Below are 144,179 nucleotides of genomic sequence, written 5' to 3'. Positions count from 1 at the left end.
ACCAAGTGAACATATTCAGTTTACTGTCATAGAAAACTGTAAAACTAGTAAATATTCACATTTGAGAAGCTGCTACCAGAGAATTTTTGGGATTTGTGCTTTCAAAGTTAAACGATTATAATATGAAAATTGTTGCCAGTTAATTTTTTTCAGTTAATTAATTAATCCTCTGATCATCTCAGCTTTGAGTTGTGTTGAAACAGGAAACAAACAAACAGGAAAAACATGAAAAACACATGTTTCTGCAACACAAAATTATGTTTTAATTACTTTCAGACTTTACTCTGATTTTTACTTTTCTCTTGTGAATTATTGAAATAAAAGATTTTTTTATCTTTTATTTTAGCTGAAACTATAATGTTTGGTTGAACTGATCAACCTGCAACAGATGATTTAAAGGGCGAGTTCACAGTTTTAATGTGTGTCTTAAACCAACAGTCAGGAGCTCAAATGAACATTAAAGCTGTTTTTCTTGCTGTAATCATTCCTCCTGTTCATACTGACCATTAGAAGATCCCTTCATAATGACCTTACAATGGAAGTGATGGAGGACAAAATCCACAGTCCTCCTTCTGTGCAAAAAATGTATTTAAAAGTTTATCTGAAGCTAATATGAAGCTTCAGCATCCAAATGAGTCAAATCAAGTAGATATCTTTCAACGTTACAGTCTTTTTAGTGCCAAAGTCCCTCTTTTTGTTACTATACTTCCACCTGCAGCTCAACAGGGAAACACTGTCCGAGGAAACACAAAGAGGGAATTTGATGCTAAAAAGACTGTAAATGTGTCAGATATCCACTTGATATGACTAACTCAGACTGATGAAGCTGAATAGAAGCTTCACAGAGACTTTTAAATGACTGTGTGGACACACTGTGGATTTTATCCTCCATCACTAACATTGAAAGCACATTTGAAGGATCTTTTAATATCCAGTATGAACAGGAGGAATGATTACAGCGAGGAAAACCTCTTTCACTGTTCATATGGACACCTGACTGCTGGTTTAAGACTCACTTGACACATTGCGAACTCGTCCTTTAAGAAATTACACAAACTTGTGTTTATTTTTTGAATTTTCTTGTGAAAAACTAGACACTTTCACCTATGTTAGTCTCAAAAGAAAGACTTTAATCCAACAATCTTAGAAGAAACAAACTGCTTTTTAATGTGAGGAGGCGTCACAAGTAAACGTAACTTCATTCATAAAAAGGTTTGAAAACTTCTGGTTGAAATATCATTAATTTCACTTCACTGGAACTGAGGAACCAGGAGATCAGACCAAAGTACAGTATATGTTTACAGTATTTAAGGTTTGACAAAACGTCCACACACAGGAGACGATTTTAACTTCATCAGTAAAAAAACATTTTCAAACTCTCCCGCGTCCCGACTGAAGGACGTTACCGTGACGTCCAACAAAATCAAACATATAAATCAGACACACGTGCAGTTGTTCCCCTTCTGCTTCCAGTCTAAACACACGCTGGATCCGTCTACGTCTGAAACACGTGACCTCCTTCACACCAACAGTTCACCTGAAAAGAAGAATTCAGTCTCTGTGCGTCAGCTGACACATTTTTATCAAACGTCTGTGTCGATGGGAGCTGAGCAAGTGATCGGGTTCAGGTCTTTGAACGCATCTCCTGAACCGAACCGTCCTCCGGTCGTCCCTTCAGGAGTCGCAGCCGTCGTCTAACGAGTAGAAAAGTCTAGAAAACGTCTCTTCTTCTGCTCTCCGGCTGGTCCGTCAGCCCCTGCAGCTCCCTCAGACCCTGAGAGGCACATGAAGAGGAAGAGAAGAAGAAGAAGATAAGAGCCAATCAGATTTCCCATCTGCTGGTCAGCTGACTGACAGAAAAGATTTGATAAGTTTACATTTTCAGTAAAATGTTTGATTAAAATAAAAACACTGAGAGTGAATCATCTGAGTGGACTGACAGCAGCTGTTTGTCACATCTGTTTAATGTTTTCTAGCAATTTTCCCAAAATCGGATCCTTTTTCCCAAGAAAACACCTGAAAACTTTATTAACACTTCACACAACTGTTGAATGAGCTGCTGCGAATGTAAGGAGTCTTTTAATGATGGAAAGTAACTAAGTACATTTACTCAAGTACTGTACTTTGGTGCAGTTTTGAGGTACTTGTACTTTACTTGAGTATTTCTATGTGATGCTACTTTCTACATGTCAGAGGGAAATATTGTACTTTCTACTCCACTACATTTATTTGACAGCTTTAGTTACTTTTCAGATGAAGATTTGACACAATGGATAATATAACAAGCTTTTAAAATACAACACATTGTTAAAGATGAAACCAGTGGTTTCCAACCTTTTTGTCTTTTGACGTCTTACAAAAAGCAGTGTGTAGTCGGGGTCACATTTCACATGTCTATGAGTTGTTAACAGCTCCACCAAATAGTGATTTTTCCCTCTAAACTTCTCACATGCTTTCATCTTCATCAGTTCTCTGCTGTTAATTTACTGTTGACCCACATTACACTTAGGTTAGGTTCACTCAGTTTACTTTTGTGCATTACTATTAAATTACTGTTAAATTACTGTTCATCTACTTTGCATGTTTCAGTTTTTGCACACTGTGATTCTACCTCACACATTAGTTTTTGCACATTTATTATAATTATTCTACTTTATAGCAGTTTTGACCTTTTTGTTTATTTACTTCCTCTTTCATAACTGCATGTTGAGCAATTGTAACAAAGTCATTTCCCTGCAGAGATCAATGAAGTTATTCTGATTCTCATCTGATTAAATTCAGTCCAGCTGTGACCATTTTTTTTTTTTTTTTTTTTAAATAAAAGTCAAAGAAACGAAGTGCAAAAGCTGTAAAGAGAAAAAATCTGTAGGCTTTTCAGAAAAGTTCACATTTGCTGTAATTTAATTTAAAATATTTGTCATATAAATTAATTGTAGAACTTTTTCAAGCAGGCTGTTAAAAATGATGAAAATAAATCATATTTTTGATTCATTATTCAGATTTCTGTTTAAAATCAAATCCTGGGAGTGATATCTGATTACATTTAAAACACTACTGCTGATCAATGTTTGTTATTATAATCATAAAATGACATTTTAAAAGACAGAATAATTTATTATTAATAATCAATAACGTAGTCGATGATGTAAACATCAGACTGACCTCCAGCACCATCCGGATGTTGGCTTTAATCTTGGCCGAGTCTTTGGTCAGCTGATCTGTGAAGCTGAAACACACAGAGAGACACAGGATGTTAGCATGGTTAGCATCTCCCATTCATAATAATAGACATGGCTAGCATCGAGCTAACAGAGAAGGAAAAGAAGAAACTGTCTTGGGAAATGTTTTTCATCTCAATCTGACTTCATCTGCTTCTTCACTAGAGCTGCAACGATCAGCACATTAATTGATTAGATGCTTATTTTGATAATCAATTGATCTTTTGAACATTTGATTTCTTCAAGTTGTCAAATGTAGTAATTTGCTGCTTTTGTTACATGACAGTTAATTGAATATTTTGGGGGGTTTTTTTGTCATTTGTTGTGTTTTATGATACTTGTTTGCAGCTCTCGTCTATAAAGATAGACTTTGTACAAACTATCAAAACTTTATTTTAAACTCTGGTGAAGATCTGAAATGCTGCGGCTGGATTTAGTGTTGATGTGTGTAAAAATGATGAAGAGGAGCTGCAGTCAGTGTTGTTTGTTGTGCTGCTCTCTGCTGGAGGGAAACAGTTACTGCAGATATAAAAAAACATTTTAACATTAAGCTTCTCTGTCTCATTTTATTTCCTGTTGAATTCTGGGATTTCAGACTGACGCTGTGAGCTGACTCGTCTTCTTGTCGATGAAGCGCAGAGCTTCGTCGTGGTTCATCTCCACGAAGAAACCGTAACCCACCGCCACGAAGATCCTGGACGCGTCCTCGCTGAAAGGAGACAAGGAGACAAATATCATCATCAGGAGGCTGCGACTGTTTATTTAAATGATGCAGCAGGTTATGATCTGAGCTGTAGAGGTAAATAAAATCGACCAATCAGTGTCCATCTTCATCATATCATGTTTCACAGCGTCTACATGGTTCTAATTATAGATCAGTGTTTGGAATATAACAAAATAACAAAACTGACTTGTGGGGAATAAACAGTTTGACTAATAGATGAATCAGCATTTTGTTTCCTAATAACTGAAACCGTTGTGTGTTTACAACGGTTACTGAGGTCAACGACCTTTTCAAAGCTGAAAACATCATGTTAACAGAGTTGTTGTGTTAGTATCTGGATTAAACATCTGTAAGTGCTTTTATAGAAGCTTTAATCCTGTGCTTTATTGGGATGTTTGGCTCACATTTCGAGAACAGATTGTGCTTTTAAAAATATTTACAGAGCAGTAATTCATCTACATACAGCTGACAGTCAGACCTCCTGCTTTCAATGTCTTCATATCTCTACATCAGCTTTGCTGAGGAGATTTTCCAGCTTCTTACTTTGTTGTCTTTTGTCTGACAGATTATTATTTAATGCTGCGCATGTTAATGTCACATATGATTCATTCATCTGTTTCATGAAAGCAGCTCCGGTCAGCCTGCTAGCTTCAGCACGGAGGGTTTGTTTGTTTTAAACACCGGCGTAGCAGGAGAGCGGGTGGTGCTTTGTTGGTCCGTGTTGACGGTAACTGTTGTCTCCGTGTCTCATACAGAGTTCAAACAGAAAACAAAACAAGCGCTCCTAGAAGCTACAATAGAAACTGCGGTATGAGGCTGTTCTGAGCTAGCTTAGTTTGCGTAAACGCTTTTTCAGTTGACGTGCGTTTATCCTCCCGCCCTGGTCGTAGCTCTGTGCTCCTAAACTTGTGTTCAGTTCACGTCTGTTTTCAAATCAGAAATTGTTTAATGAAAAAACAACTTGATTTTCAGAAGATACTTTTATTTATCCATATATGTGCTTGATAAAAGTTTTTTCTTTTTAGCTTTTTTGATACTAAATCAACATTTTGAATAATGAGAATTGAATTTTGTGGTTATTGTGATGATGCTCCTCGTTGGTTCCTCTGTGTTTACATGTTAATTAACCAACGTGGAGCCGTTACATCTATCAGCCTCTCTTCTATCAGTCGTTAATAAGCCATTTAATTAAGAAATGTAAATGTCTGTGAGTTTAACGAACCCTGAAGGATTTTAATGTGACTTTATCTAAAGACGAGTCGAGTCTGTTCCTGTATTGATAAGTTTGTACTTCACTGTGATCAGTGATAATGATTGTGATTGATTAGTTGTGTTCGAGTGTCAGCAGCTCACACTTCAGCCTGGACGAAGAAGTTACAGCCGAGATCCACGTCTGTCTTCAGCTGCTGAGATCCCGCCTCCTGCAACGACACACGCGGTGACATCACAATGACATCACAGTGACATCACTCCCTCACCTTCATACTGAACATGTTCCTCATGTTTAAAAACGCAACAAAGACCCAAACAATTTTTAAAACCTATAACCTCCGGCTCCTCTCTTTGACAGAAAACTCAGACTCTGTAACAAATTATAATTTATTTATGTTATTTTTTAATATTTTTATGAGTGTGTGTGTGTGTGTGTGAGTGTGTGTGTGTGTGTGTGTGTGTGTACCTGCAGACTCTGGATGGTGTTCTTCAGCTGCAGGTACTGAGAGATTTTCTCATAAACAGCATCTCTCTGCTCGAACACTTTCCTGAAAAACACACAAACACACACGTTTCGTGAGCTTTAAAGTGTCACTTCTAGAGCTGCAACTAACCTTTTATTTTCATTGTTGATTAATGTTACGATGAACTGATTAGTTGCTTGGTTGAAAATGTCAGAAAAACATGGATCAGTGTTTCCTAAAACCCAAGATGATGTCCTCAAATGTCTTGTCTTATTTTCTGCATTTCTGCTGAAATCAATGTAATTGGATATGTGATTTCTGGATCGTGTTTATGGTCACGTTGGGCTTTGAGAAACATTTATATACACTTTTCACCATTTTATAGACCAAACAACTTAATCGATTAATCAAGAAAATAATCGACAGGTTAATAGATAATTACTATAATCATTAGTTGAAGCTCTAATCTGAAGGTGTCCGGTGTCACTTTAGACTCTGAGAAATTTTAACGGCAATTTTTTTTTACTATTTTCTGACATTTTATAGACAAAATAATTAATCAAGAAAATAATTAACAGATTAATTGATGACGAAAATAGTCGTTAACTGCTTGCTATTCTGAAAACTGTCTCCAGTATGTTCTGTTGATTATATAAAGATGTAAATACTCGAGTAAAGTACAAGTAACGTTACCTCTAACCTGTACTTGAGTTACTGCTCCACATACAGACTGTATAAACCATAACTACATGTTTTCTATGACACCAAATTAAACTTTTATAACATATTAAAGCCTCTGCAGTGCGTCAGTTTGTGTGTCTTACTGTAAATCTCTCTTCAGGACTTCATTGATGAAGTTTTCATACTGCTGAACCTTCTGATCCGCATTAGCATTATCGTTAGCATTATCGTTAGCATTAGCATTAGCATTAACAGGAGGAGCCATCGCCATTCGCCTATTTTCCCTTTAAAACCAAACTTTTCGTCCGAGAGGAAGATAAAGTACTGCCGCTGTAACGTGCTGAAAGTCTGACTGATCTTATGTTTAACGTCTCTGCGTCATTATCGATCCACAAACTGTTCAGATAGCATGCTGCAGCCTCATGTAAACACCTCTCTGCAGCACACCGTGAGCCCAGTTTTTCTTTCCTAGGATGGCGAAGTCATGACCCGCCCTACTCTGCCTCTGATTGGCTGATACTCGATGCCTTCGTTGTTTTGATTGGTTAGATTCAGAGGTCAGAGACGGTTCAGGAATATATGTGTATATGTTATATTGTATGTTATATGTTATATGTTATAGAGCATCTTTGATCTACTCTCTACAAAACAAAGAATAACAGTTAAAACAATAATCAAAATAGTCATAAATAAATAAAAAGGAACCGGATGAAAACAAAAATAAATAAATAACTAATACTAATATTTCTCAGATTTCCAACACTTGTCACCTGAAGACTTTTTTTTTTTTTAGAATATTACTGATATTTTGCTCTTTTTTTAGTGCATTATTTATAACTTCTCTCTTGAAACATACCTTTGGCAGCGAGATTGTTAGGGTGATAATATCAGGGTAAACCAATCAGAGGCAGAGTAGGGCGGGTCAAGACTTCGCCATCCTAGGAAAGAAAAAATAAAAGCAGCAGGTGCTGAAGCCACAGAACGAGAGTGAATAGAATATATACTAAATGACAGGTTCACATTTTTTTCCAGTGAGTCTTAAACCAGCAGTCAGGTGTCCATAGTAACAGTGAAAGAGGTTTTCCTCGCTGTAATCATTCCTCCTGTTCATACTGGATATTAAAAGATTCTTCAAATGTGTTTTCAATGGAAGTGATGGAGGATAAAATCCACAGTGTGTCCACACAGTCATTTAAAAGTCTCTGTGACGCTTATATGAGGCTTCAGCTGTCTGAGTTAGTCATATCAAGTGGATATCTGACACATTTACAGTCTTTTTAGCATCAAATTCCCTCTTTGTGTTCCCTCGGACAGTGTTTCCCTGTTGAGCTGCAGGTGGAAGTATAGTAACAAAAAGAGGGACTTTGACACTAAAAAGACTGTAACGTTGAAAGATATCTACTTGATTTGACTCATTTGGACGCTGAAGCTTCATATTAGCTTCAACTTTTAAATACATTTTTTGCACAGAAGGAGGACTGTGGATTTTGTCCTCCATCACTTCCATTGTAAGGTCATTATGAAGGGATCTTCTAATGGTCAGTATGAACAGGAGGAATGATTACAGCAAGAAATACAGCTTTAATGTTCGTTTGAGCTCCTGACTGTTGGTTTAAGACACAACTGAAAAATTATGAACCCATCCTTTACTATTTAAACATTTACATCTATGAATATACACAACAATCAATGCTGCTTACTAGAAAATCCGGGGTTTTCTCTTCCATAAGTACTCCAGCTTTAATCAGATCACATTAGAGGTTTCACTAATATATTCTTAGACAGAAGCCAGCTCTGAAATGAAAGCCTGGAGGAAAATATGCTTTACAGTCTTAATATCCCTCTCACATAATCCACAAGTTGTTGTTCTAATTAAATCTTTTATGCAAGAAGTGATTGGATGGATAGATGTCATTTGAATTTTTAAAGGTCACTTCTTTGGCTTTAGGTAGGATTGGATAAGACTCTAGTTTCACAGCTTTAGAGTTTATGCAGTATTTTAGTGTCTCCAGGTGGGATTTTAAGTAGGACATGAAGACAGTAAGGTTGGGTTTATATTTTGCAAATTTGCTGGCGTGTATGTGGAATTTAGCTGATAAAGAAATAAGATTAATAACATATATTATCTCAACAGGCATTCCATCAGCAAAAAAAACAAAACAAAACTACAAATTAAATAAATTTAATTTTGAGTTTGAGTTGAGCATCTAATGTTAGGTTTAAAAAAAGATTAAGGTCATACAAAAAAGTCTGATTAAAGGTACAGTCCCAAAAAATATGAGGTGTTGTTTAATCCGTGTTTTCTACTTGCTGTATTTATTTATTTCTCTATTTATTTTAGGTTTTCTATCTGCTTTGTTTTTTATTATTTTAGGGGGATTTTCTACCTGTCTCATTATTTTATTTTGGGGATTTTCTACCTGCCTTATTATTTTATTTTGGGGATTTTCTATCTGCCTTATTATTTTATTTTGGGGATTTTCTGCCTGCCTTCTTATTTTATTTTGGGGATTTTCTACCTGCCTTATTATTTTATTTTGGGGATTTTCTACCTGCCTTATTTTTTTATTTTGGGGATTTTTTACCTGCCTTATTATTTTATTTTGGGGATATTCTACCTGCCTTATTTTTTTATTTTGGGGATTTTCTACCTGCCTTATTATTTTATTTTGGGGGTTTTCTACCTGCCTTATTTTTTGGGGGGGGGGATTTTCTACCTGCCTTATTATTTTATTTTGGGGATTTTCTAGCTGCTCTGGTTCTGTAGCTGTTAATGTCGTGACGTCACTGTAAACAAACATGGCTGACCGCTGGAAGCTCTGTAGTTAACATCAAACGCTTATTTTAAACTGTTCTTCATGGGAACAAGTATGTATTTCTTTTATAAAATACTTATATTTATGGCTCTCTAGTTTGTGTCAGACACATGTGTCGCGAGCGTCACCTGCCGCTGTTTCGATCAGACGATACTTGTCGTTGAATTTGACGTGCTAGCAGAGTTAGCTTAGCTAGCATGTTACCAAGGCAACGTTAGCCAACAGTTAGCAAGCTCAACTCTGGAGCTGATGGTGTTTCCCCTAAAAGTCGATTATTCTTCATAAGATGTTGGTTATTTGTCGATGTCTGACATGCCGAATTAAAGAACACTTTAATAGTTTTAAAGGGTTCGAAGTAACGATTAATAAATGTCTATATTATTGAGCTGATAAGCGGAACATAAATTAATTGCCAGATTTATGAACAGAGTTCGTGGTTCGCTCCAGTTAATCTGCTTCTCCGAGTCATTGACAAATGACAACAAATGACTATACTGGTGTTTTTATATTTCATGAGATATTATCTACACATTAAAAATACTTTTCAATCGTTGCTGACTATTTTTCTAAACAAACAGACCGCTATCATTTTTAATGTCGGTGTTTTCTTGTCAGGAGTCAAATCACAGAGTTTTAACAGAACTTCTCCTGCAGAACATCTGAAGAATAAGTTAATTTTAGGTCTGATTTGTCAGAAAATAACATAACTGAATAAGGAATAAAGTAGAACATTTCTGCTAGTCAACTTTATATTTATATTTTCTCCTTCTGACTACAAGAGAATTAAATTCAGTTACAGAGGAATTAAACCAGTTTCTGCTCAGTTTGCTCAAAGATCCTCTTGCAGGAAACAGAGTGAGAGTGTGTTTGCTGTCTGAACACAAACAGCCCTTAAAGAACTTTAACTGAATTAAATACCATATCAAATGAGTGTTGAAATGAAATTAAAACATCTCACCAAACCCTCAGCACTGGGACAGTTGACTGGTTAAACAGCCAGCAGTGATCCAGGGTGAAGCAGTGTTGGTGAAGACATGGAGCAGTACAGTATCCTGGGTCGGGTTGGAGAAGGAGCCCACGGCATCGTCTTCAAGGCCAAACACATTGAGGTAAATCTGCTGCCCAAAAAGCCCAAACACAATCAAAGATTACTTTTGTTTTTCAGCTGAAAAGCCATATATCTTCTACCCTTACATGTTTTAAAACCTGTGCAAACGACTCAGCATTGATGTATCAATGACTGATGTATTGATCATGATGTATTGGATGTTGTTGATCAGACTGGAGAGACGGTGGCGCTGAAGAAAGTAGCTCTGAGGAGGCTGGAGGACGGGATCCCCAACCAGGCACTGAGGGAGATCAAGGCCCTGCAGGAGATCGAGGACAACCAGCACGTGAGTACCAGAGGACGCCGTGTCGAGGTCAGAGGTCAGAGGTCAATGTCACACTCATTCCTCCTCTTCCTCCTCCTCCTCAGGTGGTAAAGCTGAAGGACGTCTTCCCTCACGGCACGGGCTTCGTGTTGGTTTTTGACTTCATGCTGTCCGACCTCTCTGAGGTCATCAGGAACTCTCAGCGACCTCTGACCCCGGCTCAGGTCAAAGGTTACATGATGATGCTGCTGAAGGGCGTGGCCTTCCTGCATCACAACAACATCATGCACCGGGTGAGAACGTCATTTCCTCTCTGAGCGGAGTTTCTGTTCCTGTGGTCCTTCGGAATAATAAAAGCCCTGATGTGTGTGTGTGTGTGTGTGTGTGTGTGTGTGTGTGTGTGTGTGTGTGTGTGTGTGTAGGACCTGAAGCCAGCGAACCTCCTCATCAGCTCGTCAGGTCATCTGAAGATCGCTGACTTCGGTCTGGCCAGACTGTTCAGTGAGCGGGGAGACAGACTGTACAGCCACCAGGTGGCCACCAGGTACAGACAGCAGCTGACTCATTCACTTCAATGAGACAGCGGAGCTGCAGCTGCAGAGGGCTGCAGCAGAAAAACATCCAGCAAAAAAGTTTAATCTGAATGAATTTATGCTGCAAAACAATATTCATTCATTCTAAAGTGGCTCGTACGAGTGATTTCAGAGAATTTGTCACGTTCACCAATTTTCTTAGAAATTTCTCTGAAGACTGAACAACGTTGACGAGTTCAGAGCTGTCGAAAGACGAACACACAGTCTGACTTTCTTCACACGAGGAAAAATACTCATCTGACCTGAAATCATGATGTCTTTATCTGAATCTAGAGTGTAAATGTGAAACAGTTTCCTGATGTGCTGATGTTTATATCAGTAGTAAACAGGTGTCTCTCTGTCCAGCAGCATGTTGTGTTACAGCTGACAGTGTAACATCACCTGCTGTAATATTCTCTCCTCTAATATCTCTGTGACGGTCACATGACCTCCTGTCATATGAGTCACGGAGCGCTTTGCTTTAGAGAGATGTTTTTTTAGCTTCTAACTTCATGTCAAAGCGTTCCCTCTTTAATCCCGTCACAGTGCGGCGCTGCTCTGATGGATTCGTATTTTCAATTTTTTTCAGCTCCTCTAACACGATTACTGATGATGATAAACGTGTCTGCTGGTTTCTGACAGCAGCAACCTCAAATTCTTATTTTCAGTCTTTGGGAACATTTTTATGAATGAAATTTGCCCACAAACAGAGCAGAGCAGGTCACCAGGGACAGATCTATGCATCATATTACCCAAGTAGTCCGGGGCGAGTCTATGAACCGGTATTGTCTTTAAACAGAACCATGTGTGGATCTGCCGTCCACATCTGTTTTTGAGCTCTGCAGTGTTTCCTGTGTGTGTGTTCAGGTGGTACAGAGCTCCGGAGCTGCTGTACGGAGCCAGAAAGTACGACGAGGGAGTCGACCTGTGGTGAGAAAACTACTGTTACTACTCATCTTTATAATGATCCTGCTCATACTGCTGCTATTGAAGGGTTTAGGTTTGAAATCTGGGGCTTTACTGTATATTAACAAACAAAACAACAGTCTTAATGTTGTCAATAAGTCTAACTAAGACTCAGAAATCTGACCTAAATTGCTTAATTATTACACTTTTTTGTGATTTGTGGTTACCTGCAGAGATCAATACTGAGTCTATGACTTCAAAACTCTTCACACAGTCGACACAACAGCAACAATTATGGAGCGAACTGTGACACATTTGCATTGTTTTCACAGATAATAAACATAGTTTTAGGGTTTGGTGTCATCATTATAATATCAGGTAAGATGTGAGGTGGAGTTAAAAACATCTTTTCAGTGTTGAGAGATGAGCAGCAGAGGGCAGCAACAGTCTGAAGTCACAGCTTTACAGACTGAAGCACTGATATGACTGTGTGTGTGTGTGTGTGTGTGTGTGTGTGTGTGTGTGTGTGTGTGTTTCAGGGCTGTTGGTTGTATTTTCGGGGAGCTGTTGAACTCGTCTCCTCTGTTCCCTGGAGAGAATGACATTGAACAGCTCTGCTGCGTCCTCAGAGTGCTCGGGACGCCAACACAGGACAGCTGGCCTGTAAGACACACAGACACACACACACACACACACACACACACACACACACACACACACACACAGCCTTAAAATTCATACAGTTGTCTGAAGAGATGCTCATTTTCATCCGAAACATCTTCAATTAACCGAAACAATGATCATTTTGTCCATAAAATGTCAGAAAATAGTGAAAATTGCCTGTTATAATTTTGTAGAGATCATGGAAACGTCCAACACATCAACTGTATCCAAATATATTCAGTTTACTATCATATATGACTCAGAAAAGTATCAAATCGTCACATTTGAGAAGCTGAAACCAGCAAATATTTGGACATTTTTGCTTAGAAAATGACTAAAACAATGAATCGATTATTAAAATAGTTGCTGTTTAATTTTATGTTGATTGATTGATCTCTTAACTAAACTGTAGTCCAAAAACACACATTTCTTTATATTTCATATTTGTCTTAATAAAGAGTCTCCACGGATTTATTATTTCACGTCTGAAACATCATCAGACTCATGATGGACAGTAAATCTCTGCTGCAGAACCAGAAACATCGTCTTCTTTATTATAGTCTTTTTTATTTTATTACACATTCTTCTTCTTTCTGGTGAAAACCTGCTGCCTACGTTACCCACAATGCACCTGGAGATTGTAGTGTGTTATGCTAGTAGCGGCTAATGTAGCCTGGAGCTGCTACCCAAACATAACAGACCCGATCCAAGATATAGTCGACCTGAACGCAGAGAGAACACAAACACCGGCAGCAGCCTGATGTTATATCAATTAATTCGATCAATTAACAAGCAGCCGCAGTGGGAAAGAGCAGCTATATTATAATAATGATGCCCTAAGAACAAATGTAAAGTCATAGAAATGAAAATGATTTGTTTATATGCTTCAAACACACATTTATAACAGATAACCTGTACCAACAATAAAACCTTCTGTAGCCAACTAGATGATAGACAGACAAAGGATGTTCTAACCTATTTACTCTTTATTTTATTTAATATAAATTAATAATAAATGTAATATCTGTGAATCAAATTCCAAAATTCATTTAACAGCAAATCTTGTAGACGACTGATTTTCCTAAAATAATCCTGACTGATGTTTTAAAACACACTTGAAACGTTGTGAACCTTTAATGTTCTCTCTCTCTCTGAAGGAGATCGTTGAGCTGCCAGATTACAATAAAATCACCTTTAAGGAGAATCCAGCGATCCCATTGGAGGAGATCGTCCCTGACACCTGCCCCCAAGCCGTCGACCTGCTCTACAAGTTCCTGGTTTATCCGTCCAAACAGCGCTGCTCAGCCCGGCAGGTAGGAAACAGGAAGTGAAGTTCAGGATTCAGAAAGAGGAGTTCCTCAGGGTTCAATCCTAGGTCCCCAATTCTTTCTGTTTTTCTCACCAGTTGATCATAAATCTCTCAGCTCCCAAAGTCTTAAAGTTCTTCATGACTACTAACAAGTTTCAAACTGTGATTTACAAAATCCACCAACTAAAACCATGTAAACAGGAAGTGACTGTAGCATCACAAACTCCAAAAATAAGAGTTTTAGGAGCCAAAAGATAAAATAAAGTGACTGTAGGTGAAATATACAGTACCAGTCAAAAGTTTGGAATTTGTACTGTATGTGTTTCAGATTTAGTCGTATTGATGCAGTTTACAGTGAGAGAGAAATATCTGATTATGCTAAGCTAACTGACGTTATTTGGTCATTTAGTTGAACGTTATTGGTTCAATAATTTAAGGTATTTCGTATTTTTTCTGTGAAATGTAAAGGTCAAGTTTTAATTTAGTGAATATAAGGCATCACTTCCTGTAACTGAACAGTCTCAACTCAGGTGAGATGATCTGAAAAGCACCTAGCTTACTGTTTGACTGATTAATTGATTACTACATGTATTGATTGACGTATTGGCTGTTCATTGGTTCTCCTGCAGGCTCTTCTCCATCCGTACTTCTTCTCCTCTCCTCTTCCTGCTCACCACTCGGAGCTGCCCATCCCTCAGAGGGGGGGTCGACCGCCCCGCCAGCGTCTTCAGGCTCCGCCCACTGACTTCTCAGTGGACCTGCCCCTGCAAAACAGCGTGGTAGACCCCGCGCTGCTGCAGGGACACGCCTCCTGTCTCTGACTGATCAACCAATCATGTTTACTCTTATATATTACATACATATCTGTTTTAATTTATTCACTTTTGCACTCTAACCTGCTTTAATAAAGAAGCTGTTCTCACACTTCCTGTTGCTCTTCAGTGTCTCAAAATAATAATTAAATCAAAATTATTATATATATTTGTCCCTCCATAAATAAAGACAACTGTAGCAACGAAGAGGACTGAATGAAGTGTTCAAGTCTGTCTTAAAACAACAACAACAACCTGCTTCGATTTCAGAGACCTTTGTTGCACGTCACATCCATCTCTCTCCCCTTGTTTCCTGTCTGCCTCTTCACTGTCCAATAAAGGCAAAACTGCAAAAAAAAAATCTAAAAAAAAGCTAATATGAAGCTTCAGCGTCCAAATGAGTCATGTCAAGTAGATATCTTTCAACGTTACAGTCTTTTTAGTGCCAAAGTCCCTCTTTTTGTTACTACCACCTGCAGCTCAACAGGGAAACACTGTCCGAGGAAACACAAAGAGGGAATTTGATGCTAAAAAGTGTAAATGTGTCAGATATCCACTTGATATGACTAACTCAGACTGATGAAGCTGAATAGAAGCTTCACATCAACTTTTAAATGACTGTGTGGACACACTGTGGATTTTATCCTCCATCACTAACATTGAAAGCACATTTGAAGGATCTTTTAATATCCAGTATGAACAGGAGGAATGATTACAGCGAGGAAAACCTCTTTCACTGTTACTATGGACACCTGACTGTTGGTTTAAGACACTTGAAAAACTGTGAATTTATCCTTTAAGACGGCAGAGATGACAACTATAAAGTTGAGGGAAAAAAAGACTTTAGAAGATGGTGTTGAGGAATTTTAATGATATGCACAAAACCGAGTTATTGTGACCTACAGTCATTCTGAGTCATTTAGTTTTTATATGCTAAAAAAAACCTGTTGTTCAACTGTTAAAGACACAAAGATTTCAGCTTCTTAAACTGCTGCAAGTGAAACCTGTTTTTCCTTAAATATGGAAAACAAACTCCAGGAACACATTTTTATTTCTTCATAAAGACAGATAAAAGTGAGATATTGCTCAGATAAAATGTAAAATCCTCCTCCACTCAGAAATATGTTTTTCTTCCTGTTCTTGCATTTGGATGTTTGAGCTTCACTGTGCAGAATGATGTATGTGCAGAGTCTCACATTATTATTATTATCATTATTATTATTATTATTATTATTATCATCTCAAACATACATGTTTTTGTTACAAGCAGAATCTTTTCATATGTCTTAATACATGTATGGAGGGGATCTTTAAAGTAAAAAATTTCAGTCAACACCAGTTTCACCCTTCAATATTTTAAAAAAAGAGCTGAAAAAGTGTGGGAGGTGCCAAACACTTCCTCTTTCTCCTCTTTCTCCTCCTGTTGTCTGTCAGCTTGGAGCAGCAGTCAGAGACGTAAACTGTTATAAGACAGAGACAGACTGAGCAGCTCGTCAGTGAGTATCATCATCATCACTGCACTTTAATGTGTTTCTATTTATTCTCTGCAGATGTTTTTTTTTCTCGCAGCTTTTGTGACCAAATCGTTGATTTTGGTTCGTAAAACATTTTTTTCTGATTTGATGCTGATGTTTTTCAGCTGAGCGTTTAAAGTTAGTTTTATCTTTAGTATCTAAAGTGTCTTTAATTTGTTAATTAATTCATTGTTTTATTCATTCGGCGAGTAAAGGAGTAGAAATGTTCTGCGTTAAATCTCTTTTTCTCTCCCCCCCCCCCCACCCCTCCTCGCCTGACCCTCAGTGATGATGATGATGATGTCAGATTGTTCGCAGCCAGCTGATTGGTCGTCCGCTGTTGCAACAACCAGATCAGAAACATCAAGACTCTTCACAAAGGTTAGAAGGATCATCACTGCTACACTGCTGCTACTAACTGCACTTTATTACTACTATTACTGCTTCATTTACTGCAGCTACCGTCACAGTAAAACTAAAAAAAATATCAGTTTGATACTGAAATTGTTGGGTTTTTTTCCCAGTTGTGACATCTCACTGGGCGGCTATTCAAACTGACTCATTCAAATTGTGTAATTTAACATTTTTTAGTTAAAAAAATAAAGAAAATTCCACCTTAAAAGAGCTTTTTTTCATAAAAACTTTAACTGAGGCAAAAAAAAGCTCATTAATCTGTAAATAAAACAGATTTCATCTCTTTTGACCCTTTTGGTGCAAAGAAAGGGAAGAAAATCGAGACTGATCGGACTAAACATGAGATTATATTTATGTGTCATCAACTGAGAATCATTTCTGGATGAAACTGTTGAACTTTAAAGGTGCAGCATATATACGACTACACGTCGCACTGGAGCAGCAGCATCTCAGTCCCAAAACAAATGTGTTTGTCATTTACTCAGTAAAGTTGGAAAAAAGAAAAGCTGCATCTGAACACAGCTCAGAAAACTCAGATCAAACTGTCAAACTACAGCAGCGCTGATCAAATGTGAGTCATGATTCTTTTACTGCATTATCTATTTCTGCCTCAAATGTTTGCAGAAACATATTTTTAGTGAACTGTTTATCTTTAATATGAGAAAGTTTGTGACCCGGCCGTCATGTTGATGACGCTCCAACATTTTTCAGCAACAGCCACTCAGTGTTTTTACATTCTTTAATTATCTGTATATGTTATGAGATCGTTCTTATTGTTGGTTGCAGGCTGGATTCACATTCACTCACTGGAGGGATTGACAGGAAGTGATGCATTACTATTTGTAATTTGATCTCATTAATATCAGCCTCAGTCTTTGCTCTACTGCAGTCGTATCAGAGCTGGTTAATTAAGCTAATGCTACTGCTAACACAACATGTCCTACTGCTGCTGCTTCACATTAAAACATGTCAACTGGACAAACACAGGATGGCTTTTATTGTGAAGCAGTCACAGGAAACACAATGTATTTGTCACCGAGGTTAATGGGAATATAACTTTTGACAGATATGATGCAGACCGTGCAGCTCTAAACGCATTAACTTGTTATTTTTGAAGCATTGGAAGCTTTTTTTTTTTCAGCGTGTGCAATTTAATTCTCCACTTCTTCCTCTCAGGTTAACTCCGCCCCCTCACACACCTTCCTCCAATCACCAAGGACGTCACATGAGGCCAGTTATGAGGTCATTAATCCCTCTCTCTGGTTGGACGACTCCGGCTGTCAGTCACTGAGCTCTGCATATATCCCGCCTCCTCTCTCCTTGTATGGTGATCCTGCTTTGACCCCGCCCCCCACTTGTCTCCTCCCCTCCTCCACGCCGGGATGGACCAGTTACTATGGCAACCCTTACACTTCATCCTCCTCCTCTTCTGGTGATTGGGCATCACCTGTCAGTGTGCCGTGGGGGCGGGGCAACATACCAGGTGAGATATCTACCTGTCCGTCTGAGCTGCTGCTGTCTGTTTAAGAGGTTTTATTCACTGTGTGTTTCATCTGTGTGTGTGTGTGTGTGTGTGTGTGTGTGTGTGTTCAGAGCAGCGTGAGTGTGTGAGCTGTGGGACGAGCAGCGCCCCCCTGTGGATGAGAAACACCACTGGATATCACCTGTGTAACACCTGCAGCTTCCAACAGAAAACCAACAGACACAACAGACCACTGCTGAGGCCGAAGAAGAGAACTGTGAGACAACAATAATAATAATAATTAATATTGATAATAATTAATAATAGTAATAGTGTAATAGGATATTAAGAGCATAATGAATGAAAAGTAATATCTTTAAGCATTTTAATGTGTTCTGACTTTAAAGGGTTTTATTGCGGTAAAACAAATGTACTAAACATGAAAGTTGTTTTTTCAATTAAGAGAAAAATTCAGGAAGTCTTTAATGCTATTTTGCAAATCCTGAAGGTTTTTATTAGCCCTTAGATTAATACTGGTTGAAGTTATAATCCTTTAGATGTCAGTTCTAGATGATTTACAGTAAACACTGGTTGATGAGCTACTTCATCAGAAAATTCAGTAGATATTTCCGATCATGAATATAATCAAAAAGAGGTTTGATCTCATGAAAATCTAACAGATTATAACTTTCAGCTGTTTCATGTGTTTATTTTCAGACTGTGACTCAGAGAAAAGGAACTCAGTGTGTGAACTGTCTGACAGCAACAACAACTCTGTGGAGGAGAAACTCTGCAGGAGAACCAGTGTGCAACGCCTGCGGACTCTACTACAAACTACACCAGGTACTGCAAACTCTACTACAAACTACACCAGGTACTGCAAACTGTACTACAAACTGCACCAGGTACTGCAAACTGTACTACAAACTGTACCAGGTACTGCAAACTGTACTAGAAACTGCACCAGGCACTACAAACTGTACTATAAAATTGCACCAGGTCCTGCAAACTGTACTACAAACTGGACCAGTTACTGCAAACTATACGACAAACTGCACCAGGTACTGGAAACTGTACTGCAAACTGCACCAGGTACTGCAAACTGTACTACAAACTGCACCAGGTACTGCTAATTGTACTACAAACTGTACCAGGTACTGCAAACTCTACTACAAACTGCACCAGGTACTGCAAACCGCACCAGGTACTGCAAACTGTATGACAAACTGCACCAGGTACTGCAAACTGCACCAGGTACTGCAAACTGTAGGACAAACTGCACTCAGTACAAAAACTGTACTGCAAACTACACTGGGTACTACAAATTGTACTACAAACTACACCAGGTACTGCACACTGTACGACAAACTTCACTCAGTACTACAAACTGTACTACAAACTGCACTGGGTACTACAAACTGTATCAGGTACTGCAAACTAAAACAGGTACTATACAGTATACTACAAACTACACCAGGTACTATAAACTTGAGTGCAAATTACAGCAGGTACTACAAACTGTACTATGAACTACACCAGGTACTATAAACTATACCATAAAGTACATCAGATACTATAAATTATACTATAAACTACACCAGGTACTATAAACTATACTATAAACTACACCAAGTACTATAAACTGTACTATAAATTACATCAGGTACTATAAACTATACTGCAAACTACACGAGGTACTATAAATTATACTATAAACTACACCAGGTACTGCAGACTCCAGTATATGGCCATAAGTATGTGGACACTCCTCAGTTGCGGTGGAGGGGAGTCTGTCCTGAGCTCCATCCAACACTGTTGAGATGAGCTGCAGCTGTGTGTCAGATCCTCACTGATCTGCTGTCTGACTCAATCTGCAGGTTCCAACATCTGGAGGAAAGACTGACAGCAGGAGTGTGGAGGCTGTCAGAGCTGCACATTAATGAACATGGAGCCACATGTTACACTGTCGCACATGTATGTAGTATGACTCCAGGAACCAGATGCCATTGAATGCTCCTCCTGTTTTTCAGGTCAACAGACCGCTGACGATGAAGAAAGACGGAATCCAAACCAGAAACCGTAAAATGACCAATAAGAACAAGAGGAGCAGAAAAGCTGACCAATCAGAGACTGAGCTGTCCAGCCTGGTCAGGCCCCCGTTTCCTGCTGGAACTATTTCTTGTTGCCCACTGATCATGTCTGACTGTATGTGCTGTGCAGGAGACGCTGCACAGAGGCACTGGGCGGATGGATACACTGATGTTTGACAGGAAATATTTCCAGCATGTAACTTTATCTTTTGAGCTTATTTTTACTGTCTGTGGTTTTATCTCTGCAGATTTGGAATATTTTTTTTTACATTTCTTTGATAATAAAATTGCTGGATCATTCCACCTGCTATGCCACCTTTAATTACTCTCCTGTCATGTTGTATAAGTGTGCAGTTCTTCTTTTCTTCCATGAGATTTTTTCTGTGTTGTGTTTTATTCATCTCCCTGTAACTGAAAACATATCACATTTGGGTTTTTTTTGTTTTGTTAATAATGGTCTTTGTGTGCAAGTATTGATTTGTATATCTGTCAGATAAACAGCTGGTCACAAAAACTTTGGCCTCATATTTTATTCTGGAAAAATATTTGCAACACACGCTGATCTTTTAGAAATTTATAATAAACAGTAAGTTTTTCCAACTGAGTCAGTTGAAAGTTTGTGAAAACTAGTTAGCAAGAGGGCAGAGAAGTTGAAATAGTTTGCTAAAAGTGATGTAATTGGTTGAAACTGCCAAAAAAAAAAAAAAAAAAAAAAGTATAAACAGTTGAACTTATTCGGTAAATATAATGGAATAATATCTGGAATGGGTAGCAAAGTATCATGTAGTTAGCTAAAAGTAATGTAGCTGAAATAGCTAAAACATAATGGATAAATAGCAGAAAACAAGATTTAGCATAGGGCCCCCAAAAAGTTAGAAATGGCCCTGTTCTGCACTATAACACTAAGAAAAAGATGGCAATTAAGAATTACTCAGAACTCCTTATATAACTTATGCACTCAAAAATTACTGTATTTACAGTATACTAATGTACTGTATATCTAAATATGTGTGTACAAATAGATGATATTGTAAACTTGGCAGCTACTGGCAAGTTTATTTGTACAGCACATTTCAACAACAAGGCAATTCAAAGTGCTTTACACAAAACATTTAAGCATTAAGTGTAAATGCAAAAGAAACACATGAACATTTAAGTACAATTAAAAAACAGTTATTAAAGAGTTAAGAGAAATCAATAATAAACTAAAATAGAATAAGACAGATAAAATATGAGAATAAACGCTACAGTGCAGTGATTTATTCAAAGGCAACAGCAAACAGAAAAGTCTTCAGCTGTGATTTAAAAGAACTGAGAGTTGCAGCAGACCTGCAGTTTTCTGGGAGTATTTTCCATAAATATTTCATAAAAACTGAACGCTGCTTCTCCAGGTTTAGTTTTGACTCTGGGGACAGAAAGTAGACCTGTCCCAGACGATCTGAGAGGTCTGGATGCTTTATAACGTAGCAGCAGATCAGAAATGTATTTTGGCCCCAAACCATTCGGTGCTTTATAAATCAACAGCAGTATTTTAAAAACAATTCTTTGACAGACAGGAAGCCAGTGTAAAGATCTTAGAACTGGAGTCTGATCGATTTTTTTAGGGAGACCTTTAAAGATAATGTTACAGTAGTTGAGTCTACTGAAGATAAATGTATGGACAAGTTTTTCCAAATCCTGCTGAGACATAAGTCCTTTAATTCTTGATATATTCTTTAGGTGATAGTAGGCTGACTTTGTAATTGTCTTAATATGGCTGTTGAAATTCAGGTCTGAGTCCATGACTACACCAAGATTTCTGGCTTGGTTTGTGGTTTTTAACATTATCAATTCAATCTTTCTTTCTTGGCTCCAAAAACAATTACTTCAGTGTTATGTTTGTTTAATTGAAGAAAATTCTGACACATCCAATTGTTGATTTATTCGTTGCACTTACCCAGTGCTTGCTTTGGACCACAGTCCCCTGGTGATACACTTATGTAAATTTGTGTGTCATCTGCATAACTGTGGTAAAATATTTTGTTGTTTTCCAAAATCTGAGCTAGTGGGAGCATTTAGATGTTGAACAGAAGAGGCCCCAGAATGGAGCCATGGGGAACTCCCCATGTCATTTTTGTCCACTCAGATGTGTAATTACCATGGATGTATAATAAGAGCTGGATACCGGACTAAAAATGGCGCCCATTCAGTCCTATAGGAGTTGCTCGGCTGGCACCTACGCCAAAAAAAGTTTCTAGCTTCCGGGTTTGCTTTCACATTGTGTGGCCCACTGAATAAGCGCAGTAGTGTTTCCCCCGTTGGCCCCACCCGCGAGCTCCTGCTCAGCCCATAGACTTTACAGTGTGGTGACATCACAGATTTTAAAATCGCTTTTCTCGGCTCGAGGAAAGTTTTACAAATATAAAACCTCCATGGATCAAAAGTTCATAATAGAAGAGTCATAATTGATCTTGTTTGAAGTTCGAGATGTCCTGTCAACAGATTTACAGATGTCTCTTTTACAATGGTGGTCTATAGAGAAAATGCTTTTTGGGCAGGGGGATTTTTCGTTGCAATACCGCGAGTGACCTCTGGGAAAATTGGCTGCAAAGCTGAGCAGCGGCACCCTATCCAGCTTTTATTATACATCCATAATAATTACCTACAGACACAAAGTAGTTCCTGTCCTTTAAGTAGGATTAAAATCAGTTCAGTACTGTGCCGGAAAGTCCCACCCAGTTTTCCAGTCTGTCTAGTAATATGTTGTGGTTGACTGTGTCGACTGCAGCACTGAAATCCAGTAATACTAATACTCAGTCTCGCAGTCTCAGTGCTGTGGTGTGGTCGAAATCCTGACTGGAAGACTTGAAAACAGTTGTTTAGTGCCAAGACGTTGTTCAGCTGTTGTTGTTCAGCTTTTTCAATGATTGTACCTAAAAACAGGAGGTTTGATATGGGCCTATAATTGTTCATTAGTGACATTTCTAGATTGTTCTTTAAGAGTGGCTTGATGACGGCAGTTTTCAGGGTCTGTGGGAAGAAGCCGAAGAGAAGAGGCCGTGCACTTTTAAACATTTTTGAAAAAGCCTGTTGGCAGAATATCAAGGCAGCAGGAGGAGGATTTCAGATGTTGTATAATGTCCTCCAAGTTTTTATGGTTGATCGGATAAAATTGTGTCATAGTATTTGAATTGATTTGAAATGGACACAAGGACAACACATACCAGTACCTGATATGGAGGCACTGACTGCTTGTCTAATTTTCCGAATTTTGTCAGTGAAGAAGGGGGCAAATTCATTGCAGACCCTGATGGATAGACGCTCAGAGGCTAATGACACAGGCGGGTTTGTTAGCCTGTCGACAGCAGCAAACAAGACACGTGCATTGTTATTGTTTTTGGCGATGATGTCAGTATTATGGTTCTTTTCCAGTCTGGCTCTTTGTTCCCTAGCTGCCATTATCCACCAGTCCACCAGAAACCATCTGCTTTTTTCCCTGTGATGTTAAGTTGTTAAGTCTGGACTGAGTGGGAGAAGGACAGGACCTAGATTGAAGGGGAATCTGTAAGTGGATAGAAGGTGGATTCGACAGTATCAGTCTATCATATTTTTGTTGGTTTCACTTGTATGTTTGACAGTTTAAAATGTTAGTGTGACATACTGAAGACAGGATTTTGTTTCTGGGTTCTTGGTTTGCTCTGTGTTTTTCCTCTTGTGTTCCCAGCCTGCTTTTCCCTTCACACTTTCCCTCCACACCTGTCCTGCATTCAGTCTCATTAGCCCTGCTCTACTCCCTGTGTCTTCTCCAGCCAATCAGCTCCCAGCCTGTCCTTGTGTCTTGCCACCTGTTCCTTGTTATTTCATTAGTTCCATTTGTATTTAAGTCCTGGTTTTCATTTCAGTTGTTGGATCCTTTGTTCAGCCTGCTCTGTTTGTGCGGCATTCTGTTTTAGTTTTACTTTGACCTGCCAGCTTTGTTTTTTGCCTGCACAAGCCTTAAATAAAGAAGTTATTCTTTAGCCTCGCTCAGCCTGCAGCCTCTTGCATTTGGGTTCACCTGCTCTGTTCCACCTAACAGAAGGATCCAACCAGTCATGGACCCAGCAGAGACAAACCTTTCCTGGGAACCCACCTGGCACTAGGGGGACCTTGTGTTTCCACTGTGCCCACCAGATCCAGAGCATGTTCAACTGGCTCTCGTCAATCTCCAGTCGCGGCCTGTGGACTGCTGGTGCCGTCTCTACCCAGGCCAGCCCAGGCTCCAGTCCTCACCAGCAGACACCAGCATGTTAGACACCAGTATGATAGCCATCCAACCCCCAAGCCTGTTGGCCACCAGCAGCCAAGCTATCCTGTTTCTTCTAAGCCTGTCACTCCAGCTTCCTCTGTACTTCGGCCTGTACTTGGGACTGCTTGCCTTCAGTATACCTCTGCCTCTGAGTCGGCTAGCCTCCTGCCTCATCATGCCCCTCCAAGTCCAGCCTCAGTCCCCATGGACACTGTCAACTGGATGAAGTGGCCAGACAAGGACCCAGCAGATATGCTTAAGGAGGTAACAGAACTTTAATATGCTTTGTAGCAATTTTCTGCCTTCTGCAATGTGACTTCCAGTATTAAGCAGAAGAATGCAGCTTTTTCTTGAGCACTCTGCGCTTGTTCATCCAAGCTATGGCTGCTGCCTAATATGAAAGAGATTGTGAACACTTATGCTGCTGATCCTGTTTTGGCTCTGGCTGGTATCAAACCTGTAGGTCCTGCACCTGATCTGCCATGCTCCTTGACTGGATCCCCTGTGGTCCCGCCCCCAGAGTCTCTGCTCCTCCGCGCCACAAAGTCTCCACTGCCCAGTGCCACAAAGAGTCAGCCCCTGGTTCCCAGTTTTCAGTGCAAGCAGCCACCCCAGCCATCTGAGCCCGGGCTTAAGCAATCTCCTGTCCCCGCTGGGCCGCAGCAATCTCCTGTCCCCGCTGGGCCGCAGCAATCTCCTGTCCCCGCTGGGCCGCAGCAGCCCCCCTGTTTCTGGGCCGCAGCAGCCCCCCTGTTTCTGAGCCGCAGCAGCCCCCTCTTTCCCTGGCTTCTCTGGCTCACCAGCCGTGCTCCCAGCAGTTGGTTGTCTCTGCCGACCTCCTCCCAGACCGTCAGCGGTCAGCCGCTTCTGCCAATGCACTACCAGACCTCCAGTCAGCAGTCTCCACTGACCCACAGCCAGACTTTCCAGGCCATCAGTCCACAGTCTTCGCTGATGCTCAACCAGAGACCTCTAGTTGGCCATCTCTGCCAACCCACAGCTAGACCTCCAAGATCATCAGTCAGCCATCTTTGCCGATGCCAAGCCAGATCTCCAGCTGCCCGCCACCTGCTCTGCACTCCAGCGATCTGCCTCTCCTGCACCCTGCCCCGACCTGCAGCCGAATCTTCTAGTGTTGGCTGCCCTTCCTGGCCTCCGCCTTCATCGCCAACCTCCATAGCAGCCCAGCCTTCATTGCAGACCTCCAGAGTGGCCCAGCCTTCTTCTCCAAACTCCAGAGGGCCCCCGCATGTCTGGTCATTCACCTGGTCACCCTTCAGAGCCACACTGGTAATCTGTCCCGCCTGACCTCTCCCATCTGTCCTGCCCCCTGGTTGCTCTCCGGAGCAATACTGGCCTTCGGTCCTGCATCCTGGTCACCCTCCTGATCCTTCAGCCTAGCCCCCAGCCTGTCTGCCTGAGGTCTCATGTTCTGTCCTTGTTCTGCCCCCAGGACACTTGCCCTTGAATCCCTCCTCCATGAACCCTGCTTGGTGTTTTTTTTTATTTATTTATTTATTTATTTAAAAATTTTGTTTATTTGATAGGGACTGAGCACATTGAACATCATAAAAGACGTAAACATGCCAGAGTTAGCAAAAAATGCTAATTTATATCTGTAGTCCCTCGGCAGGTAACAAACAGAAACAGTTTAAATTACAACATGCAAACACAAATACACAACATAAAAAGACAAAATACATTGTACACATGCCCAGTTTAAAAATGGAAAATGGAAAATGCTTTTTTCCCTGTGATGTTAAGTCTGGACTGAATGGGAGAAAGACAGCTACTTTGAATATTAAGATGAACTGTTTGATCTTGCGTTGTGATCTTACATTGCCATAGATGCCTTTTGTGTTTTATTGATCTGTTCTCTATCGATATTCATGGATAGATTGAAGGGGCTTATAAGCTTTTTCAGTGATTTTACTTAAAAACGGGAGGTTTGATATTGTCCTATAATTGTTCATTAGCGACGTGTCTAGATTTTTATTATTTTAAGAGTGGCTTTATGACGGCAGTTTTCAGGGTCTGTGGGAAGAAGCCTAAGAGAAGAGGCCGTGCACTTTTAAACATTTTTGAAAAAGCCTGTTGGCAGAATATCAAGGCAGCAGGAGGAGGATTTCAGATGTTGTATAATGTCCTCCAAGTTTTTATGGTTGGATAAAATTGTGTCATAGTATCTGAATTGATTTGAAGTGGACACAAGGACAACACATACCAGTACCTGATATGGAGGCACTGACTGCTTGTCTAATTTTCTGAATTTTGTCAGTGAGGAAGGGGGCAAATTCATTGCAGACCCTGATGGATAGACGCTCAGAGGCTAATGACACAGGCGGGTTTGTTAGCCTGTCGACAGCAGCAAACAAGGCACGTGCCTTGTTATTGTTTTTGGCGATGATGTCAGTATCATGGTTCTTTTCCAGTCTAGCTCTTTGTTTATCCACCAGTCCACCAGAAACCATCTGCTTTTTTACCCTGTGATGTTAAATCTGGACTGAGTGGGAGAAGGACAGATAGTCCGAATATTAAGATGAACTGACTGTTTAATCCTGCATTGTGATCTTACATTGCCATAGATGCCCTTTGTGTTTATTGATCTGTTCTCTATTGATGTTCATAGATAGATTGAAGGGGAATCTGTAGGTGGACAGAAGGTGGATTCGACAGTATCAGTCTGTCAGGTTTTTGTTGGTTTAACTTGTATGTTTGAAATGTTAGTGTGACATTTTGTTTCTGGGTTCTTGGTTTGCTCTGTGTTTTTCCTCTTGTGTTCCCAGCCTGCTTTTCCCTTCACACTTTCCCTCCTCACCTGTCCTGCATTCAGTCTCATTAGCCCTGCTCTGCTCCCAGCCAATCAGCTCCCAGCCTGCACTTGTATCTAGCCACCTGTTCCTTGTTGCTTCATTAGTTCCATTGGTATTTAAGTCTTGGTCCGCATTCAGACAGGTTCAAATGGGTCAAATCAGCAGGGGTCAAAGGCAGGAAAGACACACAGTTGGCATCTTGTTGATCAAGGAGTTGTTCCCAAACATCACTTAATCATCAAGAGTCTCTACCTAAATGTAAATGGTAAATGGACTGTACTTGTATAGCGCCTTTCTAGTCTTCCGACCACTCAAAGCGCTTTTTACATTACGAATCACATTCACACACATTCATACGCTGAATGGGTACAGGGGCTACCATGCAAGGTCCCAACCTGCCCATCAGAGGAAGCTAACCCTTCATACACTGATGGCACAGCCATCAGGAGCAATTTGGGGTTAAGTGTCTTGCCCAAGGACACATCAGCATGTGGACAGGAGGAGCCGGGAATCGAACCGCTGATCTTCCGATTAGTGGACGACCCGCTGTACCTCCTGAGCCATGTGTATTTTCTTCTTCAGTGGAATGGCATCAATAACACTTGTAATTTTAGAGATGAAATCATCTACAAGCTCACTCACTGAGACCCAAGAGAGGGGCGGAAGGGTGTGGAAGAGAAAGCCTGAATTAATATTCCACTGGTGTTGTCAGTGATCTACTGTTTTGTCATTGCCTATGTTTGAACATTTGTGTGCATTGTGATAGTACTCTCAAAAAAAACACAGCAACGATCAGGGAGACCAACGTCATTCACCACAACCTTAGAAATTGTTCAGACCCTTGGAGATGACGTCAAATGCTGAGTCAGTTCATAGTTATCAAGAACACAACACAGTTCTATAGTCTCTTTGTCCTCATGGTTGTCAACAAGATTATTAGGTTCATCCATGGGTCAGTTGTTTTCAACTGTTTGTTCAGGGGGCAATACATATATTTTAATATGTTTTATTTATTTCTTTCAATTCATTCAAGAATAAAATAGCTGATTGCAGGTGTAATAATTGCCATTAGCGAATGAAGGCTAAAAGAGTTACAACAGCTTACGTTGAGATTCATTTGGCAAAAAAAATGACTCATAAACATGAACATACATGAAACTAGAAATGTAATTGATATCTTATCCACACGCAATAAACAGTGGTCTGCTTTATTTATGGTTGAAGCAAAGTGTTGTCATTGACACATATGTGTTCTGGTCAGATAGGCTCAGTTATCTCACGTATATGCATCATTCATCTTTCATCAAGTTTATAAGAGCTTAACAGGTCATTTATTGTTATTTACACGAGTCTTGTGTTTACATTGTTATCTACTGTCGATTTATGAAGAGTGGTGTAAAAGATGTGATGTCATCTATAAAAGGGGAAAACATCAGCTTTCGTTATGGGGCTGAATATTTTTGTTGGAGGGCCAGCTTTGGCCCACGGGCCACTGTTTGTCTACCGCTGGTATACAGTATATACAGGGTGGTTGGGCACAGGCTGTTTTTGTCTGCTGAGTTGTTTTGGTCATTTAAAAAACCCTGGATAGAGATGTTGATACATCCTGTCTGAGTTTTTTGATTCACGTGGAGTCTGTTTTCCTTGTATGGTACTTCCTTTTTATGTGTCCTGTACTCTTACCAAACTACATGGGAAAAAAGAAATAAAACAGTTGGTCGCAAAACAATAAAAGATGAGAAGAGGGGAAACTACAAAACTGATAATTCTCTGTAGCTTCATCACTATTTACAGCAGCTTTAATATAATAAATATAGATTATAGCAGCTTTAATATAATAAATATAGATTATAGCAGCTTTAATATAATAAATGTAGGTTTTAGTATTAGGATGATAGATGATAGCAGCTGTAACAGAGGCTGGAACAGAGTTTGAAGGGCATCAGTGGTTGATGTAAATGCAGACAGTGATGGCATCATCCCCCCCCCCCCAAAGCCTCCCTGCAGGCTGCCTGCTGGAGGCCGCTGTTGTGCAACGCAGGAGGCTTTTGGTTTTCCGGACCCCAGAAAAAAAAGGCCAAGAGAGGAAAAGGGAGATGAACAGAGAACAGTTGGTGGTCGGAGCCTGGCCAGGCGCTCTCTCTGCCTCTCTCTGCCTCTCTCTCTCTGTCTCTCTCTGCCTCTCTCTCTCTCTCTCTCTCTGAGGCGTCCAGGCTTCAATGAATGATACGGAGAGATTAGCAACCACAACACACACACACAAGAGGATCCGTTTGGTCGTTAGGAGTGCGCGCACACACACACACACACATACACACACAGACACACACACACACAGTAAACGGTTGTACAGTTAAACATGTCGACATCTTTCTGTCCTCTGAAGGCACCTGAACATGAAGACACACTCCAGACTCTCTGAATGTGTTTTTTGTTTACTTCATCAGATGATTCAAAAGTCTGAATCCAAAACCACAAAAACAACAAACAACATCCTGATGACGTTTCATTCTTACTATAAAAGGTTTTATGAGCAGAAAATGTCAAGTTGATCCTGCAGGTGGCGACAGAGAAAGGTCACAGGTCAGCAGAATCATTCATCCTCTGAGGCCCTTTAGTATTTCATGGCAATCTGCCGTTTAAATTTTGATATTTCTTGTGTTTTTGGACCAGTGTGTGGGATGTGAAAACCAGATATCACCAGCTGCAGCCATGGATGTTGAAACAGTTTCAGTTCAAACACTCCACGCTGCCTTTTCACTGCAACTGATAGGAAGCAAAAAGCCTCATAGACGTGACAAACTGGACCACGTAAAACAAGAGTTAAATACAGAAAAAGATTATTTACAAAAATATTTGATAAATATAAATAAAAGCCAGTCTTCCATTAGAGATGCATTAAGCTTTAAAATCATCTCACAGTGTTTATCAAACTGCTAAAACTGGAATTTCGTGTCATATGTATTTTTGTTGGAGCCTTTTCAAAATCCTGAAATAAAGTTCTTCAGAAGCTTCATACTGGGTCGGATAAACTATGAGCACAAGATTATCAAGTGAGTCACTGTAGTCTGATGGTTACCAGAGAGTTTGGTTGTCGACAGCTTCTGGTTCTTCCCATTTAGTTTGTCCCTCAGAGCAAAACTGATCCCTTCAAAGTGGAGACGACCAGACGTATCACTGAATAAATTAAATGCATTTTTGCACTAAATGACTGTGTGGACACACTGTGGATTTTATCCTCCATCACTTCCATTGAAAGCACATTTGAAGGATCTTTTAATATCCAGTATGAACAGGAGGAATGATTACAGCGAGGAAAACCTGTTTCACTGTTACTATGGACACCTGACTGCTGGTTTAACACACACTGGAACAATTGTGAATGTGTTAAATGTGTTAAATGTGATCAGTGTCTCTGTTGAACGGTGGATGATCAGGGTCAGGACGCATTCTCAAGCTAATATACTGATATATAAATATATAAACTAATATATAAATTGAATTAAGCATTGTCTGGTGTTTATAGAACATTTATGTATATATTATGTATATATCTTAGACTGTCGTCCCTGATTTCTAGAGTCAAATTTTGTACTTCAGTGAAAGATGAAAGTAAAAATCCTTCACTTTTATGCACAAATTCAAGAATACGTTCCTCACCTGAATGTTCACCTGTACATTTAGTTTGAAATAACAGGAGAAAGTGAACATGAGGTGCAGTGAAACTGTGCAGAGCGTGAGTGAAGAGCGCCCCCTGCTGACTCATCACTGCCACTATTCTCCACAGGTTCATCACATCAAACAGAGATTGTATTTGTTTTACAAAGAAACGTGTAGCGTATATTTATCCAGATATTCAAAAGGAGAATAATCATAATTTTAAACCTGTCACTTTGAATATATAAACATAAATAAATAGATGAGATAACCCCAATAATTACTGGTCAAACACTTATTGGTTCACTACATTTAATCAAAAGAGTCTCAACATGGAAATAAATTGTTGAACCTTTAAGTTTTCACAGTAAAACATCACACTGAGTTTAATTCATTTCAAGTTAATTCAAATTAAAAGGTCTAGTTTTCATTTTCAAACCATTTCAGAACTTATAAACATTAGTTCATGTGACTTAAAGTCTAAACTTGGAAACTTTCTGTGTTTTTAATTCATGTTAATATAAGTCTCAGATATTTTACTTTAGTAAAAGTATTAAAACATCAATGTGACAAAGTTGCAAAGATTGATTGATGTGTTGTGTAAAAGTGTTGTTAACGGACTCAGCAGAACAATGAATGAACGTAATTTATTCACACTAAATTTAATTTCATGAACATTTTGTAATAATGAAACAGAAACTGCTGAACATTTGGTTTTTCCTCCTTCTCTGATGTGATGTTTGGTTCTGAACTCAGCGATGAAGATGTTGAACTTCATCATCTTCCAGAGAAAACTGGTTATTTTCTTTTCTGCTCTGATGGAAAATAAAAATGTGTTTTTTAAAGGATCTAAAACTGTGCTTTTAATTTTGTATGTTGTAAAACATACAAACAAAAAAGAAACATTTCTTATTCTTTATTTTTCTGCCTTTTTTCTTCATTCATTTATATTCTTTAGTTATTTAATCAATTAATAAAATTATTATAATATATATATTTCATTGTAATTTGATGTAATGTTTTAGGAATCTTATGAGCTGTTTTGTTGTTTTCTAGTTTAGTTCAGATCGATAGAAGTGATTGAGGAACTCAGGATCGATTGAGTTTCGCGGCAGGTTACACTCTGCGCATGCTCAGTGGCTGTGACGAGCATCCCGGGAAGATGCTGCGTTCAATGTCTCCTCGAAAACATGCAATATTAAGCTTACAGATCTCATCCACAGTTAGTTAGTCTCTCTGTCTCTTTTATTTCAATCACAATCAACATTTTAAACTTTAAAAGCTGAGCTCCGCAGTATTTTATCACGTTCTACTGTTTTGTGATTTATTTTTGTCTTTTTTTTTCTTTTTACTTGTTTACTTCTGTGCACTTTTTTGTTTGTTTGTTTAGATGGTGTCTTGTTGTCTGTATGTTGCTTGTTGTTTTAGTGAGTCAAAGGTGATTTTCCAGTCTGGTGGACATTAAACTTCTCATTCTGTTCTACATAAGTCTCAGAAGTCTGCTGTGAATTAAGGGTTAGTTTAGTCAAATATTAGAAATATCAAACTTTTATTATCCGTCCTTTGGAGGCACTTTTGTCTCTTTATTATGCAATCAAACAGAAAAGGTTTGAGAGCAAAACTATCGACACTGCAATCACAAAATGTTTCATTGCAAGTAAAATGAATTTGATTAAAATGCAAATCCAAAAGTTTTGTTTGCTGTTGAGCTGAATCTTGTGCTGATGTGTTGATGATAAAATGATACGTATGTTTTAACCCATTACAACATCACAGATCATCAAACAAAAACAATCCACATACATCAGTTCAAACATAACATTCTTGCTCTTATTAAGATGGAAGTTATGTGTAAACATACCTGCGTTTACTAACTGTGGATGTTGGCAAGACGTCGCTCTGATTGGCCAATAGAGACGTGTCTTACATTGCAAAAAGAATGTTTTTGATTTGCATTTTAATCACAAATGTATCTTACTTGCATTAAATATTTGTTCAACAGTTTTGTTCTGAAATCTATTTTTTGATTGCAAACATATTCTGTTTGATTGCATAATAAAGACACTAAAGTACCTCCATACCCTCCCTTACACAAAAAATGTACATGTGAAATAAGAATCACACGCCTGTGCAGTTATTATTCACATGTGATAAAAAATGTGAAATCCAGTGTGGAAGTTAATTCTTGACATTGGAAACAGAAGTTTGACCATAAATATCTTTAACTAGGCAACAAACTTCTGTTGATGAAGACTGTGAGTTGTGGTGGAAAGCTTCAGCAGAAGCTAGTAAGTGGACATTTATAATTGGTGGTTTATGTATCTGCCTTTTTTTTAATTCTTCCCTCTCTGTTGTACAGCTTAAAGTCTGTCAGTTTCCCCACCTGCTATCTCATATTCTCAGGTTACCATGAGTGTGTATCATACATTATTTGACAACAGTGCTGGAAGAAGTATTTAGATCCTTTACTTCAGTAAAAGTACAAATACATTAATGTAAAAATACTCCATTACTAGTCCTACTTAAGTAGCAAAATGTAGTTAAAGTAGCCTATTAAATTAAAAGTAGTGGATTGGTTTTGGTCCTTACAACCAACATTTATTTAATAAACATTTTGCACCACAATTCATCCAGCGTCTAACGTATCTTTTGTATTTCAAAAATCTACATTTCCTAATTTATTTTGCATGTTTCTGTCTGGTTTGTGTGAATTCCGACACTCGGTGCGGACCTTGAATGCAGCAGCGGAGCGGGGGGGGCGGAGCAGCGGAGGAGCTCGCGGAGCGGAGAGAGCGAAAATTAAAAACTGCTTTAATTCGCTTTAATTGGGATTTTAATAGAAGCGCGAGCAGAGCGGCGGTGAGACAGCGGACAGGCGGAGGACAGACAGCCGGGCAGGAGGAGCGGAGGAGCGGAGGAGGAGGACACAGTTCACCGCTGAGAGGTCCGGAGCGGAGCAAAACATGTTTCTCTCCCTCTGAGTGTTTCACTAACTCAAAGCAACGTTAACTTATATTAAAAGCAAACTATGCAGGACTTTCCCTAAAAAAACAGACTCAACAAAAATAATCCCTCTTAATCATCACGTGTGACCCGCTACAAGTGTGTGTGTTGGTGTGTGTGTTGGTGTGTGTGTGTCTGTAGAAACTCTGTCCTGTGATCATGGCCGTAGGCAGGATTTTAAAAATACCAGGTCTAGAAGATGAGCTGCCTGGGGGGGCGGGGAGGTGGGGAGGTGGGGGGGGGTCTTGAAAAATGTTGATTTTCCAGAACAAAATATCTGCTTTTTAAGACGTTTTGAGAGCAAAAAATTGGATAACAAGAGCTTATAATCACATCAGCGGACGATAACATAAATGATCTGACACAGAATAAAACATGAGAATCAGGTTAAAGCTGCAAAATGAAAGTCTGAAGGAAATAAAGTGTGTGAGTGAGTGTGAGAGCATCAGTTTAATTCTGGAGATGGTTCTTATTAGCAGGACTGGACAACTTGCTGGATCTGTGATTCAAAGCTTAAATCTGAATCAAGTAGGACTCCCAGCAGGATTCACGTTAGCAGACTGTCAATGAGACTGACAGGGATTAATGTAATAACTCTGCTGAAATCTTTGTGAAATAATCTTGTTTTAAATGTTAAATTAATGATCCTCACTACGATGTGGAAACAGAAAAGGATAAATGCCCACAAGTTTAACTAAACAAAGTCTTTAAGTAAAGTGAAATCCACACTACACACACTCACACACTACACACACTACACACACTCACACACTACACACACTACACACACTCAGACACTACACACACTATACACACTCACACACTACACACACTCACACACTCAGACACTCAGACAGAGCGAGGAGAGCGGCTTTAAATAAAGATCTCTCTGGAGTCAAACTGACTTGAAGCTGCTTTTGCAGCGAAAGTAAAACGATGCCACGATGATTGAGACTATTAACGCAGGAAAATAGAGACCAGTGGATTATTTTCTTATGTTTATTTCTGTTATTTCAACACAGATTTGTTGTTCACAACAGTAGAATTATCAGGGTAGAAATATGCTTTCAGATTTGAATGTGTCAGATACGCAGGATGTTTCTGTAGCAACATCACCGGTCATGTGACAATCAGACTCTTCTTATCATAATCGATTAGTTGTGATTGTTTCTGACATGAAACTGTTTGTCGTTGTTACTTCAGGTGATCCAGCGTGTTTGTCGTCTGTCAGTTATCGGACTGAACAACATGAACCCCGAGGCCACGCCCCCACACACAGCAGGACTCGCTGTCATTGGCCGTTGTAGCCAAAGGGGGCGGTTCTAACACTGATCCTGAGATGGAAGTGATACCATTGGACGAGCTGTCTCTGGGGGCGGGGCTTGTGGTGCAAGGTGAGATGACTGAACCCGTCCTTTAACTTAACAAAACTTAGAAGGAGATCTGAATCAGGATCTTTTTATTCAGCAGACATGAAGGAACAGGAAACTCCAAGCAGGAGCATCAGAGGAGCGGTTGCCATGGACACGGAGGCTGAGGAGAAGAGGAGGAAAAGGGAGGAGAGGTGGATGAAGCTGTACCCTGAAATAAAGAAGTGTGTGATTGTGATCACTCGTCCGAGCCCCGAAAAACTGGCCATGTTGAAGCTGAAAGAGGAGAGGCGAGAGGAGGAGGAGGAGGAGGAGGTGGAGGAAGAGGAGGAGAAGGGAGGAGGGAGGTCAGGTGACCCAGAGCCAGACTGTGATTGGATGAAACCGTTGGAGCTGAATGACATCGGTGACAGGAGATTTGTGAAGAAGGTGGAGGTCAAAGTTTCCCACGCCCCTGCTAACAGGCGCGGGAAGCCCTGCGGTGATGTGCTGAGGCTGAGACATGATGATGTCACCACTGACCCCGCCCACCGCCGCCAACTCCGGTCCCGCAGTGTCAACAACAGCCAATCAACAACGGAGCACAACTACAGCGTCGTCGCAACACCTGTCAAAGATGACCCAGATGGAGATACGCCCAACAGCCAATCACAAGACGCCAGGTAAGAGGGGGAGGAGCCAAGAGAGCCGAGCTGAGAGCTGGAAGAAAATATATCAAAAAATATTTACATTTATTTATTTATCAAAAGTTCAATACTGTCTTCATATGGAGGACCAATACTGATGTTTTAAATAAATAAATCATTTTAATAATAAAGAAATTGTTTAAGAAACATATAAATAATGAAAAAATAAATAATGAACAATATAAAAATAAACAAAATAAGTTACAAGACATTTGTAATTTTAGAAGAAAAAGTCAAAATATTTTGAGAAAAACTCGTTTCATGAGGATAAAGTTGTAAGTTTGTGGGAAAAATCATTATTATGGCAAAAGGTTTTAATTTTGTGAGAGAAAAAGTCAATAATACTCACATGAAGTCGCAATTTTACTAGTAAAAGTCATAATTTAAGAATACAGTCATAATTTAATGAGATAATATCTTAATAATTTGAGATACAGTTGTAATTTTGTTTTTTAACAGGAAGACTTCAAGTTGTAGCATTATGAGAAAAAGTCACAATGTTTTCAGAAAAACTGATTGTTTTATGAGGATTAAGCTGTAAATGTCATTATGATACAACATTATAATTGTATCAGTGGGAAAGTCACAATATTACAAAATATAGTTGTAATTATATTTATTTTGCATTTATAAACAATTGATAAATGGTTTATGACTCACTATAATTTTTCATTTATCATTTTCAAGTGTTATTAAATTATTAGAGTTGTATGCAAAGGTTTGGCCTCCTTATTATTACAAATAATAATAATAACTTTATTTGTGTAGCAGCTTTCATACAAAAAAATGCAGCTCAAAGTGATTTACAACAAGAGAAATTACATCCACCAAGTACTTCACATCAAAAAAAGACATAAAATGAACATAAAAACACAAGATGATAAATATATAAATATATAAATAAAACCTACTTGATGATATTAATCAACACTAAAAAAATTAAATGAAAATATAATAGAATGCGTATTTCAGTTGTGGTAATTTGAGATTTAATAAGTGAAAAAGTTTTTCGCTATTTTTACACAAATAACATATTTTGGTTATTTTTTAATTGAGAAGATGTAAACAGTCTCTCTGGGATATGGAACAGAAAACATTAAAGCATAATTACTGTTTATTATTATTAGTTTTTTATTGTAAAACCAAAAAAAAATTACTTTTATATCATAAACTGAACAAAAACATTGGCTTCATCTCTCAGTTGAAGAGATATTATTGTAGGTGATGGACGTACATATGATTGGACAGTTAGTAGAACGTCTGTGAATCAGTCAACAGACTGACAACAGTAGAAGAAGAAGTTTGTTCAACTCCTTTTCTTTCTTCTTCTCTGGTCCTCCTGCAGTCTGTCGCCCTCCTGTGGACAGAAAGACTCCGGCTCGTCAGGTAACGTCCCACCTGTCTCTGTCAGATCTCAGTGTTTCATCATTCAACAGCAGCTCTTTCTGCTCATAAAACAGCTGTTTTTTTTAATTTCAGAGAAGAAGAAACCTCCAAATATAGTTTTCAAAAAGGTGAGACATCATCTGTCTGTCTGTTCCTGAACTCATCAGTGTTTCCTGTAACAACGCTCATGTTTACTGTCTTTTACCGCCTGCAGTGAACTCAGCACTTTTTGTTTCTAGTGTGTCTTTGTGATTGTGTTGTGTTCAGGTCGACGGGGACCAGTGGGTGCTGGGGAGGTCAAAGGTCAAAAAAGAAAAAGAAGAAGAAGAAGAGGAGGAAGACGGAGGCAGCAGCATCAGCGACGCTTCACAGCCGGTAATTTCTTCCGTCACTTCTTTCACTCAAACTCAAAACATCTCACAGAGAGAAACAGCTCAAAGAAGTCAGACTGTCCGTGACTCGTTCGACGGCTCTGAACTCGTGAATTTTGTTCGTACCTCAGACGAAATGATGAAGGACGAGTTCACAGCATCTTAAAACAACAGTCGGATGCTCGTGTGAACACTGAAAGGTGGTTTTCACCTGAGATACAGTCACTTCTCCTCTGTAGTGACGACTCTGCTGTTTGTCGGTTTCTGTCGAACCTCTGAACCGACTCTGTTGTGTTGCAGGAGGTGAAGAAGAAGAGGGAGCGGTGGTTGTGGGCACAAAGGAAAGCAAAGAAGAGACAGTCAGAGGAGGATGTGTGGACTCCTGAGCTGCCGAAGGTCGTGTTCGTTTGTCAGCTATTTTTATTTTATTTATTCTTAGTCTTAGTCCTGTGTTAAATGTCCATGTTGGTTTTTATCATAAGTCAGGTTTTAGTTGAATAAAAGTCTTATCTTAGTCAAAGAAAACTAATCATTTTAGTAAAGTTTTAATCAGTGAAAACTGTTGACATGTTTTTAGCTGTCAGATTATATTGAACAGCGTTCAGTCAGTCATCATCATCTGATTATTAAAAAGACAAATACATCTGATTGACAAGAGCTGTGACACCGTTCACATAAAAGTTGGTGAACTCTTCAAGTAAAGGCGTGGACTGCCCGTCCACTTCACGGTGTCATTATCAGTCTTTACAGCTTGAGTTGGTGTGGAAGTTAGTGTGTACACAGACTATCTCAATGTGTCAACCTGTCCCTTTTATTTCATGATGAAATATAACAAAATAATAAAGGAAAAGGAGGGAACGACACCACACAAATACTTTGAATATAAAGAGAGGAAGAGGACTAAGAGACAGGTTGAATGATTAAGAATGCAGCTTTGCAGAAAGTGTCTGATGGCGTCAATTTAAGGAAAACATCCAGACGTGGAACATGTTCTGATTTACATATTTACTTTGAATCAACACGATTCATCAACTGAGGCCCAGTAGTCTCTTTAAAACTGTTATAAAACACTGAGAGCTGTAAAAACAATAAAACATTTTGACACATTTACAGTCTTTTTAGCATCAAATTCCCTCTTTGTGTTTCCTCGGACAGTGTTTCCCTGTTGAGCTGCAGGTGGAAGTATAGTAACAAAAAGAGGAACTTTGGCACTAAAAAGACTGTAACGTTGAAAGATATCTACTTGATTTGACTCATTTAGACGCTGAAGCTTCATAAGTCTTTATAATTCATGTTCCTGGGTGGAAGCCGGTTTAAAACAGTAAACTGTAAACTGAACGTTTCCCTGAAAATCAGATTAAATCTAAAATGAAGCAGTGAAGCTTCCTTATTTCCTTTTTATTCTGAGAATCATGACTAAACATCATTCTGGCATCATTTCCGGTTCAGGTGAGACAAACACAATAAATAAGAAAGAAAAGAGAAGTCAGTGTTTGAACCAGAAGAGATGAAGATATGATGTAAGAAGAGGAAGAGGAGGACGATGACGACACAAACTGACAGATCAGATCAGTTTTACTTTCTAATTTAAGCATCAACGTCATTTTACATCAAACATCAGTGTTCATAAAAAAAAGTAAAGACTTAAAAATGAACAAAAACAATGAAAACTTAAATAAAACATGAAGGTTTTGGTTCCTCCTGCAGCTTCTGAAGATGCTCCGAACCTCCTACGATTTAATCTACGATCATTCATCTAAATTGATCATTAATCTACGATCATTTTTATGGGTCTCCAGTATTGATACTTTTGGGAAATCATCCCATCATCTCAGCCTAAAGATGCTTTTGGGGAACGAGGTCCAGATCTGTTGGTATGAAGCTCGATGTGTCTCCAGGAAAATAAATAGATTTGTTCTTACAGTATTAGATCGTTTAGCTTGTTTACGCTGCAAACAGGAAATGCTAAAAGCTAATTCAGCAGACTTTTAATAGAACCAGTTTGAAAGGTAAACAAATAAAGTCAAAAACTTGCTGTAACCAATAACCTGTCTCTCCTCCACCATGTGACCCGCTGCCGTCTTGTGATTGGTCCTCTAGATGAAGACGAGGATGAAGGAGACCTCACCGAAGCCGATAACAGTGAGTGTGAGAGGACACACACACACGTACACACACACACACACTCCCAGCAGTGATGACCTCTGACCTCTGACCTCCTTGCAGATGACAAAGCGTCAGGGTGCCTGCAGGAAGTGCACGGCCTGCCTCAGAGAGGATTGTGGGAAATGTATTAACTGCCTGGATAAGAGGAAGTTTGGCGGTCCGGCGACAAGGAAGCAGAGGTGTCAGCTGAGAGTCTGTCTGGTGGTGGTGAGTCTCTGTCGTCATCACACAACGCCGCCGCCTGCTGGTCAGCACGGGAACTGCAGCTCTGTGTGTGTGTGTGTGTGTGTGTGTGTGTGTGTGTGTGTTTGTGTCCTCGTGTCCTCAGGAGACCAAGAAGATCAGACCCAAACCACTGAAAACCATCGAGGCTGCAAAGGAGGAGGTTACCACGGCAACCCTGGCGAATACGGTTACCACAGTAATCCTGGCGAACACTGTGACCACGGCGACCTCGGTGAACACACTGAGCACGGTGACCATGGCAACCCCGGCGAACACACTGACCACGATGACCACGCCAACTCGACCCCATCGCCGTCATCAGGGGAGGAGACAGACATGTCAGAAAGACACCACAGAAGAAGAGGAGGTGGGTGTTTTCTTCTTCTTTCTAGTCTGTTTTTTACTCTATTTTATTCTAGTCTCTTCTTCTGTCCCTCATCCCACTACTCTACTCTACTCTACTGTGTTTCTACTACAGATGGAGATGAGGAAGATGAGGAGGTGGTGGCGGCAGTTTGGGAAAAACAAAGCGAAGATAAACCGAGAGAGAGGCTGGACGCATCTGAAGACGAAGTGTAAAGAAGAAGAAGAAGAGACGGTACAGAGCAGCTCAGTTTGTGTTTCACACCGCAGACGTTACAACGTCTACGTGTATGAAGTTGTTTTTATGTTTCAAATAAACGAGAAGACTTCTGTCCTTCATCACATCCTTCTTCTAACCGTAACATCTCATGTTTCCACTGAGTTCGTCTCAGATACACGACGCCGTTCTGATCTTTATCTGGTGTTGTGTTGTGAGAGAAGTTCAGTTGTGTCACTGATAGATTTTCTTTTACATTTCATTTCATTTTACATTTAAACATTAGTATAGTTAAATGATTAGAAGATTATTAGTTTAACAGAGAACAGAGATTCCAGACCAGGTCTCAGAGCTGCCCTGAAGGTCCAGACGAACCTCCTGTTGGCCCCTGTTGACCCCCCACTACACATGGTAGTACTCTAGAGCTGAAATGAATTAATTAGCAACAAGTTTGATAGTTAATTAGTCATTTAAGTAAAAAAAAATCTCCACTAGCAGCTTCTCAAATGTGAATATTTACTAGTTTTCTAGTTTCCTGTGACAGTAAACTCAACATCTTTGTGTTTTTAACTTGCTCAGACTAAACAAGACATCTGAATATGTTCACTTCAGCTTCAATGATCAATATTTCATACAGTCGACCATCAATGGATCATTAAAGAAAATAATAGTTGGTTGCAGCCTTACAGTCCTCCTATGATGGAATAATACGACCTGTTCCTCAGTTTTCTGTTTGCAGTTTGATAAAACACAACTTTACAACTAACGAGCTCGATAGAAACTAAAACTAAGTCTTTAAACTAGATGTTGACACAGAGTTCTTCCTCTAAACACACGTCCTGTATGGTTTGTAATGTTGTAAACCAGCTGTTGCGTTCGTTCCCACTGAGAGAAACCTGACAGTGGAAACACCTGAAGTTACAGATGAAGTTCCTGCAGAGTCTCCAGATGTTTTCTCATCCTGCTGAGAACGTGTGCTGGTTCAGATCGTTGTTTCTGACCTGACAAACAGTCACTTCTTCTCTGTACTGACGACTCTGCTGATGGTCAGCTGTTTGTCGGTGTGTCTGTCAACCCGACTCGAGCCGACTCTGTTGTGTTGCAGGAGGTGAAGAAGAAGAGGAGGTGGTGGCTCTGGGCAAGAAGGAGAGCAAAGAGGAGACAGTCAGAGGAGGAGGAGTGGACTCCTGAGCTGCTGAGGGAGACAGAAGAAATGGAGAAGAAGAAGATGCAGGAAGAGGAGCCAAAGAAAGAGACACACCCACCTCAGGTACCAACCATCAGGTGACATCAGCATTTCATACAGATACACAGTGGAGAGATTAATTAATTAATCTTAATTAAAGATAAACTTTTAAATACATTTTTGCACAGAAGGAGGACTGTGGGTTTTGTCCTCCATCACTTCCATTGTAAGGTCATTATGAAGGGATCTTCTAATGGTCAGTATGAACAGGAGGAATGATTACAGCAAGAAAAACAGCTTTAATGTTCATTTGGGCTCCTGACTGTTGGTTTAAGACTCATTTGAAAATTGTGAATCTGTCCTTTAATGATGTGAAATGTGTTCAGATGTTTCTGAATTTAACTTTTTTTTGTTTTTGTTATATTCAGTTTCCTGCCTTCACACTGGTCAGTGGAACTGCAGAGCTGCTGAATGGGACAAACATACAGGTAACACAAACCTCAATGATATAACACACTTTCTAAACTGTAACTTTATTATGTTTTTTAGTATATTTTGTGCATTTAGAGAAACAGACAGGAAACATGAGGAGAGATGACTGCAGCCAGTGGTGGAAGAAGTATTCAGATCCTTTACTACAGTAGAAGTACATAAGTATTATGAGCTTGATGTAGTTAAAGTATTGCAGTAAAAGTACATAAGTATTATGAGCTCGATGTAGTCAAAGTATTGCAGTAAAAGTACATAAGTATTATGAGCTTGATGTAGTTAAAGTATTGCAGTAAAAGTACATAAGTATTATGAGCTTGATGTAGTTAAAGTATTGCAGTAAAAGTACATAAGTATTATGAGCTCGATGTAGTCAAAGTATTGCAGTAAAAGTACATAAGTATTATGAGCTTGATGTAGTTAAAGTATTGCAGTAAAAGTACATAAGTATTATGAGCTTGATGTAGTTAAAGTATTGCAGTAAAAGTACATAAGTATTCTGAGCTTGATGTAGTTAAAGTATTGCAGTAAAAGTAGTGGTTTGGTCCCTCTGACTGATATATTATTATATATGACATCATTAGATTATTAATAGTGAAGCATCAGTGTTAGAGCAGCATGTTACTGTTGTAGCTGCTGGAGGTGGAGCTAGTTTACACTACTTTATATACAGTTAGCTAGTTTAGTCCAGTGGTTCCCAACCTAGGGGTCGGGGCCCCTCCAAAGGGTCAGCAGATAAATCTGAGGGGTGGTGAGATGATTAATGGGAGAGGAAAGAAGAAAAAACAAAGTTCTGATACACAAATCTGTTTTCAGTTTTTGGACTTTTTCTCTAATCTTTGATTTTTGCTGAAATATTGGATCATTTGAACATTTATTGAAATGAAAGCATGTGAGAAGTTTAGAGGGAAAAATCACTATTTGGTGGAGCTGTTAACAACTCATAGACATGTGAAATGTGACCCCGACTACACACTGCTTTTTGTAAGACGTCAAAAGCCAAAAAGGTTGGAAACCACTGGTTTCATCTTTAACAATGTGTTGTATTTTAAAAGCTTGTTATATTATCCATTGTGTCAAATCTTCATCTGAAAAGTAACTAAAGCTGTCAAATAAATGTAGTGGAGTAGAAAGTACAATATTTCCCTCTGAAACGTAGAAAGTAGCATCACATGGAAATACTCAAGTAAAGTACAAGTACCTCAAAACTGTACTTAGTCATTTTGTTATCTGATGTTTTATACTTAAATCACTTAATTGATAATAGTAATAATCGTTAGTTGCAGTCTTGGTTTTTCTGCTTCTCACTTGTTTCTATTTATTTTTAATGCAGCTGAATTTGACTCTGGACGGCAGCCATTTTTCTCCCAGCATCCTCTCTGATTCCACCCTCAACAGTCTGTCAGCACTGCTGCCTCAGGTAACACACACACACACGCACACACACACACACACACGCACACACACACACACACACACACACACACTCACACACACACACACACACACACACACATGAGAAAATCTGCTGATTAACACAATTCTCATAATGATGAAATATTACACAAAGCCAAATTTATAAAAATCCTCCCACTTCTAATGGTTTTATAAATTCCTACAGTGAATGAATTTAAAATCTGCAAAAGAGCTGAAATGTAAAACTAACTAATAGATCCTGAATGTATTGACCTTTAATTTAAACTGAAGACTGATTTCATGTTAATTTATCTTGTTTTTTAAAATTCTGATAATGTTGTAATATTTACAATTTATTTATTTTAATTTATTGTCTTATTTTTGACAGTTTTACTCTCAAACACATGCTTTGGTTTTTAATACTATGACATGCCTTGTTGTTTCAGTCCCTCCAGGATTTTTTTGTGATTAAACGGCCAAAAATGTTTAATTTTGCAGCGTCTTTCCTCAAAAATTGTGATACAATTTGCAATGTTTTATGTGCTCTTATTGCAGTAAAATTGTGGGAATTGAGAAAAAAATTCTAAAACTACGATTAATGAAGAGTCATATGTTATCACTTCCTTTGATAAAAAGCATTCTGCATATCACAGAATCTATATTTAGTTATTTATTTATACTGTACTTCACTGCTAATTTGTTTTATTTTCTGAACATGAGAAAAACGAGCTCTGTCATGTGGGAGAAGCAGGAATGAATCCAAACGCAGAAATTGACATGCAGGGTTGACAAAACCCTTCTTTATTCTTACGGTGATCAGGACAAAACAGGGCGAACAGAACAAATGATCCAACAAGGACTGAACAGAAAACCAGGGCTTAAAAAGTAACTGAACTAACGAGGAGATGAGGTGCAGGTGGGGAGATGAGTGGAGAACTCAGGAGAGGGGAGTGAACATACAGTTTAGAGTGTAACAAAGTTACACTGAGTTAACAAAGAAAGTTCATAACCACCGTCATGATACCACTTATCTTTGATCTCGAGTTTAGGGTTTGTCGAGCTAGCTCACACAAAAAAGCCTGGATATGTTGAACTTGCTTCGTAGTTCAACCCTCAGAAGGACTCAACAGAGGTGCAACACTAATAAATCGATTAATATAAAAATATAGTGTCAATGTTTATATTTGAGGTAGATTACGTCCATCTTCACTGTCTGAACAACATCAGCTGGTTTTCTTCTTTCTAACTGAATTTAAACCTCATTTGGGAATTGTTTTTGTTTGCAGATGAGATTTATCTTCTTCCACCTGAACGCGCTGCGATGATGCAAGTTACCACAACATTTAATGCAACAAGTGGTTCAAATCACAAACCGTCTGTTGATTTGGTTTTTATGTGGTAAAGTTGTTGTAATTTAGCGAAATTGCAAACTCTTGCAAATATTGCAGCGAATTTGCATCAATTATTGAAACGGCAAAATCACAATTTCCTGCTCAACAGAGTTATAGATAGAATTTTAGTATTTTTTATTTGCACAAAGGTTACAATAAAAATATTTCACAGTAAAAATTATATTAAATTGTGCCCAGAGAGCTTATACAAAGTCCTGAACTTCGTTTCAACAAGTCATAAAACAGTTTAACATCAAATAGACAAAGAAACGTTTATAGCAAAAAACAAGAGAAAAAGAAAGAAAAGAAAAAATAAGTAAAACAACACTTTAAATGTGCAAGAGGTGTAATATAAACCCAGTCACACAAAATTCTGTTTAAATAAAAGATATTTTTTTAAATGTGTTTTAAATGTTATTAAAGAAGACGACGACTTCAAAGTTGTACTTAGTGAATTCCTCTACATTTGATAAAAAACTGATGATTGTAAGTGTGAGAATAAAGTAAACGAAAGTCCTTTGATCGCCTCGTTGAATAAGAGTGAATGTCTGACGATAAAAGGACAAAATTGTGAAATATATCTGGAAGGTTTTTGTCAGTGATTTATGAATTTAAACATAAACACGCATGTTAGAAGAGTATTTACAGAATAAATTGACAAAATTTTAAATTTCCTAAACAAAAAGGTGCAGATGGCTCTTGGCTAGTAGAGTTTGAAATCTTAAAAAACTTTTTTGGATTAAAAATAACTGATTGAGGTGTGAAGAACATGTAGCAGCCCAAACAATATTACAATAACTGATATATGGATAGATTAGATGATAATACAGAGTTAAATAAGAAGAAGGATGAATCATTTTCATTGACCTTTTGCAAACATGTTCAATATGTTTTTTCCAAGTTAGTCTTTCATCTACAATAACTCCGTTTGTTCATCCGAAACCATTTAGAGATGAGGGACATCCCGTTGTTTGCATACTGGATTAGTGCTTTGAAATCATTGTGAGTAACTATGAGATTAGTATCATCATAGATATAGAATAGATTAGTTATAGATTAACAAACATACAGACCTGTTGTTCCGCTGCTTATTGACCCTTTAATGAAAAATCCTTAAAAAACTGGTTGAGTCTACCTGCTGAGCTCGACCTGGTTTGTCTTCATCCAACTAATATTTAATACAAATGTGTCGTCTGTGTCCAGGAGGGTTCAGTCCTCCACACGTCCACAGGCCTCACCTTCATCCCTCCTCCAGCTGCTCCTCCTCCCTCCCTCCAGCCCAAAGAGGAGGAGGAGGCGGTGGACATCCATGAGTACGGGAGGACAGGAGGGAAGGGAGGACAGAGAGAGGACGGAGGGACGATGGAGGAGGAAGAGGAGGCAGCAGGAGGGATGAAGGAGGAGGAGGAGGAGGAGTGCGGTGAAGGAGTGACGGAGGAGGGAAAGTACTACGAGATCCAGGTGGAGATGCCGGGGCTCCACTCCAACGAGGAGACGCTTACGGCGGCATCAAGTCTTTCTGGAATCGCAGAGGTCACCGATGATGTCACAGCCCATGACGACATTTCATTGGTCAGTGGAGCTGTGGAGTCATGTTCAGTCGGCACATAAAAAACATGAAACCAGACTTTATAACTTCCTGTTTGTTTTCTTTTTTTTCAGAGCTCGGGGTCATTCAGCCTGTTAGGAGGCAGCGGCGGCGGTGATGAGGTCACATGTGGGCGGCGCTTGTCGCGGCTGCTGCAGGAGCTGAGGAAGACGGTGCTGCCGGCTCATTGGGTGGCTGTTCTGGCTGACGGACCTCTGCTGCAGCTACTGCAGTGCTCCAGGGTACGACTCAAACATAACTATACTTAAAGGGACCATATTCTGCTTTTTGTTATTTTCTGTTCTGATGTGAGATGTTAAACGTGGTTTAAGTTACAAAACCTAAGGTGAACATATGTAGAAATGCTGCCTGTAAGTCAAAAGTCAGGGCTTCAACCTGCTCTGAACGCTGCGTTTGTGTCAATAAAGTTACTGTTTAGAAGTAAATTTATATGTGACACTCATCCTCTCATTAAAACAGTCACATTAATAGTTTTAAAAAGTAACAATAGCATTTTTAAGAGTAATCTTAGCATTAAAAAATGTACATTATTATTCCCTAAAAAAGGTAAATTTAGCATTTAAAAAAAAAGAAACATTAATGGAATAAAGTAGTTCTTTAAAAATGTATGCTAACGTTTAAAATAAAGTATTGTTAGCATGTTTAACTTCCTGCTGTTTGACTGCTGCATAAATTAAAAGTGCAGAACTTCCTTGATTCTGGATATAAAACATCAGGATGTTAAAACTTATTCCACACAACTATTAATAAAGTTATTTATCTAGCGAACTGCAACATGTGCCGTTTCATGTAGTGGATCTTTGTTGTCATATAACTTTCCTCTCTACACGTTCAGCTGTCAATCGAGGCAAAAGATGCCAAAAACCAGCAGTGGAAATGTGTCAGTGTGTCAGTAGTTTACATGTAAACAGACAGACGGCTGTTTGTGTCCCTGCAGCTGTCCTCCATGCTCACCACCATCATCCACATCCAGCCGGATCTCTGCTTCTTCATCACTGTAGAGAACCAGCTGCTGCCAGACACACACACTCTGTACCAGACACACACACAGCGGATCACACGCCTGAGCCAGGTAACACACACACACACACACACACACACACACACACACACACACACACACCTGTCTGCAGTGCGTCTGTTAGTGTTTGATCGAGAAGCAGTGAAATTGACCATCTCTAGCTCAAACCACAGCAAACATATTAATGACTGTCTCCAAGGTGTCTGTTTAGTTGCCATGGCGATTCTCTGTGCTCGTTAGGGAATACGACAGAAGTAAAGAGTAAAATGTGACTTTACGCTAACAAGTTAACTCTACATGCTAACGATGCTAACAGTTAGCTCTCTGTCGGTCAGCTGGTGTCTCTGCTGTTGGAGCTTGAAGGGTTCGTCGTCTGTCGAGACTCGAGGGTTCGATCCTGCCACCTGCTGGTCACCGCGCCCCGCCTCACCTGTCTGCCCTGCCGGCTGGGGGACGAGGGGGAGGAGGATGAAGAAGAAGAGGATGATGAAGAAGAGGAGGTGGAGGAGGATATAAGTGACAAACAGAGCTGACTATAAGTGTTTATTAATGTGGTCAAACCTTCATCATACAGAAGGTAACGCTGCAGCCTCAGCAGACCAGCCTCCACTGGAACAATGCTCTCATGCTGTTGTGAGAGGCATTCTGGGAAATGTAGGCAATCACAGCCTGCAGTAGATGAGTCTGGCTGATCTTCTTCAGATGAAAGTTAACTTCAAGTCTCCTATTTATCAGTAATAATCAGCACATAGACAGTTAATAAATGGTTTATAACACAGACTATAGTGTAGTTATAAGCAGATTTAAGGACATTTTAAGTGTTTATTAAAGGATAGATTCAGATTTTTTCTTAATTCAGTACTGATTTGAAATAAACTCGAACGTATCCTTTGATGTACAGTATTTGTCAACAATTATAATTTCTCTTATGAAGAGATATTTTATATTATTACAAATGTATTTTACTATATTGTCATTCATCATCTGTTTATACAGCAGGAGGACTTATAGTTGTGTGTTATAAACCATTTATTAATTGTTTATATACTGATTATTAGTGATAAACAGGTTTTTATCGTTAGGTTTTTAGCTTCTACTTTAAGATTAAACCCATTCTATTTATCAGAGCAGACTGTAGGAGGATCAGAGGTAGTTGGGAGTCTGTTATTTTCTCGATTAATCGGTTAGTCATTTGGTGACTGTAACATGTCAGAAAATTGTCAGAAAATCATTATTTTATCCCAAAAATGAAGGTGACGTCCAGAAACTAGAAGATATTGACATTTGAGAAGCTGGAATCAGAGAATGTTTGTATTTTTTCTTAAAAAAAACGACTCAAATGATAAATCAGTTGTCAAAATGTTTGGCAATTCAGTTTCTCTTGATTGACTAATCGATTGATCATTGCAGCTCTGAATGATGATGCAGTAAAACAGCTGTAACTATATAAGCTTTAATATTTAAAGCTGCAGCTTTTGTGACTTTTGTGCCTCCCAGTGGAAATATGAAAAAATACACTGGCAGACAGTAATGAATGTGTTACTGCTCACACACACACACACACACACACACAGTGTGAACCAGGGCTTGTGGGTAATGAAGTCCTCAGCTCTCACACTGTGTTCTTCAGTTCTGAATGTTTAGTCTGTTTCCTGTCTGTAAATCCAGATTCTGGTTCTGAACCAGTTTGAGACCAAAATGTTTCTACCTCAACATGTTTTATACAACGCTCCAACATGGCCGCCCCGTAGCCAGCAGTAGCCTCTACCTGTGTTTACATCCTGTCTGTTTTATTCTCATGTTGCTCTGTTTAGAGTGTGTATCTGACCCGTTTGGTCTAAATCTTGTTGTTTCCTGTTTTGCTCACAGTGTCCATTTTTGCTGATTGTTTGTGTTCTAAGTTCAATTAAACAACAGTTCATCAACGCAGCGATTTCCAGCGTCCTTGTTGTGTCCTTGAATGCACCATAACACGGTTTTCTCTTGGAGGGAAATATGGATCAAATTTTCATTGACTGTAATTTTATATCACAACATGTGATTCAGTAGATTGAACTGTTTATTACGGTGGCCACCAAAAGACAAAACACACACAACAGCAAAAGTGCAAACTTTAAAGAAATGTGCTACAAATTAAAAAAAAACATAAAAGTTAAAACATAAACCAACAAAAACACTGCAGTGACAACTAAACCCTCAAAACCACCCTATATTGTTATAAGCCTTTAGTTAATTATTTCTCATTGATTTGTTAATTTATGTTATTGCTGTTGCTCTTTATGTCATACTAGCCTGAACCTTGTAATATTACTTACACCTTCTACTTATTTCATGGCATTTAACACAATTTATCACCATTGATTGTGTAGTGGATGGTTCAACTTGTACATGTCATCCTAGTGTCTTTGGCCACTAGAGGGCATTATTGCTTCACTTTGGATTATCCAGTGTATGTATTCTATGCCCTCATGTATATGAAGGGAAGCAGTTTCCTGGAGATTATTATTCATTATATTTTACACCACACATTGTACATGTTGATGATATTCCACAAACAACCCTTCAGTAAAGTATTCCGACAGTGAGAATGAACACAATCTGTGGAAGCTCTTTCTTCATCGAATAAGTTGCCAAAGCCTTCTGATAGAGGCCAGGAATATCAGGTATTGGCGGAATGGCAATATAACATTCATAAGTATGTTTTAATTAGTGTATAATCACCTGAAAATAAGAATTGTTGCCTTTTGTGTTTTTCGTGAGTTTTGCAGCCACTGTAGGTTCTCCTACATGTTTGGAAGGGGAGGAGGAGGGGTATTCAGTTGGTTGCAATCTTCAACCTCACCACTAGATGGCACTAATCTTACACACTGGTCCTTTAAGCTCTAAGCTAGCTGCTAACCTACTAATCTTGCTTTGTAGTTGAGGCCTCTGTCGCTGTTGCTTTTATAATATTAAAAAAAAGAACACAAAACACCAGCTTGAATAAAAGCCTTTTATTTATATCTGATAATAATTTTAATTCATGGATCATCTCATTATAACTGCAAGTCATTTATTACTCAGTTTTAGTTAAAATTCCCCGTGAGCTGCATTCATAAACAATACCAACATTTTACAAAGCTGTACATGTCTTACATCCTCAGGTTTTTTTTGTTTTTTTTTTAAAGCTCACAAACCAATCAGCTGATCCATGATGTCACTGCTGACAGACAGCTGATCTGTGATGTCACAGCTACTTCCTGTCTGGCTTTTAGCTACACAATAGCTGTATTTGCTTGTCTCCTGCAGTGTTGTCGCGGTAACTAAACCTTTGATAACACTTTGCTTGTGTTAATGTTGAATTCAGTGTTTTTTATTTTTCATGTCTGTGGTGAAGTTTCAGTTCACAGCGTGGCCTCCAGGGGGCGTCACACTGCAGACTGAACACTACATAGCCAGTTTAGCTTTTAATACTTTTTAATCAGTATCACAAATTTAATTTAAACATGTCAAATTTTGACTCAGAACTTATATCAATACAACCACAGTGGGTCAAATTTGACTTTCTTAGTTTGAAAAATTGTCTTTTAATCCTAATCATAGCATAATAATTTTAAAAAAATGTGACTTTATTCTGATCCTTTTCCTGTGTCAGTATTACAAATATATCTAGTATTAGTTTAATTTATTTATTTCCTAAAATCAGAAATTCAAATCTTGGATAACTCTGGAAATAATTGATACCAAACTTAAATACCTGACATCAGAATTTATGATGCTGATATGAGATAATTAAATTAATGACACTTAAAAATCAACTGTAATGACTAAAACGTCACCTGTTGATGGGGATATGCAAAGTTTCAGTTAAATGTTTACTATTTTTACTATAAATTTTTGATATTGAAACAAGACTTATAGATTCAATTCAATTTAAAATAAAATTTTAACCTGCTATAGTTCAGATTATCTCGGGGAGAAGCACATATATATATATATATATATATATATATATATATATATATATATATATATATATATATATATCTACTGTATGTAAATGTGTCAGTTGTAATTAGATGTGCAGTCATCATGTAAATTTCTATCTACATTATTTAAGTAAAAACTGAATCATTTTCAAATTGAACAAAATATACATAAATAATAATAATAAAAACAATAAAAACTGCAATTTCAACTTGTCAAAGTTAAACTAAATAAAACTTAACTGGATAAATGTCTGTCATCCATATATGTATATATATATATATATATATATATATATATATATATATATATATATATATATATATATATATATATATATATATATATCTCAACAGCATCAATTCTGAAATCAAGAATTTTTGGTTTTAAGTTGTAGAAATTTGAGTCAAGATTTGATTTACTGATGTCAGATAATTAGATGTACTGTATGTAAATTCATCACATGTGAAATTATGGTCTGCATGTGACTTTTTTTTGTATTTTTTTAAAATAAGATATTTGAATCTTGGTATCAGATTGAAATGAAAACAATGAATTTTATGACTGAAAGAATTAGATTTGTGTTGGATGTTGAAGGTGGCACTTTTCTAGAAGACAGCAAGACAAAAAAAAAAGGATTAAAATCTAAACCGGCTTTGGTGGAAAAGACACATTTCACTTTGTTATTTGACATCTGCAGCAGAGATGAGAGCTGCTGCTGCTCTGTGGTTCTGTTTCCACTGCTGAACCAGACCCGAACTGGTCCTGAACCAGGCCTGAACGGGACCTGAAACAGGCCTGAACTGCCATATGAATCCTCCGCCGGACATTAAGACATAGAAGACAGATTTAACGACATTTCCGGTTCTTTGTGAAGGTTTTTTTTTAGATCAGAATCGAGACAGAAGCTTCATCATTTTGGAACAAAATCATTTTGTCATCTTCATGAAACCATTACCAGCTGATATGAGGTGGTCTGGAGTTTAAAAAGCTTCAAGGCTGCAGCTGCAGTTTCTGTTTCATGATGCTTGACTGCTGTGATAAAAACCTAAACCTGCATTTTTTGATAACTGTCATCTCCAGCTGAAAGTTTGATTTTATAAATTGTAAATTGTGTATGTGTGTATGCATGTGTGTGCATGTGTGTGCATGTGTGTGTGTGTGTGTGTGTGTGTGTGTGTGTTTGTGTGTGTATGGCTCTGATAAAGCATGGCGCTGTAGGCACTGACTATCATATGGATGCTAGCAGACTGCCAGCTGGTTAGACTGATTAGCTGCTTGCTGATTGGATGACACCTTCATTGACTGGCTGTCTCCTGATTGGCTGAAACTGATACATTTAAATATTTAGACCTTTTTGTTTTTGCATCCAAGCTGAGTGTAGCACTTTGATTATTTTTCTGTGCATTTTCTTTTCCTTTTTTTAGTGAAAATGTTGAAAACTCCTCATGAAAAAAAACAAAACTTCAGAAACATATAAAACTTTTTAAAAAATCTTCATGTAACATATTGTCAGGTTTACTGTCCTGATACTGATCTCAGAGGCTGAATAAAGCTTCCAGACAACCACAGTCAGCAGGCAGACACTGGGAGCCACACAGCCTTAGGGAACCCTTATTCGACCAAATATTACGGTGAGATGAGAAAAATATATAGACTGTCAATTTGAGACTGTGGAAGCTCATTTCTGCCCAGAAAATAAAAATAAAGAGATTAAATTTTAGAAATGATCAAAATAAAAATGCTCCTTCTGAATCATCTTCATGATAGCATAAACATAATGAGACATGATAAACTATTCTTAGTTGAAATTTGGACTTATTTCATAATTGAGACTCAAAAAGTCAGAACTTTATTTTTTGTCTCATAATTTTGATGCAGTATTTTATTATTTGTACTTGATAAGTCACCTTTTTTTTTTTTTTTACATATTTCATAATTTTCACATAATTATTTTTTTTCTGATAACTTTGACATAGTGTCTAACAATTTTAAACTAACAAAGCATAATTCTGACATAGTATTTCATAATATAGATGCATATTTCATAGATTTGACATAATCTCATAACTGTCACTGATCATCATATCAGACTTTTATAGTATACTACTCTGACATTGTGTCTCAAAATGTTGTCACAGTGTCTCCTAACTCCTAAAGCACTATCTTCATTTGTCTCATATATTATTTTGACTTGAAAAACAAAACATTTTGACCTATATTCTCATACTTTTTGACTATTTTAGTCAAAATCTGGACTTACTTCATAAGTGTGACTCAGAAAGTCAAAACTTCTGTCTCATGATTTTGATATAGTATTTCATTATTTGACCTCGAAAAGATCATTTTTATACAGTGTTTTGGTATCTCAATTTTTTTTTTACATATTATTTTCCTTATTTTGAGGTTCATAATTGTGATGTAGTACAGCATACATTTGACTTAAAAATAGTATCTCATAATTTGTCATAGTATCTCAATTTTCAACGTTATATCATAATTTTTTGTCACAATTATGTAATTTTGATGTAGTATGTCATGAGTGCGACTTAATATTTCATACTTGTCACAATTTTTTAATTGTAATTTTAAAGTTGTAGCTATCTCATAATTTTGACATAGCATCTTAAAACTTTGAAATTTGTAACTCATATTTTCAACCAATGTCACAATAAGCATAATTCTGATGTAGTATTTCAGAATTGTTATGTGCTATGTCATACTTTTGGCATTACAAGTCACATTTTTTAATTTTATCTCATCATTTTGACTCATAAAATCACAATTTTGACAAAGTATTTCATATTTTTGACATAGGATCTGCAAAATAAACCCAATAATTTTAGCATAGCATCTGTGTGTGACAGAGTATGTTATGATTTTGACTGTCACACTTGTGACTTAAAAGTTATAATTTTACAATAGTATCATAAAACCATGACTTTTGATCTTATAATTTTGACTTAAAAAGTGATAGTTATAAAGTCATCTTATAAATTTGACATTGTATTTAATAATTATAAATTAAAAAGTCACAATTGTTAAGTATTTTCTAATAACTTTGGAGTAGTATGTTATATTTTTGACTCAAAAAGTCGCAATTTTGATGTAATTTCATAATTTTGATATAGTATCTTGTAGTTTGTCACAGTATCTTATAACTTTGACTTATCTCATACTTAAAAAGCCTCAAAAAGTGTAGTAGCTGTCATACGTTTTGACATTTTGTTGTAATAGTGTCGTGATTGTTCAAATTACAATTTTAAAATTGTAGCTATCTCATAATTTTGCCATAGCATCTTATAACTTTGAAATTGTATCTCATAATTTTAAACTTCGAATGTCACAATTTTGACATAGCATAATTCTGACATACTATCATTTTGGTGTAGCATGTTATACTTTTGACATTACAAGTCAAATCTCTTCAGTAGTATCACATCATGTTGACTCACAAAGTCACACATTTGACAGTATTTCATAATTTTAACATATTGACATACTGTGTCACACTTTTGACTCAAGAGTTATCATTTTATGGTAGCATCATATAACCTTGACATTGTATCTAATGATTTTGACTTAAAAAGTGACAATTTTAAAGTATTATTTTAGAACTTTGAATTAATATGTTAATATGACTTAGAAAGTTGTCATTTTTCAGTAACATCTTATAACTTTGACATTGTGTCATACTTTTGGCTCAAAACTCATAATTCTAAGGTAGCATCTTATAATTTTGATGATTTTACAGTAGTAAGTTATAACTTTGACATTGTATCTTATAATTTTAACTTAAGGCACAATTTTTAAGTATTATCTTATAACTTTGAAGTAGTATGTTAGATTTTTGACTCAAGAAGTCCCACTTTTGATGTAGTTTCATAATTTTGATATAATTCTTGTAGTTTTGTCACAGTATCTTAAAACTCTGACTTAGTATCTCATTTTAAAAAGCACTGAATGTGACAGTATTGAAGTGGTCATAATTTTGTCATATTATTTCATACTTTTGGTTTCATGTGTCATTATATTGTACTTTTTAAGCATCTCAATTTGACATAGTCTTATAATTTTACTTTTAAGAAGTCCTAATTTTGGCATAAACCATAATTCTGAAGTAGTATCTCATAATTTTATGTACAAATATTATTATCATTCATCATATTCTGAACATTTCATTTTCTTCTTTTCCTGACAGACATGCTCTTCCACAGTTTTCACATTCACTTAAATACAGCAATAGTTTTTTTGTTGTTTTTTTTTGTCAGTAGAGGAACTGAGTGTGTCTGCTGAGTGCTGATTGTGGTTTCTAAACCAAACAGTCATCAGTGTGCTGTTTCTGATCAGGGGTCAAAGGTCAACTCCGCATCAGACACGTGACCAGTCCAACAGCATGTGACATCATCAAAGGTTTAAACAGGAAAAGGAGAGAACTTAAGACGGGTCTCTGAGCTTTTCAAAATGAAAGGCTTGCTCCTGTTTCTCTGGGGCTGATTGATGTTCAGAGGCCACGCAGACGACAAGATTCAAACTGTCGCTCATAAAACAACTCCTGACATCAACTGGAGGCAGATTTTCATTAACAGGGTTGTTGTTTTCGAAATACTTATCAGCTGTAGATTTTGACTGTTGTCCTGTCATCAAATTGATTAATAATTTTGGAATGAATCCGGTCAACACCGTCGTCTCCGTTGCCTCCAAAAGTTGCCCAGTGTCTGATCAGAGGAGCTGTGTGGTGAGCTGTGATGTGGACGCATCAGGATGGCTTTTATTGCTGAAGGCTCGAGGTATAAACTAGAGACTGATGCAGAAACACAGTACAGTAATGACCGACAGCCTGATGACAGTCGTTAACTGTTCATTCATTGACACTTCTGTACCTCTAAAAACTCTAAATGTTGATTTTTCTCTAAATTCAGGTTCCTGCACTTTTTCATGTTGAAGATTTTTCATAGGATACATTTTGTCCGTGAGGTCTTTGTTATTTGATAAAAAACAGGATTGTTGAACATTATTGTACTGTGTTACCTTGGTGGGAATAAACTTTTTTTAATGGCCAATGTTTTGTCACAGCAGGAAAAGCTCAGTTGTAATTGATAACATTATAACGCCATTTGTCAACATGTCTGCTGTGAAAAAAGTCTTTAAACAGAGTTAAAGTTAGCTCCAAGTCAGCAGGAAGTCCATTCTGTCACAGTTAAATCACCTCACAGAACTGAACTACAAATTACTTTGTTGGTTATTAGCCAGCAGGCTAAAATAATGAGCTAACAAACAATTGACTTATCATGAGACCAATTTGAATATTGATACTCCACATGTATCAATGTTTACAGTATCTGAGTTGTACTTGTGAGTCTTATGAAAGATTCAATCACTTTTATAACTCTTGTAGAGACTTGATGTCCTGTTACTTTTTAAAAAAAATCACAGTACACAGTTAGTGTATTTCGATATGAAGCCAGTACATTATATCCGCACCCACTGCCAATCTGAAATCCCCAAGGTGTTTTCTACTCATATAATGCTGATATCAAAGTCAGAGAAGAAATGGCAAACGTAAAAAGGATCCTTCAAATTGTCCCAGATTATTCCTAATTCCCCATGTGGGACAGTTTAGACTGAAATCTGGGATACTCACCAAAAGGTCTAAATCACACTCCAAAGTACATGCCCATGTTTGGTCATCTCAGTAATTACAATGCTTTTGCTGTTACAAATAGTATAGTAATGTATTATATTATGTATTGATATTAATATTAATATAATTTGCAACCTGCATAAAAATAACAAAAAACATTACAAGACTAAGACCCCCAAATTATTATTTGTATCGCACATTTCATGTGCTTGAATGCATATTTCACCAATTTACATGACTGTCCCACATTTGTGAAACCAGCTGTCCCACATTTTAAACCACATTTTCCAAAGTGGGACAATGAAAAATTTGCCCTTTTGTAGATAATAGAACAACTAGCACACCTGGTAGCTGCTATCTTATTATATTCTGCTCAACATTATACAATATATTTGACTTATTGTTAGATCAGTCTATTTAATTGTTAATGTAAACTTGTGGAAAAATGTTGAGCAAAGTGCAGTGAAAGTCATCAGTCGTCCTGATCCAGAACCACAAGAACCGCACTCTTATAATGTTGAAAAAAATGTGTCTATTATCTTCTTGATTAATTGATGAGTTGTTTGGTCTATAAAATGTCAGAAAATGGTTAAAAATGTTGATCAGTGTTTCCCAAAAGCCCAAGATGACGTCCTCAAATGTCGTTTTGTCCACAACCCAAAGATATTCAGTTTACTGACATAGAAGACTAAAGAAACCAGAAAGTATTCACATTTGAGACGCTGGAATCAAAGCACTCAAAACAATTGATATATTATCAAAATAATTGCAGATTAATATAATAGTTGGTAACTAATTGATTAATTAACTAATCATCGCAGCTCTACATTAAAGTCAGTAGAAACCATGTCAGATCCAGCGGTGGAATCTATGATTGAAGTAGCTGCTCAAGTAGTGTACTTAAGTCCAATTTTGAGGTACTTGTACTTCACTTAAGTATTTCCATTTTCTGCTACTACTGCTTATACTTCTACTCAGCTGTAGTTCAGAGGGAAATATAGATAATCATCGGATCAATTGATAATTTCAAAGGTTCTGGTCTCAGTTGAAGCTGAAATCCACCTTAGAAAGATTTCCGACTGTACCATTCAGTCATATTTTCAGCCTGTAACGTGTATGAGCTATTAAGTGAGTGAAATGTTTGGTGATATGTGTGTCCACTGATGTGATAACGTGTTATTATGATGTCCTGGATCAGATTTAGTCTTTAACTGTGACAGAATGTCTCAATTTCTACATTAGATTGGTGATTTTCTATATTTTTCTTCTTGTCAGCAACTCTCATGTTTGGATCCAGTCCAACAATGAACTGATCTACCGACAAGTATTGTGTATGTATCCAAAGCCTGATTTATCTTATTCCTCTGTGCCGTAGACCTCCGTTGTTGTCCAAAAACTATTGAAAACATGTCAGTTAGTCCCACCACTGCACTAGGTGACATGTTCCTTCATTATGAAGAGTTTGGTCACGTTAGTTTGTTTGGAAACGGCTCCAAAGACTAGTTACAGTGATCACATTTTCAGTCTCCAGAGAGTAGTTCTGTGTAAGGCAGACGCCACTGAGCATGTGCGGGAACGCTGTTCTGTTTACTGCTTCACTAGATTGTTGTGCTACAGCTCTTGTATTTGTACTGCATTACGGATTTCTCAAAGAGCTTCAGCACAAAGTCCAAAGGTTGTGATATGAAGCACAACAAGCCGTACACAGAACTACTCTCCGGAGACTGAAAACATCTCTGTTATTAGTCTTTGGAGCCGTTTCTAAACAAACTAACGTGACCAAACTCTTCATAATGAAGGAACATGTCACCCAGTGCAGTGGTGTGACTCACTGATGTGTTTTTAATAGTTTCTGGACAACAACAGAGGGATAAGATATATCAGGCTTTGATAAACACACAATACTTGTAAACATCAAATTAACATCAGATTAGTTTACAAGAAGAAAATATAGAAAAAGAGCTTTAAGTCCCCCAATTCATCATTTATAATTTAGAATATAAACAGTTAATAAATGGTTTATAACACACTACAATGTAGTTATAAGCAGATATAAGAACATTTTAAGTGTTTATTAATGTACAGTATTTATTATACTTATTTTATACTTATTATTTCTCCTTTGAAGAGGTATTTTATATTATTACAGCTGTGTTTTAGTATATTGTCGTTCATTGTCTGTTTATGCAGCAGCAAACACTTCTGGGTGTCCACAGGAGGAGTTATGGTTATTGACTAATACATTAATAAACACTTATATCTAATAGTGTGTTAACAGCTATTTATTAACTCGCGTTTCTGTCAGTCTGTATGTTATGAAGCTCAGCGATGTTTCTTGCAGACGTCTGATGGATAAATTGTTGAATCCTGTGCAGACGTCGATGCTTCTTGGTCGACTTTGGACCAGAACCTGAATAATTCGACCCATCTTTAGAACCAGAGTCAGACTCTGGGGGCGATCAGCGAGCTCCTCCTCCTCCTCTGCTGATCAGCTAGAATCGATCACCAGCAGACAGTCTTTAGGAAATGCATAGAAGACAAAGATCCAAATGCCCTTAAGAGAGAGAGCAGGCTGAGGGGCGGGGCTAAATGGCAGCGCAAGGGATTGTGGGAGTTGTAGTGTGACTGCTGAGGGTGTAAATGTAGACAGACAGACAGACAGACGTAAAAACATCATAATGGAACGTGTAACTGAACTGCAAAAAAATTAATAAATGAATCATCTAAGTTGACTTTTATTAAAATGTTTACTCTTATAAATGTTTACTTTTGAGTGTCAGTCAAACCTACAGAGCTGATTTCTCCTCCAAAAAATAAAAAAACAAAAGTCTAACTGAGAAATGTAATCACATAGAAACAAATAAAATTTGATTCTGAAACTGTTTCTGCCCAAACATGCAGTAAAAATATTGCAATAATAGTATTTGCTGGTTAAATCATCAGTTGGTTTTCAGTGGTATATATAGCGTGACGTAATGTGACAGGAAGTGGCGGTATATAGAACCAATCAGTGTTTACAATAACTTCCGGGTAGAAAACAACTGCATCATGTACATACAATTCAATGACGTGGAGCATAAATAAATATGAGTTTAAGCAAGTAAAGAAGTAAATAAAGAAGCACATGTAAAGCAGTATAAGTATAAGCAGTAAGTAGTAAAAGTAATTAAAAGTAAGCATAAGTATAAATGAGTAAAGCAGCAGTAGGCGGCTTCCCACTATGACAAAATCAGCTACCAGTTAGTCCAACTGGCGGTGAGATGTTGCTATTGGGTAGATTTGGTTTAACTATATATCTTCAAATGTTACAGTTATGAAAATAACAACAGAAATAAACAAGTTTGCTGATGTCACATATCTTCAAATCAACTACCAGTTGTCTACCCGGAAGTGACTGTTGTTGTTGTTGTTGTTATTAGCGTGACGTCACGGTGATTCGGTCTATATAGCGTGACGTGACGTGATGTGACAGGAAGTGGTGGTGGTGGTATATAGTGTGATGTGACAGTACATGACAGGAAGTTGCGGTGTCTCTGCCTGCAGCCTCGGCGTCAGTTTGCAGGACGAAGGCTGAAGTTTAAATGAGGCACTTGTTATGATGCAGAGCTGCAGGTCGTCGGCCATGTTGGCCACAGAGTGTATGTGTGTGTGTGTGTGTGTGTGTGTGAGAGTGTGTGTGTGTGTGTATGGCTCTGTTACATCATCAGGAATTTCAAAACATCGGGCAATTTTCTTTTTTTTTTTTTACAAGCAAGCAAGCAAATCAAATCATCTCTGCTTCTATTTAATGTCTAATAATAATAATAATAATAATAATAATAATAATAATAATAATAATAATAATAACAATGACGTCATCGAGCCGTCACATGTTCAGTTTATAAAAATAAAAAATCATTCCGCTGATATTCACATGCTCAGATACACATAAAGACTGTTTGATAAATCACCAGCTGTAATACGAGCCGCTGACGATGATCTTTGCATACGTTTATAAAGTCAGAATAATGAAGATGATGAAGATGAGCTGATGTGACGTTTTCGAGTGAAACGTCTCATCAGGACACACTGCGGGATGATGGGTAAAAATGAAAACAACAAAAAATTAAACATGTTAAAGATGCGGCGGCTCTGTGGGCAGCTGTTGTGTCATTAGCCAGTCAGAGGCCTCGAATCCCGTCCACCAGCCAATCAGAAACAGGTCCTCACTCTGCATGCTTCTCATCCTCCAATAAAAACCAGAAGAGTCATCCAATAAGATGCAGGAAGAGGCGGGTCTTCAAAGCCCTTATAAATATCCCCCCCCTCAAAAAAAAAAGTCAGTGAATGAAGAAAGAGAACGTCCTCGCTGCTGGCCAATCAGAGAGAGAGCCCGCCCTCTAGTCCCCGCCCACTGAGCCGACTGCCAATCAGAACCCGCGTCAGTCTCTGCGGGCTCGGCTCCAGCCAGGGGCCTGGGCTGCCCCCTTGATGTCGTGACAACTGAGCTCTTGTCCAATCAGATTCCCCCCTCCATCCCGCGGTGGCGATGCTGGCTGCTGATAGGCTGACCTCTGAGAAGCTGGCTGCTGATTCGTTGTCAGACAGACGCTCGTCGTCGTCCATCGGCATGAGGAAGGAGAACGCCGATCTCTGAGCGCCAGCTGAGCTCCCAGAATGCTCTGTGTGGTGGGTGGTGGTGACGTCTCCCTCCTCCTCCTCCTCCTCCTCTCTCACCCTCCTCCTGCTCTTCATCTCGCTCCTCCTCCTCCCCTGCTGCTTCGCTCCCCCAGACTCCTCCACCTCCTCCCCCTCCTGCGTCGTTGGTGTGTCCCAGGATCGCGCAACGTTCCTGGGTAAGCTCCGGGTCCTCCTCCCCTGCTCCCTCTGGTGGTCCCGTGTATCCTTATGCCTCACAGTCTGGCTCCTCATCTTCCTCTTCTGCTCTTCCTCCTTCCTTCTCCTCCTCTCCTCTTCCTCCTCCTCCTCCTCCCTCCGTCTCTCCTCCTCCCGCGCCTCCTCCTCTACCACGTCTAGGTCCAGATCAGGAGGCACTAACCCTCCTCCTCCTCCTCCTCCTCCTGTTCTTCGTTTGGTTTCTCCCTCTCTCCTCGTCCTCCTCTTCTCTCCTCCTCCTCCTTCTCCTTTGGTACTTCCTCCTCCCCTCTGCGGGCTGAGGGAGGCGGTCGTCATGGTTACCGTATCCACATCCTGCTCCTCTATTCGTGAAGAGGAGGAGGGGGAGAGGGCTCCTTCCTCAGGGCCTGAGAGAAACAGACAGAAAATATTCAGCTGCAGTTCGTCCACCTGATGCTGCTGATGAAGTTCAGCTCTCAGCAGATTCACTGAGCTTCTTCCTACTGTCAGGCTGATTTTCAAAATTCAACACTGACTCTGATGGTTTATTTTCATAGAAATCAAGTGAAACTAAAGGAAGGAAATCAATCTAGAAACTGATGGATGATTTTGAAAAAATAATTAGCTAAAAACTAATCTAATCATATGTTAGGATGGTTAAATATGATTTATTTTTTCTCATCCAAGATAAATAACCTTAAAGGACGAGTTCACAGTTTTTCATGTGTGTCTTAAAACAACAGTCAGGAGCCCAAATGAACATTGAAACATGTTTTTCTTGCTGTAATCATTCCTCCTGTTCATACTGACCATTAGAAGATCCCTTCATAATGACCTTACAATGGAAGTGATGGAGGACAAAATCCACAGTCCTCCTTCTGTTCAAAAATGTATTTAAAAGTTTATCTGAAGCTAATATGAAGCTTCAGCGTCCAAATGAGTCAAATCAAGTAGATATCTTTCAACGTTTGCAGGACGCAGCGGCGCTCCGTCTCAGCGGTGCTCTGAGTGCACGTAAGTGCAAATAATGTAGGATACTACTTTTAATTTGTACTATCCAATCATGCCAACATCAGAATGTCATAAAATATGTCCAATATCATGTGCTATGAAAATATTGAGTAAGTTTACTGGCTAGCTAACGTTAGCTAACTGCTAACAGGCTAACTCTAACAGGTGTCCTTTGTAAACAAGCTATACAGAATGACGTCACCCTAGTCTATTAACGTTAAATGAGTTAACCCCTAATGTTAAATTATATAACCTAACGTCATCAGTTTGTCAACATATTGAAAGTAAATCACACCACATCATTAGCTGTTCAATTTAACAATGTATTTCAAAGTTTATCTGAAGCTAATATGAAGCTTCAGCGTCCAAATGAGTCAAATCAAGTAGATATCTTTCAACATTACAGTCTTTTTAGTGCCAAAGTCCCTCTTTTTGTTACTATACTTCCACCTGCAGCTCAACAGGGAAACACTGTCTGAGGAAACACAAAGAGGGAATTTGATGCTAAAAAGACTGTAAATGTGTCAGATATCCACTTGATATGACTAACTCAGACTGATGAAGCTGAATAGAAGCTTCACACAGACTTTTAAATGACTGTGTGGACACACTGTGGATTTTATCCTCCATCACTTCCATTGAAAACACATTTGAAGGATCTTTTAATATCCAGTATGAACAGGAGGAATGATTACAGCGAGGAAAACCTCTTTCACTGTTACTATGGACACCTGACTGTTCTTTAAACCAGTTTAATGATGTTAAACCAGTAGATATGTCCAGTACGTATATAAACAATTCCTAATGACAACATTGATAAAATTAATGTGACCTGGACACAGATAAATAGTAGAAAATGTCGTATGTTTTGAATTATTTAGTGATTACAGAGCTAAGTCAATTAGCTCTTTGTGTCTCGTACATTCTGTATGTTTAATATTTTAAAAAGTGATGTATTCATGTTAATTCCTTTTCAAAAAAATACTTTAACTGTTCTGCAAAAGCTGCTGATGAAAATGTAAAGATGAAGGGATGAGAGACAGAGAGAGAGTTCAGGAAAAGGAGATGAAGTGTCTGAGGGAAGACAAGTTACCAACCGCGAGTTTTCAGTGCGTCCAATCACGTAGAAGCAGGGCTCCCCCTGTTTAGAGTTGGTCATACAGAGAGACAGGCTGGACAACTCCACTGAGGAAGACAAGGAGGAGGAGGAGAGAGAGGAAGAACAGAGCAGGAAACAAAAGAAGGAAGAAGAAAGAGAAAGTACAAAAAAAAATACAAAGTCAAGACAGGAGGAATCAGGAGAATCCAGAGCTGTGATTGGACAGAGAAGTCAGTTCTGTTTTAAAGCATAAAGCTGGAGATGTTTATATTTTTCTTATTGTCAACAACAGAACCAAACCAACAACTTCCTGATACGGAACAACTCTCCAGAGACTGAAAGATGAGATCTGTTGACAGTAAGAACAATATATAAAACATCTTCCTTTAAGCTCAAACTTCACTTTTGTGAATCAAAAGGAAAAGATTTAGTTAAAGGTGAGAATTCAACAAGAATCAGGAAGTTAAAAAGAAGCAAAAGTGAGAGAGAAGCAGCAGCTACAAACTCTTCTTCTTCTTCTTCTTCTCCTGCTGACTGGTGTGTTCAGGTGACATCATGTAAATGTCAGTACGCCGTCATGCGGTTGAATCTCACCGTAGTCGGGCACGTATCCGTTTCCCTTCTTGAGGACGAGGTGGATTCGATGTCCTCCTCTTCTGATCTGCTCCACAGCCTGACTGTGAGTCATCCCGGCCGTGCTGTCTCCGTTGATCTCCACCAGCTGGTCGGACACCTGAGAACACAACAAGCGCACCTGCTTTCACCAACATAAACACCACGGAGTCCTTCTGATCTACAGGCAGGGAGGAAGACGGTCAGTTTATCTTTAGTTTACAGTGAAGTCGGGAAGAATTAGTCACTCCGACTAATTTTAGAATCAGGCTGAGCTTCTGTCAGATCGGTTGTTGTTTAATGTCTGATTGATACGGTGGCCCTGAAGTGCACATCACAACGACAAATGACAAAACACAACCGCAAAAGCAGACAACACAACAACATTAACTTCTTCGGTTGCGTTCTCTGCTTTTGCGGTTGTGTTATCTGCTTTTGCGGTTGTGTTTTGTTATTTGTTGTTGTGTTTTGTGATTTGCTGTTGTGTTTTCCTGTTTGTCGTTGTGATGTGCACTTCAGGGCCACCGTAGATTGATCAAAGTTCTGTCTGTTAGATGATCGGTTGGATTTCTGGCAGCAGGTTCAGCAGCTCTGAGTTAAAGTTAAAGAGCCAAAGTGAAACCAGAACTTCCAGATTCCTCATTAAAAGTCTCGTTAACATTTGTAACTCTGCTAATAAGTAGAAATCCGACCTTGGAGCAGAACCTCAGTCAAAGGTCGTAGATTTGGTTTTAACTTTGGTTTTTTTTAATCAAACGGGCTGCAGCTCACCTGTCTGTGTGTCTCTGTGCTGCTCAGGCTGCTGCTGACGGGACTTTTATAATAAAATGATGTCAAACAGATCAGTTAGACAAGCTGTGACTGATTTAGCTTCTAAATAATCCATGTTGTAATGACCCATATGCAATAATAACTCATCCACTCTTTGAACTGGGGGAGGACGGAGTTGTATAAATATTTCTCCTAATAACGTCCAAGAAGATTAATCATAGATAACAGAACATTCTTTTACACTTCGGTTCTTCTTTAAAAAGGACCCGAAGTCCTCATTTGCTTTTGGGAGCAATTTTCACCAACAGTAACGAGATGTTAGTTTTGTTCAGTGAAGATCTTTTCAGTTATGTTATGTTTAAAAGCTATGAATAAATAAATACCAACCACTTCAGATTCACCTCCTACTACCAGGCCTCTGCTGGGCTGCAGCTAGTTGACGATGTGTAACACAGCGTGAAGGGTTGCCAGATACTCAAGTCCAGTATCCCCCTCTTTCACTCTCTATCATAACGTGGTGGCCAAACCACATGTGAACAAGTGTTAGTAGTTTTCTTTTTTAACACTTAACATACAAACATTTCAGATAATCACAGTACACATACAGTGCTCACTTTATTACTGACAGTTTGTTGGATAATTTAAGTGCACATGTTTTAGTTAACATTCTGTTTTTCATATTTCTTGCTTGTGTTTAATCCTGATTTGTCTTTTGTTTCATGGATCCGGCGAGTCCTCCCTCTGGCCGAAAGAGTCGGCGCCGGTAAAGATGGCCGCTTATACTGCGGCAGGCAGGAGGCCAACTGGAGCGTGTCAGAGGGGAGTCTGCCTTTCAGGATCCAGTTGACTTCAGTTACTTTAAGTTTGTTTTTCCTGCTTTTGATAGTTAGTTTTGGTTGTAAATAGTTTCTTGATTTAAATCTTTGTTGAGATTAAGGTTACTTTGTGTTATAGAGTGAACTGTTTATTCCTGCCCCCCTTATGTGTCATTTGTCAGGTCTGTTATGCTGTTTGTTTAGTTGACCTCAATTTGAGTTTTTGAAATTACTTTCTACTAGTTTTCCTATTTTTGTATTTTGGGAAAAAGTTGACATTAAGTTGTAAATAGATGACTAATTTTTGTTTTATACACCTTCTGTTCCTGAGTTTTACTGCTTGGTCCCTGACACATAATAACACACTTCTTTTTGCAGAAAACACACAAACCTGGCAACCCTGCAGAGATATAACGGGTAACATTATATGGAGACAAATAGCAAGATTGTTTGGAATCAGTAAAAACACTGGTTGTTGGGACATTGCACCACCGTTCATACTCAAATCTACACCCATGCTCAACAGTATGTCATGTGACTCGATTCCTATGTTTAAATAAGGACGGGAGTTTTCTGAAAAAAAACATTTAATATCATTATTTATACAATATTTGTGTTATTTATCAGCCTTTAACAAACATCTGTTCCCATCAGTCCTAGATGTTTACAGGCTGAAGACGTGCTACAGACAGTAACGATGACTTCAGAGGAAAGCCGTGGGAAGTTTTACAGATATGGACAAACCCAGTTTCGATGATGTAAGTAAAGTCGCTGCTGCACTTGTAGTTCTTTTAATGGGAGTTGTAGTTTTTTCTGTGCGTGTAATGAAAATGTTGTTTGATTTTGTTAAAATAACAAAGATTTAAATTTCTGACAGCAGCTGAGCGGTCTGAGAATGTGGAAACTCTGAATGAGAGATTGCGTTGAGTTACAGAAGCCGGTGGAACAGAGGCTAAACAGGAAGTGACATCATGACCTCAGCTCTCCAGAAATCCTGAAGGTTCGATCTTCAGTACCGTTAAAAACATGCGTCTCTTCTTCTATGAAACGGACACAGAGACTCTGTTAATGTGATGTATTGTAGTCATGATACAAGCAGCCAGACGGCGGGATACAGGACCATCGTTGAGGATGCTGTGTTTGAATAAACTTTATTGGAATTGTCACTGGACAACCCGACACAACATAAATGTCCTGATCTGGTTCCTGCTCCTCAGAGGACGAACCCTTTAGATTTTAATGACCCCTCTGCGGCCTCTAGGGGACGCTAGCGGCACTTTAGATTTAGATTTTCAGTCTGGACCATTTGGTGTTAAATATTCAAACGGACAGAAAGCAGAGAGCGGCTGGAGCAGCTGTGATGTTGAATGTTTGATGCTCAGAGTCTCAAAGCTGCAGACAGAAACTAAGAAAACTAAAGATCATGAAAACTTCACATCATTTAACGTCATGAAGGAAAACAGGACAAACGTTACAGAAAGAGCAGAAAACTTCCTGCAGCTGCTTCACAGTAAGTCTGCTGTGTGTGTGTGTGTGTGTGTGTGTGTGTGTGTGTGTTTACCTGTATCTTGTTGCTGCGCTGGGCCGGCCCCCCCTCCATCAGTCCCAGCACATACAGCCCCATGTTGTACTCGCTGCCCCCCCTCAGAGAGAAACCGAAACCTGTAGGACCTCGTTCCAGATCCACGCTGTAGAACCTCGACTCATCCTGACACACAAACACACACACACACACACACACACACACACACACACACACACACACACACACTCCGATTACTACAAGTAAACTTTACTACAACTACTACTGCTGCTAATATTACTACCACTGCTATTCACATGACTACTGCCTGTGTTGCTTCTACAGCTGGACTGATGCACAGTTTTCGGGTTTTATGACTTTAAGTAAATAACAATGATGTCAACGTGGAACCGACGCTCCTGGTGGGTAAGATAAGTTATAGATTCAGTTAAAGGGGACGTACTCTGCACATTTCCAGTTCTATATTAATTTATATTCTGGGGCTCTACTGGAATATCTTTGAATGATTTCCAGTTAAAAACTCCTTATTTATCTTCTACTGGTCCTTTCTGCAGCCCCTCAGTTCAGCCTCTGTCTGAAACAGGCCGTTTTAGCTCCTGTCTCTTTAAGGCTCCACTACTTTTTCTAGTTCTAGAAACCAGAATGAATGTGAGAATGACCTTTGACCTCCCTCTGGATCCCTTCATCAACCGGCCGTCGATGTCCAGGTCTGCTCCTTCTGACAGGGACGACGAGTCTGAGGAGGAGAGAAGAGAAACGTTCATTCAAGAGGAGTAAAGCTACAACGATTAGTTGATTCATCGATTAGTTGCCAACTATTGATCATTTTGACTCATTTTTTATGAAAAAATGTCCTAATTCTCTGATTCCAGCTTCTTAAATGTGAATATTTTCTATTTTTTTTTAGTCTTCTCTGACAGTAAACTGAATTAGACATTTGAAGACGTCATCTTGGGTTTTTGGGGAAACACTGATCAACATTTTTCAACATTTTCTGACATTTTATGGATCAAACAACTAATCAATTAATTGAGAAAATAATCAGCAGATTAATGAAAATAAAAGTGGAGTTTAAATCCTGCTCTCGAGCCTTGAAGGAGGAAACGTGTGAAATCAGAGACGTCAGAGATCAGAGAGGATCCTGTTCTCCGTCTGGATTCATTAACGAGTCTCTTCTGAAAGCTTTGATCTCTGCTGACAGTGTTTCATGATCAAAGATCAGCGGAGAATATATCAGCAGCAGCTTCTCATGTTTATCTGTCTCTCACATTAACACCATGACAACAACATATTCACTTAGTTTCTCATTAGAACATGAAAACTTTCACGTTTTCGCATCTTTTTCGTGATATAACAAGATGATTTTCATGTTGTTATGACATAAACTAACCAGCCGTTTCATCAGGAACATCTGTGTAATCTAATGTGATCCAACATAACAGCTCTGCCATAAACTCTACTTATGAAGTTTATATATTAGTTTTTGTTGACATTGTCAGAAAGATGATAATTCCACTTTATGTTTATTATTCAGGTGGTGATGAACTGGAGTGTGTTATATTGAAAAGTATGTTAATGAAGTGGACAAAATATTAGGAACATTTTTCAATCTAATCCACTAGTTGTATTGGATTGCATTAGATTGTGATTGAGAAGTGTATTTTCTCATTATTACTAGATATCAAATGATTCAGTGTTTTCGAGAAACTTTTCTTATGATCAGCTGTCACTTTATTTTGTTAAATCACAAAACTTTATTGTTACAGAGAAACGTTTATCTCAATAAAACAAAGTTTTCTTCAAGAAGGTTTGTTGTTATAATGAGATACAGTCAGTGCTCAGTGTCACTGTCGCCATAGCAACCGTGTAACATGATTGATCTATGTGACAGGATGTTTTTATGTATGTTGATTTCATATTATTCTCATTTTGTGAAATAAAGCGAAAGTTTTGTGATTCAACACAAAAAAAAGTTTATTGTAAAAACTGAATAATTTAGTATTAACTAATTATGAAAAAATATGTCATAATGACAAGAAAAGTATATTTTAATAACATGAAAAGTTTCTCATTTTAACAAGAAACCAGTGATGAAAAATCCTTTACTGCAGTAAAAGTACATAAGTATTATGAGCTTGATGTAGTTAAAGTACTGCAGTAAAAGTACATAAGTATTATGAGCTTGATGTAGTTAAAGTATTGCAGTAAAAGTACATAAGTATTATGAGCTTGATGTAGTTAAAGTATTGCAGTAAAAGTAGTGGTTTGGTCCCTCTGACTGATATATTATTATATATGACATCATTAGATTATTAATAGTGAAGCATCAGTGTTAGAGCAGCATGTTACTGTTGTAGCTGCTGGAGGTGGAGCTACTTTACACTACTTTATATACAGTTAGCTAGTTTAGTCCAGTGGTTCCCAACCTAGGGGTCGGGCCCCTCCAAAGGGTCAGCAGATAAATCTGAGGGGTGGTGAGATGATTAATGGGAGAGGAAAGAAGAAAAAACAAAGTTCTGATACACAAATCTGTTTTCAGTTTTTGGACTTTTTCTCTAATCTTTGATTTTTGCTGAAATATTGGATCATTTGAACATTTATTGAAATGAAAGCATGTGAGAAGTTTAGAGGGAAAAATCACTATTTGGTACCTCAAAGTTGTACTTAAATACAGAACTTGAGTAAATGTACTTAGTTACTTTCCACCGCTGGAGGAAACTGAGCAAAAAGCAGGCAGCAGCATGTTCTCGTATTTTAATCAGCTGCAGATAATGAAGGTTAATGAAATGAAGTCAGTGTTTTCTGTGGTTGATGCGTCTCTGCAGCTGCTGTCTGTATTCACACAAAGACTGTTTGTGAGTAAAGACGCATCACTCTGTAACGCCGCTGTACGACCGCCAGCGGACTGTGTGTTCCTGTAGTCTGACAGAGTGGAGACTCACTTCACTTAAAGTTACATTTCATCTATTTTTCACTGCTCAGCTCATTTTCAGCTCCAGTCGTGTTTCTGCTTCTCAGACGACAAAAGATGATCAGACATCTTTGAGTTGCAGTTATTTTAAACGCCATCGGACCTCATCTCCGTGTGGAATAAACCTGTAAAAGTCAAGCGTGTGTGTCGTACGGTGTCTGGGCGTGATGCTCAGTCTCAGCGTGTTCCCGGCTCTCCTCAGGATCTGGGCGAGGTCTCGGTGCTGCAGGCCTCCGACCGCTCGACCCTCCACCGCCTCCAGCTGGTCTCCCGGCTGGATCTGCCCCGTGCGCGCCGCCGGGCTGCCGCGCCGCACCGTCACGAAGCGGTGCGACATCAGGGACGGGGCTACACAGAGAGAAACAGAGAGAGAGAGAGAGTCACATATCATCCAATCAAACTGGATAACACCTGTAACCACGGCAACACCGGTACACTAGATACATGCTCATCATGTCTGTTGACCCGTCAGACTTGTTTTTAAATGATGGAAACAAATTTAAAAGTGCGTTGTATAAATGTAGACTGTTTCTGTGACTCTCTGACAGCTGCATAATAATAAATGTGTTTCAGGTTTAATAATTGAGGTCTGTTCAGTCTGAACGAGCAGCTGCTGCAGTACAAGAGACCAGTTCTCACATCCACAGACCCCGCTGGAAAAGAACAGTCAGTCATTTGTTCAAACACCTAAAAATGATGTTAAAGTTTCACTGAGGGAGCGGTCACATGATGCTGTCTGCCGGGAGCAAAGCTGGAATTAGAGTTTGTTAAAGAGGACGTATTCTGCACATTTCCAGCTCTATATTTATATTCTGGGGCTCTACTGGAATATCTTTACATGATTTCCAGTTAAAAACTCCTTATTTATCTTCTACTGGTCCTTTATGCAGCCCCTCAGTTCAGCCTCTGTCTGAAACAGGCCGTTTTAGCTCCTGTCTCTTTAAGGCCCCGCCTCCTGATGAGCCTGCTCTGTTCTGATTGGTCAGCTTCAGGAAGCTTCCTCTGGCTCCGGAGGCTACGTAAACAAACTATAGTAGCAGGATTTCACTTCTTTTTCTCCTTCTTTACTCCAAATGTCAATTTCTTAAACACATCCGTACATGCTGGAGCTGAATCACATCTGAGATATGAGAGTGAACAACGCTAGCAACACACCTTAGCAACAAACTTAGCAACCAAGGCTACAGAACAGACGGCCATTTATGGGCATGTGCGACGAGCCGACGTCAGCTCATCAGCAAGATAAAACAAAAACCTGACCTCAAGTTTAACCATGTTTAACATCATAACAGGATATAAATAACAGAAAAGCACATAAAGCAGAATATGTCTCCTTTAAAGAGCTGAAACATTTTTTAAACAGTTTAAGTTTTAGACACTAAAAAACAAAAGATGTTCATCTGATATATATCGTGCTTCATGTAAATATTGTACTTTCTACTCCTCTTTATTTATTTGACAGATTTAGTTACGTTTCAGTTGAAGATTTTATATTTAAAACATATGATCAGTTTGTTATATATGAGACTATTAAATAGTTTGAGGTGTTAAAATGAGCGTTACCATGACAACATTAAAATGCTGCTAATATGTACACATCAATTAATCAGTTTTAATATTTAACAACAATCTCAATCGGGCCATTTTGCATAATAAGTACTTTTACTTTACTTTAAGTATATTCTGCTGACAATACTAATGTATTTTTACTTAAGTAGTATTTTGAATGTATTTGTAATTGAGTATTTTTTCATTGTGTTGCTAATTTAACTGATCTGAACTCATTTTCAGGAATGAACATGGAGAGAAAAATTTGTAGGAGTTTGGTCTTGCAGCAGAGACCGCCAAGTTCATCACACACACACACGCACACGCACACACACACACACACACACACACACACACACACACACACCTGATCCCATGTCAGTCCAATCTGGGGTGGAAACCTCAGTGAGGGAGGAGGGAGTGAAATTCTCAGAAAGATTTTCTGGCTCAGCGAGACATTAATCGCCGAGAACAAAGAAAAACTGGAAACAACCACAGAACTGAGAGGTCACATGACCAGCAGACAGACAGACAGACAGACAGACAGGTGGACAGACAGACAGACCACCATTAACCAGCCTCAACTACTGACTGACTGAGCTGTTTGCAGAGTTTCATGTTGAGCGTTGCTGCAACCACCTGAACACAGAAACCTTCTTACTGCAACATGTGGCGGATTATCTCTGATTTGATTTTCATGGAAATACAGTGAAGTGAATGATCGGTATAGCTGCAGGATTTACAGTTTTCAGGGTCTAAAAACTCTGGAATGGTGCTTTTAGTGTTGCAGAACAACACTTTAAAAAGAGGCTTTAAAAAAGAGCAACTTTCTGTGTGTAAGAAGCTTTAGAGTTACATCACAGACCAGCAGCTGCGTATCCCAACACTGAGAACAATCAGCTGTTCATGTGTGAGCTGAAAAGAGTCATGCAGGGATTTAGCATTTCACTCCTTCAACACACGCACACACACACACACATATATATATATTTAATGATAAATAAACATTGTAGTATTTAAAGTATTTAAAGAAGAATGAAGTTCGATGCTCACTTCGTTCACTCCAGCATCACTCAGAGGAGACGACTCATGACGAACAGCATCTCAACTGTCAAATACGACAGAAGTCAACTATCAATATGTGGAAATTATTCATTAACAGTTTAAAAGAAAAACATCTGATAACTACTCCATTTTTGTATTATTAGATTATAGATCTATAGCAGCGTCTGTCTGTCACAGGATGAGACACAAATAGACAATTTATATCTGTTTTAATTACTAAAAGAACAGAACGGACGTAAAGGAGCGATGTGTGGGTGATGTTATAGGAGAGTTGAGACGTATTTGAAATGGTCTCAGATTAGCTGACATCCTCGATGACGGTGGCGGATCAGTTTCACAGCCGGAGGACGGAGGAGGAGCGAGGACGAAAGCACCCACTGTATTTTTTTTTTATTCCACACATTCTTCTTCTTTCTTGTCAAAACCTGCCGCCTACATTACCCACAATGCACCTGGAGATTGTGGTGTGCTATGCTAGTAGCAGCTAATGTAGCCTGGAACTTTAACTCCACTCTCCCAGATTTATTTACTTTTCAAACTTGTCGCCTTCAGCCCCAACCGACACTGACTCAAGTGACATCATCAGTGACATCATCAGTTTTGTCCCGCCCAACAGTCCACAACCCAAAAATATTCAGTTTGTTGTCATAGAAACCAGATCATGGATTAAGCTGTAATATTTATTTATTTGTTATATATTTATTTATTGCTTTTCAGTATTTTTAGTGGTGAAAACACTTTTTCTTTTTAAAATTTCAGGTTCTGTTCAAATTAATTTTGCTAAAATGAACATTACAGCTGTTTTTCTTGCTGTAATCATTCCTCCTGTTCATACTGACCATTACAAGATCCTTTCATAATGCACTTACAATAGAAGTGATGGAGGACAAAAAAATGTATTTAAAAGTTTATCTGAAGCTAATATGAAGCTTCAGCGTCCAAATGAGTCAAATCAAGTAGATATCTTTCAACGTTACAGTCTTTTTAGTGCCAAAGTTTCTCTTTTTGTTACTATACTTCCACCTGCAGCTCAACAGGGAAACACTGTCCGAGGAAACACAAAGAGGGAATTTGATGCTAAAAAGACTGTAAATGTGTCAGATATCCACTTGATATGACTAACTCAGACTGATGAAGCTGAATAGAAGCTTCACACAGACTTTTAAATGACTGTGTGGACACACTGTGGATTTTATCCTCCATCATTACTGCTGGTTTAAGACCCAGCTTTAAGTTATAAGTTAGATTTGTTTAAAGTATTTTTTGGTGCATCTTATGTCTTTATTGGACAGCTGACAGTGAAGAGATGAAACAAAATGAGGACAGAGATGAGGGACGATGTGCAGCAAAGGTCTGACTTAAATCTGGGACATAAATTAAACATTTTGGTCACCAGAGCGCCACTAACATAAGCTCTACTCTAAACAGACGTGAACAACACTGGCTACATTTATAGCCAGTTGTAATGTCAGATTTGGTACATTTTTGAATAATTGTGCAGCCTTACTTAGCAGAGAGAGAGTTTTTAAAACAGTCTCTGCTCTCAGCTGCATCAATAAATGATGCTAATGTGACTGACTATCTAAATATAGTCGACTAAACACCGACTGTGATCGAGTTTCATAAATTAACAGCTGCCTGGAAGTAACAAAATCAACATTCTAGACAAATGGTGCACTTTTTTTACTTTGTGTTGGTCGTCTCAGGGAGTTTGTGCTGTCAGGAAATATATTTGTTGTTGTTCTCGTGAGTCTGTAAACATCAGAGACAGAGTGCGTGACTATAAGCTGCACAAATAAACTGTACTGAGCTCAGCGGGAGAGTACAGTAAACAGGATTTAAAGAGAAAGGACTGAAAGAGGAAAAAACAGCGGGATGGTCCTTTAAAGCAAGTTTAAAGGACTTTAAACAAAGAGACAAAAGTCTGTGTGTTTAACACTGAACTCACACACACACACACACACACACACACACACACATGCAGAGTGTTGGGTGGATGTTTGCATGTGAGCTGATAAGCAAAGTGCTGAGTTCTGCATGTATGAAGCTGCACTGGGATGTTATTCAGACTGACAGCTGGAAGTACAGAGCAGAAATTAAAACACTGACACAGAAAAATGTTCTGTAGCACTAAAAATAGCAAAATGTCAACATTTAAACATTTAATCATGTGACTGTTAGAAAGCTCCACTATAGTCCTGTATTATACCAGCTGTGATATATGAAGACATAAATATCTTTCTCAGTTTAATTCCCAAACGCACCATGCTCAGTTTAGTTCCCCAACGCACCACGCTCAGTTTAGTTCCCAAACGCACCACGCTCAGTTTAGTTCCCAAATGCACAGCGCTCAGTTTAGTTCCCAAATGCACTGTGCTCAGTTTAGTTCCCAAATGCACAGCGCTCAGTTTAATTCCCAAATGCACAGCGCTCAGTTTAGTTCCCAAACGCACTGCACTCAGTTTAATTCCCAAATGCACAGCGCTCAGTTTAGTTCCCAAACGCACCATGCTCAGTTGTGTTCTCAAACGCACTGCACTCAGTTTAGTTCCCAAATGCACCACACTCAGTTTAGTTCCCAAATGCACCACACTCAGTTTAATTCCCAAATGCACTGCGCTCAGTTTAGTTCCCAAACGCACTGCGCTCAGTTTAGTTCCCAAATGCACCACACTCAGTTTAATTCCCAAACACACTGCGCTCAGTTTAGTTCCCAAACACACTGCGCTCAGTTTAGTTCCCAAATGCCCGACACGCAGTAAGCTATGGTTCCTGAACACTTTGCGCTCAGTAGAGTTCCCACTGCTCAATTTAGTTCCTGAACGCACCTTACCCAGTACAGTTCCTGAAGGCACTGTGCTGATTTTAGTTCCTAAATGCCCTGTGTTCATTTTAGTTCCCAAACGCCCAACACGCAGTAAGCTATGGTTCCTGAACACTTGGCGCTCAGTGGAGTTCCCATCGCTCAGTTTAGTTCTTGTACGCCCTGCGTTCAGTAAGCTATAGTTCCGAACGCACCATGCTTATTTTAGTTCCTGAACATCCTGCGCTCAGTTTAGGTCGTGAATGCTCGACTGTCATTTTTGTTCCCAAACACACCATACCCAGTACAGTTCCTGAAGGCACCGTGCTGATTTTAGTTCCTAAATGCTCAGTTTAGTTCTTGAGCCCCACTGCACCCATTTTAGTTCTTCAACAGCAGGTTGGACTTTTAAAGTAAATTTAAAGGATTTTAAACAAAGAGACAAAAGTCTGTGTGTTTAACACACCGAAACCTGTAGGACCTCGCTCCAGATCCACGCTGTAGAACCTTGACTCATCCTGACACTCACACTCACACACACACACACACACAGAGTGTTGGGTAGATGTTTACATGTGAGCTGATAAGGAAAGTGCTGAGTTCAGCATGTTCAGAGTCGGTGGAGGAAACATGAAGCTGCACTGGGATGTTATTCAGACTGACAGCTGGAAGTACAGAGCAGAAATTAAAAACACTGACACAGAAAAACGTTCTGTAGCACTAAAAATAGCAAAATGTCAACATTTAAACCTTTAAACATGTAGTGTGACTATTAGAAAGCTCCTTTATAATCCTGCATTACACCATTACACCTTTGTCTCATTTTAGTTCCCGAATGCAACACGCTCAGGTTAGATCCCGAATGCACCATGCTCAGTTTAGTTCCCAAATGTGCCACGCTCAGTTTAATTCCCGAATGCAACACACGCAGTTTAATTCCTGAACGCATCACGCTCAGTTTAGTTCCTGAATGCAACACACTCAGTTTAGTTCCCGAACGCACCACGCTCAGTTTAGTTTCTGAATGCAACACGCTTAGTTTAGTTCCTGAACACACCATGCTCAGTTTAGTTCCCGAATGCAACACGCTCAGTTTAGTTCCTGAACGCAGAACGCTCAGTTTAGTTCCTGAATGCAACACACTCAGTTTAGTTCCCGAACGCATCACGCTCAGTTTAGTTTCTGAATGCAACACGCTTAGTTTAGTTCCTGAACACACCATGCTCAGTTTAGTTCCCGAATGCAACACGCTCAGTTTAGTTCCTGAACGCACCACGCTCAGTTTAGTTCCTGAACACACCATGCTCAGTTTAGTTTCTGAACACACCATGCTCAGTTTAGTTCCTGAATGCAACACGCTCCGTTTAGTTCCCGAACGCAACACGCTCCGTTTAGTTCCCGAACGCACCATGCTGAGTTTAGTTCCTGAATGCATCATGCTCAGTTTAGTTCCCCAATGCGACGTGCTCCGTTTAGTTCCCGAACGCACCATGCTCAGTTAAGTTCCCGAATGCACCGTGCTCAGTAAAGTTCCTGAACGTCCCACACTGAGTTTAGTTCCTGAGCTAAAACATTTAGTTTCTTAATTCTCAAATATGACAATTTTTCTTTGTTTCTTTATCTTGTACGACAGTAAACTGAATGTCTTTGTGGGTTGGACTGTTGATCGGACAAAACAAGTCATAAATGTCCTCTTCAGCTCTGATAAAACGATTAATCGATAATGAAAATAATCTTTAGTTGCAGCGTCTGTCTGAACCGTCATGATACGGATTTAAGGGCTGCTGCACATCCAGTTTGTGCGTTTCTGATGTTTAAATCTTTATGAGAAGCTCAACAACAAGAAGCAGCTGCTTGAAATCAGATTCTGACATTTTATTCTCAAAAAGCCTGTTTTCATTTAAAAACAAAACTCTCTTTTAGCTTCATTAGCTTGTAGCATGCTAACAGCAGCCCAAAGATACCGCCTGTTTCAAAATGGAAACATAAATTGTCAATTTATCTGTAAAATGTTGACGTTTAGACCACACTGACCGACTACTTCAAGATATAACTGTATCTTAGGTTAGGTTCAAATTTGAAAGTGTGTTTCTGAATGTTTCCTCTCTCAGACGACGTGTTCGCTGTCTGTCTGAGTTCACTTCGCTGCATCTGACTCAATTAAACATGTATAAGAACATTTGGTGAAACTGTTCTTTCAACCACAGTCTGACTCCAGATCTGCTGCAGATGGAAAACCAATAAAATATTAACCTGTTGAGGTAAAAGTCAGCTCCACTGCTCCTCAAACTGCCTTTCTTCCTTTACTCAAATCCTGTACTTTGGTGCAGTTTTGAGGTACTTTTACTTTACTTGAGTATTTCCATGTGATGCTACTTTCTACATTTCAGAGGGAAATATTGTACTTTCTACTCCACTACATTTATTTGACAGCTTTAGTTACTTTTCAGATGTAGATTTGACACAATGGATAATATAACAAGCTTTTAAAATACAACACATTGTTAAAGATGAAACCAGTGGTTTCCAACCTTTTTGGCTTTTGACGTCTTACAAAAAGCAGTGTGTAGTCGGGGTCACATTTCACATGTCTATGAGTTGTTAACAGCTCCACCAAATAGTGATTTTTCCCTCTAAACTTCTCACATGCTTTCATTTCAATAAATGTTCAAATGATCCAATATTTCAGCAAAAATCAAAGATTAGAGAAAAAGTCCAAAAACTGAAAACAGATTTGTGTATCAGAACTTTGTTTTTTCTTCTTTCCTCTCCCATTAATCATCTCACCACCCCTCAGATTTATCTGCTGACCCTTTGGAGGGGCCCGACCCCTAGGTTGGGAACCACTGGACTAAACTAGCTAACTGTATATAAAGTAGTGTAAAGTAGCTCCACCTCCAGCAGCTACAACAGTAACATGCTGCTCTAACACTGATGCTTCACTATTAATAATCTAATGATGTCATATATAATAATATATCAGTCAGAGGGACCAAACCACTACTTTTACTGCAATACTTTAACTACATCAAGCTCATAATACTTATGTACTTTTACTGCAATACTTCATTAAATTTATTAAATTTAGATTTAATTACTTTGACTGATGTAAGCTGTGATTATGACCTGGATGATATTTAATATGTCAGAATCTAAAGTAGTTAATCACAGGAAGTGTGACGTGCTGGCAGAGCCTCATGGGTGATGTAGTTGTTGAATGTTAATATAATATAAAAAACCTGCTGCTCTGTTCAACATGACTGTGTGTAAATAGTCTGCACTCATACAGAGCTTTTCTAGTCTTATCGACCACTCAAAGCGCTCTACAAAACATACACACTGATGTTAGAGGCTGCCATGCAAAGTGCCAACCTTTACAATGTTTCTAATGCTCACTCACCCGTTCACACACACTCACACATCACAGTTTGGGGTTCAGTGTCTTGCTCAAAGACACTTCAACATGCAGACTGGAGGAGTCGGGTATCAAACCCCCGACCTTCTGATTAGTGGACGACCCGCTCTACCCCCTGAGCCACAGCCACAGTGATTTCTGTCCAATTTCACAGGACAATAAACTCACCTGCGCTCCAGTATGACACACACACACACACACACACACACACACACACACACACACACACACACAGAGCTCCACTCGGTTGGTCTGCTGAATTATGGATTAAAGATTCTATTATTAGAAAGTTTAACATTTCCTATTCAACGTGCTAAAACTGAACACGCACACTAGAATAACTGACATCTGACTGCTTCAACATACAATTAGTTACAATACTTTATTCAGTGGTGGAAGAAGTACTCACATCTTTTATTTAAGTAAAAGTATTAATACCACAATGTAAAAATACTCCATTACCAGTAAAAGTCCTGCATTTAAAAACCTACTTCTGTAAAAGTATAGAAGTTACATTTACTTTAAGTGTCAAAGTAAAATAACTCAAATTTTGCAGAAAATGGGGCTGTGACTGATATATGAAATACTTGTATTGTTAATAGAGATAAATCAGTGCATCAGCAGCATGTTATAATTGCAGCTGCTTGACTTTAAACTGCTTTGTGAGGCTCATATGATCAATCTGAGGGGTCTTAAAATGACAGATTGGTTGGGAAAAAATAAAAAAACAAAGTTTTGCTACATAAATTTGGATGATTTTTTCTTTAATCTTTGCTTTTTTTGTGAAATATTGGAAAGTTTAACCTCTTTTGGACCTTAAACAGGTATTTATTTGAAACCATGTGAGGGGAAATGTCTCTTTGGTGTAACTACAAACAACTCAAAGACATCTGAAACATAACAAAGAGACACAAATACACACTGATGTTTTTGTAAGGGGCCACACTGGTTTCATCTTTAACAATGTGTTGTATTTTAAAAGCTTGTTATATTATCCATTGTGTCAAATCTTCATCTGAAAAGTAACTAAAGCTGTCAAATAAATGTAGTGGAGTAGAAAGTACAATATTTCCCTCTGAAATGTAGTGGAGTGGAAGTATAACGTAGCATCACATGGTACAAAAAAGTACCTTAAAATGGTACTTAAGTATAGTACTTGAGTAAATATACTTTATTTACTGATTTTAGCGTCAAGTCGTCTTGTCCTCTGTCTCACTTTCATCTCTGTGTGTCCAGAACATAGACGTGTCCGGGACGTGTTTATCCTCGCTTAGCTTAGCTTAGCACACTTAGCTAGCCAGGCTAGCAGTTTCTCTCTGCTTCCAGTCTTTATGCTAAACTAGATCAGATTAGATTAGACTCTCTCTGTACCGGACACACAGAGAAATGTTGGACTGTTCCTTTAAATCGGACGGATTCTAAAGGGACGCCGGTGTGAACATGAACGTATGAACGTGTTCATTATGAGGACAGACAGAGTTTGTTTTTTTTTGGGTTTGTGGTGTTTGAACAGAGAGAGCCACAGCTGGAAACAGACGGCACATCTGGACAGAGACAGAGACAGTCAACTGGGTCGAGTCACTGAGGCTTATTGTTATATAACACACACACACACACACACACACACACACACACATACACACACACACACACACACACACCAACATATCAGCCTATTTGGGGAACCGATATGACAACATAAAAAATAAAACCATCAGGAGAGCGAGACCCCATAAAGCTCATCAGATGTGCTGCTGTAATCTCAGCTACAGGTAGGTGCTGCAGTTCTCTGTCAGACACGTTTTTACAACATGTTTGTTCACATTATGTCAAATAATCTCCATTAATAGTCTGCTGAATCAGCTGTTAGCAGCTCCTGTTTGCAGTTTAACATGTATATACAGACAAATATCATTAGATACTGAAGAAAACTTAATAATGTGATGATTCTCAAGCATCTGCAGCCTCATTTTTCTCTGATTTCTCAGTGGATTTATGGTTTATTGTTGATGGACATCAGAGATAATAATACATCACACTGAATGATATTAATATGTGTTTCATGTCCATGTGTTCACATCTGACTGAGTCCTTCCTCCTTTCTTTCTTTCCTTCTCTCCCTCCTCCTCCTCATCTCTCAGGAATGTCTGAAATATTTTCTACCTCATCGAAACTCTGTGTGTGTGTGTGTGTGTGTGTGTGTGGTTGTGTGTGTGTGTGTGTGTGTGTGTGTGTGTGTAATCTACAGGTCAATAACTTCACACAGTGACAGTCGAGTACCAGCTGGGTTTCGCTCCGACTTTTGTTTCTGGGTTTACGTGTATGACCTGCGGAGCTGCTGCTCAATGTTTAGGATTAAAGGAATATTCCACCAAAATGTATCCTTCCAGTAGTCGAGTGGAGTCGGTCGTTCTGAAGGACAAACTGTTACTGCAGATTAAATACCAGCTGATAAAACCAATCACAGAGTAAATATGTAGTGTGTTTGTTAAACCTGCGCTGTGGAATTTTACATATAAATGAACGTCTGTTACATTCAAACAAATTCACACGATGCTGATTAAACCTTTCAGCACCAGATAAATATCTCTGTATCTCACAGCATACAGAGTTTTTAATCTGAGGTCAAGTTTGACATTCACACGCTGGCCGGATGATGCATACTGAGCGTGAACATGCGCACCAGAGACTCCTGCTAGCCGAGCAGCTAGCATCCAGTTAGCCCTCTGCTAACTTGAATTAGGATAAAATAATTTAATCATGTGGCTCTTCTAGACTTTCCAAATGTTATCGGACCGAACGGATCAAATTCTGATAGTGAAACGAGTCATTTTACATTCGTTGTGTGACGCTCAAAACAATTTATCCACCGTTTTAGAGTCGTAACAGAAGCAACAGAGCAGACTACAACACGCGTCGTCAGTGTTGTTGTAATTACTCTCACTGCCAGAAGGGGGAGACAAAAAACCTGCACTGCACCTTTAATGCTGAGTGAGGTTTCTGTAAGAAATCTCTTCACTCTGTTTAGATGAATCTGTGTCGTCGCCTCCGTTATTATTAACACTCAATGTTTAATCTGTTCAGTAGATCCTGCAGCAGCAGTTATATGTTGAACATGGAGAATAAAGGTTCTCATCTACAAACTAAATGTCTTCTAGTTTGAACTTTTATTAACTGCTCTGACAACAAACCTCCTGCTCCGTGAAATCTATTTAACTCTCAAAAATCTCCATTAAATCCTCATTTTATATTTGAAAAACATCCTGATAAAGCACCGACCGGGGAATGATAAACGGGGGAGTGAAAAAAAAAGAAAAAAGGTGTTTTTTCAGGCTGAAATTCCACTTTTACAGCATCACGTGTTTCAGATTTTTTATGAGATGATTTAGAGCTGAAACTAACAATCATTTTCTTAATTAACAGATTAGTTGGATTTTAAAATGTCAAACAAACAGCCCACAACTCAAAGTTATTCAGTTTACTGTCACAGAGGAAACAAGAACATTATTCACATTTGAGAAGCTGGAAGCACCACAGACATTTTAGCTTTTGTTAGTAGAAAGACAGTGAATATAGTGCACTATGTAGAGAATAAAAATAGTGAAAAATGTCCATGATGTTGTCTTCAGATGTTCAACCAACAGTCCAAAACCTAAAATATTCTGTTTAACGTCATATAAAACACAGAAACTCACATCAGTGAAGTTTTTGCTGATAAATGACTTGAATGATTCATTGATTATCAGATCTCCAGGACGTATCCCTCTGCTGCTGCTGCTCTACAAGGACGCTAAAAAGACTTTTGAGGGTTTTATCTTAATCTAAATAACCTTTAATGTCCACCAGACCAACGCTGTCTACTAGACATATAGTTTGTGTTCACTTATATAATCTCTGCCTGGATTATGTTCACAGTGTTTCTGATGAATGGAAGTACAGTTACAGTATATACAATACTGCAGCAGGAGGTCAGAGGTCGGAGTGGATGCTTCAGACATGAAGTGCAGATGTTTAAACTGAAAAATGTCTGTAAAACAACTGAAAACAACATCTGCTGAAGACTGAAACACTTGAGGAGCTGCAGAGATGAGACAGAGGACACGAGGAGTTTCTCAGATTGAACTTTAAACTTTAAATTTTATCCTTCATCTCTCACAGACGAGAGGAGATCACAGAGCTCACAACTCTTTACATGTTGTATTCACAGACAGACTGGATCAAATCTAATATAAAACAGATTATTTAATCTTTAACAGAGTATCTGTGTTCTCCCTGATCTGTATCAACACACACACACACACACACACACACACACACACACACACACACACACACACACACACACACTCGCTGACTTACGTTTGGAGTCCTTGACAGTTTTCAAAGCTGACTGCAGTCGCTCCAACATGCTGAACAGTCCAGACCACAAAACACCAAAAACAAAAACTACTGCAGCCCGTCCTGACTGTCCACCTGTCTGTCTGTCTGTCTGTCTGTCTGTCTGACTGTCCACCTGTCTGTCTGTCTGTCTGTCTGTCTATCTGTCCACCTGTCTGTCTGTCTGTCCACCTGTCTGTCTGTCTGACTGTCTGACTGTTTGTCTGTCTGTCTGTCCACCTGTCTGTCTCTCTATCTGACTGTCTCTCTGTCTGACTGTCTCTCTGTCTCTGTGTGTGAGGCAGGTTGTGCCTCTGAGAGCGGACGAGCGAGACTGAGTCTTAGAGAGAGAGAGAGAGAGACAGCTGGTAGAAGGGGGCGGGGCCAAGTGAGAGCAGATAGTGGTGGGAGGGGACAGATATGGACCAGAAGCTAACACACACACACACACACACGCACACGCACACACACACACACACACACACATGCACAAGTGAGGGAGAGGAATGTTAACACAAGAGATTATTGTTCTGCTTTCAGGAGAGGAAACAAGAGAGGAAACAAGAGGGGAGGAAATAAGAGAGGACAGGAAACAATAGAAAACAGGAGAGGACTTCAGAGAGGAAAGGAAACAAGAAAGGAGAGAAAACAAGAGAGGAAACAAGTAGAGGAAACGATAGAAAACAAGAGAGGAGAGGAAACAAGAAGAGAGGAAGCAAGAGAGGAAACAAGCGAGGAGAGGAATCAATAGAAGAAGAAACGAAGAGAGATAAAACAAAAGAGGAAGCAAGAGAGGAAACAAGAGAAGAAGAAATGAGGAGAAATGACACAAAAAACAAAACAAAAGAGGAAATGAGGAGGAAGGAAACAAAAGAGGAAACAAGAAAAGAAGAAACAAGCGGAGAGATGAGACAAAAGTAGAAAGAAGAGAAGAAGAAACAAGGAGGAAGGAAACAAGAGAGGAGAGGTGACTGTGTTGTTGGTCTCTTGGTTCCTTCCAGCTGAATTCAGTTGAATTGTTGGAACAAACAGAAGCTTTAATCAACCAGAGACTCATTAGAGCTGCTTGTGAACATTTCCTGAGTCCCGCTGGCGTCCTCTAGAGGCTGCACTGATCACTACAGACACAACACCAACAAACCGGCTGATGATTTATCTGTTCTCACTGTCTCAGTGGACATTAACATGTAGTTTGGTGTGTTTTCATACATGAAACAGTAGATTGATCTACATGTTGATGTATTGTGATCATTTTTACAGTTTAACGACATATCGGACAAAACACTTTTCAATATTAAGCTGCAAGCAGCGTTGGTCGGGACCTCACGCTCTGGCCCGTCAGGATCAGATCATTTACTTTTTAAAAATGAGGGATATTTCTTACAAGTTTGGTGCTTTTATTTTGAAAGTTTGATTGACAGGATGAGAATTTTCTGCAGGTTGAGACATGTCTGTCTTGCTCAGACCTGTGTCATCAAAATCATGCAAGTTTTGGCCCATTCACTTGAATTTCATTGAGTAAATTGAAAACTCTTGATGAGTTTGTGTGTAAAACAAATTATTTTCCTAATTTTCATCAAGTCTTTTTTTATAAAAGTTTGATTGACATGTGTACTGTCAGGTGTGGAGAGACAATAAGTAACTGCAGCTGGACACAGAAAAATACTCATATATTTGAATGGAGAGTGTGAGCGAACCCACACCTTTTTGAACATTTACTGCTTCCACATAGTTTTAGATTCAAACTTCATTTGAACTTTAAATGAGTCACGAGACTTTGACCTACAAATCTTGAATTTACATGTTTTTTCTATCTTTTATTGTTTTTGAGATATTAGAGTGTGAGTTTTAAAGTCTTTTCTTGCTCCTCCTGTGATTTTATAATGAGTGTGTATTGCGGAATGTTTCACAGCACTGAGGGAGTGACATCACCAGGAGCAGTTGGAGAGGAGGATTTTAGAGTACGCTTCTTGTGAAATCTCCTCATAAATCCCATGACTTTGGCCAAATCTTACATTAAAAATCATATTTTAGTAGGAAATTTCATTGCGATTCCATTGATACAGGTTTGAAAGTGGTCAGACTCATAGTTTAGACGTCAGAAGCCTCTGTTTGACACAAAGTTCATGCCTCCCCATTGGTTTACATTGTAAGCTGTGATGTGGCACTGCAACTTTCAGGGCTTATTAAATCCAAACCGTTCAAGTTATTACAAGGTTTTTAACAACTTTTTTTCAGCACAGTGTCATAAGTCACCTATTAAAGTTTGAAGCCGATACCATTAACGCCCTCAGAGGAGATAGCGTTTGTTCGGGGGCCAAAATTGGGGCAAAGTCTTGATGGGTTTTATCTCTCTACGACATTCCTACGGGTCGTGGTGGCCATTTTAGTTACATAGGTGGTGCTAGAGAGCACATTAGGGGTTAATTTTTACATATTATCAAATTTTTCACCAGATCTGATGTGCGTGCCAAATTTGGTGAGTTTTTGAGCATGTTTAAGGGGTCAAATTTAGGTGTGAAGTCCAGTAATAATAAAGAAAGAAACAAACAAACAAACACGAAAAACAATAAGGTCCTCACCCTTAGACCTTTTGGGCTTGGCTGTGAATACAGGAAGTGAAAATAAAACCTTTGGATTCATCAGGACTCACCTCCATTGGTCACTTCCTGGGAGGCGATGACGAATCCGAAGCCTTCTCCGGGCCGCCTCCTCAGGTCCACCTCCACGGCCTTCGCTCCTCTTCCATCTTTGGCGACTGCACCCAGAGCTCCTCCCCCACCTCCTCTGAGTGGAGGAGGCCCACCGGCGCTCTCCTCCACCCCCAGCAGATCCCGTGGCTCTAACGTCAACGTCACAGGAACAGAGTCCAGGAAGCTGGTGCTCTGGATGAGGGTCGAGGCCGGGGGCCCGTTGGGAGTCTGGGCAGGAGGGGCCCCTAGAAGACAAGGAGGAGTCAGATTGATGGGAGATGAAGGACAAGGAGAAGTCACATGGTACTTGGAGGGGGGGGGGGGGGGCATTTACCTTGGTGGGTCCCTGTGGCCGGTAGGTGCCCCTCCTGGGGGCTCTCGAGGGCCAAGCCGGCCTGGCTGAGCGGGGGGACGCCCCCCACCAAGGCACCCGTGGACGGGGAAGGCAAGTCGGCTGAAGTGGGGGGGTGGGAGGAGGGGGTGGCGAGGCTGTGAGGAGAGGGGAGGGGCTTGTAGAGGTTAGGAGTAACGACTGGGGAGGAGACGGGACCTGAGAGAGGAAGACGAGAAAGTTTGTTAGTTCCAAACTAGAGCTGCAAATGACTGTTATTGTCATTATTGATTCATCTGTTGATTATTTTCTAGATTAATTGATTAGTTGTTTGATCTATAAAATGCTAGAAAACGGTGAAAAATGTTGTTGACGTCCTCTAAATGTCTTGTTTTGTCCACAACCCAAAGATATTCAGTTTACTGTCATAGAGACTAAAGAAACCAGAAAATATTCACGTTTAAGAAGCTGGAATCAGAGAATTTGGACTTTTTTCCTAAAAAAATGACTCAAAACATTTAATTGATTATCAAAATAGCTGCAGATTAATTTAATAGTTGGCAACTAATTGATTAATTGACTTAAACCTGCAGTCAGGACTTGTTTATTGATGCTTCATAATCTCATTAAGTTGCTAATAATGTCAATAATCAACGAACGGGGTTGGAGTTTTTCAGATATGCGTACCTCTGAGGACCAGTAGTACCACTTCTCCCTGTTTGGTGTGTTCTTGCAGAACTCTCTGGACCTGAGGAAGGAAATACACTCCTGGTTATTACTGTATCAGCTCAAGTACAGGACGACCCCCTTGACACCTGTCAAACACCTGTCCAACTACTATCCAACTACTGTCAAACATCTGTCCAACTACTGTCAAACACCTGTCCAACACCCGTCCAACACCTGTCCAACACCTGTCTAACACCTGTCCAACATCTGTCCAACTACTGTCCAACACCTGTCTAACACCCGTCCAACATCCGTCCAACACCTGTCCAACACCTGTCCAACGACTGTCCAACACCTGTCCAACATCTGTCCAACTACTGTCCAACACCTGTCCAACACCTGTCCAACACCCGTCCAACATCCGTCCAACACCTGTCTAACACCTGTCCAACGACTGTCCAACACCTGTCCAACTACACACATCACTGTTAAACAGTAATAATGTTTTATGATGTGATGACGCTGTGGTTCAGGTCGGGTTAGGTTTAGGGAAAAATGATGGTTTGGGTTCAAATGATCACTTTGTAAAGAAACATGTGGTGGGTTGAAGTTACTACTTCCTTAAAGTTAGGCCACCTTCGTCATCATGACTACAATAATATATATACAGGGTTAAGGTTAGGGGACGACTGTAGTTACACTTTTTAAAAAACTTGTGGTCGTAAACAGGTAATGAACAGTGTTCTCCTGTAACAAAGTCCGCTGTTGGGTTAAAGCCTCAGGGATGTAAACAGGAAGTATAACTGTCATGGGGTCCGCGAGTTAGCTGTAGGCTACAACTTGTCTATATTTGTTTAATTTTTGTCAAACAGACCCCATTAAAAGTCTGCTGAATCAGCTGTTAGCAGCTGCTGCAGTGTAACATGGATGTACAGACGACTATCACTGGATTACTGAAGAAAACTTTAAAATGTGATGATTCTCAGACAAGTTCTGCAGTCGTAGGGAATGTCTTAGCAGATTTATGGACGTTTATTCACAACATCAGAGATGATAATGATATTCTCGGGAAGTGTGAGTCACACTGAATCTAAAAATATGTGTTTCATGTTCGTGGGTTCAGATTTGACTGAGTTATGACTCAAAGGAGGACGAGTTTTGACACAACTGTGGCTCTAATGATTGTCAAATACACGTTCCACTGTCCACTCAGCTCCAGAGGTGATCCAAGATCTTCATGATGGTCGTCCATATTCCATATTTCATGCAATACTCATAATAATAATAATCATAATCAGCAACATAATAAGTGTAACAAGTGACATCACGGCAATTTTCCTGCTAAAATCTTCCAGCTGGCTTGGTGTTGTAGTGTGGAGAAACACTGTCATATCACTGATAGAACAGATGGTGGCAGTGCAGCGTTTCATTGGAAGAGGAAGAAGAAGAAACACAAGGACAACAACAACAATGGCGGACGCAAGTGCTGTTCTGTTTATTTTCTTCTTTAACAGCTTGTTTAGAGTTAATCGTAGCTATCTACCACCTTTCTCTCCTATAACTGTTGGAATCTGGTCACAATAAACTAAATGTCAGGAAGACGCAGTGGAAACAGAAACAATATCCTGTTTCTTCTTTGCTGGTTTTCTGTGGCTGACTTCCTCGTCTGTCCTCCACACATGCCCAGTAGGAGGAGAGTTACCCGTTTTGGCGTTTTAATATGGACGGAGGTGTTTGCAGAAATGAGCTGAAACTCCTGCTGTTGACGCATGTTGGCATTTTAGAATCTAGCCGACTTCATGTAGACGCAGTCGAAGATTTAAATTCTGGTTAGCCAATAAGAGTGGAGCATTGACATGTGACCCTGACTGTTTGGACGTTGGGTAAATAATAATCTCTGACCTGTGAGAAGCTGAGACTCTGCACGTCCGCTCCATTGATCTTCACTATAGCGTCCCCCGGCTGCAGGGAGGGGCACTGCCTTCGATCCCAGACCCGCCTCACCACCGCCAGCTGACCCCCCTGGCCCCCCGCTGTCACACTGAACCCAAGCCCCCCGCCCTCGTTGCGCCCGAGGGCCACCGGCACAAGCTCCCCGCCGGGGGCCGACCCGGGCGACCCCACCCCGACCGGCAGCACCAGCCCCGGGTTTCCTCTGGAGGCCGGGGAGGGGGCCGCGTGATTGGCGGGGCACCCATTAAAACCGCAGGGTGGGATGTCTCTGGGCGGGGTCAGAGACACGGAGGTCTGGGGCATCGGCGGGCGCTGAACAGGAGCGCCGGGAGGTGTGGAGGAAGGGGTGGGGGTGTTAGCGGCAGAGGGGCTGGTGGAGGGTTGGTGGAGGCCCGTCTCAGGCTGAGAGAGCGGCAGTTTGGACAGAGTGTGGGAGGACGAGGAGGCGATGGGGAGGGTGGAGGAGGAGATGGGGAGGGTGGACGTAGACAGGTCGCTCTCTGAGGACTTGGAGCTCTGATGGTGGAGGAGGGAGGAGGAGGAGAGGGTGGGGAGAGTGCTGCTGTTGTAGCGAATCAGAGAAGACCTGCAAGCAGGAGGAAGAGGAAGAAACATAAATTAGAAATGTTTAATTTCAACTTCTGATCAGTCGTTGTGTTAGCGCTCTATAAATAATTGTCTGTTATTGTAGCTAACGATGCTAACGCTAAAGCTCACCTTCGTGTTCCAGGGTTGGAAAGACCGGAGTCAGAGTTGCTGTGACTGGATGCCGTCCTCTCTGGAGGGGGGGGTGGACCCACTGGGGGTTCAGAGGGAGTGGGAGTCGGCGGGCTTGTAAGCCCGTTCGTCATTGGCTGAGCAGCATAGGAGGGCGGGGTTTGTGCCAGTCCTGCGTTAGAGAGCGAGGAAGTTAACTGTCAGTGAAATTAGAAATCAATAGATAATAAAGTGTGTGTTTGATTCTCTGTAGGAATTCAACTAAACATGTTTTCATCTCAGAAGAAATAAAACAGAATAATGAGATGTTTGGAAATGCTGGTGTAGTTTGGTGCGAACAGCAGATCTGTTACTTGATTTTATTGCATTTTACATTTACATTTTTTCATTTAGCAGACGTTTTTATCCAAAGCGACGTACATCTGAGACGGATACAACACAAGCAGGGATCTAGTCATTTGTTTTAAAATGTGACGATAGCTGCAACATGCTGACTTTACTGACATTTTTTCAAGGAAGGTTTGAAAAAAGAGGCGTTATCTCAGGACTTCCTGGTTCCTGTAGTAAAAGTCTCATTCATGTTTCTCATGTCAGTAGTTCTCTCTTCTACAGTTTGGATCAACATGAAACTCTCCTGACTGAATCATCAGTACAAAAGATGAAAAACTGTGTCGTTTTGTAAAAAGTCGAAGCTACAAGACGTAAAATCTGAAGGTATATATAAAGGAGACTCGTGTTCCTGACCTGCGATGCTGCCATTGGTGTCCAGCGTGCGGCTGTAGGTGAGGTGCGTCAGGCCGCGGTTCAGGTTGGGGGGGTTGGAGGGCTCGCTGGGGGTCTGTGGCTGCTGGAGGAGTTAGAAGGTTAATGATTTATATACAGAAACATACAGAACACATATATAAACTGAAACATCGGATTAAACTCCGCACCGTCTCCAGACTCTGTTTGGGACATCCGTCGGGGTTGTACAGCATCGGGTATCCTCTCCTCAGCACCACGTCCACGCTCTGACCCATCGGCACCGACTTCAGCATCTCCACCACCTCTTTATGAGAGCGACCCAACACACAGCTGTCGTTGATGTAGACCAGGATGTCGGCTGCAGAGACACACACACACACGAGAGTCCAGTCAGTCTTCAGGTCAGTTTATCATCATCTGACGCAGTGACTCACAACCTTTTTCTTTAATGGACGTTTGTTGTACCATCGAGTACACTGACAACCCCCCAACCTGCAGGGTTTCATACTTTAATTCCACCAATTTTTCACCACGAATGATACTCAATTCTGATTTTGTCTCTCGCCTTTATGAAGTAAAATGTTCATTAAAATGTTTGGCCAGTGCAGCTCTTTGGTTGTTTTTACTACTTTTGAAAATCAGCACAAAGATATTTAACAAGCTGTCTACACCAAGTGGCAACAGCGCCAAAAACTGCAGTTCCTTGAATGGCCACTCGAGGCTCCAAAAGCGAGTCAATCCCCATAGACCCCCATGTTAAAATGTCCAACTTTACAGCAGAAATAAACATGTTTACAGCCTGGTACAAACAACGGTTTTGGTCTCTGTAGCTAATCTCCTCTTTCATGACAACTGTACGGGAGGTTTAAATTTCATTAAGCCGTAAAGTTCTGCATAATGAAGGACATGGCTGCTTTGAGTGACAGGTCCGCCAGCCGCTAGGTATCTTGTTTCGCCTCTTTGCCCATTTTTGATTGGTTGGGAGTTAGGCAGCGTCACGCACTGCCAAGATGGCGACGGCCGGAGCGGTTCGCTTTGAGCTTCAAAACCGCTCTTCAGAAACCAACGGGCGACGTCACGGTAACTACGTCCATATTTTATACAGTCTATGGTCTATGCTAGTCTCATGATCACATCTACACGGCGCCCTTATCCTCGCAATCACATTTTTTAGATTTTATATCTTTTGATTTTCCTAAATCCATAAAGATATAAACTTTTGAAATAATGATTAAATGTAGTTATTTTCCTCACAGAAAGGAATACGATGCTGAGAGAGATACAGTATATAATCAGTATTGTGCAAAGGTTTCAGGCACTAAAAGTGAAGTGAGGACGCTTCCAAAAATAATATCACGAACAGTTTTTATTTATCAGTTAATTTCATACAAAGTTGAGCAAACAGCAGGAACTTAAAGTAAATCAATATGTTGCTGTGAGCAGCTTCGTCTTTAAACCAGCAGCAGTTCTCCTCGGTGTTTCAGATACTCAGCAGTTCGGTTTGTTCCTGCGTCTTGGAGAAGTTGCTGCAGTTCTTCTTCAGCTGCTTCTGTCTCTTCATGTTAATCCCAGACTGACTCCATGATGTTGAGACCAGAGACCATCTGCTGCAGGACTCCTTGTTCTTCTCATAGCTGAAGATAGTTCTTTATGACTCCGGCTGGATGTTTGGGCTCGATGTCCTGCTGCAGATGATCAGACGCCTCCCTGATGCTGCTGCTGCATTATGGAGAAGGCCGGAAATGCTCCCCAGCTCAGGAACATCTTGCCAATCCTTCTATAGTAGTAGACTCTTGCAGGTAAATAAAATGTTGTAACATCAAGTAACAACTAAGGAGTAATATGATTGTTAAAATTTCCAAGTATTGATTTTATGTCTGGAGAAAATGACAATTAATCATCTGTCCACTAAGTTGGACAAACTCCTTGAAAAATGTGTATTTAAAAAAAAATGACGTTCAAATATTTTTTTTATGCCTAAAGAGGAATAAAAACCCTGACTGAGGTTATTATAATTCATGAATGAAAGGGTTAAAAAAAATCACGCACCCTTTAAAATCCAGAGGGCTCTTTGACCTTTTGAAGCTCTGGTGACTCCTAGTGAGGGTTACGACACACCCAGCTGTCCAGCTGTCTGTGTTACTGGTCTGGTACTGGTCTATTCTGTACACACAACACCTGTTTCCTGTCATTCCATAGTGGGAGAGGGATTCCTCCTCTGTTGCTCTTCCCGAGGTTTCTTCCAAAGGGGAGTTTTTCCCTTATTTGAACAAATAAAATTGACTTGACTTGAGATGAGTGGCAGGAGGTGATTGTAGGCAGCTGGACTGAAACTGGGTCAATGAGTGTATAGAGTGTTTCTCATAAATCTAACAAAGGTGTTTTTGATGAAAATGCATCAGTAAAAACGCTTAAAACAGAAAAAATGTCAACAGACAAGAAAAAGCAGGAATCACGATCACATAACAACATGATGTTGAGGATCTGAGTGAGATTCTGATGATGTCGTCTGATCCATCGTACGTTTCTCCACATTATTGGTTAGTTTGTGTCTTTTTAACCAGTTTATTACAGTTTCTGTTTTTATTGTTTTCAGCTTCAAGATTTTCTTGTATTTCTTGTCTTTTCTGCTGCCTGTTGAAACTCTCCGCTCTCGTTTTCCCAGGAGATTTTATGAAATGTGTGTGTGTGTGTGTGTGTGTGTGTGTGTTACATTCCTGACTATTTATCCTGAATGCACGTGAGCAGGTCTGATAGTGTGGGAGAGAAAGGAGGCTGTGTGTCAGACAGATTAGAGAGAGAGTGTGTGTGTGTGTGTGTGTGTGTGTGTGTGTATGTGTGTGTGTGTGTGTGTGTGCGTGTGTGTGTGTGGATTAGCTGTAGATCATGTGTTTTGTGTCCGTGAGAAAAAAGAAAAAAAATAAAGAGCTGAGAAGCGAACAGATTTGAGATGTTTGTTTAAAACTGTCTCTGTTTTATAACATCTGAACACATCAGATCACGTCGAGTTTAAATTATGAAAAATAACAAAAACACTTAAAAATATCTGGGAAGCAGCCAGTCTGAGATACGCTGATGTTGATGAGAATCCTTTTTCTATTTATATACATTATTTATATGAACATTATGTAAAAAGAGAGAAAAGTAGGAGGAAAGTGAAGAAAGCACGATGAAGAGTTTTTGTTTTGTTTTGATTTTTTCCAAATTCATATTTTTATTTTAAGCTCTTGAAAAACTATAAGATGGAAAAATGATAATAAAAAGATTCTAAGAAAACAAAAATAAACTAAACACATCAGAATAGTCTGTCTGTTTATAACAGTAACAACAATCCAACTAACAATTATCTTCATTATCCATTAAGTTTCATTATTGATTCATAGTTTTGTCTATAAATTGACTATATGTGTCTATAAAAATAGTGAAAAACGCTCTTTATAATTTCTCAGAGTCAAAGGTGACGTCTTCAAAAGTCTTGTTTTGTCTGATCAACAGAAAACTCTACAAAACGCTACAAAGATTAATCAATTCAACTATTTTAATAATCAATGGATCATTTGGAGTCATTATTTTAAGAAGAAAATGTCCAAATTCTCTGATTCCAGCTTCTCAAATGTGAATGTTTTCTGGTTTCTTTAGTCCTTATCGTTGGTCTTTCAGAAACACTGATCAACATTTTGATCAGTGAAGATTTCACTTGTGCTGTAAACCGTCCTGTGTAAAACACTGAGGGGTCGTGTTGTTTAAAGTGAGACGATGAAATATGATCCAGCAGTCCGGTTGGAGTAACAGATGATTGCATTTAAATGCTGATCCTAAAAAAACACACTGCAGTAATATTCACAACTCTGGAAAGTTATCAGACTGCAGCCTGTTTACTAGTGTTCACCATAGACTGTATATAAAGATGGACGTCATGACAGCTTCATGATCGCCCCCTGGTGGCTGGCTGCAGTATAGGTCATAAGCCCCGCCCCCTCCATGTTAGCAGATGGGACACGAGCCAAACTAAAAAAATCAAAGTACACATCAAAGATGGTTTCTGTCATTTCAGGTAGTTCTTATCATGCTGATGTTTGTCTAAGTGCTCATTTTTCTTGTAAGTTTGTTTTTAATTAGTTATTTGACGATATATAAAGGGGGAGGGGTCTGACGTCATGAACAGCAGTGACAGCTGCTCTCAAACCTCCGTCAGGCAGCGGGACAGCTGAGGGGGGCGTATCCCGCGGGCCGTCATCCCGCCGCATGACTCTACTGCGCATACTCTGACTCCAAATGACGTCAAAAAAAGCAAGATGGCCGCTCCCGGAAAGGAGATATTTTGGCTTCAGTTTTGCGTAGCGGCAGGAAGTGGAGACGCGTCGTTCATATTTATATACAGTCTATAGTTTACACATGTGGAGTGCGTCTGTGTCTGTATCATGTTTGGTTTTATATCATTTTTACTGTATTTATTTCTATATTCTTCTATATTAATACTCGTATCATTCATACAATGTTTATCTTGTTATATCATTATATTACTCATATTACCCCTGAAGAGTATGAATGGACTTCTACACTATCAACCATTAAAACTACATAAACACAATAAAACAATGATGTAACTTCATAGACGGCCATAAAACGATCCTCATGTGCTTCCTGTCGTTTTTATCTCAGTGTGTCTGCTTCTGTACAACATGTGGTCTCAGTACTGAACCCTGCAGGTAACCAATCATAAAAAACAACTGTAATATCAGTACTGATGAAGTAATACTTGCAGTAAACAGTATCAGTACCTGTGTTGAGAGCGGGCGGGCCTCCAGGTGTGACGCTGTACACCTGCAGGAACTCTCGCGGTCGACTTCCTCCGACGATGTTGAAGCCGAAACCTCGAGGACCTTTAGAGAGTCGAGTGTGGATGGAATAACCCTTCAGCTCACTGGGCTCCTCGGTGAACTCTGGGACTGAAACAGGACGGAGAATAAAACACTGGTTCACACTTGAAGACTTACTCTTTAATTTTTAAATAAACAAGTTGTACAAAGTCTGATTCCTGTATATTTTATATAAAACTACAGTAGTAAAATCCTGATTGAAGGCAGTGGACTTTTATTTAATTATTTCATTTCTATTTTGTCTTTTATATCATATAAAATAAAATGCTGGCAGGTGTTTGAGACTCTAAATATAAAATAACAAGAGGAAAAGTTTGCTGATAATTTCATAAACTGCAGTAAAATCTGAGTCGAACCAACAGGATGTGAAGCAGTTTGTGAGTCTGTGCTGCCTCCTGCTGTCAAAATAAGTCTAAGGCAGTGGTTCTCAATGTGGGCTCCTGGGACCCCCAGGGGGCCTTGAAGGGCTTCCAAGGGTCTCCAGCATAAAGGGGAATAATTTATTTTCACTATAATTCATCTATAATTAACACAATAACAATTATTATGGTCCTTTGATGTGAGAAGGTTTGAGAGCCACTGATCTAATGTAACAGGAAGTGAGTCTCTGTGATCCTCAGCAGCAGATTACAAAGTAAAAGACAGAAACAGGAAGTGACAGTTTGGACTTACGTTCTGTACAGGAAATCGTCTCTTTGCTCTGAGTGCGAGGATCCAGCCAGCTGGTCGTCTTTGAGTTATGACTGATGGAGAGACACATCATCATCATCATCATCATCATCATCATCATCATCATCATCATCATCATCATCATTATCATCATCATCATCTGTTCATCCATGGTCAGACAGAAACATTCGCAGTGACTCCTGGGTAATGTAGGAACACTGGAACCAGTCAGAACTTGACTGCGTGTTAAAGTTTGGTGTTTTCTGAACCTGGTTTGACTCTGTGTGAAAAATATTGGCTTTTATAAATAAAGGAAACATTCAGTGATGTTTCTGATCTGAGCATCTGGTGTCGTCTCACTTTGCAAATTAACAAAAACTGACTCAACCATTAAAATTAAAGAGTACTGGTGCAGATAATGAGGCTTTTAAATCATCACTAAGTACCAAACTACACTCAAAATATGTTCGATTTAAGCTAAAATGTTATTAAAGTTTCCTCAGATCAACTTAATATATTACAAACGATCAGAATCAGACACCAAAATGAGATAAAAATCTGATTATTGATGTTTTTAATTGATCTCGTTACTCACTCGATGTAGTACGGCTCTCCTGAATCACTGAACGCTAACTCCCAGTTTTCAGGCAGCGGACCTCCTCCTCCTCCTCCTCTTCCTCTTCCTACTCCTCTTCCTCCTCCGTTCTCTATTCCCTCCCGGGTCACGACCGTCGACTCCCATGATTGGCTGAGAGGCAGGGTGGTGGGCGGGGCTCCGGCTGAACCTGCTGAAAGAGAGAAAGAGGAGCGTCAGCGTCACACAAAAACACACACCTGGTGAAACGTTAAAACACACACACACACACACACACACACACACACACACACACACACACTGAAAATATATAAGCTTCATAAAAGCAGATTTTTTTACTGCAGAGTTGTTACGTTGGATTACATTAGATTACACAGGTGTTCCTAATAAAGTGCTCAGTTAGTGTATCTATAAATATGTATCATCTATTTAATTACAAATTCTGATTATATTGGTTTTCAACTTTCCATAAGAATAATAATGTACAAAAAAATGCCATAAAAAATACCTGATATACAAACATGTAATTCAAATGTTTACTATGACTTTATATTAATGACTGTATGTATTTGTTATTTTTTCCATCCTTTATTTTTGCTCTTTTGATGCAGATGAAGCGACTCCATCGATGAGTCAACAGTAAAAAACATCATCATAACTAAAAGACCTGCATTCATAACTTTATTGAAGATTAAATAAACAAGTTGTACAAAGTCTGATTCCTGTATATTTTATATACAACTACATAACTACAGTAGTAAAATCCTGGTTGAAGGCAGTGGACTTTTATTTATTTATTTAATTTCTATTTTGTCTTTTATATCATATAAAATATAATGTTGGCAGCTGGTTGAGACTCTAAATATAAAATAACGAGAGGAATAATTTCCTCGGTCGAACCAACAGGATGTGAACAGACTTTTAAATCAACAAAGAAGAAGGAAAAACCCTTTAAATGACATTTCAACGTTTGTATGGATTTCTGTCCTTTTCTTTTTTTAGCAGGTAGTTTACAAAAAATGCCATAAAAAATACCTGATACGTAAACATAATGGCTAATGGTAATTCAAATGTTTACTGTGACTTTATATTAATGACTGTATGTATTTATGTTATTTTTTTCACTCTTTATTTTTGCTCTTTTGATGCAGATGAAGCGACTCCAACGCTGAGTCAACAGTAGAAAAACATTTCAAAAAGTCTCCTTATTTTATCACAACTTTTGTTTATGGACACAAAACCTCAACCAAGAGGAAGAAAAACCCTTTAAATGACATTTCAACGTTTGTATGGATTTCTGTCCTTTTCTTTTTTTAATAAAAAACAAAAAAACAAATTCAATATGAACATAAAAGCAGGAGTCTGTACTCTTAAAAATATTCCCCAGAAACATGTTTCAACTGTGAAGGAATCATGTAGGATTGATGCAGGACAATGAATTACTGAACAAGTGCTGTCACCAGGTGTGTGTGTGTGTGTGTGTGTGTGTGTGTGTGTTACCTGACAGTCCGCTGTCTTCCTCGCTGTTGTCTCCTTCCTCCACAGCTTTCTCCAGGTTGCTCAGAGATTTGCTCCTCGTCCTGAAGTTCCTCAGCAGGTTTCGATGTTCCTGGTACGTGATTGGTGGACTCTCTGGACCGATGTGGACGGGGCGGGGCGTCCCGTAGTAGTTCCCTGTGATTGGATGAAGAAAAAGGAAAAACAACAATCATGGTGGAGCTGAATACCAAACAGCAACACATGACAGGAAGTAATGTCCAACAACAGTCAAAGCTCACTGATTTAAAGTTCAAAAACTCAAAAAAACATTATTTGTTGTTGAATAAGTAATTGCAATAAAATATGTATACGTGTGGATTTGAAGAACAGTGAAAAAAAACAAAGACAATAAAAGAGAAAATATAAAAAAACAATATGAAATAAGATATACTACATAATGAAAAAACAGAAAAAAGGAAAATAATGATTAATGTATTTTTTAAAATTGTTTGCATAAATTTATTGATTTTACTGTGGACAAAAAAAACTCCCAAATTGCAGCTTTAAACCAAAATATTCAGAGATTTAAAGATTTAACGTCATTATTAGGACCATCAATTATTGTTCACATTTACAAGTTCAAATCATCATGTGCAGAGTCACCAGTAAAAAACACTTAATCTGTTAAATATAAGAGTTGATCTGTGGGGGAGGATGTAAAACAGACATATAAACACATTAATGGCGGGTTAGATATGATATTTCAGGGGATTTCTGCAATAATGATGTTCTTGATGATATAATAAAATACTTTCTGACTCCGTTTTTGCTTCTTCTTGAGGTGGTGGTACAGGAAAACAATAATGAAATATAATTCAATAAAGAAATAAAAATGATAAAAATAATTTAATGTTTGTTTGTTTTGTTTTTTATACCAACATTCTTTTTATTGTTTTCACAACATAACGAAGAAATATCAAGTAATAAAATTACATACATTGAACAAACATGTCAACCCTCCACCCCCCACAGACTATTCCAGGTCTTGGTTGGGGGTCACAGGATAATGCTTTATAGTCCATTACCTTGTGTAAAAAAAAAAAGAAGAAATATTTCTACAATATTATTTACTGTTGTTGTTGTTTTCTGGAATAGGTCGTTTTCTCTGAAGGGAGAGTTATGATATCTCAGACAACCACCTGCTTATACTTGGTCTCCTGGTGTTTTTCCATGAGAAACACCATTAACACACTTAAGTCTACAAATATTCGTTAATTCTTTTTAAATTTCAAATTATCCGGATGTAAACCTGATATAAACAGCTGTGGAATGAAGGGTACTTGAATCTGTCAAATATTTTGAGTACAGAATTTTTGTATTTCTGTACATTGCCAAGTACAATGGAAAAAAAAAGTACCTTTTTCCTTCTCACATTTAATACAAATATCAGTTATAGCGCTACTGTTATATCTGTTTAGCTTTTCTGGAGTTAGTATAAGTTTGCATCAACCAGTTATACTGTAGCAATGTCAGGTGGGTGTTTCTTAGTTCTTCATTGTTTTCTATTGGGATGTCTTCCTGTAGGTCGTCTCTCCATGCCTAATGGTTTTTTTTTTTTAATTGTTTGGGTAAATTCATTGATTTTACTGTGGACAAAAAAAAAAACCTCCCAAATTGCAGTTTTAAACCAAAATGTCCAGAGTTTTAAACATTTTAGGTCATTTTTAGGACACTGTAGATTATTGTTCACATTTACAAGTTTGAATCCTTTTCCCCCAAAATGCAAAAAGTGCAGAATCACCAGTAGAAAAAACACTAAAACATCTATTAAATATAAGACTTGATCTGTGGGGGAGGATGTAAAACACACATATAATCACATGAGCGGTGGGCGATATGGCCTTTAAATAACATCATGAGTATTTCTGTGATAATGATGTTCTTGATGACATCATAAAATACTTCTGGTGCTTCTTCTTCTTCCTTGTTGTTGTTACAGTCGTCTTTCTCTTCTCACATATTACTGTCTGATCGTTTTTAACCACCCTGATGAACTCCTCCACCGTTGACCTCATTACATCAACAAGTAGGAATATCACCATTATCACGATATGAAATTTTATTGTATCATATTAACAATTATACCAATATTATAGTGAATAATACAATATGTCAAATCCCTGAATCATCATTATATAAAGTCTATTAAAGAGAAACATAAAGTAATGGTTCGTCACTTTGTTGAGTGTGAACACAGAAATGTTTGTGTGTGAATTCAGTTTCTATTTTAGTCTCATTAATCCCGTCAGATTAAAGCCGACAGAGAGACACAGAGTGGGTTAAAGAGAGAGAGAGAGAGAGCGAGACGAGACGAGACGGCGAACGAGCCGCTGACGGGCAGGTTTGAGGTCTGAAGGATTAGAGACAGAAAATCCTCTTTTCCTCCCAAATACTGTTAAAAAAACCCTCCATGTCAATCACCCTTCAAATACACTGCACGCTGTAAAAAACATCACCGCTCATGTTTTAGACGCCGCAGGAGGAAGAACGATGATGTTTTATTCTAAATTCAAAATCTTATTTAAGTCAAATTAACAGCAAAATGTAGATAAAAGATTAAAAATGAAAGCAGATCATTGAAAAGTGTTTTATCATATTATTGAGTTTTATTATTATTATTGTTGATGTGAAAGCAGCATTTTAATGTATCTGATGGATGTGCAGCTGATTTTAATTATTTTTTTTTTTTTAATTAATTCAATTTAAGAAAAACTCACAGCTAATCAACGATTAGCAACGATTAGCCAATTATTAGATCAGTCACCCGACAGAATATTAATTGCCAATTATTTTGGTAATTGATAAATCATTTTGAGTAATTTTCTAAGAAAAATTCTTTTAAACTGTGAATATTTTCTGGTTTCTTTAATCTTCTGTGAGGATGAACTGAATGTCTTTGGCTTGTTGATAAAACAAAACCTTTTTCACCATTTTCTGACATTTTATTGACCAAACGACTTATCAATTAATCGAGAAAATAATTAGATTAATTGATAACAAAAATAATTGCTGGAAAATTCAATTTCAGAGAGTGTTGGTGAGTTTTATGGACATATCTTTCCAGCAAGATGTTTTACAGTGTAAAAGAACCTCAAATTAAAGAAATCTACAAACTATGATGAGTTGAACATGTTGTAATAAAGGGACAGTCCGCTGGGTGCGTTTGTTTTCCGTACCTTTGAACTTGCCGCTCTCCAGCAGAGCTCCAGACTCCTCCAGAGAGAAGAACTCCTCGATGGACACAAAGTTGTAATCCACACCTGTGATCTCCCCGTCCCGAGGCTGCCTGGTCGTACCTGCAGGGAGGACGCAGAGCGTGATGTCATCACTGGACGCTGCTCCGTCCCACAAACTGAACACAGTCAGTCCACAGAGACACACGAGTGCTCATTCACTGAGAAATATTGAGGAGTTTAAGGACGGATTCACTATTTTTCAACTGAATCTTAACAGTCAAGTGTCCATATAAATGCATTTAAAAGTTTATCTGAAGCTAATATGAAGCTTCTTTCAACGTTACAGTCTTTTTAGTGCCAAAGTTCCTCTTTTTGTTACTATACTTCCACCTGCAGCTCAACAGGGAAACACTGTCCGAGGAAACACAAAGAGGGAATTTGATGCTAAAAAGACTGTAAATGTGTCAGATATCCACTTGATATGACTAACTCAGACTGCTGAAGCTGAATAGAAGCTTCACACAGACTTTTAAATGACTGTGTGGACACACTGTGGATTTTATCCTCCATCACTGAAATTGAAAACACATTTGAAGGATCTTTTAATATCCAGTATGAACAGGAGGAATGATTACAGTGAGGAAAACCTCTTTCACTGCTCATATGGACACCTGACTGTTGTTTTAACACACACTTGAAAAACTGTGAACGTGTCCTTTAAGGTCTGCCCAAATATTCACCAGATTTTTAGCTGCTTTTTTGAGAAAAAAAAGGCGTTAAATGGATCTTAAAAAGAAAGTTGGCAACGCTGCACAAACCCAGTTGGCAGCGAGTGTCGTTATTATCAGCAGCCTGAATGTGTCTCATGTTCTTCCATATTAACATTGCAGCTTTCATTCAGTGGTCGTCACGGTAACTTAAGTCACTAATAATAACATGAATTACTGCTGATAACTGTGCTGTGTTCATTTAACTGACTAGCACCGTAGATAAACGAGTAAAAATCTGCTTTTCACTTCAGTTCAAACAAGATAAACTGACTGTAACTCAGTCGGTGTCATTTCTTTAATATTTACTGTCATCAATCATTTCTGTGTTTTTTGTATTTCGTCAATAGTTGAACGTCTTTATGAGCCGTCGCTGACTTTTAGTTCCAGGCGTCAATTCAACAATGTTGAAGCAGCACTTCAAAAATTCCTCTCAGCTCTCAGTGTGTGTGTGTGTGTGTGTGTGTTTGTGTGTGTGTGTGTGTGTGTGTGTGTGTGTGTGTGTGTGTGAGTAATCAAACACACACACACACACACACATCCAGTAATCATTAACAGAGTTAATCAGTTTTCTGACACTTTCTTTAAAACCACCACAAATAGAAACCAGCAGTTCTGATCTTTATGTAATTTATGACCTCAATGAACTTTGACCTCAGTTATGACATCACAACTTCTGACACATCACTATAAATATTTCAGCTCATTATCGGGAAGCTCGTCGCTGAGAGAGAATCCGACTGTTAATGTTTCATCAACTTCAGGTTTTTTGTTTAAGTTACTGTGTGAATGTTGCTGGTGTGTTCAGGGACAGTCCGACTTCTGACATTCACTTTGTGGGTGTTTATTTACTGTGTTCTGGTTGATCAGGATGGGAGCTCTGTAATATCCACCTTCTTATGGATGAATAAATTGATTAAGAGAATATTCAAATCATATAAACTGTAACCAAAATAATTTACTGGAGGACAGAACATGTGTGGAAGTCTATCGCATTTACAAAAGAAAACAAACTGGAGATGTTTTCTCATTAATCATAATTACAAAAAAAAATCTGGATGTTTTATTATAAGAAACCAGAGAAAATGAAGGTTTACTTTCTATCTTTTTTTTTGCACCTTGCATTTGAACAGGTTTTATCTTTACTCTTTATGTTTTATTTACACTGACGGATCTGATCAGAGGTTGTTTTGTTGTTGCAGCTCTGTTGCATCATCATTCTTTTCATTTTAAAAACTGTCCACCAGAAAAAACAAGAGCATCAGTCATTTGTTCAGATGTTCTCCCCTCCACCTCCTACCTAGCAGATCACTGCTTTCTTTTAACCACGACCGCCATCTTTATTTAACTTTAAAGCGTCTATAACACCACAGTATCTATCGGTGTGTAATGTGTTGGTCGTGGTTCTGCAGCTCCTCTCGGCTTTACGGAGCTTTATAGTGAGTTTCAGCTCATTGTTTATCTGTCCAGCTGCAACTTTACTGTTCTGGTTCACTCTCAGCGTCTCATAGCGTCGTTTTCAGAGAAAAAGCTGTAAAAACACGACTCCACATGAATGATAATGTTGCTCCGTAACTGCTGGATGTGAAAATAAGCAACTGTTTGCTAACATGTTAGCCACAACTACTCTATAAGCTGATGATATGACAGAAGTCATGTTTAGAAACTATTCTGCTAAAATCAAGACGACAAAAAAAATCATTTCAACCAGACTGAAACTACAAAGGATCAAGAATAGAACCCTGAGGAACCCCACAATTAATTATGTGGAAATAAGCAACTGTTTGCTAACAAGTTCAACATATCAACTTAAAAGATGATGATGTGTCAGAGTTGTGTTCACTACTTGTTTCTGATGAGAACAACAGGACAAAAAATCACTTCATGAAAGTTTAAGAACTTACTAGATGACTGTTGTTTGTTGTCTGGTTTATACAAAAATAACATCAGCTGGTTGAAACATCAGTTCATACAGAACTGCAAAGCAAACTCAAAGTATCAGCGTTTGATCTGTATTCAAAAAGTAACTACTGTATGAAAACCAACAGAACAGAAACTGACTGTTTGTAACTTAATAAGACCTGAAGATATAAAGGATGGATAGAAACCATCTGGACTCCAGTATCACAGTGTGTTTGAAAGAAATAATGTTGGCAAAATGAATTAAAAAGAAAAGTTTTTATTGTTATTGTGTATTAATAAAACCACACATCTATGTTTAAATTCATTTTGCTATTACAGTCAGAAAGGCCAAAAGTTATTTGTAGATTAGGAGCCTTTTTGAAGAATGTTTTATCTTGTAGTAAATAAATACCCAGAAAGTGAACCATAAACTGACAGTTAAATGTAAGAAGTCAGACTGTCCCTGAACACACCAAGAACATTTACATCTCAGTTAATGATTACTGGATGTGTGTGTGTGTGTGTATGTGTGTACAGGTGTGTGTGTGTGTGTGTGTGTGTGTGTGTGTGTGTGTGTGTGTATGTGTGTGTGTGTGTGTGTGTACAGGTGTGTCGTACAGGGTACAGCGCGCAGGTACAGGTTCTCTCTGATGAGCTGCTGCAGCTGACTGTCCATGGAGCCCGGAGTGAAACACTTGCTGAGGTACAACCTGAGGTCCTTACACAGAGACGAACCTGACGGACAGAGAGAGAGATTATGATGTCATAGTGATGTCATCAGGCTCAGAGACTACACATTTCTACCAACAGTGGAAGAAATACTCAGATCCACCAATACAGCAAAGTAAAAATACTCCATTACAAGTAAAAGTCCTGCATGAAAAATCCTACTACAGTAAAAGTACATAAGTATTATGAGCTTGATGTAGTTAAAGTATTGCAGTAAAAGTACATAAGTATTATGAGCTTGATGTAGTTAAAGTATTGCAGTAAAAGTAGTGGTTTGGTCCCTCTGACTGATATATTATTATATATGACATCATTAGATTATTAATAGTGAAGCATCAGTGTTAGAGCAGCATGTTACTGTTGTAGCTGCTGGAGGTGGAGCTAGTTTACACTACTTTATATACAGTTAGCTAGTTTAGTCCAGTGGTTCCCAACCTAGGGGTCGGGCCCCTCCAAAGGGTCAGCAGATAAATCTGAGGGGTGGTGAGATGATTAATGGGAGAGGAAAGAAGAAAAAACAAAGTTCTGATACACAAATCTGCTTTTAGTTTTTGGACTTTTTCTCTAATCTTTGATTTTTGCTGAAATATTGGATCATTTGAACATTTATTGAAATGAAAGCATGTGAGAAGTTTAGAGGGAAAAATCACTATTTGGTGGAGCTGTTAACAACTCATAGACATGTGAAATGTGACCCCGACTACACACTGCTTTTTGTAAGACGTCAAAAGCCAAAAAGGTTGAAAACCACTGGTTTCATCTTTAACAATGTGTTGTATTTTAAAAGCTTGTTATATTATCCATTGTGTCAAACATGAATGAATTTTAAAAATAGAACAATATAAACTCACTACATTACGTTTGTTTTTTTTGTTTAACTCTGTCGACTCACCTGGCGAGACGGTCTTGATCCTGATTGGATGAGGACAGGAGTTGAGGACTCCTCTGACATCACCGAGTGTCATCCCTAACACGGGCGTCCCCCCGATCTCTAAGATGATGTCGCCTACCGTGGCCCCGCCCCCTGGAGCCGCTGTGACGAACGGGAACTCGCCGTAGTCTGCCCCGCCCCCGATGGCGAGCCCCAGCTCTCCGGAGCCGCCGCCCAGCGGCACGAAGCTCTCCTGGACCTTAACAAACATGGAAGACAAGAAGTGAACAACTGAGAACACTAAAGACTCTTAAATGATTCACTGACGTCAGAATTATCACTAAATTCAATTTCAAAGAGATTCAGGAGATTTATTTTCATTCCAGGTATTAAAAAATGCGTCGTTACCTTGGAGCGCCAGTGCAGCTTCTTCACCGTCGCTCTAGACATGGCGGCCGAGCTGCAAACAGAAAGAAACAAGCAAGAAGTTACTGAGCATGCTCAATAAGACACAGTTCACCTGTTGCTCACACAACACAACTTTAGTATCCGACTGGCTCGTATTCACAGGTAATCTGAATTTAATTGTGTCCTTCATCTCCTGTAACACCTGTAGATACATGTAGACAACTATAAACACCTTAAGACACCTGTAAACACCTGTAAACATCTGTAGACACCTGTAAGGCAAACAAACACCTGTCCACACATGTAAAAATCTATGAACACCTGTAATCACTTGTTCATGCTCATAGACACCTGAGTACCTTTTACACACACTTTCAAAACATTCAAACACTTATAAACACCTGTGAACACATGTATAGACGTGTGGACACCTGTAAACATCTGAGAATACCAGTAAGCACCCAATAACACCTGTTTACACCTTTAAACACCCATTAAAACCTGTAAAGACTTATTCACACCTACAGACGCCTCTTGACACCTGCAAATACCTGTTCACACCTGTATATATATATTTATATTCACAGACACTGGTGACAAGATAAGTACCTTTTCACACCTGTAATCACCCGTGAACACATGTATATGTATAGACATGTAGACACCTGCTCACACCTGATCACGCTTGTAAAACAACAGTAAGTACTTCTTCACACCTGCAATCACCCGTGAACACGTGTATAGACCTGTAGACACCTAAGATAACCAGTCACACCTGTTTACACCTTTAAACCCATATTAAAACCCCTAAAGACCTCGTTCACACCATTTATTCATGCTCACAGACACCTATGACAAGGTAAGCACTTATGTAGACACCTGCTCATGCCTTCAGAACATCTGTAAGTACTTCTTCACACCTGCAAATACCTGTTCACCTGTATATATATTCATGCATAGACACTGGTGACAAGATAAGTACCTTTTCACACCTGCAATCACCTGTGAACACATGTATATGTATAGACATGTAGACACCTAAAAAAAACAGTTCACATCTGTTTACACCTTTAAACACATAGTAAAACCCCTAAAGACCTCGTCACACTTTTGAACACCTGCAGACACCCATTCACACCTACCTAATATACCTGTTCACACCATTTAGTCATGCTCACAGACACCTATGACAAGGTAAATGTACACATGTATAAGTATAGATATATAGACACTTGCTCATGCCTTTAAAACATCTGTAAGTACCTCTTCACACCTGCAAACACCTGTAATCATGTATAGACCTGTAGACACCTGACAACACCATCTGTTCACACCTATTGATTCTTGTAGACACCTTTTCACACCTGCAGACACCTGCTCATACCTGTAACACCTGTGACAACCTGTTAATGACTTCATTACTCAGAAGCAACGTCACCACTTTGGTCCGTAAGCTTCTTTAACTCGCCGTTACATAACTAGAAAGCTTTTTTACCTCCTTGTTTGTTACTCTAAAGGATTAGTTTCTTCTTTGTGTCCTTACTAAGAAGCCTCTTTACCGAACTCCAGACTTGAAAACGTCACACAGACCCCACAGACATGTTTTCATGCCGCCCGCGGGTTTTAATCCATCTCCTAGCAACAACAAAATGTTCTGTTGAAATGTTTAATCAGCAGAGAACTGTTTTCCTGAGAGTGTTTGGGATCAGTTCCTCCATCGACTCATCCACTCTCTGCTTCTGTCAGAGAACAGCAGATGGTGGCAGACAGCAGGGAGCCGCACACAAATACAAATACATGCAGACCAGCACTGACACCATTTCATTTACACAATCAAACCCACAGGGAAACACACACACACAAACACAGGCTGCTAGACGTCGTACATTAAATATGCATGAGCATATGTGAAGGTGGGAGTCGGTGAAGAGAGCAGCGACTGAAACAACAAATTTAATTGACGCACAGAAAAACAAGTTGGGAAGCTTTCTAGTTTGGAAGGAAAGAGGTGAACGTTTCTAGTTATGCGGTAAGGAGTTTAAGAAGCATCCTAGTTAGGTAGCGAGGATGTAAAAGAGCTTCCTGGTAGGGTAGTGAAAAGGTAAAGAAGCTTTTTTGTTGGGTAGTAAGGAGCTCAAGAAGAATTTAAGGTAGCAAAGAGGATAAGATGCTTCCTAGTTAGGTAGTAAGGAGGTAAAGAAGCTTTCTAGTTAGGTAGTACACAGCTTAAGAAGAATTTAAGGTAGCAAAGAGGATAAAACCCTCCTAGGTAGGTAGTGAGGAGGATATGACGCTCCCTAGTTAGGGATTAGGGGTGGTTAAGAAGAACTAAAGGTAGCGAGGAGGTAAGATATTTCCTAGTTAGGTAGTGAGGTTGAGAGGAGGTAAAGACGCTTCCTTATAAGGTAGAAAGGACCTTAAGAAGAATTTCAGGTAGCAAGAAGGTAGGAAGCTTCCTAGTTAGGAATTAAGGATGTTGAGAAGATTTTAAGGTAGAAAAAAGGTATAAAAGCTTCCTAGTTAGGTTGTGAGGTTGAGAAGAGGTAAAGGTAGCTAATTAGGAAGTGAGGAGGTAAAAAGAAAGTGAGGAAGTGATGAGGATAAGAAGCTTCCTAATTTGATAGTGAGGATGTAAGACGAGTTAGTAAGTAAGAAGGAAGCAAGTTGGTAAACGGCATCCTAGTAAGGTACAGTAGTGAGGAGATGAAGAAGCTTCCTAGTTAGGTAGTGAGGAGGTAAAGGAGCTTCCTGGTGAGGTAGTGAAGAGGCAAAGAAGCTTTCTTGTTAGGTAGTATGGAGCTTAAGAAGAATTTAAGGTAGTGAAGAGGATAAAACCCTCCTAGGTAGGTAGTGAGGAGGATATGATGCTCCCTAGTTAGGGACTAGGGGTGGTTAAGAAGAATTAAAGGTAGCTAGGAGGTAAGATATTTCCGAGTTAGGTAGTGAGGTTGAGAAGAGGTAAAGAAGCTTCCTCACAAGGTAGAAAGAACCTTAAGAAGAATTTAAGGTAGCAAGAAGGTAAGAAGCTTCCTTGTTAGGAATTAAGGATGTTGAGAAGACTTTTAGGTAGAAAAAGGGTATAAACGCTTCCTAGTTAGGTAGTGAAGAGGTAAAGAAGCTTCCTTGTTAGGAATTAAGGATGTTGAGAGGACTTTTAGGTAGAAAAAGGGTATAAACGCTTCCTAGTTAGGTAGTGAAGAGGTAAAGAAGCTTCCTTGTTAGGAATTAAGGATGTTGAGAAGACTTTTAGGTAGAAAAAGGGTATAAACGCTTCCTAGTCAGGTAGTGAAGAGGTAAAGAAGCTTCCTAGTTAGGTTGCGAGGTTGAGAAGAGGTAAAGGTAGCTAATTGTGAAGTGAGGAGGTAAAAAAAGTGAGGAAGTGATGAGGATAAGAAGCTTAATAGCGAGAAGGTAAGACAAGTTAGTAAGTAAGAAGGAAGCAAGTTGGTAAAAGGTATCCTAGTACAGTACAGTGGTGAGGAGATGAAGAAGCTTCCTAGTTAGTGAAGTTGAGAAGAATTAAATGTGCGACATTATAAATTTCTCAAAGAACTTCAGTAAGTTCCAGAGGTTGTGATATGTAGCACAACAAGCTAGCAAAGCTGTAAACAGAACCACGTTCCTGCACATGCTCAGTGGCGTCTGCTTTACACAGAACTACTCTCCTGAGACTGAAAACATGATGCTGTTATTAGTCTTTGGAGCCGTTTCTAAACAAAGTAACATGACCAAACTCTTCATAATGAAGGAACATGTCACCCAGTGCAGCGGTGTGACTCACTGATGAGTTTTTAATAGTTTTTGGAACAACAACGGAGGAATAAGAAATATCAGACTTTGGATACACACACAATATTTGTTAGTAGAATCACTTGTTGGTGGTTTGGCTCCAAACATGAGATTTGTTATCAGTAACAAAAATACAGAAAATCAACAGCTAAATCCTTAATGAGGAATTAAAGGTAGCAAAAAGCTGTTTCCTAATGAAGTCATGAGAGGATAAAGAAGGTAGCGAGGAGGTATTATAAAGATGTGAGGAGGTACTTGTGAATGGATTTGGCGGCTCAGTGTTTGTCAGTCAGACAGGAAGTGCAGTGATACTCGCCGCAGCATGAAGTAGACATGCTGCTATTAACACATCATTAACACACGCTCACTCGCCCCGTCTCTCTCTCTGTCTGTCACTTCCTGTCTGTCAACTCGTTCACATGCAAACGCCTTTACAACCTACACACGTCTAAATACGTGAACCCTGCCTGTCTGCGTGTTTGTGTGTGTGTCTGTGTGTGTGTGTGTGTGTGTGTGTGTGTCGTACCTCTACAGAAGAACAGTTTGGCTTGTCGTGTGTTCAGCTGCCATGTACCCAGACTGTCTCAGTATCTCAATTAGTTTCTCTCATAACTCGTTTTTCTCTCTCTGTTATTCACTCTCTCTCTCTCTCTCTCTCTGTCTTTCTTGTTGTCCCTCGCCCTCTCTCTCTCTCTCTCTCTCTGATAAGACTGGTCAGAGTACAGAGTGTGATGTAATTCATAGTGTGTTCAGGGAGGGGACTACTTTACTCTTTATGTATGCTGTTTGAAGGAATGTGTGAGTGTGTGGTGTGGTCTATATAAATGAAAAAGCTATGTGACCTCCAGAGTATTTACTCATGTAAAACTCAGGTGGAACAAGTATAATAACTGACTGAAACACCTGGGATCAAACTTGCCCTTAAATACAATATTTCACTAAAGTTTAATGTTAATTGATTACGATACCTGCCCTGTTAGCACCATTTGGCTAAAGTAGTTAACGTTAGCATTAGCTTGGGTCAGCACTCCTTATCTGGAAGTTCCTGGCTCCATGGAAAAGATGGCGCCAAACATAAGCTGCAACTCTGGGCTTCAAACTCGCTCCATTGAAACCAGCGGGTGACGTCACACGTGGTTTAAACAAGTTCATCAATGGTGAAAATTCAACACAGCAAAAACTAAAGAGACCACAAAGAACCAAGCAGCATCTCCAGATTGTATCTCGTGGTCGCAGCTCAGTGAGGAATTTCATTACAGGGAAACAAAAAAACAGACTCGATTTATCTAACTCAAGGCATACTCACATTATCGCAGGAAAACAAAGGTCTTGCTCTATGTGTTTCACGTTGGTCCGTGTAGTATTTACCACTTCTGGTGGCACTTACTAATGGGCAGCAGCTTAGCTATGATGCTAATACGGCTAGCAGTAGCCGTTTCAGAGACTCAAACAGTGTTTCTGTAACAAACCTGGTGGCTGCATCTGCATGTTGATATCTTTATTTATGAGCCTAGCTTGTTACTGTACAGTTCTGGAAATTCAACACCACAAGTTTTTATTTTTTGTCCATCTTTCAGTTTCATGCAGTGGTCAACAGCGATTAGCGACCATGAAGTTCAGCTTCGCTCGGGTTCAAAGTTGAACAAACTTGAACTTCTGGCACACGCGGCTTCTCTCAGTGCACCATGACCACCTGTGCAAAGGCGTCACAACAAACCACATAACACAACAATTACAAGCTGTTTTTCTATGATAATGAACCTTCAGACTGCTGAAGTCTCATATGAGCTTCAGCTAACGAGGGCCGTGGATTTTGTGCTCTATTTCTGAGGCGTGTTCAGACCTAAAACAGCCCTGCAAAAACAGTGCAAAGGGCTGCACTGGTGGGGCCTGTTGTTTAAGGTACCAATGAGACAATGAAACACAATCTAGGAAGTCGAGTTGGAGCTACAGATTAATGCATTCAAACAGATTAATGTAATATAGACAGACAGGATTTTACAACTCAAAGCAACACACAAAGTAATATAATATATTAAAAGTAAATGTGAGCTTGCATGTATGTGTTTGCCATCACAGCGCCTTGTCAGATGACGTTGTGTTGCAGCAAAAGTTGATCCCAGTTCAACCCTCTTGCTGGACCCTGTGGTGTTTTGCTGGACCTCTCTGCGTCGGCTCTCCCGCTGTGCCTGCTGTGGTTTGCTGCACCGACTGTGTGTCTGTGGGAGTGTTTGTGTGTGTTTGTGTGTTTAGCTCAGCTTCTAACTGAACTCAGAAAAACACCAGAGAGACTCAGATTCTTCTCTGTTCCAGTCTCCTTTTTTTTCCTCTCGTCTCTGTAGAAAGCTCGGGGATATGGACAGATTTCTCCCTCCAGTTGAAACATTTTCAACTGGCGCGGACGTACCTTCGCTTCAATCCGTGCTGCCCCAGGTGTGTTTTTGTATAATCGCATCCTTCCCATTGACTTAATACACAATTACACTGTGATTCACTCAGTGTTCTGTCTCACAGTTCCACTATGGAGAGCAGGAACTGTTACAGCGACTCATAAGACCCATTTCCACGTACATATGAGAGGTATTATATTAAAAAAGAAGCTATTCCTAAACTGTAAAAGCTGTGATGATACTGCAGGCACATCCACTCATGAAAAATGTCACGAACACCCAGCGAGCAGAGAAGCAGGGCTCTCTGCGGGCGGAGGATGGCGGCAAATTAAGGGATTTAATGGATCAAATCATTAATTTAAGTGTTTTATATTCGTCCTCTGAGAATCTGCAGCTGAGCAGATTCAGACTGATATTCAGTGTGTGACTGGATTTATATTCAGCGGGTCATATGTAGGTCACATACAGACGCTGTACGGATGTGTGGATGTTCGCTTCAATGTGGCCTCGTTTTTTCTCTCCCTTTGTTTTTCTGTCTAACTGTATGTAACCTATTTTTTCATCCCTGTATGTGTATGTGTGTGTGTGTGTGGTCAGCTAGATGCTGACTGACATTTCCAGCGTCTCTAATGAGGTTGCAGATCTTTCAGACTCTGCAGTTTAAACCAGCTCTGACACTCAGACACACCAACAAAACGCTTTCATCCTAAAGAATCTCTTCAGTAACTCATCTGACTCATCCGACCTCAACTCAACTCTAAAACAGCTGAAAAAAAAAAACGCTTTTAAAAGTGATCATCGGTGCAGAGTAGACCAGGATGTAGGTCTGCTAGAAGGTAAAGAAACAGCTGAGTAATATAAATATAAAGGATAATTATCTGTTTAACTTGTATAATTTGGTCGTAACAAGTTCAAGATATCAACTTAAAAGCTGATGATCAGTGTTGCGTTCACTACTTGTTTAGGATGAAAAAAGGACAAAAAAATCACTTACTGAAGGTTTAAGAAGTTACTAGATGACTGTTGTTTGTTTGTCTGGTTCACACATAAATAGCAACATCAGCATTTAAACTGTCTGTTGAATTTAAATTAGAAAAGTAACTATTATATGAAAACCAAATGTACAGACGGGATATAAAGAGCTGGAAGAAGATAAGCATAGAGACAAATATTTGCCAAAGTATTATTTCAACCACACATCTTTGGTTAAATATATTTCGTTATTACAGTCAGAAAGGTCAAAGGTTAAGGGTTACTATTACTCTTAATATTCACATAACAGCAAAAAGAAATATTATTCTGATTTTCTTTTGACTACTTTTTGGAAATTCAGTTAAAATTTGAGCTACATCTAAAGTCATCAGTTTGCACAGCTGTTAACAAGACAATGAATGAAAAACTTGTCTTCATATGAGAAGTTATAATAAATACTGTACATTAATAAACATTTAAACCATATATCTGCTTATAATCACACTGTGGTGTGTTATAACCCTTTTATTAACTGTTTATATACTGGTTATAAATGATAAATAGACTAATAGTTTTACCTGCAGTGGATTTAAATGCACATTTATTCAAATCTTTTAACAATTCTTTGGAAATTCAGTTAAAATTTGAGCTACATTTAGATGAAACTGAGGGGAAAAAAGTCAGTAAATGACTCGCTGCTGCTTGTAAAGCTGATCACAGTGAGTTCAGGATAATAACTGAAAGTGACCTAAATGAACACATGAACTTTTTTTATCACATTCACATCAAACTGAAACTGTTAAAAGGCTGATTTGTATTTGCTCAGGAAGTAAAATCACAACCTTCTTTTTTAACCCTGATCTGCGTTTGTCAGGTGAGTTTTTTTTACTGTTTTTTTTTTTTTTTTTACAGTGTGGAGTCTCAGTAAAATGTCCCTGAGGATCGACCTGAGAGTAGGAAAAAGTTATTTAGATGATGTTTCAGCTCCAAGCAGGAAGCTCACAGTCTGAACAGTGAAGCCAATGCAGAAGTGCTTTAACCTCTTAACCGCCACCTTTTTCTTTTGGAATTTTCACTTATTTGGCTTATCTAAATGGAAAGGCTTATAACATAAGAATTGTAAGGCCAAAATGCATTTTAAAAGGCTTCATTTGAAAGGTAACATCTTCTAGTTTGTTTAGCATGTGGCTAAAACATAACCAAAATTATATCAGTTCAAATAAGGCTCCAAACAGTGTTTTTGGTCCTCATCTATCAGGAGTCATATTTGAATAACAATAACTAGGACATGCCAGAACTATGCAAATCACCACATACCTTCTACATCTTGTCAACCACACCTGCATAACCTCATGGGAGCTACAGAGTTTTTAGTTTGTGGTATCACTGGTGTCCCGAAACCTCCAAAATGTCTCCAAGTAGCCAAATTGTGCTTGTACTCATTATTGGGTGATGCTAAACCGCTAACAACTGGCTTAAGCGGGTCGCCGGCAACCCAGTGGATGTTAAGAGGTTAAACTTGCATTCTCTCTAATGGCCAGCAGGGGGCAACTCCACTGGATCCAGAAAGAAGTCTGATTGTATGGAAGTCTATGAGAAAATGATCCTTCATCTCACTTGATTTATTACCTCAGTAAACACTTTCCTAATGAGTTTATGGTCTCAATCACTACTCTCAAGTCTTCTTCAATACATACTGATTATGTAACCTCACCACCAGATTCACAGAGTACAGGCGTAGCTGCTGCTATTTCACAGCGTGTTTTCAGTTCATGAAAGTTAATTGTAACATTTTAGTCGCCTAAAAAAGTCTTGTTCAGTGTTTGGTTGTGATAAAAGATCCTCTATGGAGGTGGATGTGCAGTTTTTTCCTATAAGTGCATATTGTTTTAATCCAGTTTTAAGCCAGTTTCTCACTAGCGAAAATTAGCATTAGCATTAACATTATTACAATTAACCATAGAGTGTAAATGCACCATGCTAACCGTGCTAGCCGTGCAGCTAGCGCTAAGGTCAGCTCCACCCTCTCAACCTCTGTGAAAAGTGGGCATGTCCTTATGAATCTTAGGACTGATTGATGATATTATTGGTTGACATTGATTGGTTCAAGCCTACGTAAGCACATGTCATATTTTATTTTACAGAATGAAAACGTGATTGGACTTTGTTTGATATTGTTAAGTAGGTGCATAATATGACTGAAGATGCAATCTAAAAGGGATAAAAAGGCGTTTTCCATTTCATCTCCACTTAACCAAACAGTGACAGGATCAACAGCCAATCAAATCACTTCACACAAAGTGATGAGAAGCATTATTCCCTGAGGATCGACCTGCCGGGATCACACAGAGCGTCACCTCGGGGCTCATCGCTCTCATCTCTAACGCACATTATTCATGACTCCTGAACAGAATAAACTCAAACACAGCTCACAGCCTCCGCTGCTCCTCTGGGAGTTGTAGTCTTTTACATCAAAGGTCTGTAGTCTGTTGCTAACAGCTTAGCGCTGACTGAACTTAATGAGCGATGAGGGAGAATCTTCCTTACAGTGAGGAGCGTCTGGTGCTTTTGAGTCATTTATCTGTTTCATCATTTCGGTGGTTCATAAAGAACCTGCAGGAGTTCAAAAAAAAATAAAAATCTGCAGAATTTGGCATTTGTGTGCAGAAATTAACAGAATATAACCTGTTTAATGTTAAATCATGTTTAAGGATATCAAAGATAAAAAAAAAACCTCTACTTTAACTCATCTATTTATCATTAAGTGCATCTATAAACAGTTACTAGATGGTTTTAAAGCCTCTGGAAACGTGGCTTGAAATCATAAAAATGCATATATGATATCAAAGTTGAGTGTCTCATTAAGCATCCACAAAAATCTGAATGAAAATAAACATTCATAACTATTAGAAAACAAAAACAGCTGATTTGGCTGCTCAAACCATTTCTCCGGACTGTGTGGGCGTGTCCAGATCACGTTTGATTGACAGCTCACTTTCAACTCAAGTATCGTTTTATTTTCTATTCATTCACTAAAACGTTTTGCTGATATAAAACCAGCCAAATCTTCGTTTTTATTTAATTATACCTCCCAGAGTATAACGCTAAATGTTTTAGCGTCTTCCATTCACTTACATGAAACGGTTAGCATTAGCTTAAACGTTTTGCTATTAACTACCAAATCTATCAAATGGACCCTCCTTGTTTGAAAGCTTGAATAATCCATTAACTAACAAACTAGGTTAGACCACCTGAAACTGTTTTTGTTTAACTATACCCCTTGAGCATGGCCCTAATCGTTTTAGCATCTTCCATTCACTTACATGAAACGGTTAGCATTAGCTTTTCTATTCAAAACTTTTGAGCTTACTATCAATTACTCCAGTGGTCAACTAGTTATCTTGACTAATCAGCTAACTAGCCGACTAGAGTAGACCACACATATCTGTTTTTTATTGAACTATGCCTCCCAGAATACGAAGCTAAGTGTTTTAGCATCTTCCATTCATTTACATGAAACGGTTAGCATTAGCATTGCTATGCTACACTTTCGAGCTACTTATCCACTTAATACAGATTTGGATGGTGTACCCAAGTCAGCTAGTTAGCTTAACACAGTAACTTTAAAACCATGTCAAGCAAATTTGAACGGCTATGGCTATGTCAAAGGCTATGTTCTCATACTTTTTAGGTGTTTACTATATGCACATTAGATCCCAAATTACATGATTAATAGCCAATCATGGATTTGCCTTTCCAGGGGCTTTAACTCACTATAATGTAGTCCTCAGCAGATATACAGCACCAGTCAAAGGGTTCAAGGGTTTTTCTTGATTTTTACTAGTTTTCTTCGTTGTAGAACAATACTGAAGACATCAAAACTATGAAAGAACACATATAGTAAACAAACTAAACATATATTTCATATTTTAGATTCTTTAAAGTAGCCACAGTTTGTCTTAATGACAACTTTGCACACTGTCGGCAAAATCTTAACCAGCTTCATGACCTGGATGCTTTTCCAACAGTCTTGTTTCCTCAAACACAAAGTCAAACAACATCCCATCTGACAGAAACTCAAACTGACTTTCTATTTAATCAGGGAACAGACTGAGAGTTAAAATCAAGCTGAATGAAAACAAGAGTCTATCCGCCTTAAACCCAACCAGACCTTCATCATCACATCATAAAACACATGAATCCTTCCGACAGGGATGTTTAACAGGTTTTGAAGGCCACAGACAGATGATGATGTGCTGCTGATGGGGTCAGATCACAAACACACTTCCTGCACCATTAACCAGTACAACCACATCCAGTAAAACAACACCAGAAAGCTCCAAACGTTTCCTCAAACCAGCCGCAACATCCAACACACTCCGACATATAAAAGGTTCTGTTCATATAAACACATTTCTATCATCTCGTGTTATTTATCACCATATCGTCAGACACTTAAGGATGCTCAGCTGAGTTCTGAAACGTATGTGAAGAGCTGAAATGATTGGTCGAATAATCAGTGATGTCATTTAAGTCATTCATTAATCAGAAACTCCCTCTTTTCTCTGATGTCTTAGATTTTTTTGTTTTTCTCTGTTAGGGTTTGGGTAAGGGTTTGTCATCACAAACTGAATATTTTTGGGTTTTGGACCAATAGTTGGACAAAACAAGACATCTGAAGAAGCCATGTTGGACATAACACACTGATTATAGTAATTATTTGCAGCTTTTAATGTCAGTGTTGAAGCTGCTGCAACCGAACAAACTAAACATTCGCGCTGATTTATCTTCTGTTGTTTCCATCCTTCCAGCAGGCCAGAGGTCAGAGGTCGCTGTAGCCTGACAGGAGAGGAACAAATCCTCCCAGAGAGTCTGCGGCGATGAAGATGAGGACGATGAAGACGAGGCAGTGTTTGTATTTCCTCTCCGGTAACGCTGAGCGGCTCTGACAGCGACTGTCAGTCTGAATCTCTGAGAGTCGCGGACGCACGGCGAGCAGCCTCTCATGACATCATCCCTAGACACAGCAGCTTCTGATGATGTCACCAGCAATCTCTACTGAGCGTGCTCTGCCGGGGGGGGTCAAAGGTCAACTGTGTGTTTGATCTCATGTGACGCCATCGGGACCTCACAGGTTGTATTTACACAACACAAGAATCATGTCCGAGTGTCTCTTCGTGTTTGGGTCACTGGAGACCAGCTACAGTAAATAAAAGCCAACAGTCTGGATCCTGATTGGTTCACACAGCCGACTGTACGTCTCTCACACTTCTAAAGAGGTCATGTGACCTGACAGCAGCACATCCAGCACGGATATCAGATTAAAAAGACTGTCATGTGTTTCCATGTTTCACATCAGTGACACGTCAGTCTGATGATGCAGGTTATTAACTTATTAACATTATTTACATTTTCACATTTTTACTCTGTTGGTCTGGAAGCTGATTGTTTTGTTAACGCTTTATTTTGAAGGTCCTTCAATTACATACTAATTTCCTGTATATTTACAGTTATTTTTACAGAGCGAGAGATGCAATTTGGTACAAATTATGAGGAAAAAAATGTAAAAAGTGTTAAGTTGGTTAAGTTGTTAAGTGCTCTCTCATTATATTTGGGTTCATACATAGTTGGTAATTTGCAAAAAAGTTTAATAAATTAGAGTCCTGACATTTCTTTGATAAAATATTTAGTTTTGTTTGTTAAATATTAGCATATTAGGTTGTTTCTATTATAAGCACATTTCTTGTACACAACCAAACTTCATACATAACCCTTCATCCTAAGAATTAACAGCTTATTTTTTTTATTAAAAAAACTCTAATATGCTAAAATATCGTTTGACACACTGAAAACAGAGTTAAGAAATATGAATGAACCCAAATATAATAAGTGTGTGTTTAACAACTAAACCAACTTGACACTTTTATTTGATTTTTCTTATAATTTGTGCCAAATTGCACCGACCTTTCTGTAAAATGTCTAAAAAATGAACTATTAAATATCTGCATATCACTCCAGGAAATGTGTATAAAACCGAAGGACCTATAAAATAAAGCATTAATGACTTTTTATCAAAAAATGTTTCTTTTTATCTCCTAATTTTGACTTACGTGGTCATTTTGACTCGCCATCAGAAATCTTCTTTTACCATACATAACTTCTACTGGTGGAAACTGGCCTCTATAATCATACATATTTAATCAATACTATAACTTAAAATAATCAGCTTGTTCCACATCAATAAGGTCACATCATGTGAAACTGGACTGTGCAGTGTAATACAGTAACTAACCTGATAAGTCTCCACTTTTAAATAATGAAATATTGTATCAACATGTTCTGGCAGCTTCTGTTCTGATATCAGAGTTATAAACACATAATAATCAGTCACATGACTGTTATAACAGTAAGATGAACAGCTGATCCCGGTGCTGATAAAGCTGATCACAAGCCGCAAATTCAAACAGCAAAACACCACACATCCCCACTTCCTGTGTAGACAGGAAGTTAAAGGACGGGTTCACAATTTTTCAAGGGTGTCTTAAACCAGCAGTCAGGTGTCCATATGAGCAGTGAAAGAGGTTTTCCTCGCTGTAATCATTCCTCCTGTTCATACTGGATATTAAAAGATCCTTCAAATGTGTTTTCAATGGAAGTGATGGAGGATAAAATCCACAGTGTGTCCACACAGTCATTTAAAAGTCTCTGTGAAGCTTCTATTCAGCTTCATCAGTCTGAGTTAGTCATATCAAGTGGATATCTGACACATTTACAGTCAAGTTTCAGCAGCTTCAAGTTTCCACATCACACTTGTATAAGTTGAATACTGGATCACGATTGGCTCCGAACAAGTTGTGATGTCATAAATCCTGCTCGTAGGCCCTTTAAAATTGCGATACACGACATTCAGCTATTAGATGTAGAACTATATCACCAACATCTCAGACCAAAACAAACGTACGCATCGTTTACTCAATAAAGTTGGAACAAAAAGACAGAAAGCAGCACTGTGGCCTGCTAGATGTGTGTGTGCTCTATGAAAATTTCAACGAAAGGAAACTAAGTACAATATGTAAAGAAGGATGTGATGTCATGTTCATATTCAGCCTGTGTTACTATCAGGTCATCATATCATTAATTAATAACCTTCCTATAATGAGAACAGTTATATTAACCAGCTCTACAATATTAATTCACCACACAAAACACAAAACAGTCTGTTTATGCTGGTTTGTGTTTTACAGCTACGTTGTCATCATTTGTTCAAATTGGCTTCAAGTTTAATTATTAGTGGAGTAATAAAGTAAAACAGTAGAAACTACATATTCATCGGTCAGCTGTGTTTATTCAGCTGAAAGACAAACTCACACTGTTGCAGCATCTGCACATATTATTGTAAACAATCTGTTAATAGTATCAAGAATTTTCATATCAGATCATCACTTTTTGTTTATTTGACTGCTGCAAGTATGCAAATAATGATTTGCATCTGATGCATCAAGTTGCTGAAGTGATGCTCAGAAACGTGTCCGGCTCAGCTCACAATCATTAATATGTAAAACAGAATTTTTACAATGATAATATAAACTGTCCAGTAAAAACCTGAAGATTTTAACACGGTTTTACCTTCTAAATCCTTCATTTACATCCGAGAGTGATTCTACCTTCAGTTTCTAACTCTACAGAGACCTCAGAGGCAGCAGGATGACCATGGACGCCGACTGAAAGCTCCCCAAAACATCATAAATAGATACATGAATCATAAATAATACATAAATCGACCACATGTGTGTCGTAGTAGTCGTACGACACGCCTGAACCGCAGAAAACGAGAGACAATATTCAGCCAATCGGAGCGAGAATCAGAGCGATCCACATCAGCTGAGTCAGACTGCAGAGAGTCTGAACACTCTGTCCTCTCATCCCTCTCTTCTTCTTCTTCTTCTTCTTCTTCTGTGGTTTCCTCTCATTTACAGCTTCCCCTCTCTCTCTCAATCTTCTCCTCCGTCTCTCTCTCCCCTCCTCTCATTCTTCACTTTTTCTTTACGTATCCCTCGCTCCTCTTCCTCTTCCTCTGCTAGTGCTACCTCTCCTGTCCTCCTCTTCCTCTTCCTCCTCCTCCTCTCAGGTAGTTTCACTTTTTGTCGATTCAACACTTTTTCAGGGAGGTATTTCATCAACTTTCACACGAGATCTGGTTCATTTCTGCAGCTCACTCATTAATATTAGAGACAGAGAAGAAGAAGAAGAAGAGTCTGACAGGCTGATGTGTCCTAAACAGGCCACCGTACATGATAAACCCTTTTGATTTAGAGAACAACATCACTTCTCTCTTCTGTCGCCGCCCTCAGTGGAAACTTTACATCATGACAAACATCTGAGAATTGACCTTTGTGCGCCGTCATTTTGTCTTTTAACTTCCTGTCTGTACAGGAAGTGTGGATTTGTCGCGTTGTGTACGTCTGCTGACATCTGCAGCTTGTGATCAGCGAACGTTTGATCAAATATCTGATCGGTTTTTATAAAATAACGCACAGACTGATTATCAGATTATTTCACCTACACACTCGTGTATTATTTATTTTATTTTATTTGTTTTTATCTTTTTTTTATTAGATTTGATCTTATTTTATTACTTTTATCCTATCGTGTCCTTCATCGTTTTATTGTGTCCTGTTGTGCTATTTATTGTGTTTTTCATCTTGCTGTGCAGCACTTTGGAAACCTCGTGTTTGTTAAAATCCTGCTGTATAAATAAAGAGGATTTGATTTGATTACTGTCATAACATCTCATAATAATATGATATCAGAACAGACGCTGATAAAAACATGTTCATCTGATGTTTCTTCATCAGAGTGTAAAGTGGAGACTCATCAGTTTATTTACACTATTACACACAATCTGTTTCCCTGATTATTACAACTTATATTTCCAATAAAATATATGTTATATTACATAGTTTACTTTACAATAAATCAGACCAACAAAGTAACAAAACCATCTGATGAACTGATTATTTGTGAAGAATGAAAACAATATTAATACTTAATATAATGCTAATATTATGTTAAGTAATAACCGTTAGATGATTTTCATATAAACAGCTTCAGCAACAGGAAGTGAGCTGAGCTGTAGAGCTCATTGATCGACAGAAATTAATCACCTGCTATTTAGAGAATTGATTCATCGTTTTGAGTCTTTTTTTTTTTAAGAAGAAAAGATAAAATTCTCTGGTTCCAGCTTCTCAGATGTGAATATTTTCTGGTTCCTTCAGTCGTCTTTGACAGTAAACTGAAGATCTTTGAGTTGTGGATAAAACAAGACGTCATCTCGGGCTTTTGGGAAACACTGATCCACATTTTTCACCAATGATTAATCATTAATTGAGAAAATACTCATTAGTTGCAGCTCTAGAAATCTAACAAACATCTTTTTAATCTGATGTCTGTGCTGGATGTGCTGCTGTCAGGTCACATGACCTGCTCCTATACGCTGATGTGTGTTTCAAACTATGAGAGATGTAAAGCAGGCTGTGTGGACCAATCAGGACTATTCACCTGTTTTTATTCACATTTTGTGTATAAAAACAACTTTCTTCCCTGTTGACATTTATTACAATATTATTAGCAGCAAATTAGTTTTTTCAATTAGTTTTTTTTCCAGGAAACTCCTGAAAATATCAGGAAATGATGCAGAAATTTTAAAACATGAAGCATAAGAAAAGAAAGCAGTTTAAATTGTCTGCAGTGAAATGAACGTTACAGCCCGTCTCATCTGTCGCCGTGTTGTTTCTGATGATAATCGTGTTAATCTGAGTGTTTCGGTCTGTGTGTGTGTGTGTGTGTGTGTGTGTGTGTGTGTGTGTGTGTTGTGTGCGTGTGTGTGTGTGTGTGTTGTGAACAGAGTCTCTGTTGTTACTGTTGACTTTTCTCTTTCCTCACATTCCTCTGTGAGTTTCTACTCGACTCTACTGTGTGTTCATGTGTTCAGTAATCTGTCACCTGCTGCAAACGCTGGAGAATAATTAACCTGAAGACAACACCTTCCTGCTCTGACCCTCACACACACACACACACACACACCTGAACACACCTGAACACACACACACACACACTCTGCTCCAACTTTCACCTTAAATTTACCTTCAACGGTTTTTTATGGCTGCGTTGGTCCGTCAGATGGAAACGTTCAGCATGTTCTGTGATGTTTGAAAGCTCCCCTAACAGTTTTTTATTATATTTATCACATAGTAACATGTTCGCTTTTAGCTTCAAACCTTAAAGGAACAGTTCAAGAGCCACAAAGACATAAAAAATACTCGAATAATTTGTATCTGATATGTTTTTTTCCACATAAAAAAGTTAAATTAACTAGTTAAAATGTCATAAAACAACACTAGTGTTAAAACACTTTGGTTAAAAATAAGCGGAGACACCATCGAACCTTGTTGTATGTAATGTAGTGATGAACAATAAAGTGTCCATTAATCTGTCAAATTGTTTTCCATTAAGTCTATAAAATGTCAGAATATTAAAGTAGCTGCTATCATTTCTCACAGCACAAAGTGAATCCACAGATATTCAATTTACTGTCACATAAGAGAAAAAAATAGCAGCAAAATCTTCACAAATGATGAACTGGAACTGAGAGAAGTATCACACATGTTGCTGGTTATTTCTCTGATAATTGGCTGATCGCTGCAGCTTAACAGAGTACTGTAGTATTGATTGTGATGAATGTATTTAATGATGAACCATAAAGTCCAACCTGCATCAACAACAACAACAACAACAACTCATCAACATCTCCTCAGTTACCTTCAGTCTTCAATATGAACCACAACCTCCTCTACAGTCTGTCAGTCATGTCGGTTATCGTGTCACAGCTGCAGCAGTTAAACACAGATCAACCAGACGTATTCAGATTTTTTTTATCCGAGCAGTTTACTGTAAAAGAAAAGCAGCAAAAGCAGCAAATCATGAAGAAGCTGAAACCATTAAAAAAAAGACGATTAATCGATTATCAAAATAGCCGCTGATTAATTTCCTGGCGAACGACTAATCGATTAAAGATGAAACAGAGAACTTTGTTCCTCTTGGACTCCATTAAAACAATGTTCCTAAAACACATTTTTATCATCATGTAACCACAGAAAATCATCACAAATAAACTGAAACATGCAGCCTTTACATAGAAACCTTTAAAACATCGTGTGTCACCTAAATCACATAACAAACGAATCTTTTCTTCTTCTATGGATGTGTGATGTCACTGAGACCTTCTCTCCTTTTGACACGAGGAGACAAACCTCCAGTAACACAACTACAGATTCTATTCTCCATCTTAACAACCGTAACTGATATTTATCATCCTCTCATTAATAAACCACACTCTCTCCTCCAGTCTTTGACTGATGAAGATCTCCTCCTCTCCGAAACTGCACCACATCCTCTCGCACACATGGATTTATCAGACGTACAGTTGCACAAGTGAAGAAGAACTTATGAGGTAAAACATCACATTTCAAACGGAGGACGTCGTCTCTGTCGGCCTCCGCAAAAATAAAACCTACAAAACATGTTTAACGCTCCTAAAAGACCAGAAGAAGAACCAGAAATGAACGACTTTTTAATAAAACATGTAGCTTCATGAAATCATGAATAAAACAACTTGTATCTCATCGAAATCACACAACAAACAGCAGCTTTTCTTCTTCTATCAATATATGTTAGCACACACACACACACACACACACACACACACACACACACACACACACACACACACACACACACACGAGGAAGTAAACCTCCTCTTCTCCAGTAACACACCATCTCCCAGTTTGTGGAAACCAGTAGCTCCACACATCTACATGATATTGTTGTGTTTGTCCAGCTGGATCCAGATTCTACTGTCCATTAACACACAGCACCAGTGGAACCTGCTCCTCCTGCTGCCATTCACTAGAAACGCTGAGAGCAGACAAAGAGCAGCTTCTACAGCGCAGATCCAGCTGCTGTCCACAATGTAAACACACACACACACACACACACACACACACACACACACGGTGTCACCTCCCGTTCACTCATACTGATCCAGCTGCTGGTTTACAGTTCTAGGTTTACACGGTGACAGATGAGACCTCCAGGTGTACACACACACACACACACACACACACACACACACACACACATATACACACATATACACACACTCACACACCGCGGTGGTGATGGAGGATGTGACCGTCAGTCCGCTGTGTCTTCAGCCCGGGCAGCAGGCGGCATGGCTCGGCTGTGAATCTGCTGACAGCGCCGTTTGTACCTGCAGGAAAAACACACACACACACACACATGCACACACACACACACTCCGACAAACCGGGTTTCTCGGTCAAAACCACCGAGAACGCGCCCCGGTGTGTGCCTCGTGCCCAGAGAAACGGTTAAAAACAAAGCGCAGCGTCGGTTCCGTTACCTTCATATTTCCTGCCGTCTTCCTCCGGTTCTCCCCCCCTCGCGACGCGTCTTTTCTCCGCTCCGGTAAAAAAAAAAAAAATCCTCTCCGGGCTTTTAGTGTATTGATCGCTCCCTCGGTGCTGCTGCTGCTCCGTGCATGCGCGAGCGTGCGCTGCGCGGGGGGGCGCGTGCATGCGTGACAGTGCGTGATGTCCACTGCAGGTAAAAATGCAAAAGCGCTGAAAGGTGGAAGGAGATCTCTCTCTCTCTCTCTCTCTCTCTCTCTCTCTCTCTCTCACACACACACACACACACACGTGTTCTCTGTGTGTGTGTGTGTGTGTGCATATATATATATTTATATGTGTGTGTGTGTGTGTGTGTGTGTGTGTGTGTGTGTGTGTGCATATATATATATATATTTATATGTGTGTGTGTGTGTGATGCCCGCAGGTAGCAGCTTAATGGAGCTTTACTACACAGTGAAAGCAGTGACGAGTTAATGTCTCTCTACCATCCTCTCTCTCTCTCATAGAAGCAATAAGGAAGAGGGTGATGATAAAGGAAGCGCGTGCGTGTGCGTGTGTGTGTGTGGTAAGGGGGGGGGGGGGGCAGCAGGAAGGAAAGAGGAAGGAGAAGAGGAAGTCAGAGCTCCACCTTCAGTGGGAGGAGTCTGCGTGATGAGGGGGGTATTCGGGGTGATAGGCTGACATCAGCGTGTGTGTGAGTGTGTGTGTGTGTGTGTGTGTGTGTGTGTGTGTGGGTACCAGTGGAATCATGTGTTTATTTATAAGGACAGAAACGCATTAATGAAGATTTCTGTAAACGTGTTGATGTCAACCAGCTGGATCGTTTTCAGCTGCAGTCATTAAAATCTCCTGAAACCAGTGAAGACGCCATAAAGACAAGAAAATAAGCAAAACGTGACGGAGCAGACGCCACACACAGCGACAGGAAACCGCAACACATTAGTGCAACAACTGAAATGATGTTCAAATGATCCAATATTTCACCAAAAATCAAAGATTAGAGAAAAAGTCCATAAACTGAAAACAGATTTGTGTATCAGAACTTTGTTTTTTCTTCTTTCTTCTCCCATTAATCATCTCACCACCCCTCAGATTTATCTTCTTCCATCACTGGTAACCAGTAGTCTGTGTGTTGAGTTGCAGATGTTGATGCAGCCCCCCCCCCCACAACTGAGCAAAACTGATTATAATAATTATTTGGTGCATGCAGACACGCAGAGCAGCAATAAGACATAAATAAAACATGATAATCATAATATTGATAAAAAAATGTTAAAAGATGCAGTTACAAGTTAGTAATTCATGGAAAACTGTTTTTCCCCAAATGGGTCAGTGAGATTTCACGGAGGAGGTGGAGAGGGGGGCTGTGAAATGCAAAAAAAAAAAAAAAAGAGTTAATAGAATAAGCTAAAACACTAAACGGCGTGAAGAACACAGAAAAAGGCTTTGATCAGCAGCTCCTCTGGACTGCAACACATTTCAAGCTCGGCTCCCTCCCTCCGGCAGCGTGGAGAGAGGTTTATGCTGACGTGTCTCTAGAAATAAAGAAAAGGCATGACGCAGTGGACATGATAAAACACACACATACAGTCCGCAGGCAGCACATTCACTCACTGAAGATATCAGTCAAGGTAAGACACAATATATACGTGACTATATACATGAGTTACAGGTTCATAAAATTATACAGCTGATACATAAGTCATGCAAGAGACACTGATAATAAAGTGGTAAATACACCAAACAGGCTGCTTCCACTAATAACTAATAATAGTAACAAGCTGTTAGAAAGCTTCTGTCCCTTAAACATAACTACAGGTTGTTTGAAGTGACTGATATTATGACTTCTTGTTGTTTCTCAGGAGACAGTTTCATATTTTCTGCAGGTTTTTATTTCTCTGTGATGTTTCAACACAACTGGATTCATCTGTGAGGAGACTTCAGGGCAAAGATTTACCGTTGGACCCTCACTGATCCCCGAAAACCCTCCCGCTGTGTACGTAGTAGGGATGTGCAGAGGGCCCAGTATTTGTATCTGTATCTGTATTTGTTGAGGCAGCAAAATTATTTGTATTTGTATTTGAATAAAAGTGGAAAGAGGCTTAAAAATGCTGTTTTTGCTTTTATTACGTTTTTAATTTTAGAAAATGAAAGTGTTACAATAAGTGTTCATGAATAAACTACCTTATGAAGGAGGTCCCCACATCGAGTCCCAAACTGGAGTCTCCCAGATCATAGACGACTGCGCTGATTACTGAGCTAAAACTTTACTCATCACCTCATTGCAGACAGACCTCTACCTATTTATACACCCATAACACAGAGACAGATGTAACATGAAGGGAAGAACTTCAAAGGCTATTCTTGCTTTGCACTTTTCATTTATTGCCTATTTTTTACAACCTAACTTTGTGGAAAGGAGAAGAGGAACAACAGGTTATGGAGAGTCTCTTGGGAGCTCAGTAGCTCAGTTTTATCTCTGGGGAACACCCCCAACTCTGGGAGTGATGTCCAAATTAGGAAATGTGCGTCATGTAGCAGGTGGATGTGACTCCCCTCGTTGACGTAACAGCGGGGCAGAGGAGAGACACTGAGATAGTTATGTAACCGACCTGCACGCTGGTGTTTGACATGAATTTTTTTTCTTCCTGAAAACAAATAATTTTTAAAATATTTGTATGAAACAAATATTTGTAAAAATCCCACTATTTGTGCTTTGCTGAATAACGTATTTGTATTTGGGCACACCCCTACTACATAGACTGTCATTGTAAAGATGTGATTATGACACTTAAACACTATGGTTTGCTTAATGTTGGAATTTTGAATTGATAGCAGTGAAATATTTCAGTTTAATAACCATTTATCTGAATTAATGTGGTCTGATTTCCACTTTTCAATCAGCAATTTCAAAAAAAACATTTCTAATTTGTTTACGTTTTTGAAGGTTCACAAAAATTCATAATTCAATTGCTGAAATTCAATAAACACAATTTAGATCTAAAATTCAAATTTAATAAATCCTGTCGTCCAAATTCAGACACTAAAATTCAAGATATTAAGCTCAGATCTGAACTTCTGGGATAACAATAACGTTCCCATGAAGCCCAGTGCAACCAGTAATCATTCATTTCTGTTGGTTTGTGATCATTTGATGATTAAATTGTAATATGCATCATGTAAACACCCAATAAACTAAAATAATAAAACTAGATGTCGACACAAAGCTCCTTATTTCACTGTTTGTTCATCACATCAGTAAATCTGCTGCATGTCTCTCTCTCTCTCTCTCTATATATATGTGTGTGTGTGTGTGTGTGTGTGTGTGTATACATATATATATATATAGATAGACTGTAGTTTGTATTTGTCTTGTTTGCTCTCAGCATCTCTCCCTCAGGATGTCTCTCTCTCTCTCCTCCATCTGTTTCTGTCTCTCTGTGTTTTGCTGACATCAGCGCTTCCTTCTCTCTCTGTTTACATGGAGTCAAAGATCTTCTATTGCTGCCGGATCTCTCACTGCAGACGCTCTTCTCTCTGCTGCTGTTACTGATGTCGTATACGACACTTTTAAACCTGTTGATGACGTGTGCAGAGTTCTGGGTTAACTGGACTGTTGGTTTCCAGATTAAAATGTTTCTACTTGTTCTGTTTTTAGCAGAAAATGTATTTATTCTTTCCGGACTCTGAAAATAGTAACTTCAAGGGTCTCAACACTGTAAAACATCACAAACATCATACAGAAATTTAGAGGAATCAATATTTTGTCAACTTAAATTTTTTTTAAAAAATCATTTTAAATTAATTCAATCTAAAATTTCTAGTGTTAATTATGAGTCCCTCTGACTTGAAATGACAAGTTGGAGAAATGAGTTTACTCGACTCGTTAAATTAAGTTTTTAAAGAAACATCATCAGTTCATCAGCAAAACCTTTGTTTTGTAGTTTGAAGAAAGTTTGAAGAAAACAGACATGATGGAAACTTGCTGTGTGTCTTTAATACATGTTGAAATAAGTCATGATTGTTTCTTTTCGTAACAATGAAAACAATGCAAATCAAGATGAAGGTTAGTCCACAAGAACGTTCATTCCTATGAAAGTTGCTCAGTGGCGCATGAACAAGCCCCCAGGAAGAGCGCCAGGCTTTGAAGCCAGTTTGACATAGCGGCCAAACCGTGTAATGACAACGTCATGTGACGCTATTGGGCCCAAAAAGACTTTTTCCCGTAGACTTACACTGTGAGAGAGATTTGTCTCACTATCAGAATTAAATCCATTTGGTCCGATCACATTTCAAAAGCCTAGAAGAGCCGCATGATTGAATTGTTTTATCCTCATTCAAGTTAGCCGGAAGGCTAAACCGGAAGTAGCCGACTCGGCCGATGAAAGCTACTAGTGCGCATGCTCTATGGGCCCAATGATCCTGGAAGATCCGGGTACTTTTATACACGTAAGTCGAAGTTTTTTGGCTTTATGCACCACTGAGCAACTTTCATAGGAATGAACGGGGCCCCGCCTCCGTCGCTGTATCCAGTTCTCTTTATACATCCGTGGCATGAAGCATAAAAAAATCGACGGGTATGAAAGTACCCGGATCTTCCACATTGTGCGGCCCATAGAGCGAGCGCACTAGTGACTTTCACTGGCCGAGTCGGCTACTTCCGGTTTAGCCCTTCGGCTAACTTGAATGGGGATAAAACAATTAAATCATGAGGCTCTTCTAGGCTTTTGAAATGTGATCGGACCGAACGGATTTAATTCTGATAGTGAGACGAGTCATTTTGCGGGAGTTGTGACGCTCAAGAAAATGTATCTGCTGATTTACAGACGTCTCTTTCACAATGTAAGTCTATGGGAAAAAGTCTTTTTGGGCCAGTGTGCATCACGTGACGTTGTAATTACACGGTTTGGCCACTATGTCAAATTGGCTTCAAAGCCTGGTGCTCTTCCTGTATCCAGTTCTCTCTCTACATCCATGACCCGCTCCATGGCTCACTCTCAAGACCTCAGGAACAACGCCAAGTCTGCTAGATGCCACTAAATTCTATATGCTGCATTTACTGTCTTTGTCCCTAAACTTTAGAATAGTTTTACCTCTTACAGCTCCACTGAAACTATTAAAAAAAGTCTCAAAACTCTTTTAATAGTTTTAATGTGTTTTGTAGTAAATTTTTATACATAAAGCCAAATATCACTAATTTCCATCAGGGGGCTTCACAGTCCTCCGAGTTTAGACCCTCGATGTGAACGAGGAAAAACACTTAAAGAGGGAAAAAACGGGAGAAACTTCAAGAAGAGCAGCAGAGGATTCTTCTCTCAGGACGGACAGATGTGCAACAGATGCAAAACTACAGAGATACTTCCTGGATGAACAGGATGAAAATATCAATCACACTCAGTCAGTTAAACTTTATTTGTGTAGCACCTTTCATGCAGGTTAGTGAGGTTTAAAGTGCTTCACAGATGACAAGCTGATAATAAAACACAACGACTGAGTAGACAGTAAACAGTAAAACAGTTTGAGATGGATTGATATCAGGAACCAACACACAACAGCTCGGACATAAATTCTACTTTTATGAAGCTTTTACATTCTCAGTTTTTTGTTGACGTTATCAGAAAAGGTGATAATTCTACTTTATGTTTATTATTGAGGTCGTAGTGGGTGATGGTGGTGAACCAGAGCGTATCTGACAATGTCAACAAAAACTGAAAATGCATAAGCTTCCTAAAATATAAATAAATATGAATAAATAAATAGAATTTATGGCAGAGCTGTTGCATCAGATTGCAGAGGTGTTCCTAATAAAGTGCTCGATGAGTGTAGATATATATAAAATATTATTTTCTGTTAATGTTTTTAATGTGAAGCTTTTAATAACTTCTGTTTGGAAAAGTGTGAGACAGAGAGACGGTCTCTAATCAACAGCTCACACACACAGACACACACACACACACACACACACACAGTCAGGTCAATTAGTGTCTGTACGCTGTCATATGAAACCTAATGATTAATTCATCATCTGCTGTGTGTGTGTGTGTGTGTGTGTCTTCTATACTTGTGAGGACCCTCGTTAACAACCTTGTGTGAATCCGAGCTGATAATCAGACTGAATCTTCGTCTCGTTTCGCTTCGTGTGAGTCTGAATGAATCAGGATCCTGCAGACAGTCGTGACTCTGAATCTGGAGACCAGCAGTGACGCAGTAAAAGCAAAACAGTCAGTAGTGGTGAATTAAAACAGACACATAAAACAACACAACAGTACTTTTCCCTAATGAGTCATCAGTAATCAGACAGTAATCTCAACATCTTTAAAAACATTTCATAATTAAAAGAAATTTCCAGCCGGACAGGAAGTATTAATGCTTTCATCAGTGAAAGAACCTCTGAATCTCCTTCAGACGTGTTTTCAAACTAGATTTAACATGTTTTACAGTCCTGCTGATGCTCAGATATAAAGACTTTAACATCTGATGAGGTTTGTTTTTTTTTAACTTATTTTATTTCCTTTTCTCAAGTGCAGTCATACAGTACAATCAAATATTTACATTAATACAGGTGTACATGAAGCAATGTTAAGGGTCCGATCATGATTTTTGACCTTCCATCATGTGTCCATGTGTCCATCATCCATACAGCCATTATCAGTGCATAAGTAAATAAAATGAATAATGATAATAAAAAAAAGGTAAATGAAAAGTAAATCAATAAATTAAATAAATAAATAAATAAATAAATTTTAAAAAACAAAGCAAAACAAAAAAAAGTTACAAATACATACATTAGTATATTTACACCAAAAAACAAATAAACAAACATCTGATGAGTTTTAACTCAACTTTGAGCAAAATGTAACAGAACAGCTCCCTCTAGTGGAGACTCTTGTTATCGTCGAGCTCTGTTTGTCACAGAATGTGAATGATTTTATAAAAATAAACCAACAATAAGCATAAACAAAAGATTTTTTTTTTTTTTTTTAAAAAAAGAGAAATAAAGTTCCAGCAGGATCCACAAACCTGAACCAGAATAAAATGTTTAATCAGCTGATGATGTCTGACAGATAACTTTATTGATTAGTGTCAATAACAACTTTATTCAAACAGCTAAACTGTATATGAATGAATATCAAATCACTCATAAAGGTGAAAACAGAAGTTTGTACCTGTAATCAAGGTAATTACTTTATTGTCTTTTGTTTATTGTTGTTTATTGTCTCCTGAAGGAGAAAACTGTTAGATTAAAAAATGTTTCTGCATAAAAACAAAACATAATTAATACATAAATACATAAACACAGAAACTAGTTCTCTATGTTAAAGTCTGAAGCTGTGATCTCTGTGCTACAAGCTTGTGCTCTTGTGTTTATACAGATTAATTTAGAGCTGTACTGTTTATTGTTCTGTTATATGTTTTAATTGTGCTAGTTAGCTATAAGCTAACTCTGGTACAACACATGGTAACATTTATGTTTAACACTGTACATGATCCCAATAAATACATACTAGGGATGTGCAGAGGGCCCAGTATTTGTATTTGTATCTGTATATGTTGAGGCAGCAAAATTATTTGTATTTGTATTTGAATAAAAGTGGAAAGAGGTTTAAAAATCCTGTTTTTGTTTTTATTACACTATAATTTTAGAAAATTTAGAAAAGTGATGTCCAAATTAAGAAATGTGCGTCATGTAGCAGGTGGATGTGACTCCCCTCGTTGAGACCTGCTGATAGACGTCACAGCGGAGCAGAGGAGAGACACTGAGATAGTGATGTAACCGACCTGCACGCTGGTATTTGACATGTTTGTTTTTTTTCTTCCCAAAAACAAATAATTTTTAAAATATTTGTATGAAACAAATATTCATAAAAAACCCCACTATTTGTGCTTTGCCGAATAACATATTTGTATTCAAGCACACCCCATAAGATAAAGACAGATTAGTTGCAGCTCTGGTGTGTCCTTCTTACAAAACTGTGTACAAAATCTGTTTTCAAACACACCTTTTATGAATGATATGACGTTCTGTTGTACATATATGTGGAGAACACATCCTGCAAAAATGTAAAAGACTGATCAACTAACAGATAAGATATCTTACAGCTGTTCAGCTCAGTTTATATCTTGTTATTTTAATAAAACTCTATCTTCTCTCTTTTGTTTTATTTTGATTTTTTGGCTATTTGTTTCTTTCCTGTTTCCTCCACAGAGCAGTGACGTCAGCAGGAAGCAGAATAATCAGACTTCTGAACTCTGGTTGCAGCAGTTCAATCGTCCAGCAGGAGGCAGCAGAGGTCTGTTTAAATTGTCTGAGGATGACATCACACACAGAGAGGATTATGGGAGAGAAAAAATTAGAGCAGGTTTTATGAAAATAAAAGAGCAGGAATTATTCTGACAGTCATTCAGACTGTAAAGAAGAAAACAAACACATCTGATGAGGATTCTGCCCTTTTTTTTTAAAAGGAGATCATGAAGAATATTAAACACAACTTATTATTATTAGATCACAATCAAACACACACTCAAGTTGACTCAGGTCATCAAAGAGGAAACTCAACACTAGAAAACAGTTAGAAATAAAAAATATAACCACAGATATGTTTGTGTACAGCAGCGGTTCTCAACCTGAGGGTCGCAGCCTCTAAATGATCCACAAGACAAATCTGAGGGCTCAGTAGATGATTAAGTTTATCTTATATTGATTAAATATACTGTATTTTCTTTTAACTGTATCTGTTATGATTTATTTTAAAATTTCCCTTATTTTTACACTAAATTAGCTTTATCTGTTTTTTAAAATCTGATGATTTTATGATTCGTCTGTTTTATTTTTCTGCCTTTGTGAAGAACTTTGTAACATGCTCTATAAATGAAGATTATTATTATTAAGATGACAGGAAGCAAAATTATTTCTGTTGCACCAAATTATGTTTAATTTTTCATATTTTCCTGTAATCTTTGCCTTGCAAGATAATTTGGTGACACCTTATGATAAGAGTACATGAGTTATCATGAATATATTCCTTCATAATAATACTTAATAATCATGAACTATCAGGAATGTACAAGAATAAACAGAATCTCTTTCGTATCTTAATGCAAGAAGCTACAGTAATTTAATCATCATGATTTCTGAGTTATGAAAGGATCATTCTGGTGATTTTCTATGTTTTTCTTATTGTCAACAAATCTCATGTTTGAACCAAAACTATTAAAAACTATTAAAAACACGTCAGTGAGTCACAACGCTGCACTGGGTGACATGTTCCTTTATTATGAAGAGTTTGGTCATGTTAGAAACGGCTCCAATGACTGATAACAGCATCACATTTTCAGTCTCAGGAGAGTAGTTCTGTGTACGACAGACGCCACTGAGCACGTGCAGGAATGCTGTTCTGTTTACAGCTTCGCTGGCTTGTTGTGTTTATATATCACAACCTCCTGACTTTGAACTGAAGTTCTTTGAGAAATTTTTAATGTAGCACAAACTAAAATAATGTCTGTTCTCCTTTTCTCATAAACGGCTCCAAAGACTAATAACAACATTAAGACAGTAACTCTCAGGAGAGATGTTCCTAGTACAGCTTCGCTAGCTTGTTTTGCTACTTATCATGACTTCTTGTACTGAAATTATTTGTAGTACAAAGTCAAGAGGTTGTGATTTGTAAGACAACAAGCTAGTGAAGCTTTAAACAGAACAGCATTCCTGCACATGCTCAGTGGCGTCTGTCTTACACAGAACTACTCTCCTGAGGAGCAGGTCTGAGTTTATTTACACTTCTAATTCAACATGATGCAGATGAACATCCCTTTAACTGCAGACTGAACTCTGAAGAAGACCTGAACATCATCAATAACTCAGAAATCCTGAAGGTGGAAATACTGCAGTTGATGCATTAATGAACATATTTAAGACATGAATGAGATTCTAGTTCACGAGGCATCAATGACGTCATGATTGTTTGTGTATCTGAACCTTTAAGTATTAACAGGAAATCTTTACCAAACATGAAACTGTGGACAAGAGCACCTCAGGTTTTGTTTTGAAAGGTTGAAATTGTAAATATAATTCAGATTATCATTTATATTTTCTTAATTAGATGAATCAGTTTTTTATTCGACAGAAAGAACTTACAGCTGTTTTTGCTGCTGTTGCTCCGTAGAGTCAGATCAAAGATCAGTGAGAGTTCAGGGACTGAGTTCAATATTAATAACTTCATCATGGTTTACATTGTTTTTTATTGTTATAAAAACAAACCACTGTGAATTATTTTAACATATAAAGACACACAGTAAGTTGCTATCATGTCTATTTTCTTCTAACTACAAAAGAGATGTTTTAACTCTAAAACAGTGCATGCTGGGAAATCTGCTAATATGTTGTTTATGTTTCTTTTGAAACTAAATTTAATGAGATGAGTTCATTTATTCATCTTAATAAGCCAGAAGGACTCATAGATGTGAGTTATGAAATGGTACTGAAATAAAAACTAGAAATCTTAGGTTGAATTAAGGTTAATTATGTTAAGCTAATGACAACATATTAGTATGATGTATGATATTTTACAGTATATGCTAACATTATCCTTCTTATTTATCTATTTCTATATATCACATGTGTAACCCTGATATGAAAATATGAGGGTGAAGTATTCAGTGCGTGAACAGCAGCTCAGTTTTACAGAAAACAAACACAATTTGAAAAAGAAAGCGAAGATGTTGAACATGTTTTATTTCTGTTATGTCTTTAGAATTAAATAAAACATAATGTGACTGTTTCTGCTGAGTTCAAGAGATGAAATACAGGAAGTAAATCACAAGGAGAAACTAAACATGGAGAGATATTTAGAAAGTGTTTTTTATCAGTGAAGAGTTATTTGATTTGACTGTTTTCATTTTGATTGGGACACAAACAACTGACCAGAGACAGAAAAGAGAGAAAGAGGTAAATCCTCTCTGTGGCTGCAGCAGCAGCAGATTATGAACGGCTTAATATAGAAGCTTAGTGACACACACACACACACACACACACACACACACACACTAACACACACACACACACACACACACACACACACACACACACACACACACACTAACATACACACACACACACACACACACACACACATACTGATCTGATGGAGAGTTTCTATCTGTCCATCTATCTGGAGGTGGAGGAGGAAAGGGAGGGAATAGAGGAGGAGCAGGTGAACAGGAGAGAAAGTAAAGTGGGAGAAGAAGAAGAAGAAGTAAGTGATGAAAGGTGGAGGTGGAGGAGGAGAGAGGAAGATACAGAGGAGAGAAAGACAGTGGAGGATGTAGAGGGAGGAAGCAAGGACAAAAGGAGGAAAGGAAAGGAAAGGAAAGGAAAGGAAAGGAAAGGAAAGGAAGGAAAGGAAAGGAAAGGAAAGGAAAGGAAAGGAAAGGAAAGGAAAGGAAAGGAAAGGAAGGAAAGGAAAGGAAAGGAAAGGAAAGAAAAGGAAAAGAACGGAAAGGAAAGGAAAGGAAAGGAAAGGAAAGGAAGGAAAGGAAAGGAAAAGAAGGGAAAGGAAAGGAAAGGAAAGGAAAGGAAAGGAAAGGAAAGGAAAGGAAAGGAAAAGAAGGGAAAGGAAAGGAAAGGAAGGAAAGGAAAGGAAAGGAAAGGAAAAGAAGGGAAAGGAAAGGAAAGGAAAGGAAAGGAAAGGAAAGGAAAGGAAAGGAAAGGAAAGGAAAGGAAAGGAAAGGAAGGAAAGGAAAGGAAAAGAAGGGAAAGGAAAGGAAAAGAAGGAGAAGGAAAGGAAAGGAAAGGAAAGGAAAGGAAAGAGACAGGGTGGATGTTAAAAAGCGGAGGTAACTTCCTGTTGCTATTGGGGACTGTAGTAAATACAAGTCAACAGTCTGAGTCCTGATTGGTTCATGCAGCCCGTCGCTATACATTTCTCAAAGTTGGGAACACATGTTCACATATTTGAGGAGGTCATGTGACACAGATATCAGATTTAAAAAAAATCTCTGGAATAAAGTTACATTCAGCATTAAAGGATTTGAACTGATCTACTAAAAAGTATTGTGTGTGTATCAAAGCCTGATATATCTTATCCCTCCGTTGTTGTCCAAAAACTATTAAAAACACGTCAGTGAGCCACACTGCTGCACTGGGTGACATGTTCCTTCATCATGAAGAGTTTGGTTGTGTTAGTTTGTTTAGAAACGGCTCCAAAGACTAATAACAGTGATGACCATCTCCTACATCGCCAAGCTCAACTATAAGTTAGCAGTTAGCTGCCATCTGGTCCGACCCAGAGGAGCATGGAGGTCTGGCTGATGGTCCACGTCCTTCCTGCAGCTGGTAAAGGTCGCCCTGTTTGATCCAGACTTTTACCTCCCCTGGGAAAGCTCATTCTCCCCAATGACAGCACTTGCTGACAACAGATCCCAGCCTGTTACCCCAGTGGCTGATGTCACTTCATCGACTAGAAAACGTCCTGCATCATCCAGCTCGGCGTGCTCTCCACTTAACACCCCCAAGACCGAGCGTCCATGAGTTGAGCAGGTTTGGCTGCCAATACAGACGACCTTCGGCATCCAAAGCTGACGATCTACGATGGAGGATGCCTCAATGGTCAACCCAAAATCCTTGTGATTGGTGATTCCATCTGCAGGTTCGTCAAGCTCCCTTGTGACATAACTTACTGTTCTCTGGATGTAAAGTCTCCAATGTCTCTATACACATTCCAGCCATACTTGACTGCCTGGCTGCTATTAACTGTCCACATTATTATCATGCACATTGGAACTAATGACATAGGTAAGGGCTCTGAGCGCTTTAGCTGCCTCTACAGTCTACACTGCTGGTTAATGAATTTGTGTACTGCTACAGGCCATGACTTCATCAACAACTCTGACTCTTTCTGGCATGGGTTGGATCTTTACAAAAAAGACAGTATTCACGCAAATGGTGAGGAAGTTAATAAACTGACATCTAATCTCATCCATTGTGTAGCTTTTTCAGTCTGACGTTTAGCTGCATGTAGAGACCAATGCCTCAACGGTCAACACAAAATCTTCAGGTTCGTCAAGCTCCCGTGTGACCTAACTTACTGTTTCTCTGGATTTAAAGTCTCTGATGTCTCTATACACATTCCAGCCATACAGACTGCATTTCTACTGTCTACACTGTTATCATGCACATTGGAACTAATGACATCATGTCAAGACAATCAATAAAACTACAGTCTAGCTTTGAGTCCCTCAGCCTAACTCCAGAGAACCCGGGCAAAAACTGTACCCTGTCTGGCCTTATGCCATCTCTAGGTAAGGGCTCTGAGCTCTTTAGCTGCCTCCACAGTCTGTACTGCTGGTTAATGAATATCTGTACCACTACAGGCCATGACTTCATAAGAGGGATCTTTACAAAAAAGACGGTATTCACGCAAATGGCTTCTTCAGTCTGACATTTAGCTGCATGTAGAGACCATGCGTTAAACTGTGTCCAGGCTCTCTGTCTCCCAGGACACAGACCTCTATTTCTCTGGCTGAGCCTGGTCCTCCTCCAGACCATCCTATCTCTGTTATAATTAACAACAGACCACTAAAACGTGTCAAACACTGTCAGACTGCTCTTAATAGAAACAGTGTGACTCAGATCTCCATCAAGAGTTCACTCTCAGTCAAGCCTTTCACTCCAGCAGTGTTTTTATGTTACGTAACGTAAGATCTCTGTTAAACAAGACTTTTATTCTTAACAATCTCATTTTATCTCACAATCTGGATTTCTTACTTTTAAATGAGACCTGGTTTAAGGATATTTAGAAGAGTGGAACGTAATTGGAAGAAATCTAAACTAAAGGTCCTTCTCCTTGAGCATCGCTGTTCATACTCAACCAAAACATCAAAGAGGCGAGAGCTGCCTCCTTTGCAGGCCTAATTAGTGACAACAAACACAATCATAGGTTCCTGTTTAAAACCACTGACCAGCTTGTAAACCCTGCCCATCCTACTGTATCTACATCCTCCCCGGTAGACTGTGAAACTTTTTTGTCTTCTTTTATTGACAAAATCAATAACATCCAGTCTAATTTAATAATGCTACTGTGTTCTCTGATCCATCAGTCTACTGTCCTGCTCTCTTGTCTGATTCCTCCCTTATCTCGTTGCACAATCTCATTGACACTGTATCCCATATGCGCCTGCCCTCTTGCCCCTTAGATGTAATCCCTCCCAAATTCCTTAAAGAGGTCCTGCCTACTCTGGGTCCTTGCCTACTCTCCATTATTAATCTCTCTCTCACCTCTGGCTGTGTTCCTGATGGTTTTAAGATGGCGAGCGCCCAACCTATTTTAAAAAAAAAAACCTGTGCTTGATCCAACCCAACCAAATAACTACAGACTTATTTTGAAACTACCATTCATCTCCAAAATTCTCAAAAAAAAAAAATCATTGCACAGCAGCTCCTTGAGTTTATTGAAGGACACAATATCTTCAATAAATTCCAATCCGGCTTTCACCACCAACATTGTACAGAAACTGCACTACTAAGAGTGACAAATGACATCCTCAAGCAGGCTGACAATGATAAATATTCTATCCTGGTCCTGCTTGACTTAACAGCTGCTTTTGATATTATTGATCACTCCATCTTGGTCGAATGTCTAAATAAATGGGTGGGTCTCTCGGGCTCTGCTCTCAATTGGCTCTCGACTTATCTGTCAAACAGGAAGTTTCAGGTTGTCATAGACAACTTTGTGTGTTTTCAACTACCCCTCTACTCTGTGGAGTCCCGCAGGGTTCAATCCTTGGTCCCATCCCGTTCTCACTTTACATGTTACCTCTAGGCAACCTGGTTAGCCAGTTCAATTGCATCTCTCACCACTGCTACGCTGATGACACGCAGCCGTATTTTTCAGTTTAACCAAACCATATGGGTAATATTGATACCCTCCATGACTGCCTGGCTGCTATTAAAGGATGGATGTCACTCAGTTTCCTTCAGCTTAATTCAAAAACCTGTATTGGCCCTCTAGCCTCTGATGTTAAACCCTAAACCTGGATGTAATCTTTGACCAAAATCTGAACTTGCTGCAACCAGACTTCCAGAGTCCCCCTGCCTCCTTTTTCTGTACATAAAATGTATGTTTTTTATTTTTGTTTCTGTATCCACTACAGCACTTTGTAACATTGTTTTAAAAAGGTGCTATATAAATAAAATCTTAAAGATGGTTTCATTAATTTATTGGTCTGTTTTCTGATTCATACATAAATTAAAACATCCGTTTACACAACTGTGTAATATAACATAATTAATTGAGTGCATTTACATGCACACTAGTATCCATACTCCAGAAGAAACCAGGATACTAGTGCACATGTAAACGCACTCATTGATTATATAAGTCTAAATAATCAGCTTGTTCCACAATAATAAGACCACATCATGTGAAACTGACTGTGTGTAATAGTAACTAACTTACTGAGTCTCCACTGTGCTCTCTGTGTTTTGGTTGAACGGCCACTCAGACAGCTTCTGCTCTGATGTCATATTGTTATTAACACATAATAAAACACAAACACATTCTGGCGGTCACATGACTGTTACAACAGTAACATGAGCAGCTGATCTCTGTGCTGTGTGGGGCAAATTATCTTATTATTGCTCAATGTTGCTGCAGAATAAAATCAGACTGCTGTAGGAGGAAGTCTCCGTCAGGCTGTGCATTATTTTATAAAACTGGATAAATATTTGATCAAATGTAAGCAGATGCACAGCAGCAGATGTACACAACACCACATGACCACACTTCCTGTGCAGACAGGAAGTTAAAAGACAAACATACAGAGTCAGAGCACTTCCTTGTGTGTGAAACACAACACAAGGTAACATGATGCAGACAATAGAGGAAAGTAAGAAAATGAGGATGAGAGGAAGATAGAAGGAGGTGGAGCAGAATCAGAAAAAAAGGAGTATGAGCAAAAAAAGACAAAGAGAAGGATAAAAAAGAGGGAAAGATAACTGTAGAATGAGATATAGAAAAAGACACAAGGAGGAGGAAAGAAATAGAATATGAGGAGGTGAAAGAGATAAGGAAGAAGGGAGGAGGAGGAGAAAGAGAAGGATGAAGGAGGGATGGAAAGCATAGGACTAAAAGAAAATGTACAGGAAGAAAAGAGATGATGAGATAAGATGATAAAAGGAGGTAAAGAAAGAAAGAAAAATAGGAGAAAGTTGTTTAGAGGAGAAGAGAATATAAAAGCTCAGAGGTGAGAGGAGTCAGTTTCCTTCTTGACTTTGTGGTGAAAATGAACATTGAGACTCATCAGAGCAGCAGATTAAACTGTAACACACCAACCTGAGTGTGTGTGTGTGTGTGTGTGTGTGTGTGTGTGTGTGTGTGTGTGTGTGTGTGTGTGTGTGTGTGTGTGTTGAAATATTCATTCACATGATAATAAAGCAGAAATCCTCTCTGAAGGTCGATGTTTCATCATCAGACTCTTAAAGCTTCAATTTACTTTCAAGTATCGGTAAAGTCCTTCAGATGGAAACGTTCTGCTCGTCTGTGACTTCAGGTAACAGCAGAGGTGTCTGATCACATGTTGTGTGTTTCTACCGTCGGTTCACTAACGTTACAATCAGCTGGTTTAGTTCAGAGTTTCATTCAATCCTTTATGTAAACAGAGCGTCTCATTGAGATCTGCATACAAGAATAAATGTAGAGTTAAAGCATAGACAGATAATTCATAGACACACGTTAGACATTATTATCACATTAAGATAAGTGAACATAAGTACAACCGTTTAAAATCTACAAGTTAAATTAGAGAGGAGCTTCACATTTGTACGCAGCAGAGTATTTGAACCCACTTTTGTCAAAGTCAGTGTGAAGAAGAGTTACAGCTGGTGTTAAAATATCCTGTGACCTGATATTATAAGTATTGTACTTGATGATATATTACATATATCTATGTGTGTATTTAAAGCACAGTGCAAAGGTTTTAGGCAGTAAAAGTAAAGTGAATATTCTTCAAAAAATAACACCATGAATAGTTTTTTTCTGTGAGCAGCTTCGCCTTTAAACCAGCAGCAGTTCTCCTCAGTGTTTCAGGTACTCGGCAGGTCGGTTTGTTCCTGCGTCTTGGAGAAGTTGCTGCAGTTCTTCTTCAGCTGCTTCTGTCTCTTCATATTAATCCCAGACTGACTCCATGATGTTGAGATCAGAGACCATCTGTCGCAGGACTCCTTGTTCTTCTCATAGCTGAAGATAGTTCTTTATGACTCCAGCTGGATGTTTGGGCTCGTTGTCCTGCTGCAGATGATGCTGCTGCATTATGGAGAAGAATCTAAACATCTAAAGTGCCTAAAACATTTGTAGTACACAGCAGTATATATGTATATATGTCATTATATTGGCATATATATATATATTCTCTTGAATGAGAAAATGTGTGCAGACTTTGCACTGGTATTACTGCTATTATATGTATTTGTGTGTTATTTTTTATGATTTATGATGTTTGTTGAGGATGATATTGTGTTAAAGCATGCAGTCATCAGGTTTGTAACCAAAATATCAGGA

At 38.9% G+C, this 144,179-nt stretch overlaps 5 protein-coding genes across 15 annotated transcripts; 3 read left to right on the top strand and 2 right to left on the bottom strand.

Moving 5' to 3' along the window:
• Positions 1-1,109: 1,109 nt before the first annotated feature.
• On the bottom strand, positions 1,110-6,774 carry uxt (ubiquitously-expressed, prefoldin-like chaperone). The gene is made up of 6 exons (XM_044350594.1): positions 6,443-6,774; positions 5,621-5,702; positions 5,296-5,363; positions 3,820-3,927; positions 3,163-3,226; positions 1,110-1,774 (listed from the first exon to the last, which is right to left on the bottom strand). Exons 1-6 carry the CDS (start codon positions 6,568-6,570, stop codon positions 1,712-1,714), a joined length of 513 nt encoding a protein of 170 aa, XP_044206529.1. The 5' UTR covers positions 6,571-6,774; the 3' UTR covers positions 1,110-1,711.
• Positions 6,775-9,062: 2,288 nt separating this feature from the next.
• cdk20 (cyclin-dependent kinase 20) lies at positions 9,063-14,862 on the top strand. The gene is made up of 9 exons (XM_044350554.1): positions 9,063-9,167; positions 10,085-10,224; positions 10,396-10,509; positions 10,593-10,781; positions 10,911-11,032; positions 11,928-11,990; positions 12,506-12,629; positions 13,787-13,942; positions 14,568-14,862. Exons 2-9 carry the CDS (start codon positions 10,150-10,152, stop codon positions 14,757-14,759), a joined length of 1,035 nt encoding a protein of 344 aa, XP_044206489.1. The 5' UTR covers positions 9,063-9,167; positions 10,085-10,149; the 3' UTR covers positions 14,760-14,862.
• A 1,176-nt stretch (positions 14,863-16,038) lies between these two features.
• On the top strand, positions 16,039-20,729 carry gata1b (GATA binding protein 1b). 2 transcript variants are annotated; one of them, XM_044350567.1, is made up of 6 exons: positions 16,039-16,246; positions 16,551-16,645; positions 17,855-18,161; positions 18,272-18,417; positions 18,858-18,983; positions 20,171-20,729. In XM_044350567.1, coding segments are annotated over exons 1-6 (912 nt in total). In that variant the 5' UTR covers positions 16,039-16,245; the 3' UTR covers positions 20,408-20,729. The 2 variants fall into 2 exon arrangements, with proteins under 2 accessions (XP_044206502.1, XP_044206503.1); XM_044350568.1 differs by having other exon boundaries at positions 18,858-19,014; positions 20,171-20,251.
• A 13,001-nt stretch (positions 20,730-33,730) lies between these two features.
• On the top strand, positions 33,731-48,831 carry LOC122981738 (DNA ligase 1-like). Of its 2 annotated transcripts, none has more exons than XM_044350451.1 (18): positions 33,731-33,911; positions 35,174-35,364; positions 35,441-36,002; positions 37,372-37,412; positions 37,506-37,540; positions 37,680-37,787; positions 38,084-38,179; positions 39,884-39,925; positions 40,010-40,156; positions 40,278-40,541; positions 40,653-40,772; positions 41,860-42,024; positions 42,369-42,428; positions 43,763-43,849; positions 46,440-46,808; positions 46,899-47,066; positions 47,783-47,917; positions 48,202-48,831. In XM_044350451.1, the coding sequence occupies exons 2-18, from the start codon at positions 35,310-35,312 to the stop codon at positions 48,397-48,399; spliced, it is 2,652 nt and encodes an 883-aa protein (XP_044206386.1). In that variant the 5' UTR covers positions 33,731-33,911; positions 35,174-35,309; the 3' UTR covers positions 48,400-48,831. The 2 variants fall into 2 exon arrangements, with proteins under 2 accessions (XP_044206386.1, XP_044206384.1); XM_044350449.1 differs by having other exon boundaries at positions 35,438-36,002.
• Positions 48,832-60,193: 11,362 nt separating this feature from the next.
• On the bottom strand, positions 60,194-126,872 carry magixa (MAGI family member, X-linked a). 9 transcript variants are annotated; one of them, XM_044350428.1, is made up of 22 exons: positions 126,363-126,872; positions 124,955-125,083; positions 106,986-107,037; positions 106,599-106,836; positions 105,596-105,712; positions 102,309-102,428; positions 99,094-99,267; positions 97,594-97,786; positions 97,002-97,072; positions 96,231-96,398; positions 91,638-91,807; positions 91,450-91,552; positions 90,706-90,877; positions 89,938-90,574; positions 88,053-88,114; positions 87,370-87,587; positions 86,996-87,280; positions 71,288-71,482; positions 68,823-68,899; positions 68,182-68,328; positions 65,017-65,155; positions 60,194-62,719 (listed from the first exon to the last, which is right to left on the bottom strand). In XM_044350428.1, exons 3-22 carry the CDS (start codon positions 107,025-107,027, stop codon positions 61,836-61,838), a joined length of 4,212 nt encoding a protein of 1,403 aa, XP_044206363.1. In that variant the 5' UTR covers positions 107,028-107,037; positions 124,955-125,083; positions 126,363-126,872; the 3' UTR covers positions 60,194-61,835. The 9 variants fall into 9 exon arrangements, with proteins under 9 accessions (XP_044206363.1, XP_044206364.1, XP_044206360.1 ...); XM_044350429.1 differs by lacking the exon at positions 124,955-125,083 and having other exon boundaries at positions 126,363-126,464; positions 126,618-126,872; XM_044350425.1 differs by lacking the exon at positions 124,955-125,083.
• Between the last annotated feature and the right edge of the window lie 17,307 nt (positions 126,873-144,179).

The sequence above is a fragment of the Thunnus albacares genome, chromosome 5 (assembly GCF_914725855.1).
Source record: "Thunnus albacares chromosome 5, fThuAlb1.1, whole genome shotgun sequence".
Taxonomy (NCBI): Eukaryota; Metazoa; Chordata; class Actinopteri; order Scombriformes; family Scombridae; genus Thunnus; species Thunnus albacares.
This window is presented reverse-complemented; position numbering and strand designations above follow the sequence as displayed.

Excerpts from the sequence above, each read along its gene's own strand:
- uxt (XM_044350594.1), bottom strand. The coding sequence starts at position 6,570 with ATGGCGATGGCTCCTCCTGTTAATGCTAATGCTAATGCTAACGATAAT. Across the intron at positions 3,928-5,295 it reads TTCTTCGTCCAGGCTGAAGT|CGAGGACGCGTCCAGGATCT; the intron begins GTGAGCTGCTGA and ends GTCTCCTTTCAG. Across the intron at positions 1,775-3,162 it reads ACATCCGGATGGTGCTGGAG|GGTCTGAGGGAGCTGCAGGG; the intron begins GTCAGTCTGATG and ends TGTGCCTCTCAG.
- cdk20 (XM_044350554.1), top strand. The coding sequence starts at position 10,150 with ATGGAGCAGTACAGTATCCTGGGTCGGGTTGGAGAAGGAGCCCACGGC. Across the intron at positions 10,782-10,910 it reads ACAACAACATCATGCACCGG|GACCTGAAGCCAGCGAACCT; the intron begins GTGAGAACGTCA and ends GTGTGTGTGTAG. Across the intron at positions 11,033-11,927 it reads AGCCACCAGGTGGCCACCAG|GTGGTACAGAGCTCCGGAGC; the intron begins GTACAGACAGCA and ends GTGTGTGTTCAG.
- gata1b (XM_044350567.1), top strand. Across the intron at positions 18,418-18,857 it reads TGAGGCCGAAGAAGAGAACT|ACTGTGACTCAGAGAAAAGG; the intron begins GTGAGACAACAA and ends GTTTATTTTCAG. Across the intron at positions 18,984-20,170 it reads TCTACTACAAACTACACCAG|GTCAACAGACCGCTGACGAT; the intron begins GTACTGCAAACT and ends CCTGTTTTTCAG.
- LOC122981738 (XM_044350449.1), top strand. The coding sequence starts at position 35,310 with ATGGAAGTGATACCATTGGACGAGCTGTCTCTGGGGGCGGGGCTTGTG. Across the intron at positions 40,542-40,652 it reads ACACCACAGAAGAAGAGGAG|ATGGAGATGAGGAAGATGAG; the intron begins GTGGGTGTTTTC and ends TTTCTACTACAG. Across the intron at positions 40,773-41,859 it reads AAGAAGAAGAAGAAGAGACG|GAGGTGAAGAAGAAGAGGAG; the intron begins GTACAGAGCAGC and ends GTTGTGTTGCAG.
- magixa (XM_044350428.1), bottom strand. The coding sequence starts at position 107,027 with ATGTCTAGAGCGACGGTGAAGAAGCTGCACTGGCGCTCCAAG. Across the intron at positions 87,588-88,052 it reads GTACTACTGGTCCTCAGAGG|AGGTCCCGTCTCCTCCCCAG; the intron begins TACGCATATCTG and ends TCTTCCTCTCTC. Across the intron at positions 65,156-68,181 it reads AGCGCAGCAACAAGATACAG|GTGTCCGACCAGCTGGTGGA; the intron begins GTAAACACACAC and ends TTGTGTTCTCAG.